The 121,896-nt window shown below is 38.3% G+C and overlaps 2 protein-coding genes across 2 annotated transcripts; both read right to left on the bottom strand.

The window, feature by feature from the left end:
• Window positions 1–236: 236 nt before the first annotated feature.
• Window positions 237–77,096, bottom strand: LOC114293735 (signal peptide peptidase-like 5). The gene is made up of 15 exons (XM_028237858.2): window positions 76,931–77,096; window positions 76,669–76,852; window positions 69,242–69,400; window positions 68,560–68,671; window positions 68,268–68,384; window positions 62,797–62,951; window positions 53,659–53,823; window positions 39,643–39,677; window positions 39,382–39,538; window positions 36,099–36,152; window positions 35,933–36,025; window positions 6,918–7,060; window positions 2,995–3,065; window positions 877–960; window positions 237–746 (listed from the first exon to the last, which is right to left on the bottom strand). Exons 2-15 carry the CDS (start codon window positions 76,804–76,806, stop codon window positions 676–678), a joined length of 1,554 nt encoding a protein of 517 aa, XP_028093659.2. The 5' UTR covers window positions 76,807–76,852; window positions 76,931–77,096; the 3' UTR covers window positions 237–675.
• A 4,894-nt stretch (window positions 77,097–81,990) lies between these two features.
• LOC145795861 (uncharacterized) lies at window positions 81,991–84,545 on the bottom strand. The gene is made up of 6 exons (XM_082880787.1): window positions 84,083–84,545; window positions 83,910–83,998; window positions 83,605–83,792; window positions 83,254–83,515; window positions 82,555–82,716; window positions 81,991–82,170 (listed from the first exon to the last, which is right to left on the bottom strand). Exons 1-6 carry the CDS (start codon window positions 84,543–84,545, stop codon window positions 81,991–81,993), a joined length of 1,344 nt encoding a protein of 447 aa, XP_082736913.1.
• Between the last annotated feature and the right edge of the window lie 37,351 nt (window positions 84,546–121,896).

The following is a 121,896-nucleotide window of genomic DNA, read 5'->3' as shown; positions in this document are numbered from 1 at the left end:
TCCACTACCATGCCGGTTTCCCTAGATCCACTTTGTGGGCTCATCTTGATAATCTAAATTGTTCATTTTGTAAGGTTCATCGAATAAACCATCCATACCAAAAATCAAGTTAATCAGAGATCGATAGCTACACGATCAAATCACATTTTTCAAAGCATTTTCCTTCGAAAAAATGAATGGCATGTATCATTTCCTGAATTGACCATTCATTTTTTTCAGGAAAAAAAAAGCGTAAATTTGCAAAGATTTAACAAATATCATATTATCATGTCATCTATGAACTTTACATTTAAAGCATTCAATTATAAGAATCGTACAAATGTCCAACTGCTCTGGACTGAGCTCATCTCACATACACCTCAGCCAGAGAGAGGAAGAAAAATATATTTAAATACATGAAAGAATAATTCTTCAATATATTTAAAGAATAATTCAATATATTTAAATGCAAAGGCAATACATATATGAGAATTAATTACAAGGATGAACAGCCGCAAAAGGACTTGAAGGGCCTTGTACCTTATGTACCACTTGAACTGATCATAATACCGTTATATATGAAGAAGCCAAACCTTTTTGTTTTCCTCATGGATGGTATTTGCTGTAAATCAGCGTCGTTTAACCTCCAGGTTTGAAAGATGCAACCAATCTGATTCATCAAGCTTCCATACAAGGTTAATCATCTGTGCCATAGTTCCAGAGATCTTTCAGCTCACCTCTAACCAGACCCAAGATGACAGAAACCCCTGAGGTACAAAATTGAATGAAAAAAAGTTGAGAAATGTAATCCAAGTATCCAACAAAATTCCCATTAAGTATCCATAAAGATTATATATATGCAATCTCAGCTTTAAGTGACAACGACACAATTATTACCTAATGTACATGGAACAAGGTATAGGAGAGCAGGTTGACCATGTCCATTCATTAGATACAAGCCTAGGTAAGTGAAAAAGAGGCCTGCAGTAAGAAATTCCTTCATTAGTCTCGGACAATATATATATAATTCCATGCAATATGCACAATTTCCAAAAGGAAAATGGTATACAAACATAATTCTCATACAAATTCTCATCTAGAATGATGTGGAAGTGGCACTTTTGAATTTTAAGTCCAGCTGATGGGTCTGTTTGTATATGAATACTTCAATGTCAAGCCAGGTATACAAACATAATTCTCATACATAATCATTCTGTTAATTCTGTTTGTATATGAATACTTCAATGTCAAGCCAGGTCCTTCTATGAGTTGAATTATGCTTGGTGACACTTAAAACTTCAAAAGTCTCAAGCAAGGATTTTGGACATCTCTGGCTCAATGAAACAAACATGGCTAAATGCCTACTATGATAGCATTGTTGCTTTCCGGGTTGGATTCCAGCTTATGGGGTTTTAAGGATCAAATTCTTGACAGTGAGACACTTCCTATAGCTGCTAATGCTTACTCCCGCCTATTACGGTCCTGATTGGGCCAGAACTCCCCTCTGTCTGGTTCTGCTTCCTTTTGCCTGTTCTGCCTTGGTTTCTAGTAAGTAGTGGTTGTGGTTCTAATCATGGTGGTTTTCGTGGCAGTTCTGATAACAGTGATTCTACTGATGGGTCTCGTGGTCAAAATCCACATGGTGGGATCTCCAATACTAGTTCTTGTGAGCATACTTCATATGGTGGGGTTTCTTATAGTGGTTCCACATCCCGTGGTGACAGAAAGTGTGATCATTGTGGTTCCATTGGACATACAAAACCCCGGTGTTGAAAAAAGTATGGTAAGTCTGATTATGTGCATCAGGTTGCGAATGATGTCTCTCCATCCCAGTTGGGTCCTCCCACTTCTGATTCTCATGTTGCACTCACTACTCACAATAGTGAGCTTACTGACCTGGTCCATTCTCATATGTCTGGTAATATTGCATGAATTATGTGTTTAATGTCAATATATTACATTAGTTACTGACCTGCGGGCCTTTAATTGTATTTAATGTCAATCTATTTTGGGTCTGTAATATGTAGTTAGAAATTTACTTTCTATATTTCAATTATGTGTGTCATTTCATTTCATTTGGAGACGGCTCTATATTCTAAGTGAGGGTGTGCCATTGCAAGAGTGGATTTCTGAATAATTTAGTTAAAATTGGGCGACAGTGGCTAAACTTGACATTTTTGAAAATAAGATAAAAGGAGTATTTTTATCAATAGATCAATCTTTTACAAAAAAAAATAAAAATAAAATCAAGTTAGTCATTTTTTTCAATGCAAAGTACATCAGTCACTATTGAACCCTTTTAGCTAAATTACCACTTTTTGGCAATTTGGCAATTAAGGATTTCAATAATGAATATGGAGTATTATTTTGATAAATGATTAAATAATCAGCTTTTATAAGGCAAACTGGAAAATTTGTAAATGATAAAGGAAATGATTTGGGAAATGAAGTAAATAAAAATGAGTTTCTAACTAATAATCACGCTTAGATTAATTAGTTTTTGCCAAACTAAACTTTAAACAATCGGAACGTGACAGGAAATGTTGTGATGGGATGAGTAGTAGTATCAAAACAGAAAAATTGTTTGTGATGGATAGCCAAATGCAGTATAGACCAACAGATGTAATGACTATTTTCTTTTTCTTTATTGACATGTAACTAATGTGCTGACCATTAGGTACTAAGTTTGCAAGGATATTTGTCCAAATTCTTACATTAAGTAAACAGACTGATCACCAATTTGAATTACACCTTGTACTATTTGCAGATTTTTTTAACATTCTAAGGCACACCAGCACACTGCTTCATATGCAGTGCCATCTAGTTTGACGGGTTAAGCCTATTCACAAATACCATTCAATAGAGGCTTTTTTTTTTTTTTTTTTGCCTAAGCCTGACCATTATATACAATTGACACAAGTTCCATTCTCATTCAAAATTTATGGAGGACAAAAAATCAACATCATAGAAGTGCATTTAAGTGAAGAAAACACAAACCAATGCAGGACTACCTACCTGATCCATAGCCAATTGTCAACCAAAGGAAGTATCCATTTAGTACACCCTTCTTATTGGCTTTGTCATACCTGGAACAACCAAAGGAAACCCACAAGAATTACAAACAACAGACAAAACTTTGAAAAAAAAAAAAAAAAAACCACGAAACTTATTAGAATAAGAAAACTAGTCTTATAATATCAACATATTTTCATCTAGCAAAAGATCCTGAACGAATTGAAAGGCCAATTGAAAGGATCTCTTAAAACATTTGCTATTTGGCACTTCATAAGTTAGAGCATCATCCAAAGATCTGATAACACTTAGTCAACAATGCATCAGTAATTTAATGTTTCCCCTGGGCCTTTTGTGTCTTCTTTAACAAGAGCTCAATATCACACATCATAAAAGGATGAAGTTGACATCTGACCATTAATGTTGTAAAACAAGCATACAACATTTAAAAAGCATGGCTCTCTAAAATAATGAAGAGAAAAAATCACAAGCTCATATACGTTTCCTTTTATTCTAGACATAAGTCGTGGCATAGACAGACTGTAGCGATCCCAGTTTTGTCACTTCGCTGAGTATGTCGGGGATCGAGTAGCCCGGTCAGCTCACGGGGGTCCAAGGGCAGTGCCCCTTGGCGGGTCGTAGGGCATCGCCTTGGCGGGGTTGAGGGGCAGCGCCCCCGAAGCAAAAATGCAAAAATGCAAAATGCATTAGAAATTGCTTGTCCCCTCAAGCGGCCGTTTATGCGCTCGAGCGGAGAATGTTTGGTTCCAGAAGTTTGACTTGCCTGCAAAAGTACTAGGAAAGTGTATTTGACGCTCGAGCGGGGCGTTCCACGCTCGAGTGGACCATGTTATATCAGTTCGTGAATCTGATATTTCAGATCAGTTTTGTATATCTCTCTCTCTCTAAAAACCCTTTCCTCTCCCTTCTCTCTTCATTTCCCTGCGCCAAATTGGATCAAAACCTTGATTTCTCGAGATCTATTAGAGTTCTGCCATAGGTTCTTCATCAAAGTTGGTTAACTTTTTGAGGGCTTCGTTGTGTGCGGTGAAGATCAAGTTTCGACACCGTTGATTTTGGGAGTTTCATCTCATTTCTTCTTCAAAACTTGAGGTAGGGATTTTCTTAGAGTTATATATATATTTTTGCAAGATCTATATAATTTTCGAAATCATCTTTCGATAGCTTTGAAAATTGATTGTTGATTCGAGAAGTTGAGCGATTTTGAAAGTGGGTTTGTCTCTTGTTCTTTTAAAATGATCTTATGGGTTTTGATTTTCGTTGATTGAAGAAAAGATAATTTTGAAAAGTTTTCTTTCAAAATATTTGAGTCGTATAGTTTTGGTGAGAAAACCTAAAATTTGGAAAAAATTTTTAGAAGACTGAAAATCCATGAATGATATTGTTATATTTATTTTGTGTGTCAAAATAAATTGATGTTTGAAAATTTTCTTATTTATATTTATATAAATGATGAATTTCAGGGAATATAAGGATTGTTGTTCATTTTGAAAATTATTGTTCAAAACGTTGAAATAGTCTTGAAATAACTAATTGTTGAGGATACTTGAGAAAAGGGAATTGTCTTATTCCTTGGATGATGAATTGGAATAAAAGTATTTATATTCATATTGTGAAATTGGCATATCAATTCATTTGATTATATTAAACTTTGAAAGTTGATTTGAAAACTTACATTGAGAAAAGAATGTTGAGAAACAAGTTTTCATGGAATAGTTTTGGAGTAAATACGTTGGTAAGTCTTGAATAGGTGGTGTAGATGATATTGAATAAATTGGCCTGAGAGTCCGGGGTGAAAGACCGAAAACCCGCGCGGATAGGTGTTGAGCCTTCCGGTTAATACCGGTAAAAATGACAATTTGATAGTACTTGTATAATCTACTTGCAGACACCGACCTAGGGATTACCAGAGTCGTATTTACCGCCATTGAAATAAATTGTTAGGTTTTGAGCAATTGAAATTGAATGATATCATTAAGCATGATGGTTTTCAAAAGATGAAAATGTGATTTATCTTTACAAAGGGCATAGCATGGCATGTGCATTTCATCTCTTGAGACTTGAATAAAATGTATATACTTTGTTAAGAATTTCCTACTGGACTTTATGCTCACCCTACGGGATTTTTGTGCAGGAAAAGATGTGGTGATCCCACCCAACTAGGGGCGTGAAAGTACGTGTGTTGGGAGTACAATACTCTCATTTTGCTGTGACTCTGTGTGTAAACCAAGGGTTGTGTTTGTGTGGGTTTGAATAATCGTTTTGTGTAACCAGGCTCAAGTCTTGGAAACTTGTAAACCCTTGAGGGTATTTATTTGTTTATTTACTTGTTGTTGGATTAATGTATTGTTGCGTGAAGAACTATTGTATCATGTAATGTAAGTTTGAAGATTTATATTCGGTTTTCTTTGAAAAAGCCATGATTGTTGTATTATCATTTGGGCTATAAATTTGGGGCGTTACACAGACAATGGTTATAGTGACATGATACCATTCCTTACCCAAGTGCAATGAATCGAGATTTAGAGCACCCATCATAAAGCATTATCGGGGATTTCTAGCCCGCAGGTGTTGAGGCTTCTTAATGGTTAACTGAAACCACTGGTGCTATAAGTCTGTGCATTACAAACAGTTCACATCATAGAAACAATACATGATAAACTTCATTTATCCAAGATAAAAAAAAAAAAAAAAAAAAAGAGGAAAATTACCCCTTGTGAATATGTAATTTTCTTTTCTTTCATTCAAATTTACTTGCTTGGGAAAAAAAAAATGTAGAAAATGATGGAATGAAGAGTAATGTGGTAGTTTGATTTTTCAAAGTGCTAGGGTGCTTGGTATTGTCAAAGGTTTGGATACTAAAAAGGGTGAGGGAGGCTGACCCGAAGAAGAGGTGATGGGAAGGGAAGAAGCCAAAGTGGAGCTAGGCCGAATAATTCTCATGAAAGAAACAAAGTGGAGATAGAATGGCTCAGCGGAATAACTCCCATGAGGCTGTGTTCGGATCCAGGATTTGGAGAGGGATTTATGTAAGGAAAGGAAAAGGGAAGGGAAAAGTCACAAAAAATCATCTTATATTTGATTCTCATTTCTCTCAACTTTTCTTTTCCCTTCATAAATCCCTCCCCAAATCTAACATCCTGAAAGAAATTAGTTGGAGGGGTCCTTGGTATTATCAAAGGTTTGGATGCTAAAGAGGGTGAGTGAGGCTAACTTGAAAAAGATGTGATGTAGAGGGAAGAAGCCAAAGTGGATCTAGGCCAATTCTCATGAAATAAACTCTCGTGAAAGAAATAAATTGAAGACAGAAATTGAGGGCCACATGGTGAAACAAAGGGAACTAGAATACACAAGTTTTCCAAAGACTTGTGAATTTCCATAGGAAACAATCACATAAGAATTTTAGATATTAAATGGGTAGAAAAGCAGGAGGATATTGGGTGGTTGGTCAGGTTTTATGAGAAGCTCTACTTCTTGACTTGTGATAAGAGGCACTTTCGTATTATTTCACAAGACAACATTTTAGAAGAAAACTCAAGGGCCAAAACTCTTAATTGTTACTTGGTTAAGGGAAAGAACAAGAAGCAAGATGTAGAGGGAAGATCAACTGGCAAGTCAGTTTAAAGCTATGAACACATGACATTTTAGAAGATTCAAAAGCTCTGAAAATTCTCCATAACATATTTTAATTAGATTAGAAACATTACATTGTTTTATATATACTAGAGAGATCTCCTATCCCAACTAGAATGACTTCCAATTTTTTTTTTAGCCCAATTAAAACACATTTGGAGACCCCACAATATAATTTTGAGAATTTCAAATGGGAAATTTTCTATCAAGCAATAGTTCAACACCTCCACTTAACTATTTATTTAGAATGTTAAAGCAAGAACTAAAAATACCTTAGAGCAAATGAAACAAGGAGACCAGGAAAGAGAATGTCTCCAAAGCCAATCATATTGTAACCACCCCAAGGATCAAAAAGTTTTGGAATTCTCAAAAGCATTGGAATGGATTCTCCGCCACTGTTGTCACCCCGAGCAACCTATGTTAAAAAAAAATAAATATATCAAGTTGGCTAAATTTTAAAAAATAAAATAATAATAAAAGTCATTTAAACTGAGAATGTGAATACCATGTATTTTGACCAAATTTTTGTTTTGTTTTGTTTTTTTGTTTTTTTTTTTTGTTGATAAATAAGTATTTTGACCAAATTTTAGATGATCAGAAATAAAATGGCAGTTTATTCATGACATAAAATTGTTAATTGACTTGTATCATCAACCTTGTAAGAAGTGTCTATCAAGCAATAAGCAACTAATATATTTGTGAATATTATTTCGAACATACATATGCTACAAAAGAAAAATCCAGGATGCAAATGATTGGTATATTTGCATTCAGGACAAGTACAACAGTTGAAGCAACTAGCCAGCTAAACTCAACATTGATGTAGGTACGCATGTTTAAATCAGAGTAGATTTTTTGCTTTTCATCTTAGAGGCAGTGTGTGGCCCTTAATCAGAGTAATTATTTGTTTGCTTTTCTCCCGCTTACTAATGATGTCACCAAAAAATGGTTGTGACAAAATTTCTGATTGGATTGAGGCCTGAGTTTGAGCTGTCTATTCTCAGATTCTAGCAGGTGCTGAGCTTCTTCCTCTTGTTGAAGTCTATTCTAGCGTTTTATGTGTTACTTCTAGGGATAGCTCTTAGAGTTTTCTGTGACTTATATATTCCTGATCGTCCTGCTCTAGTCACACAAGAATCTTCACATGGGAAGGGTCATCAGTTTAATGGCTATAGTGGTGGTTCAAGGACTACTCATTGTTAATCATATGGTTTAATTTTGATGATGTCTAAAATATTATTTGATAAATTGTTTTTTTTAATATATATATTTTATATATTCTTTGTCACAAAATATTATCTGTTTAAAATATATATTGTTTGATGTATTTGTTATAAATATTAATTAAATGGAAGGTACTGTGTTATATCTGACTTTACGAAATATTTTGCAAATTTTACTATTCACATTTGGAAAATCCCGTTCATCAGTATTTATTTTTTGACAAATTTGGTATTGGTGAGTTGTCATCTTTTGACGAATTTGATATTGATTGGTTGTATTCTTTTGACATATGTGATATTGGTCGGTTGTCATCTTTTGATAAATTTGATGGGTTGTCTTCTTTCAACAAAATTGATATACCCACATAGGGTGGTAGGTTATTTTTATTATAGTGTATTTAAAATCCCTACAACAATTACAAAAATTATAAAGAGAGAGATCTATTATAAATGTTATTTAAATAGATTTTACTATATATACAAATATTTTAATAGAGATTTTACCGTGCATACAAATATTTTAATATAAAGGTTACTATGTAAGTCACTGTGCAGCCTTTGTTTTTTACGTAATTGTGTTGAAATTTTGCTATCACTATTTATTGAAAGCGACCTTGGCCAAAATTTTCAAATCTCAGCGTGAATCTAGCGAGCTGCCAGAGCTGCAATGTGCTTTCTCCTCGTCCATGTGATCCAATGTCAAGAAGGAGAGTCCTACCTCAGCGGCTAGTATTTTGAGTATATATAGAAGTGTTTTGGTTAGAGAAAAATAAGAAGTGTTGAAAAGAAAAATTCTATGATATTGAAGTGTTCCCAAATATTATGTTGTGGGCTCTCAGTGATTAATTATTTCTATTGAGAGAAAATCTATTGAGATTTTGAGCTTTTATTGTAAAAGGGTCTTACATCCCTGATTCTTATTCTTGTAAAAAGAGTGATAATTTTAATGTGAGTGATTTGGGTTGAATCACTTGTTGCAAAGGTTTACTAGCACCTGTGATGCTAGTGGTGTTGTTACTATTTGAAGAATAGTAGAGAACTCTCAAGGAGGAACATGAGGAGTGGACATAGGCCCGATTGTGCCGAACCACTATAAATTACTGAGTTTGCTTTCTCTTCCCTTTACTTGTTTTATTTTTTTATTACTCTCATATATATTGCTCCGTATATTTATTTATCTATTCAACAATATATCTATTTGTATACGGAATAGATAAATAAAAAATTCACAAAAGGTTATTTATCTATTTATTTATTTGGGCTAAAATCCAATAGGTGAATTTTGTAATAAGGCAATAAGGTTGAATATGGAGAGATAATAGAGACAGAAAAGACAAAAGAAATAACACAAAGGTTTAATGTGGTTCAACCAATATTGGCCCATATCCACACACACAATACCCTATGGGCCACATACACCTTTCATTCACTCAACTTCATACTCTTGTTTACATAATACACCATATATATAAAGGTGGAGATACGATCAAATCTCTTCAAATAAGGAATTGAAATAAATTAAAGACAAAAAAAAATCATTATAAGCACAAATCATGGGATCTCCATATATTCTAATATCTTCCATGTCTTATGATATCTTTGACAATATAATCTTATATCCAACACTCCCCCTCAAGTTGGAACATGGAATGGTTGAAGTGAAGTATCCAACTTGAACTCAAAAATAGGATGATCATTACAAACAACTACAATGAAGTTGCTGAAAGACAACAACAATTGTAATAACTCTCTTTAATCACAACTTCAATGAACATTGGCAATGAATCAACATCTTGCAATAGAGAAACGTACATTGAATAAATCATGACTGTAGTCACAGAAACCAACAGGAGAGCGAAAGCAACAAGGCCAAAAACAACGGCAAATCACCATAAATTGAAAGGCCGAAAAAATAGCATCCCACAAAGAATGCCACCGAACACACCGATAGCCAAAACATAAAAAAAGAACCAAATATGTGCTTACTACATTAGCACAAGGACCCTAAAAGGGTAGAGAAGTAGCCGGAAAACTTGGTGTTTCATAGAATAATGCTACCGAACACACCAACAACCCCAAAACAAGTAAAAATCACAAAGTTTGCTTACCACATCAGCAAACTATTGGTCAACTCAAGGAAGCGGGAAAAAGACCTTGATAACAAAAAAGGCGAAGTAAGAAAGCATTCTAGAAAGAAAAAAGCCTAGGGTTTGGTTGGCTTTGATATCAAGTTGAATTTTGTAATAAGGCAATAACGTTGAATATGGAGAGATAATAGAGACATAAAAGACAAAAGAAATAACACAAAGGTTTGATGTGATTCAGCCAATATTAGCTTACATCCACACACACAAAGCCTTGTGGGCTACATCTTTCATTCACTTAACCACATACTCTTGTTTACATGATACACCATATATAGAGTAGGAGAAACAATCAAATCTCTTCAGTTAAGGAATTGAAATAAATCAAATATACAAAAAATCATAATAAGCACAAATCATGGGATCTCCATGTATTATAATATCTTCCATATCATCCAATATCTTTGACAATATAATCTTATCTCTAACAATAGTCACTACAATAGTGGTAAAGGTAGTGCTAATCATGGTAGTGGTGGATTTTCTAGTGATAGTCGCAGTGGTTGTGGTAGAGCTCCTGTGAGTGTTCTCATTATAAATTGAGCAATCACACATGAGAGAAATGTTGGGATCTCATTGGCTGACCTCCTCAGTATGGAAATGCAGTGACTTTTATCCGTGTTGATTCTTCGTCATCTTTTACTCATGTTGAGGAGAAAACTGTAGTTGTCTCCATGGAAGAGCACTCTAAGTTCCTTCAGTATTAGGCATCCTTGCAAGCATGTCTTCCAGTTAGGGTTGCAAACAAGCCGAGCCAAGCTTTAGTATGTTTGGGCTTATTTATTAAGATTTTAACAAGCTCGAACTCGAGCCGGAGGTCAATAAAAATTTAACGAACCGAGCTCAAGTCGAGTTTGCTTAGGCTTGACTCGAGCTCAAGCCTATTCATGAGCGTTAATGAGCCAAAAAAATTATAAATTCATACTTGCATATGAGACTAAAGTTACAATTGAAATTTTGATTATACAACTATATATATTTTATAATACAATATATATAAACATACTAAAGAAAAGTCCATATCTTACCAAAATAATAATATCTTCCACTACTAGTATGTAAATGTATTATCTATAGTTAGCTATTATTTACATAAATTTAGCTATTATTTACATTCATATTATTTAAATATATAAATAACATATTTATCCTATGTTTTATGCATATTTTTACAATACTTAAAATATAAATAATATATTTATTCTATTATTTAATAAATGTTAAATGAGCTAGCTAGCGAGCCGAAGTAACGAGCTAAGCTTTAATATGTTTGGGCTTGTTTATTAAGATTTTAACAAGCTCAAGCTCGAATACAACAAAAATTTAACAAACCGAGTTCGAACGAGCCCTTACCGAGCCGAGCTCAAGCCTGTTCACGAATGACTTTGTTCATTTGCAGCCCTACTTCCAGTAGCATCTTTAGCTCAGAAAGTTGCTTTTGCTGCTTGTTTTTCATCTTCATCTTCCTCTTTTTCACATCTGTGGGTTATGTACATCTCATATGTTTTCTCATTTCCACTCTTCCTCATCTTTACCTCATGTCACCTTAGCAGATGGTTCTAGCACTTCTGTTTGGGCATACGAACAGTGCAACATACTTCTTCCCTTTCTTTGTCCCTTGTTCTTTATATTCCATGTTTACCATTTAATTTGATATTTGTGAGTCAACTTACCAAATCTCTTAATTGTTCTGTTGCCCTTTTTCTTGATTCGGTTGTCATTCAAGATTCGGTTATGCGAACAACGATTGGCAAAGGACATGAGTCAAATGGTCTCTATTATCTAGACAACAAAGTGCTAATAGTTTATCCTCATACTTACCTAGCAGTAGCATCTATTTTGTAGATTCATTGTCTTCTTGGTCATCATCCTTGGAGAATTTAAAGCATTTGATTCCTATTTCGAGTTCAGTATTAGTTCTAGAGTGTGAGTCTTGTCAATGGGGAAAGCATCGTTGTCTTGTGTCCCTTCTGCTTCCTGAGTCAATAACCCTGTGTCCAGTCCTTCCATGTTAGTTCATTAAGATGTTTAGGGTCCTAGTCGTGTTACTTCAAATTGAAATTTTGGTTTTTTGTTACCTCTGTGGATGATTGTTCTAGGGATACTTCGTTGGTTATATTTAATGAAATATCGATATAAGTAGTTCTCTATTTTTTATGCTGAAATTCGAACTCGGTTTAATTTGCATGTTCATATACTTTTTTTTTTTGATTAGCAATAGACGAAAATATTTTACTAAAATGGAAAAGAGAAGAAAAAGTAAAAAAGGAGGACAATATGTCCTCAAAAGCCGTAAAACAAAATCCTAAGAGTCGCACACATACTTCCAATCACTAGAAATCAAGAAAAGCAAAATGCCCCTAAACACGGAAGCCATTGAAGCCCAAAAAGATGCCAATAATCTGATTTCTCGTCCATTTAGTTCTATTATGACTCAAATCTAGTATTTCTTTATCAGTCATCTTGCTCTCACACTCCACAACAAAATGGAGTCACTGAGAAAAAGAATCTACATTTGATCGAGGTAGCTCGAACCATGTTAATTAAAATAAATGTTGCCAAGATTTTCTGGATTGATGCTATTCTCACTGATTGTAATTAATAAATGGCATGCCATCTATTCTTGAGAGCAAGACACCTCACTCTGCTCTTTTTCCTTGATATTGTCCTTTTGTTTGATCTACTCATATTTTTGGTTGTGTTAATTTTGTTCATCAACTTGCACCAAGTGGTGATAAGTTCGATCCTCAGGCCATTAAGTGTATTTTGTCAAGCTACTTTTACACTCAAAAGGATAGTCCGGTTTTACAATGATTTTTTGTCTTTCAGGATGTCACTTTCATTGAGTCTACACCTTATTATTCCAAGCCCCTTGATGTAATTGCTTTGGTTCATGATCTCCCTCTTCCTATTTCTAATCCTATTTCCTCCCTAGCCCTACTTCTTTTTCTCTTCCTTTTGTCACCGATCATTTATCTAATCCTCATTTACAAGTTTACATGAGTCATCCGCATCCAAATACTACTCCACTAGACTTGATGTGAACAATATAGTATGTATTTCGTACCCTTAATTAATACTTTGTTAGAATTATTTTATATTTTATTTTGTCCTATTTTATTTATTTATTTTTTGTTAAAACCTATCACCTACTTCACTCACTCCCACTACACCACTACCACCTCACCTACTCCACTAAACCTAACCCACTACACCACTACCACCTACTCCTCACCTACTCCTCACCTACTACACTCACCCTCTCCTATATAATGAGCCACTCACCATTTGTAATATACACAATATCAATTAATACATCAATCAATAATATACATCAATTTTTGCATGGTATCAGAGCAGGTTTAGAATCGAATAATTCTGCTTCACCGGCGGGCGGCAGCCTCGCCTTGGCCGCCCGCCGGACCTCTACACATACCTTCTTTATACCTTCGTTGGCATCATCCCTTCCGACCCTCTGCATCTTCTTCTTAAATTCCGCTTGCTTCTCTCCCTTCCTCCACTTCAAGGATAGATATATAGCTGAGAGATGGCAGATTACAGCAGAAGTTGTGAAGAGTATATTGCTACCCAAGAACAAGAGGTGGCATCCAGTGGGAAGAAATATGGAGGACTTGTTCCAAAGAAAAAAAAAAAAAAAAAAACCTTTGATCTCCAAGGATCATGAACGTGCCTTCTTTGATTCTGCAGATTGGGCCTTATGCAAGCAAGGTGCAGGAGTGAACCAAAAATCAACAGTTGCTATTGAGACTTTACAGCCAAAGTCACATCAACACTCCTTATGGTTTTCCTTGTATGGACACGAATCCGAGAGCAGCTCATCCCCGGTAAGCAAGTCCTGCCGATGCTTACTCCGCCACTCCAGCCCTCTTGCTGGCAGATCTCGCCACCACCGTCACCTCCACTCCCTCCGTCGTCCGCAAATGGCTCCGAACCACTCTCTCTCCAATACCCACAACCAATCTCCTTCGCATCTCTGCATCGAGATCGCCAAGCTCGAAACCCAGATCTCCTATGGCGTCTTACACTACATCCTCTTCGTCTCCTATGTGTTACCTATGTTACAGGAGATGGACCTGATCAGCCTCAACCAAGGATGGCTTTCACAGGTGATGCATTATTAATACGTGGATGTGGGAGGACAGATTTTCCGGGTGGAAGTTCAGAACAGCTGTATAAATCAGTGCATTCACAGCTCTTTACACTGCCCAAGGACACCCTCATAAAATAAAATAAACACATATCAACACACTGCCGCAGCACAGGGACAAGGGACACACACACACAACACCCACGTTATTTTCCACTTTTCTTTTATTTTAATATATATATATATATATTTTTTTATTATAATATATTTCCACCATCCTCTACCATAATAATTCTCTCTCTCTCTCTCTCACTTTTAACCCTCTCTTTCCTTTCTTTTTATTTTAATCTTCACATCCACTATATTTTATCTTTCACATAAAGCAGCTGTGCTCTGCAAACATGCGATGATGATGTTTGTTTTAAAAAAAAAAAAAAGGAAGAGAAAAATAAAAATAAAAAATCAATCCCTGACATTCCATCATCATTTTCTTTTATTTTTATTTCCATCATCATTTTCTTTTATTTTTAGTTTAACCCCTCTTTATATCTTTTATCTGTAAAAAAAAAAAAAAAAAAAAAAAAAAAAAAAAAAAAAAAAAAGACAAATAAAAAAAAAAACAAAACAACAAAAATAAAAAATAAAAAATAAAAACCATTTCCCAACACCATTGCTGTTTTTTCACCAATCCGTCCAGACCCACTCTTTCGTTTTGATTTCAATTTTTTTCTTATTTTTCTTTCACATTTTTTTTTTCTTATTCTTTTTCAAAATTCCATTCATACCATATAGATTTACATTCCACAACCTTGTCCTTTTATTCATCTCGGGGATCAACCCCGATCACACTTACACACACAAAAAAAAAAAAAAAAAAAAAAAAAAAAACAAACAAACAAACAACCAACAACAAAAGCTTTGTTTTCTTTTCTGCAGCGGTCATACATCGACCTCACTTCTTCTCTACTCTGCCGCCGGTCTTTTCTTTTTGCCTCCGTCCTGGGCGGCCCTTGACGGTGCTGCCTCCGTGTTTCCCACTCCACTGGGCACGATCACTCCACTCTGCTCCTCCACTGCAGCATATGGCGGCCCTCCAAATCGGAACATCACGGTGGCCTTCCGCTTCAGCTCCTTATTTTCCGCCTTTAGCACACTTATCTCTGCTCGCGCATCCTTATACATGCGTTGGAGCAGAGCCAGCTGGGAGTTTAACTATTGCACCTCATTTGTCCTGCTCTGCAGCCGGTGCAACAAATTTGTGACCGCAGTCATGGTTTCCACGCATGACTTCAGAGTATACTGATTGGCCTCAATATCAGTTTGCACCGCCATTTTTTGCCCCACCGACCGCATCGGAAAGTTCAACGGAGCAAACACAGAGGTGTTTGGTTGAGGTTCACTGGCCACCGCACCAGTTATTTCTCTTGTGGACTCGTTAAGGTCTGGAAAGAGAGTGAGCAGACCACGGGAAGATGAAGCCATTTTCTGGACAACAGAGTGTTACAGAGTATCTCTCTCAGAAATCTCTCTCAGAAAACGAAGAGTTTTTCTGAGTTTTTTTAGCAGGTTTTTTGTCTCTGCTTCCAAGCCTCAGCCTCTGCCTTAGTTTATAAAGACCCTGACGAAGAGGCAGACACGCGCATCATGCGCCTCTCGGTGCTCGCCGACAACTTGGGCGCGCCTTTTGATGGCACGCCTTTTGATGGCACGCCTTTTTGAAAGATTGGGCACACCTTTTGAAAGATTGGGCACACCTTTTGAGGGTGCGACTTTTTAAGGGTCCGACAAGACTCTGTAAACTGTCCCGACATAGATTCCGGTTAGTTTCTACAAGGGTCCGACAAGACTGTAAACTGTCCCGACATAGATTCCGGTTAGTTTCTACAAGGGTCCGACAAGACTCTGTAAACTGTCCCGACATAGATTCCGGTTAGTTTCTACAAGGGTCCGACAAGACTCTGTAAACTGTCCCGACATTGATTCCGGTTAGTTTCTACAAGGGTCCAGCAAGACTCCGTAAACTGTCACAACAACTGTCACAACATTGTCTGCTACAACGGTCCGACATGACCCCATAAACTGTCTTCTACAACGGTCCGACACCGCCATCCAGTGTCCTCTACACCGTTATGACACCCCCATACAGTGTCCTCTACAACGTTATGACACCACCATACAGTGTCCTCTACAACGTTATGACACCACCATTCAGTGTCTTCACCAATGGTCTGACACGACCATACAGTGTCTCCTATCCTTTTTTTTTTATTTTTATGTATTTTCTTGTTTTGTACCTCTCTCCAAACTCAAGTTGGTTAGTTCCTATCCCCCTTGAGTTTGCGGAGGGCTGTTAAAACCTATCACCTACTTCACCCACTCCCACTACACCACTACCACCTCACCTACTCCACTAAACCTAACCCACTACACCACTACCACCTACTCCTCACCTACTACACTCACCCTCTCCTATATAATGAGCCACTCACCATTTGTAATATACACAATATCAATTAATACATCAATCAATAATATACATCAATTTTTACATTTTTCATCTTTGATAGGTATTCCAGAAATGTACTGGAAAATTGATGATAAATGACGGAAGTTGAATCTACATGGAAAGAAGTCAAATAATAAATGGGAGCATTAAAACACAACTTCGTTTTTAGCGTAGTTGGTTGTTCACTTGGTTACATGTTCTTTGGTGGTCCATGGTTCTAGACTTGCTGGAAGCAACTGGTTTCATGTTTTTAAGGAAGTGCACCAACTTGCGCAAAGCACTGGATCTTTAGCCTAAGCTAAAATCCCTTCCAACAAGAGATTAAGTTCCATCAATTTGAATTATATTATACGTGTGTGCCGTACAACTCACGAGGTAGGCCTAAATTAACGCTGGTTAGAGTTGTAAATAGAGATATAGATCTACTTAATTTGACTAACGAAATGGCCTTTGATAGGGATGCATGGAGAAGAAGGATTCATGTAGCTGACCCCATTTAATGGGACTTAAGGCTTGGCTTGATTTGGTTTGGTTTATAAATAGGGATACAAACATCTACAAGAGAAGGTTGGGTTTTATTATTATTTTATATTTTTAATTCTTTTCCATTTTATATTTTTAATTCTTTTCCATTCGTTTCTTTGCTTTTTACTGCTTTGATTTCTTGTCATTGTATGATAACTTCTTGTCCTCCACCCGTTTTCAACTTTTGTTATCAATGAAATTTTGTTGTTGTTGCTCAAACACACAAAAAAGAAAAAATAAATAAAAATGCAATGGATTCAAGTATGTTTATTTCAATTATTGCTTTTATTTTTAGTATAAGCATGTTAGGCTAAATAAATTGTTAAGGTTTGGATGAAATCACATATCTAATTATTTATAATTATTCATGTAAATTAATGTCTTCAATAAATAAATATGCTTTAATTCAAATAATATTTTCTTAATCACTCGCCTATTTTTAACTGAAAATTAAAATTGGATTTTTGTTGTGTTACGTTGGACTCAATTTATGGTTTGTTAAAAGTGGATATAAATTGTGTTTTGATGGAGTCAATCAATATTTTGATTCTAAGCTTTTGTGTGGCAAAAGAAAAATATATTTTATGAAAATTAATAAAAAGAACTTTCATGTTTTATTATCCACAATAAAAGAGTTTTGCCACCAAGTTATTGTGAAAGAAAATTGAAGAATTAATCAACATGAATAAGATGTATGTGATGGATTCCACTACCCTAGTGTTTTATTTATTTCATTAAATCCTTTTTGATATTTGTAATTTTATGTTTTCATTCCATTAAAATCCAGAAATTTGTTCAACTAGATTCGGTAATTTAGTTTAAGACTAATTGATTATTGGTTCAATCTCCTCCTCTTTTGTCTATTTGTTGTGTCTTTTTTGTGCTTCAACTCTCTCTTAGCCTTATAGCTATTAGTCAATTGTCTATTTTGATTTTGATGTTGTTTTCTCTTCTTCTCATTGTGTTGTGCAGGATCAGGTATCCAAGAGGCACATTGAGATCGGGCGTAGAGTTGGAGAACTTTATGTCTTAGAGAGCTTGCATGATCCTTTGGAGCTGCCTTCAGTTCTTCCCTTTTTATATATTTGGCATTCTAGATTGGGTCACTTATTTAGTGATCCTTTGAAACTTTTAGCTAAATCTGGTCATTTAATTTTTCCATTTGTGGCATTACTGAGTGCAGTGGTTCTACATTTGCAAAATGTCTACTCTTTCTTTTAATAAAAGTAGCTCTATTTCTTCTTCTCCCTTTCAGTTGATTCATGTTAATGTTTGGGGCCCTTCCCTCATTGTTATCAAGGGTGGCTCACAGTATTATGTGTCCTTTGTTGATGATTATAATCGGTTTACATAGATCTATTTAATGACACGCAAATATGATTTTTACAAAATTCATTCGACTTTCCACTCCATTGTTACACTCAGTTTTCTACCACCATTGAAGCCCTTTGCTCTAACTTGGGGGGTGAGTATTTGTTGTCTGAGTTTACTGAGTTTTTAGTTTCTAATGGTAATATTCATCAGTCCTTTTTTTCTGATACACCTGCATAGAACGGTTGAGCTGAACGCAAACATCGCCACCTCTTCGATACAGCTCGATATGCTATCTTTGTTCTGTGGAGAAGTTGTGCTCAATGTTGCACAGTTTCTCAATAGGATGCCTATCCCTCTTCTCTGAGGTCCCTCTCCTTATGAGCCCCATCTTGGCGTCGTTCCCAATTACTCTCTTCTTCATGTTTTTGGCTCTGCATCTTTTGTTCTTCTTCCCAAACGGGATCGCTCCAAACTCAGTTCCTGCTTTCTTATGTGTATTCCTAGGGTATGGTATTTTATCAACAGGGTTATCACTGTTATGATCTTGTGACCAAAAAGCTCTATGTTTCTCGACATGTCACCTTCTTAGAAAAACTCCCCTATTGTACTCTTCCTGCTACCTTTGTTCCCATTGCCAAGGATGAATTGGTTCATATTGACCCCTTTCCTCCTGATGAACCCCCCCAAATGATTTGGTCTCTAATCTTGAGGTGTCCAAACTACCTCCTTCCAGCTCTTCAACTCCTTCGCTTGCTCCTCTTCCTGTTTGCAAGTGTCGCAATGCACCTTCGAATTCCCCCTCGTCTGACTTTATTGCTCTCCCTCTTGTATCTCTAGATCCCGCTCCTCTTGCACCTCACTATCCCCCTCGGGAATCTCATCCCCCAGTAAGATTTGGTTTCACTAATACATGTTTCTCTTCCTCCTATCATTCTTTTCTTTCTTGTCTTCATACTTATTATGAATCCAAGTCCTAAAAAGAAGTATGCCATAATGCGAATTGGGTTGCTGCCATAAATAAGAAGTTAATTGATTTTGCTAAAACTCAGACTTGGGACTTAGTTTCGTTGCTTGCTGACAAAAATCTTGTGGGTTGCAAATGGGTTTACAAGGTTAAGATTCTTTCTGATGGCTTTTTGGAACGTTACAAAGCCCATTTGACTGCAAACGGGTTTTCTTAAGAATATGTGATAGATTACAAAGAAACTTTTGCTCATATCGCCAAGATGATTACTATTCGTACTCTTATCGCTATTGCTACTGCACATCTATGGCCTTTTTTCAGTTAGATGTCAAGCATGCTTTTCTTAATGGACATCTTGCTAAGGAAGTATATATGCGACCTCCACCTGACCTATCTCATCTTCCAAGCTTTGTTTGCCATCTTCGCCATGCCCTCTATGGTCTTAAGCAGTCTCTATGGGCATGGTTTGAGCGGTTTCAGTCTATTGCTCTCCAAATTGATTTTTGTCCCAACCAACATGATTCTGCTCTTTTTGTTCATTGTACTTCTACTGGCCTTGTTCTTCTTCTCTTATATGTCGATGCTATAAATAATTAAAGCAAGATAATAGTCAACTCGATATGTTTGGACGGCAATTGGTGTGCGATTCTTTTGATTGACAATCTGATTAGAAGAAGGGAAGTGCATGTTAAATGGTGTTTTATGTGTATACATGATGGGGAGATTGTGAATCACTTGCTCATCTATTATGAGATGGTTCAGGAGTTGTGGCCATTGGCCCGTACCTTGTTTGACGTGGCGTGGGTTTCTTCGGAGTAGGTTTTGGAGTTGTGTCTTTCAGGAGTCAAGTAGGGGAGGGGGCCCAATTGGGCCTTTCGTTGTTAAAACCTAAAGAACATTTGGCCCCACTGGCAACTTCTGAGGTTGGGTTGCATCTTGGGCCCAATGGGGAAAGTCCTCGAACGGGTCAGGTGCTGGATCCCATGGTGCAATGTTTCATTGGGCCCAAGCCCAGAGTCCGATTGCCTGGCGCCTTCATTTCAACTACGGAGCGCCTTCCTTGATACACAGCATGTGGCCTTCCCCAATTCTTTGCCCCAAATCTTGTCATAGTTGGACATGTTAGCATATTATATTAGCCGAAAGTGTTTGGCATATTATATTAGCCGAAAGTGAGTAGGGTCTGTAATCATTTTATACCCTCAGGGATCATCTTGTAATTGTTTTCTTTGTAAACCCTAATCTTCATTTATAAATAAGGGGTGATCTTCTATCATACCCTAAGCTGGTTACCCAAGCTTCATGGTATCAGAGCTTCACCTCTAGGGTTAGGGTTCAAAAACGTACCTAGTTGGATCATCTACTGGGTCGATCTTCAGTCACTGTTGTCACGCTGCTTCGTCTTCATCAACCGGTTGGACCATCTGCTTCGTCTTCGTTCTTCGTCTTCGTTCTTCTCCTCTGCTCGTCGATCTCCTCAGCTCCTCAGCTCGTCGTCGTCTTCCTCAGCTCCTCAGCCCCTCTGCTCGTCACTCGTCCAGCTCCTCCAGACGTTCGTCACTCGTCTTCCTCACCCCTCATCGTCGTCGTCACTCATCCTCACTGTGGTATGATCTCAGACCTAGTGTATATATAAATAGATATATATATTAATATATATATAAAACTAGCCTGATATATATATATATTTATATTTATATATAAATCCATGTATATATCCTGATATCAATTTATATATAAAAAAAAAAAAAAAAAGAAAAAAAAAAAAACCGAAAAAAAAAAAAAAAAAAAAAAAAATGGTTTCTTAAATTTTGTTATATCTTTATAGTGGTCATTGTGCCTGTTATATCATTACCACCTTCCAGGTTTGTGATTGCTACTAGTTTTGTTGCGGGTTCGGTAGTATTGTATCCATGACAGATTCCACCAGTGCGTCCCCTTCTTCTCAAACACCAAAGAGTGAAAGTCCCATTCTACCTACTACCATGACTGAGAACCCCAACCCTAGCCTGAAAATCACCACCTCTCTATTTAATGGTCAAAACTACCTAGCATGGTCTCAAAGCTTGACTATGTTTTTGAAGAGCAGAGGGAAGATGGGATATGTTGATGGCAGGATACAGGCACCTAGTACCACTGACTCAGGTTATGACCAATGGGAGATTACCAACTCTTTAATTATGAGTTGGCTTATCCATTCGATGGTTCCAGAACTTGGTGAGGGCTACTTATCTATGGAGACTGCCCAGGACGTTTGGGAGGCTGTGGCTGCTACCTATTCCCGCAAAGGGAATTTTTCACAGGCATTTGAGTTGCGCTGCTCTATTGAGAGCTCACTTCAGGGGGAGCAGACTGTTCTTCAGTACTTCACTTTCCTCACCAACGGCTGGAAACGCCTTGATCACCTGGAAGACTATAAGCCCGTTTGCCTTACTGATTCTGTCGGGTACAAGAAGTTCATCTCACGGGAACGGGTCTTTAAATTTTTGGCCGGCCTAAATGTAGAGTATGATCCAGTTAGGGGTCGAGTTCTGAGTATGGATACTCTTCCTTCACTTCAGGAGGCATTTTCTTATGTACAAAATGAGGAGAGTCGCCGGTCTGCTATGATGTCCCCTGTCTCTACTGACCGTTCCGCATTACTGTCTACTCCTCGAGATGGCCTCAGCCTGCCTCATCCGTCTGCTGCTAAGGAGTCTGTATTCTGTGATTATTGCAAGAAGCCGCGGCATACTCGTGAGACGTGTTGGAAGCTTCATGGGACTCCATCTGGGGGTCGCGGTGATCGGTCTGGTTCTCGAGGAGGTCGGTCAGGTCAATCTAGGGGCCGTAGTTCCTATTCCCGGGCTCATCAGTCTAGTGCCGTTGATACCCTTGATTCTAATTCTACTTCTGTTACCCAAGCTTCTGATACTGAGCTGGAGGATGCTTTGCGCCAATTGTTGGACCGCCGATCTTCTACTGCTCTCAGTACCGCTTCCTCGTCCTTTGCCCGCTCAGGTAACTTAGCATCTTCTCCTTGTGCTTTCCTGTGTCATCCATCTTTGCCGTGGATTATTGATTCTGGTGCCTCAGATCATATGTCTGGCTCCTCTGATCTTTTCTCTGTCTATAAGCCCTCTTCAGGTCAGGACAAAGTTAGGATTGCCGATGGAACTGTTTCTTCCATTTCTGGAAAAGGTTTAGTCCAAGTCACTCCTACCATACATCTATCTTCTGTTCTCCATGTTCCCAAGTTTTCTGTCAATCTGTTATCCTTAAGTCGTCTTACCCAGGATTTGAATTGTCGTGTGACGTTTTTTCCTGATCATTGTCTTTTTCAGGACCTTGTCACGGGGAGGACGATTGGCAGTGGTAGTGCAGAAAATGGTCTCTACTTCCTAGATCAACCGGACAAACTTGCTTATTCTACCACTACGTCTTCTACTACCTCCGCTGATGTATGGCTATGGCATCGGCGTCTTGGGCATCCCTCATTTCATTTACTTAAGCATTTATTTCCTTCTAGTTTCGCAAATCATCATGTGTCTGACTTTCTTTGTGAGTCTTGTCAACTTGGAAAACAACATAGAGCTTCTTTTGCTCCCAGTTTGAATAAAAGCTTAGTTCCTTTTTCATTAATACATTCTGATGTTTGGGGTCCCTCTCGTGTTCTGTCTGTGAACAGTCATCGCTGGTTTGTTACATTTATTGATGATTTTTCTCGTGCTACTTGGGTGTATCTCATGAAAGATAAGAGTGAGGTTTTCTCTGTGTTTCGCACTTTTCATAAGATGATTTGTACTCAGTTTGGGGCCACTATCAAAATATTTCGTTCTGATAATGGCGGGGAATACATAGCTTCTGGGTTAGGACAATATTTCTCTACTCATGGCATTATCCATCAGACCTCTTGCACCAATACCCCCCAACAAAATGGGGTAGCCGAACGCAAGAATCGGCATCTTCTTGACATGGCTCGGTGCATGTGTTTTTTTATGAATGTGCCTCGACTCTATTGGGGCGACGCTGTTCTCACCGCTGCCCATCTTTTTAATCGTCTCCCTACCCAGGTCTTGGACAAACAGGCTCCGCTTCACGTCCTCCTCGGTTCTCAGTCCTTGTTTTCTATTCCTCCCAAAATATTTGGTTGTGTCTGTTTTGTCCATAATCACTCTCCCTCTCGTGGTAAGTTGGACCCTCGCTCCCTCAAGTGTGTTTTCCTTGGTTACTCTCCTACTCAAAAGGGGTATAAATGTTACCACCCTTCTTCTCGTAAGTGGTTTGTGTCCATGGATGTCACTTTCTTTGAATCTCAGTCCTATTTCTTGTCCTCTCCGGTGTCACCGTCCTCATTTCCGGGGGAGCCTTGGTGTGAAGTGAGCCCTGTGCCTCCTATGGAAGAACCAGTTGGTCTTGCACCACCCTCTACTACTGTGCTTCCTATGGTGGAACCAGTTGTTCTTGCACCTCCCTCTACTGAAACTATAGAACCCACTGTCACCAAGAATAAGGACGAGAATGTTTATGTCCGGGACATAGACAGAAAACAAGTTAACTGGATACACGGGACCGTTTCTGCTACTCCGCTGCCATCTCCTGCTTCTGATGAGAGTCTAGGTAACTTTGAATCTCGTGAGACCATTGATCTTGATGTTCCTATTGCCAAGAGGAAGGGTGTGAGATCTTGTACTCAACATCCTATCTCACAATTTGTATCATACTCTCATTTGTCATCCTCATATAGAGCGTTTGTGTCCAATATTTCCTCTGTTAGCATTCCTAACCATTTTCAGGATGCTCTTGCTACCTCTGAGTGGAAACTAGCTATGATTGAGGAAATGAAAGCACTTAGGAAGAATGGCACTTGGGAATTGACTGAGTTACCTACGGGCAAACGACCTGTGGGATGTAAATGGGTATATACTGTGAAACACAAAGCAGATGGGTCTATTGAGCGTTACAAGGCAAGACTTGTGGCAAAAGGGTTTACTCAGACATATGGCATTGATTATCAGGAGACCTTCGCACCCGTGGCTAAAATGAATTCAGTCAGAGTACTTCTCTCTCTAGCAGCTAATCTAGATTGGCTGCTTTATCAGTTTGATGTCAAGAATGCTTTTCTCCATGGTGACCTCGAAGAAGAAGTATATATGGACATTCCTCCGGGTTTTGAGGATCATCAAACAGAAGGCAAAGTATGCAAACTTCGGAAGTCATTATATGGTCTCAAACAGTCTCCAAGGGCTTGGTTTGAGAGATTCACTCAGGCTATGTTGAAATTTGGCTTCAAACAAAGTCAGGCAGATCACACATTGTTTGTGAAACATTCCTCACGTGGTAAGACTACAGCACTTATTGTTTATGTAGATGACATAGTTCTTACAGGCAATGATAGTGGGGAAATACCTCTGTTGAAGAAATATTTAGCCAACGAGTTTGAAATCAAAGACTTAGGAAGCTTGAAGTATTTTCTGGGAATTGAAGTTGCTCGCTCTAAAGATGGGATATTTATCTCACAGAGAAAATATGTGCTTGACCTGTTGAAGGAAACTGGGATGCTTGGCTGCAAGGCATGTGCCACTCCACTGGAACCAAATCAGAAATTGGGGGATGATGAAGGAGGAGAAGTTGTGGATAGGGGGAGCTATCAACGATTAGTGGGTAAGCTCATTTACCTATCTCACTCTCGTCCTGATATTGCTGTTGCTGTCAGTATAGTTAGTCAGTTTATGCATGCTCCTCATCAGATTCACTATGAGGCTGTCATGAGAATCTTGAGGTATTTGAAGTCTGCTCCTGGTAAGGGTCTGTATTTTTCAAAGTATGATCATCTTCGTGTAGAGGCCTATACAGATGCTGACTGGGCTGGGTCAGTAACTGATAGGAGATCAACTTCAGGGTATTGCACATTTGTTGGCGGTAACCTAGTTACTTGGAGGAGTAAGAAACAGAATGTGGTTGCCAGGTCAAGTGCAGAAGCTGAGTTTAGAGCTATGGCACAAGGTGTGTGTGAACTTTTATGGATCAAATTATTGTTAAGTGATCTAGGTATTGATCAGACGGACTCCATGCGGTTATACTGTGATAATAAGGCCGCCATCAACATCGCTCACAATCCCGTTCAACATGACAGGACAAAACATGTTGAGATTGATCGCCACTTCATTAAGGAGAAACTCACTAGTGGTACCATTTGTACTCCTTTTGTCCAGTCTGGTGAACAACTTGCTGACATTCTCACCAAGGGAATTGGGAATAAACCATTTCATGACATATTAGGCAAGCTGGGCATGAGAGATATCTTCGCACCAACTTGAGGGGGAGTGTTAGCATATTATATTAGCTGAAAGTGTTTGGCATATTATATTAGCCGAAAGTGAGTAGGGTCTGTAATCATTTTATACCCTCAGGGATCATCTTGTAATTGTTTTCTTTGTAAACCCTAATCTTCATTTATAAATAAGGGGTGATCTTCTATCATACCCTAAGCTGGTTACCCAAGCTTCAGGACAATCCCCATATCTCCGCCATAACCGTTGATCCTGTTGCGCCAAATCAGCGACTGCCGTTTCTGTCGTCTGGGAAGCAGATTCCACCTCCGGCCCGCTCTCCAACCAAACAGGCAAAGAAAATCGCCAAAAGCCCCATTGGACTGAAATCCGTGGGGGGATCCCTTCTGACAACCCTCGTACCCTCAGACGAACACAACCCAAGACATCCACTGTCTCATCCACCTCCAAAAAACCGCCACACCTGTTCCCCATTGCGCGATACGTCACTATCCCACGAAGATGAATAGGTAAACCCAGAACTTGAATCCATTGACCAACTCCCAACGTCGTCACCTTTCGTCGGACATAGCAAGCCGTAGGTGACCACCAGTCCAAATCAGGATCACGGCCAACAAGAGTCCACTTCTGTCACAGCACTGATGCTGCTTCTCGCCTCGAATGGAAGACCAACAAAAAGTATTGACCTCCAACACTCGACACCAGCACCTTCCCCGAAGCTCTCCACCAACGATTCACCCAATCGGTAACAAAAGAAAGCCTTGGCCCCTTCTCACTGTCCTCGCCAACCCTTCCCACCAAGGCCCTATCAAGGAGCCGAAGCCAACCCCCTTCTCCTCCCCCTGTAACCACCACATTGTTATGCTTAGTTGACGGAGAGGCTACCAGCCTCGCTAGGGGCACTCCGAATGTTACCACCTCCCGCTGCATCACCCTTCTAACCTTGGCCCAACCATCCCTTAAGGCAAAGCCTTCAATAACCAGTGCAAGCCCCTTTCACCCATCCCCAAAAGTGGAGTCTTTGAGAAAAATCTGCTCCCTTTTGCTACCTGTCGTGGCCACAATCTACATTGACGAACCACCATTCTCCTCCCCTCGGACCCATACTGCCACTGTTCGACAATCCCCAATAAGTCTACCCAGATAGGCCAATCGGTCGATATCTCATGACGCCTTTCGGAGCCTCACGACAAACCAACCCACTTCACACCCCACAAGGATGATTGCCCTTCGAAGACCTTGCCCTCGCTCCACAATTGACAGTCAACGCCGCCCAATCTGAACCGTATCAATCTCTTCGAGTTCAAAAGAACGGCCTCCTAAGAACATAATTCTCCGGTGAGGGCCAACTCTCTGCTCTGCCGAGAACATTACTCCTTGCTTCTTCCCCCTTTTACCTACTAGAGCTCCTCCCCAAGATTGCAAAAGCTCCAAAACCTACTCTGAAGAAACCCACACCACGTCAAACAAGGTACGGGCCAATGGCCACAACTCCTGAACCATCTCATAATAGATAAGTAAGTGATTCACAATCTCCCCATCATGTATACACATAAAACACCATTTAACATGCACTTCCCTTCTTCTAATCAGATTGTCAATCAAAAGAATCGCACACCAATTGACGTCCAAATATATCGAGTTGACTATTATCTTGCTTTATTTATTTATTATCTTGACCTCCTGGATAGTACTAGAGTCGGACCAAGTGATGATCATATCACGATCGTCAATTGTCGACGACTACGACCGGTGATGTTTCAACGGCAAAGGGAGCAGGGCCATCGACAAGGCAATCAGTTGGGTCGTTGATACAGCCTGGGTCTGGATCGTTAGGGGTGTCAGCTAGTCTAAACTCGGTTTCAGGGGTTGCGCAGCCGATGAAGTGCAAAAGGATGTGCTGGAAGCTGGCTGTCCTTTGGCGGTCAATGGTTGCAGCTTTCGGTCTGATGTTTCCTCCTTCGGGAAGGGTGATGTGCCACCTTGATAGGAGCAGCATGGTGGGTTGTCATGGGCTGATAGGGTTGTTTTTGATACTGAGGAAGGTCTGAACCAATTGGTGCCAATGGTGATTCAGCCACTGGGTGTGGAGGTTGTTGCACCAGGGGTCTTTCCAGATCTGAATCTAAAAGTGTCTCACAGTGGTGTAGAGTTGGGTAGGGATGGCATACCTTCACCTGAGGAAGTTTCGAAATGGGTGTTGGAACGAATCAGTGAGGTTAGTCGGGTATTGGGCTTGTCTTTCGAACGGCATGAGGAGAAAGTGCTGCGTTTATTCTCAGCGGTGAAGGAGTCATGGCGGAAAGGGACTCCTAGTAAGGCGGGGGTCAAACCATTAGACACCGGTCGGAGAAGGAACCGGGAGCTTGACAATCTTGCCTGTTCCATTAATTATGAACATAGAGGGTCAACGGTGGGAAGTGACTCTCGGAGAACTCGTGGGGGACCACTTCTGTTGAAATGAGACTAAAAATTCTTTCTTGGAATGTGCAGGGTTTGAATGATGGGGACAAAAGGATGGCAATGAAGGCGGTTTTGCATAGCGCGAATGCTGATGTGGTATGCTTATAGGAGACAAAGATGAAGGTGTTAGGGGAGGCGGTGGTCCACGATATTTGGGGTGGACAGTTTGTGGAGTGGTTCCATTTGCCAGCTATCGGTACAACCAGAGGGATACTTTTATGTTGGGATTCCAGGGTACTTGTGAAAGAGGAGGAAGAGGAGGAGGAGGAGAAGGTGGGCGGTTTCTCTTTGTCTTGTCTGTTCGGTGTATAAAGGATCTGTTTCGGTGGGTGTTTACTGGGGTGTATGGTCCGGTGCAGAATGCAGACCGCGGTAAGTTTTTGGCTGAGTTAGAAAATATGGCGTTTCTTTGGTCAGCGCCTTGGCGCATGGGGGGTGATTTTAATATGGTGCGGTGGCCGTCAGAGAGGGTGGGGAGCACTAGGGGGTTAAAGTGGATGCGGTCTTTCTGTTCCTTTGTTGATGCGATGCAGTTGATTGATTTGCCTTTGATTTGCCTCTTCAAGAGGGGAGTTTCACTTGGTCGAATGGGCAGAGTCTATTGCGGATTGATCGATTTTTGATTTCTGGACGTTGGGAGGAACATTTTTCGGCTGCTACTCAGATTCGCCTACCTCGTCCAGTGTCAGATCATTAACCCATTTACTTAGTACTGGTGGGGTTCGGAGGGGCCCCACTCCGTTCCGTTTTGAGAATATGTAGTTACATTCGGATGGTTTCTTGGAGAGGGTCCGCGAATGGTGGACTGGTTATGTGGTTATAGGTTCGCCTAGTTGTAGATTGGCTCATAAATTGAAACTGCTTAAAAGGGATCTGAAATGATGGAATAAGGAGGTGTTTGGGAGTTTAGAGGGCCAAAAAGCGGCCATGGTGTCTTTACTCCAGGCATTGGATGAGTTAAGAGTTTAATGGGGGTATGTCGCCTGCTGACGTTACGAGCAAGGAGACAGCCAGACAGGATTATGTCCGTATCTCTCGTCTAGAAGAGGTGTGTTTCAGGCAGAAATCCCGATGTTTGTGGCTAAAGGATGGGGATCGGAATACAAAGTTCTTTCATCGGATGCCGAATGCACATCGTCGGGTGAATCAGATTAACAAGTTGTGGGTGGAGGGTCAAGAGCTAAATATGGAGAGGGCGATCAAGGACGGGATTGTGGCTTTTTATCAGCATTTGTTTCGGTAACAAACAAGGGAGTGGCGGCCAACGCTGGCAGGGGTTCAGTTTGATATGATTTTGGAGGCGGATAGGGTGGCTTTGGAACACCTTGTTACGGAGGTCGAGGTGTTTGGGGCTTTACAGGCGATGTGTGGGGACAAGGCGCCACGCCCAGATGGCTTTACCATGGCATTTTTTCAATATTGTTGGAGTGTGGTTAAACCGGATGTGATGGAAACTTTGGAGGCTTTCTTTGTGACAGGCCAGTTTGAGAAGAGTCTTAATGCGACTTTCTTGGCTTTGATTCCTAAGAAAGGGAGGGCAGAGGATATTTAGGATTTTAAGCCTATTAGTTTGCTTGGTAGTGTATATAAGCTTTAGCTAAGGTCTTGGCAAATAGGTTTTGAGGGGTTTTGCAAGCAGTGGTGTTTAAATCCCAAAATGCTTTTGTGGGGAGTCGCCAAATTCTGGATGCAGTGTTGGTGGCAAATGAGTGTGTGGATTCTCGAATTCGACAGGGCCACTCAGGTTTGATTTGTAAGTTGGATATTGAGAAGGCTTATGATAATGTTCGGTGGGAGTTTCTTCTAAACGTTTTGGAGCGTATGGGTTTTGGATAGAGTTGGTGTAGGTGGATCTAGTTTTGTATTTCTACTGTGCGGATGTCTATTCTAGTAAATGGTACGCTGGCTGGTTTTTTCCTGACCTATAGAGGCCTTCGTCAAGGGGATCCTTTGTCTCCATTATTGTTTATCCTAGTGATGGAGGCATTGAGTCGATTGGTGGATAAGGCTGTTCTTGAAGGTCTTTTGGGAGGCTTTTTAGTAGGACCTCTCACGGGGGCACCTATTTGCGTTTCTCATTTGTTGTATGCTGAGGACGCTCTGATTTTTTGTGGGGCTGTGGCAGAGCAGGTGGGGTATTTAAGATGTGTTTTGTTATGCTTTGAGGCAGTTTCGGGCCTTCGGGTGAATCTCAGGAAGTCGGAAATGATTCCGGTGGGGAAGATGGAAAATTTGTCAGTTTTAGTGGCGGTGTTGGGATGTAAGGAGTCGGCTTTGCCGGCTACTTATTTGGGTTTACCGTTAGGGGCGACGTTTAAGGTTCAAGGGGTGTGGGATGGCGTGGTGGAGCATATTCAGCGCTGGTTGGCGGGTTGGAAGAGACAATATCTTTTGAAAGGCGGTAGGTTGACTCTAATCAAAAGTGTGTTGAGTAGCATTCCGACATTCTTTATGTCTTTGCATGTTATTCCGGTTTCAGTGGTACGTCGGTTGGAGAAGCTTCAGCGTGATTTTCTGTGGGGTGGCAGGGGGGATGATTTTCGTTATCATTTGGTGGATTGGGGGCAGATCTGTAAACCAAAAGAGGCAGGAGGTTTGGGGGTTCGGCGTTTGGTGACTTTCAACAAAGCTTTGGGTAAGTGGCTGTGGCGCTTTGCTTTGGAACCGAAGAGGGTTTGGAGACGGGTGGTGGCTAGTAAGTTTGGGTTGGCTAAGGGGGAGTGGGTGGCATGGGCTGTGGTTGGTTCTTATGGGTGTGGCTTATGAAAAGGGATTGAGTTGGGGTGGGTGTAGTTTTGGGCAAGGGTGGATTTCCGGGTGGGTAATGGACGGAAAGTGCGTTTCTGGAAGGATAAGTGGTGTGGTGGAGTTGCGTTAGCGGATCGTTTCCCGCTAATTTTCGAAATTGTAGGGGATCAAGACGCTATGGTAGCAATCTTATTTGGGGGGTGAGGGTGTGGTGGTTTGGGACATTCATTTGCGCCAAGTGTAGCGATCCCAATTTTGCTACTTCGCTGAGTATGTCGGGAATCGAGCTGCCCGGTCAACTCGCGGGGGTCCAGGGGGCAGAGCCCCTTGGTGGGTCCAAGGGCAGCGCCCTGGCGGGGATTGAGCTGCTCGATCAGCTCGCGGGGGTCCAGGGGGCAACGCCCCTTGGCGAGTCCTAGAGCAGCGCCCTGGCAAGGTTGAGGGGCAGCGCCCCCGAAGCAAAAATGCAAAATGCATTAGAAGTTGCTTGTCCGCTCGAGCGGCCGTTTATGCGCTCAAGCGGAGAATATTTGGTTCCAGAAGTTTAACCTATCCGCAAAAGTACTAAGAAAGTGTATTTGATGCTCGAGCGGGGCTTTCCACGCTCGAGTGGACCATGTTATATCAGTTCGTGAATCTGATATTTCAAATCACTTTCGGATATCTCTCTCTTTAAAAACCCTTTCCTCTCTCTTCTCTTTACATTTCTTATGCCAAATTGGATCAAAACCTTGATTTCTTAAGATCCATTAGAGTTCTACCATAAGTTCTTCATCAAAGTTGGTTAACTTCTCGAGGGTTTCGTTGTGTGCGGTGAAGATCGAGTTTCGACACCGTTGATTTTGGGGGTTTCATCTCATTTCTTCTTCAAAACTTGAGGTAGGGATTTTCTTAGAGTTATATATATATTTTTGCAAGATCTATCTGATTTTCGAAATCATCTTTCGATAGCTTTGAAAATTGATTGTTGATTCAAGAAGTTGAGCGATTTTGAAAGTGGGTTTGTCTCTTGTTCTTTTAAAATGATCTTATGGGTTTTGATCTTCGTTGATTGAAGAAAAGATGATTTTGGAAAGTTTTCTTTCAAAAGATTTTGAGTTGTATAGTTTTGGTGAGAAAACCTAGAATTTGGGATTTTTTTTTAAAGGAGACTGAAAATCCATGAATGATATTGTTATATTTATTTTGTGTGTCAAAATAAATGAATGTTTAGAAAATTTCTTGTTTATATTTATATAAATGATGAATTTCAAGGAATATGAGAATTGTTGTTCATTTTGGAAATTATTGTTCAAAACGTTGAAATAGTCTTAAAATAACTAATTGTCAAGGATACTTGAGAAGAGGGAATTGTGTTATTCCTTGGATGATGAATTGTAAATAAAGTATTTATATTCATCTTGTGAAATTGGCATATCAATTCATTTGATTTCATTAAACATTGAAAGTTGATTTGAAAACTTGTATTGAGAAAAGAATGTTGAGAAACAAGTTTTCATAGAATGATTTTGGGATAAATACGTTGGTAAGTCTTGATAGGTGGTGTAGATGATATTGAATAAGTTGGCTTGAGAGTCCGGGGTAAAAGACTGAAAACCCGCGCGGATAGGTGTCGAGCCTTCCGGTTAATACCGGTAAAAATAAAAATTTGGTAGTACTTGTATAGTCTACTTGCAAACACCGACCTAGTGATTACCAGAGTCGTATTTACCGCCCTTGAAATAAATTGTTAAGTTTTGAAAAATTGAAATTGCATAATATCATTGAGCATGACGGTTTTCAAAAGATGAAAATGTGATTTATCTTCAAAAAGGGCATAGCATGGCATGTGCATTTCATCTCTTGAGACTTGTATAAAATGTATATACTTTGTTAAGAATTTCTTACTGGGCTTTATGCTTACCCTACGAGATTTTTGTGCAGGAAAAGATGTGGTGATCCCATCCAACTAGGGGCGTGGAAGTATGTGTGTTGGGAGTACAATTCTCTCATTTTGTTGTGACTCTGTGTGTAAACTAAGGGCTGTGTTTGTGTGAGTTTAAATAACCGTTTTGTGTAACCAGGCTTAAGGCTTGGAAACTTGTAAACCCTTAGGGGTATTTTTTTGTTTATCTACTTGTTGTTGGATTAATATATTGTTACATGAAGAACTATTGTATCATGTAATGTAAGTTTGGAGATTTATATTCGGTTTTTCTTGAAAGAGTCATGATTGTTGTATTATCATTTGGGCTAGAAATTTGGGGCATTACACCAAGACTGGGAGTTTGATCAATTGCTGCAGCAATGGAATTATTTGTATGGATTGGGTGTGACTGGGGTGGGGGAAGATGCTTTGGGGTCGAATGTGGTGAGGACTAAAGGGCGTTTCTCTGTTTTATCCTTTTACCGGTGTTTAGTGGGGGGAGGTGAGGAGGGATTTTCCTTGGAAAAGTATTTGGTTGTCGGGAGTTCCCTCTAAGGTGGTATTCTTCATGTGGACGGCAGCATTAGGACGGAATCTTACGATTGATAATTTGGTGCAGCGTGGTCTTTTTCTAGTGAATTAGCGTCGCATGTGTTACATGGATGCTGAGTCTGTTGACCATTTGTTTTTGCACTGTTCTGTGGCTAGCCGGTTGTGGGGACTTATGTGTTCTCTTTTTGAGATTGTTTGGGTTCAACCATGGCGGGTGGTGGATATGATGTGGAGTTGGCGTGGAGCTCGGGTTGGTCGGCGGTGGCGGCATGTATGGTCTATGGTGCCCCTTTGTTTGATGTGGTTAGTTTGGTTAGAGCATAAAAGGCGAACTTTTCAAGAGGTTCGTCAATAGTGTTTTGTGGCTCGAGAGTCATCTTCTTTCCGTTTTGTATAGTTGGATGGAAAGGAAGTTTGATCCAGATTTGTTTGTCTTGTTAGGTTTTTTAGATGATTTTATTGTTTAGGGGTGGTAGGTTCTCTGGGCAGTTCTGTATTCGTTGCATCTTCTTCATGCTCTTTCAATAAAGCTTGTTTATTTATCAAAAAATAAATAAATTCAGGAGGTCAAGTACTAACTTTTTCAAAAATTTGAAATTAAATATTTGGCGCCCCTTCAGTATTTTCTTGGCATTGAGGTTGTCTCTTCTCCTACTAGGGGTATCTTCTCTCTCAAACTAAATACACTAGCGATATCTTTTTCTCGTGCCAATCTCACTGATGACAAGACTGTGGGCACTCTTATTGAATTCTATGCTAAGTTTTCTGCTTTTGATGGTGTTTCTTTCCTTGGAGATTCTCTCATCTCTTGAAAAAGTAAGAAGCAATCTGCTGTTGCTTGCTCCATTGCTGAAGCTGAGTATCGTGCCATGGGTCATGCTATTTCTGAAATAGTTTGGCTTCGCTGGCTTCTTTCTAATATGGTTGTTTCTCTTTCTTCCCGAACTTCGTTATATTGTGACAATCAAAGTGTTGTTCAGACTGCCCACAACTTAATTTTCCATGAACACGTGAAAATACATTGAAATAGATTGTCACTTTATTCAGAAGCACCTTCAAGCCGCCACTCTTACTCTCTCCTTTGTTCCCTCCTCTTTCCAGTTAGCCGACTTCTTTACAAAGACTCATACTACTGCCTGCTTTCATTTCTTTTTTAGCCAACTTTCCATGCTTTCTACGCGTGATCTTTAAGTTGAGGAAGGGTGTGAAATATGCATTTTATGCTATTGTTATTTTATCTTTCACTTAATGGTAGTTTAGTCCTATTATCTGTAATTAGGACTTTAGGGTTTTGGTTATTTACCTATTTATATTGTACTTTAGCCTTTGCTAATTATTCAATCAATAATATTTTATTCGTTTGTTACCTTTGTATCACAAGCAACTATTCACATTTATCAGAGCATGTTTGGTACGGAATAATGGGCTGGAATGAAATGCCCATTCTAGCTTTGCATTCCCTTTCTCGTGTTTGGTACACCTTATGTAGGTAGGAATACCTATCTCTTCTTCCAAGCTAAGGAATAGACATTCCATTTCACCATGGAATCATCCTATAACAAGTGTCTATTAGTAAGTTGGCTACTACCATCATCTTTTACTGCCATTGCCACCCTTGTTCCACCACCCTACCACCATCACCTATGACTACTGCCCAATACCAACACCACCCTACTATCGCCGCCACCACCACCATCCTTGCCACCACCCCACCACCACCCTACTACTGCCATCACCGCTTCACGAGAACTGGGGGAGAAATATTCAATTCTACTCCAATATATTTCGAGTCATATATGATATATCCCAACCACATGTACTAGGCTTCAACTAATAGGAATGCTATTAAAAAAGGCTTACTAGAAGGTAAGACCACATAAAGTCATCCGGTTTTCAAAATTTACTCCATGCCATAGTTTCATAAGGTCGATAACCATCAATGAAGGATTTACAACTTGGCTAAAGCTAAAATAATTGGGCATGATAACCTATAATCTGTGCAATAGAGAATAAAACCATGTAGAATTTGTTTATTGCTTTTTCATAGCCTAGATCAGTTGGGAGGGTATTTTATAATCTTTGTGGAATTAGAAAGCTGCCACACAGCTGAAGGAAAGAAAATCAGCTGGCTCATTGGAAATTTACTGGAAAAATTTGACCAATATAATCAAGAAACTAGCGTGGGCAGCAACAGCTTGTTACATGTGGCAGGAACACAATAACACAGCTTTTAGCTGAAGCCAAATATCACCAAAACAAGTTATGCAAGAGATTGAATGAGATGTGTGTTTTAAAGCTCCTCATCTCAAATTTATCCAGGCAATGATCTGAACCAGTTTGCTAGAAATGGGGCATATCAAACCAAGTGTTGGACCTCACTATTCCCATGTTTGTTGTAAATTCCCTTTTGTGTATTATCGTAAAGGGATGCCCATACTTCGCTTTGTATAAAAAGCATCTTTCGTATATACATAAGCAAAAAATCTTTTGTCTATATATAAGAAAAACTCACACCTTAACAATACATGAAAAAAGATGCAAAGAACGAGTATTAACACTTACCGCAATCATAACACTGTCGTGGAATATATATGGCGACAGGAAGACCCAAAAGATGTCATAAAGAAATGCACAACAAAGAAGTACCGTCGCAACCTGAATAAAGTTAATTGTATCAGCTGATGGATTTAAAATTCTAACAATGAAATATTAGAGATTATTGATCTACCTTTATATTAGGTAGTCGAGCAATCTGCAAGACCCTTATCATCAAGCAGATACCCTGTCAACAAAAAAGTCATTTAACAAGCTAAATACCTTCAAGCTAAATTTAATAACAATACATAATCACTCCATATGCAACACATCATGCAAAATTACCAATAAATAAAGCTAAGCAAAAGAAAAATGAGATTTACACTAAGTAGCACAAACATGGACATGTGACACATGGATACACTGACATGAAAAATTTCAAAACATGTAGGACATGATACGGATATGTTAAAATTTTATTATAAAAAAACAACACCATATTAGTACACATTAATGTGTGTTTGGGAGGGAAAAGATTGGGTACACACTTAACTTTTGGCATAGTACACAGAGTGATTGCCCCAAGACTTGAACTCATAACCTCAAGGTTATTAGGCTAAGGTTTTACTATTGAACCATGGTCACCCCTATTTTCAAAATTTTATTATATGTCATATATATATATATATATGAATATGAATAGTTTATAAAAAGGTAATGAAAGAAAAAGGTAAAATAACACTAATTAAAATTTAAAATAAAGCAAAAATCATATATTCCATTACTTAAACATCAATATATTATTCATGTAACAATTGCATTCTAAAGAGTGCAAAACAATTGTAGAATAGTAAAATACACAATGTATTCATCTTATAAAAGTTTCAAAACATATTCAAGGTGCACAAGCATTCCAAAGAATGCAAAACATTGTTACTATGAAGAGATTCATCCATAGGTTGTGTTCAAAGGATTCAAAAATTGTTGCTGAAATGTTTGTAAAGTGTCCAACATTATGCATTGAAAAATTTAATTAAGACACGTTGAAAAAGTGTCGGATATGCTTTTATAAGTGTCCACAAAGTGTCGTGTCCGACACACACATCTCATCCATATAGGTTTCAGTGCTTCTTATAGCATGATGATCCCATCCAATTTTATTTTATTTTATTTTTATAAATGTAAACACTGTTACTTACGCTTCTAAGAAACATATACCAAATGGTATATTGATGTGATAAAAGCCATGTACGATGGGGTTGTCACTAAAATTAGATCACCTGAAGGAGAAATTAATGAATTCCTAATCATTGTAGGATTACATCAAGGGTCAACATTGAGTCCTTACCTATATGCTTTAATCATGGATGAATAAACTAAACACCTTCGGGATAATATCCATGGTGTATGTTGTTCGTAGATGATATAGTTTTACTAGATAAAACTAAGAAAAGAATTAATACAATATTAGAAATTTGGAGAGGAACGCTTAAGTCCGAAGGTTTAAAATTAGTAGAAATAAAAGTAAATATATAGAATGTTACTTTAGTGCTAGTAGTAAAAATAATAAGGAAAAAAAAAAACAGGAGATAACAAAGAGTGAATATTTTTGTTACCTAGATTTGATAAGTAGATGATGTGATCTATGGAATTAAAGTAGGTTGGCTCAAGTAGAGAATTGTGTTTGACGTATTATGTGATCGATGAGTACCAACAATATTGAAAGGAAAGTTTTAGAACTACAAGGCCAATGATGCTTTACGAGACAAAATGTTAGGCAATTGAAAAACAATACATTTATAAAATAAGTGTAGCTGAGATGAAAAAGCTTAGATGGATGTTTGATTAGACTAGAAAAGATGGAATTAGAAATTAAACTAAATAACACCACGTTGATAAAAGGATGGGAATGCTTAGATAAATATGTGGTAAGACTGGAAAAGATAGAATTAGAATGAAGGTTTTTTTAATCATATACAACGAAGACATATAGATGCAACAGTTAGGAAGAGTGATATGATCACCATATATGGAAATGTCGTGGGAGGGGAAGACATAAACTGACATGTGTTTATGCTTTCTCCATGCACTTATGAATTTATTTATTAAGCATGTAGCACTCAATAGAGCAAAATGGCAAAAAATAATTCATGTAGCCAACCCTACTTGATTAGGATGCAAAGCTTAATTTGGTTTGATTTGGTTTAATTTGTCTTGAATTGGCCTATTCACCCACCTTTAGAAACAATTTCCATTGACTACAATATTTCAATATGTACAGAATTTGTAATTATGAAAATTGGGGGTTGTTGGAAATGTTGAGGGTTAGGCTAGGGAATACCCAAAAGTAGTTGCTAAGATGGGTGAAAGGTTGTGGGTGATTCTTGAAACCATTTGTGAAGGATTGTGTAAAGGTTGTGGATGATCCTTAAACCCTTTGTGAGGTGTGAGAAAATCCCCAAGTGAATCCATTGGTATGGTGACCCAAGTGGACAAAACCAGCTAGTAGGTTCTAGGTGATCCTTTGAGTGTAAAATCTAGTGACTTGGGTGAAGTAGGTTTTAGGTGATCCTTTACGTACAAAACCTAGTGTCTTGGGTGTAGTAGGTTCAAGGTGATACTTTTGTTTTGTGTGAAAAACCTAGTGACTCGAGTGTAGAGGGTTCTACTTGAACCTTTGGAGAAAAACCCAGAGCAAATCCTAGTTTTGGCCTTAAGGCAACATTAGGTAGTTTAGTGGGTTGTAGGTTAGCCTAGGGGGAAACCTTCACAAATTCTAGTGGTCCTTGTGAGAAGACATTAGGTGGGTAGTGACTTGCCCATTGTAAGTCATCAATTATTGGGGTATTCTCGGAAACCCTTTAGATAATAAATTGGAGCCTTCAACCAAGGGAGTTGGAGAAGAGTGGATGTAGGTCACAAGGAGTGGCCGAACCACTAGATATTGTGTTCATTTGTGTGAATGAATAGATTAATGTTTATATACTTCGTGCTGTGATAACTCCATTTTTGAGCTTACTTTAAATACTTGCCCTCACTTGTATTTCTACATGGAATGACTGACAAAAATTGTACACTCAATTACAAGCTTTGGTGAGTTCTTGAGTAAGGCAAAATATCCAAGGAATAACTGACAATAAATAGAGTTGGTAAGAGGAGTTACTATCAAGGATGAAACTTGATCAAACCAATTTGGTCTTATTCATACCCCCATCCCCCTTTCTCTCTCTGTTGGACCACTTTCACATTACAAGGAAACTGCATTCACTCGTAGGAGTGAAGAATCATATGCTTCGTTAAAGAGAGTTTTGAAAGGTTTAGAGTAGAAACATCCATTAACTATTTCCAAGTACAGTCACCATTTAACACAATAAACTTCAAGAGGTGTCCATCTAAAAAATTGCAATTAGTACACCACAAGACCATGTCTGAAAGAGCTACACTCTGGAAAAACAGGAATAACAGACAAAACTTACAAGAATGTCTTGACCAACCCATGAATATGAAGCCTTCCTGTTTATAGCCCAAAGAAAGGCAAATACGAAGCAAAAAACTACGACTGCAAGAGAAAGAACTGACATCTCCCCCAGAAGAGGCAATTTCACTTTCTTCTGCCCACAGTTTCTCCCTTTCCTGTACAACAAATTAAGCATAACAACAAACAGGAGACGCAAAGTAATTAAGCATAAAATATGAAGGTAAGATTAGTCACAAATAAAATTGGATTTGAAGTATACCTTAAAACCAGAGATAATATGCAAGCATGCATTCCCTGTTAAAAACAAATAAATCAATGAGCAAGAACAGAATTCAACCAATAGGCATATTTGCTATTAGCCAACTATATTTATTTCAAATGGACAGAAAATCAACCAAAACTGTTTCCTTCATATTTGTTGCCGCAACAATTTAGGGAAAAAAATATTTATTAGGTGCCACAAATGAATGGATATGTTCATTCTTGAAGATTTAACAAACAGGACAAAGACGTAGAAGCTCAGTAATACCTAAACATCATCCTGCACTGGGTGCCTTTTGGTGATTTTGAAGGGAAAAATAATAATAATAATTGCATTGAGATGAGCCTTCTGGAGTTTTTGGCATGTAGCTTCAGCTATAACTGCCATACATTGTTGTCATCAATCTTGCTGAGCTTATTCCTTGCATTAGTTGCTGAGTAAGGACCGATGTTACCTGGAACGTGGATCATTCCGGAACATAGAACGGGAACGAGAATGGAAATGGGAACATGGTACACCACATGTGCTAAAATGTGGTGTGATAGGGGTAGATTTGTATATATTACACTTAAGAATTTAAGGTATTTCTAGAGTAATTTTCTTTTAACTATTAGGCATCAAATAAAATTTTTTTTTTTTTCATGTAGCAAAAAACACCTTGGCTTCAAGGTTATAAAACCTTGGCCTCATAACCTTGAGGTTATGGGTTCAAGTCTCAGGGCAACCACTTTGTACATTATGTCAAAGGTTAGGTGTGTATTCAATCTTTCCCCTCCCAAACACACATTGATGTGTATTAATTGGGCATTGTTGTTGTTTTTATTTTTATTTTTTTTATGTAGCAAAACATTTCTTCAAGCATTATGACCCATTTTTGATATTTTTGTGTTGTCAAAACTTAACTCACCTTAGATTTTAGTTTATAATGTTTGATTTCCCCCCCCCCCCCCTAAGGTAACATTTAAGAACATATATTAGACAAAACTTTTGGGATTGTTTCAGATCACTAACTTTATTTCTTTATCTAAAGCCTAGCCCACACTCCTTAAAACCCAGGTATTAAGGAGAAGAAAACTAAAGCCTTATAACTAGCATAGATGGGGCAACTCCAAGCAATGTGGGTGTGAGAATATTAGATTAGATTTATATATATGGTAGTGTATACTGTGTATATATTCTGAGAGATTGTATAGGTGTTTATATATGGTAGTGTTTTCCTTTCCTTTTTAATCTTAGGGTTAGGATTACTATATAATAAGATGTAATCTTTGTATTAGAACACAAGTTGAATATACAGATCATTCAGAAAAACTTTCATGGTATCAGAGCTTGGTTTGAAACCCTAGCTTGAAGATTCGAAACCCTAGCAGCCATAGTGGGTTTGCTCCATTTGGTTCTTCATCTGACTCAAAGGTTTCTCTTGGTTCGAAGACTATTCGAAGTCGACCCAGAGCTCTTTGCCTCTTGGCCCAATCGTGACTCCTTAGCGCGACTGTTAAAACCTACCATCACCTACTCCACCTACTACACCTACCACCACCTACTACCACCTACTACACACCTACCACTACCACCTACTCCACCTACTCCACTACATCTCCTATATAAGGAGCCCCTCACCATTTGTAATAGATAACATACATCAATAAATAATACAATCATTTCTCTTTATACATTAAATTTCTACATGGTATCAGAGCAGGTTTAGAACCTAGTATTTTCGCTTTCCCGGCGGGCGGCAACCTCACCTACCTTAGCTGCCCGCCGGACCTCAACCTATTCCATGGCAGTGACATGCAACCCAACAGAGCTGAGCTATTGCGTGGGTGCAATCACATCAAACACACCTCCATCAAAGCTGTGCTGCTTTAAGATCAAGGAGCAAAAGCCTTGCCTTTGCACCACCACTGTATGCTCAACAACAAGACCCACTCGGTTGGGACTTTCGTCGAACACTTCGTCTACACCCTCATCGTCGTCCTCCTCCTCCTCCTCTTCCTCCGCCACCGCCGCCGCTATCGCCGGCGTCAAGGAGTCGTCGGCGATGCAAAAGCGGTTTCAGAGGCTGAGCCGCAACGTTTCCGAGGCCATCGCCTCGCTCAAGAACTCACTCAATCTCGACTCGGCTCGTGACTCGCCTCCGCCGCCGCAGTCTCGGATCGAGAGCTGCCGGAAAGTCGTCTGGGGCAGCGTTGTGAGGAACTTGACTCAACTCTATCCCGGTAGTCAGCTTCCAGAGAAGCTCGTCTCCAACATCCGCAAACACTACGATTCATTACCACTCAGCTATGCATAGGCTGGATTTGATATGAAAGATGTGTTTATGCCTATCAAATTGATAGAGCAAGCTTCCGAGGATGATCAGCCGGCGATTTTGATTCAAGAGGTTTCTGATGATGAAGTTCAAGGCTCTGTTTTTAAGCTTACATTTGCTTGTAACTCTGCCATTTCTTGGACAGCCATGTCCGGTGCCCTGGATAGCGCTTCGATTTGTTGCAAGAAGATACAGATTTTTGAGAAAACGAGCGTGCCGTTGAATATTGCAGGTGTTGCACTTATGTCTTTCCCTGTTTTGAATTCCCACTTGAGACTTAGGTTTGCAACAGTTGATGGGCTGATCTTGGATTCTCCATGGGCATGTCTCTAGTTATATATATCACCGCCATGGTTCAACCAATCTCCTGAATTTGAACCTGCAGTGAGACTCAGAGTGTGTAGACAAAAGATGCATAAGAAAAGCAACAAAAGATTCTTCTTGTTGCAGGTTTGTGTTGGTGACAGCTGTGGGATATGAACCCACGCTCTTTTTCTCATCTATCACACATCCACCACCCACGATTATTTCACACTTTTCTTTTATTTTAATATATATATATATCTATATTTTTTTATTATAATATATTTTCCTTATCCCTACTTTTATTTTATTTTATTTTCTTTTCTTTTTTTCTATCTTTCTTTTTCATCAATATTTCCTTATTCTACAACTCGTTAGTGAGCATCACTCTTTTTATCTATTTTCTTTATCCGTTGTTTTATTTTATTTTATTTTTATTCTTAAACAAAACAACAACACAAAATAACACTACAAACATTCCACACCCTTGTCATTTCTTCATGCCGGGGATCAACCCCGATCACCATTTTACACCACAAAACACACAAAAAAAATAATAATAATAATAATAATAAAAAAATAAAAATAAAAATAAATAAATAAATAAAACTAAAAAAAAAAAAAACACACAAACAAAACCCAAACAACCACATCCACAGGCGGGATTTTTCTTCTCTACTCTGCCGCCGGTCTCTTCTTCTTGCCTCCGTCCTGGGCGGCCCTTGACGGTGTTGCCTCCGTGTTTCCCACTCCACTGGGCACGATCACTCCACCCTGCTCCTCCACTACAGCATATGGCGGACCTCCAAATCGGAACATAACGGTGGCCTTCCGCTTCAGCTCCTTATTTTCCGCCTTTAGCACACTTATCTCTGCTCGCGCATCCTTATACATGCGTTGGAGCAGAGCCAGCTGGGAGTTTAACTGCTGCACCTCATTTGTCCTACTCTGCAGCCGGTGCGACAAGTTTGTGACCGCAGTCATGGTTTCCACACATGACTTCAATGTATACTGATTGGCTTCAATATCCGTTTGCACTGCCATTTTTTGCTCCACCGACCGCATCGGAAAGTTCAACGGAGCAAAACCAGAGGTGTTTGATTGAGGTTCACGGGCCACCGCACCAGTTATCTCTCTTGTTGACTCGTTGAGGTCGGGAAAGAGAGTGATCAGACCACGGGAAGAAGAGGCCATGTTCTGGGTAGCTAAACGGGAAGAAGAGGCCATGTTTTTGGGTTGCTGAGTGTTTCAGCGAAGCAGCGATTTCCGACTGGTACTTTCAGAGAAGGATTGGTTACAGAGTGTTTACAGAGTATTTCAGAATGCAAATGTTCGGCGGTTTCAGACTGGTTTGCACAGCCTCTGCCTCAACCTTGGTTAAATAGCCAAGGCAGACACGCGCATCATGCACCGCTCAACGCTCGACGACAACATGGGCGCGTCTTTTGATGGCATGCCTTTTGATGGCACGCCTTTTTATAGATTGGGCACGCCTTTTGATGGCACGCCTTTTGAAAAATTGGGCACACCTTTTGAGGGTGCGACTTTTTAAGGGGTTCGACAAGACTCTGTAAACTGTCCCGACATTGATTCCGGTTAGCTCCTTTATGGGTCCGACAAGACTCTGTAAACTGTCCCGACATTGATTCCGGTTAGTTTCTACAAGGGTCCAGCAAGACTCCGTAAACTGTCACAACAACTGTCACAACATTGTCTGCTACAACGGTCCGACATAACCCCATAAACTGTCTTCTACATCGGTCCGACATGAGCCAGTGTCTTCTACATCGGTCTGCCATAACCATACAGTCTTCTACAACGGTCTGACACGACCATACAGTGTCTCCTATCCATTTTTTATTTTTCAGATTATTTTCTTGTTTTGTTACTCTCTCCAAACTCAAGTTGGTTAGTTCCTATCCCCCTTGAGTTTGCGGGGGGCTGTTAAAACCTACCATCACCTACTTCACCTACTACACCTACCACCACCTACTGCCACCTACTACACACCTACCACTACCACCTACTCCACCTACTCCACTACATCTCCTATATAAGGAGCCCCTCACCATTTGTAATAGATAACATACATCAATAAATAATACAATCATTTCTCTTTATACATTAAATTTCTACAGCGACCCATCTGCTACAAATTGCGATCGATCATCGTCGATTCATGATACCACTGGTTTGAATCAACCCATCTAAGTTGGGTCTGGTACGTCTACTTCATCTGGTCATCTGGTTCGACTCTCTTGGTTCATTGCGACTCCTTCTCTGCCACATCAGCGTCGCGACTTCTGATTCTAGTTCGTGTCCCTGGTTCTTTCTCTCTCCACTCATCTCTTATGCTCTGATTCTAGTCCTGTTCTTCTCTTATGTGTGTTTTGGGAGACTTTTATTTATAACAGTGTGACCCCTTAGCTTGTGGTTTATTACACTTTAATCCATCCCTGGTTTATTAAAATGTCGAACACCAAAATCTAAGCTATCAGTTGTAAAACTCACTAGTTCCAATTATGCTTATTGGGCCAGTGTTATGAAGAATTTTCTTCTTGGTTAGAAAAAATGGGGTTATGTTTCCGATTCTTTTTCTCATCCATCGGATCCGAAGAAAGAAGGATATCTGACTTCTTGTGATACTTGGGATTGTGATAATGCCCAAATCCTAACATGGTTTCATAATTCTGTGGATGACGGTATTGGGATGATGTTTTCTAAATACACTATTGCCAAGGAGGTATAGAATTATTTACAGAGTGTTTATCAGCAGAACTTTGCCAAGCGGTATGAGTTGGAAACAGCTATTCAGGGTGCTCATCAACGAGATCAGTCTATTCAGGACTTCTATATTGAGATGACAGGTCTCTGGGATCAGTTGGCTCTTATGGAACCATCTAGCCTTAAGGTTCTAAATGCTTATATTAATGGGAGTAGGGTCGATTAGTGCAGTTCCTAACGGCTCTCTTCCCTTAGTATAAGGCTATCTGTGGTGGCATTCTTTACCAGTCTCCTTTTCCTTCTGTGGATCCTATTGTTCGTGAGCTCCTCTCCGAGGAAACCTGTCTTAAGACGGCCAGTCAGACTCTGTCTTCATTTGTCTTCTTGGCTCCTGGCCAACCTCCACTACTGTCGACCCCGCCTCCTCATCAGCTTCCGGCCACTACAAAGCCCAAGAAAGGGCCCCTGGCTTTTGATGTGTGCTTTCTGCCATCAGAGGGACCATGGGAAGTACAACTATCCCAAGAAGGGTTGTGCGTCTTCTCAACAGCCTCAGTCACAGTCCCGAGCTCTTACTCAAAATAACTTCCGGCCTCTTACCGCTTATACTGCATCTACTCCGGCTCTAGATCTTGACTTGGCTTCTTTTAGTGCCCAGATTGCTCAGCTTCAGCACCTCTTGTCTACCTCTCAGCCATTTCCATTAGCCTCTGCTCTTATGTCTCTTCATGCAGGTTTGCTTGGGTCCTCTTTAAGTATATCTTCTTCTGTTTGGCTTTTTGACTCTACTGCTTCTCATTAGATGACTCCTCACCCTTCCTTACTTCAAAATTGTATTCCCCCTTCCTCTCCTATTACTATTAATACTGCTAATGGGTCTAGTATGTTAGTTCTGTCTATTAGGTCTGTCTTACCTTCTGCCATATCTGTAGTTACTATTCCCTCTGTTCTTTATATTCCTCAACTATCAGTCAGTTTATTATGTATCAGTCAACTTGATGCTTCTAGTTTTGATGTTATTTTTTCTTTTTCTGTCTGTTGTGTGCAGGATCGGGTGTCTAAGTAGCAGATTGGGACTGACCGTAGAGTTGGAGATCTCTATGTGGTAGAAAACTTACATTTTCCTCTATCCACCTCTCTAGTTGCACTTTTCTCATTTCAGTTAGATTCTCAGTCAAGTCAGTTTTATTTATGACATTCTCGCCTAGGTCATTTGTCTGTTGACCGCTTACAGTCTTTAGCTCAGTCAAGAGTGTTGGGTAAAGTTTTTCTCAGTCAAATTGATGAATGTCGGGAGTGTAAACTTGCTAAAATGTCCGCTTTACCATTTAATAAAAGTGTTTCTATTTCTGTTTCTCCTTTTTCTCTTGTGCATACTGATGTTTGGGGACCTTTTTCTGTTCTCACTAAAAGAGGTTCTGCCTATTACGTGTCTTTTGTTAATGATTGCTCCTGCTATGCTTGGGTATATCTTATGACTCACAAATTTGACTTCTACCAAATATATTGTACCTTTCAGTCTATGATTACTACACAGCTTGGGGTTACCATTAAATTGTTACAGTCTAACTTGGGTGGGAATATTTTAAAACTGAGTTCTGTGAGTATCTGGCCAATTTAGGTACCATTCACCAAATTTCCTGTACTGATACACCTACCCAAAATGGTCGTGCTAAGCGAAAACACTGTCATCTTCTTGAGACAGCTAGATCCCTCATTTCTATCTTCGTTCCGGCTCCCTTTTGGGGGGAAGCCATTCTTACTGCTACTTTTCTTCTCAACCGTATGCCTACCCCCTTAATATTTAGTCGTTCTCCTTATGAAGTTCTGTTTTCCCAACTTCCCAATTACTTTCACCTTTATGTTTTGGGTCTACGTGTTTTGTCCTTCTTCCCCGGAAGGAAAGATAGGACAAAACTTAGCGCCCGGTCTATCCTTTATGTCTCCCACTATGTTGCCTTTTTGGAACATCTAGCTTACTTTCAACTTTCGCCTCTCATTGCTCCAGTTTCTACAGAGGATTTGGTTCACATTAATCAATTTCCTTCTGATGTCCCTCCTAATGAGTACATCTCTACAATTCCCTATGAGTTTGTTCCCTCTTCTCCTCCTAACCCCCCTCCTGCTGAGTCCTTCTCCACTGTTCCCCATGAGTCTGTTACATCCTCTCCACCTTCTCTCCTGCCGGCTCCTTCTCCCCCTCCATTATTAATCTATTCTCGTCGCAAGGCTCTCCCTCCACCAATTGTCTTTGCCCCTACTACTGATCGTCCTGCTTCTGACGACTCTGATCTTGCTGACCGTAAGTATCCCCTTTGCATCCCTTTTGCATCTATAAATAAGTAGTTAAACTTGATTTTGCTAAAACATGTTTTTCTCCTTCCTACTGTACATTTTTGTCTACTATACACTCTTTTTCAGAACCTCAGTCTGACAAGGTGGCCTGTCAGGATCCTCATTGGATTCAAGCTATGGAGGATGAGTTGTCTGCTTTGCAAAAAACTAGTACTTGGGAGTTGGTTCCTTTGCCTGCTGGTAAGAATCTGGTTGGTTGCAAATGGATTTACAAAATTAACATTCATTCTGATGGTTCTCTTGAGCGCTACCAAACTCGCCTAGTTGCTAAGGGTTTTTGACAAGAGTATGATATTGATTATGAGGAGACCTTTGCCCCTGTTGCCAAGATTACTACTATCCGTACTTTGATATCTGTCGCTGCTGTTTGTTATTGGCTTCTTTATCAGATGGATGTTAAGAATGCTTTTCTTAATGGTCATCTCGCTAAAGAGGTTTACATGCGTCCTCCCCCTGGCCTTCACCATTCTTCTGGACAGGTTTGTCGTCTTCGGCATGCTCTGTATGGTCTGAAGCAATTTCCTCGTGCTTTGTATGATCGCTTTCAGACTGTTGTTACTGAGCTTGGGTTTCATCATTCTGCCCAGGACTTTGCTTTGTTTCTCCTCCACACCTCTGCTAGGTTTGTTGCCTTATTACTGTATGTGGATGATATAATTATTACTGGCTCAGATTCTTCTGCTATCTCTAAGGTCAAGCAGTATCTCTTCCACACCTTCGAAATGAAGGATTTGGGCCCATTGTGGTATTTTCTTAGTATTGAGGTGGCTTTTTCTCCCAGTGGCTTTTTCTCCCAATGGCTACTTTCTGTCTCAGGCCAAGTATGCTAATGAAGTTATCCACCGTACTCGTCTTATTGACGCTAAGATTGCTGATACCCACATTGAGCTTAATGTGAAACTTAACACTACTGATGGTATTCTTCTGCTTGATCCTACTTTATATCGAGAGCTCGTGGGTTGCTTAGTCTATCTGACAGTTACTCGTCCTGATCTTGCTTATGTTGTTCATGTGGTTAGTTAATTCGTTTCTGCTCCTCGTTCTACACATTGGGCTGCTTTGGTTCCGATTCTTCACTATCTTCATGGTACTATCTTCCAAAGATTGTTGTTGTCCTCTACTTCTTTCTTGGCTTTAGTTGCCTATGCTGATGTTGATTGGGCTGGTGATGTTACAGATCGTAAGTCCACTTCCGGTTTTTGTATTGTTAGAATTTCCCATCTTTACCTTCACCTACTCCACTACACACTCCACTTCACCTACCTCCACTTCACCACACACTCCACTTCACCTAACCCACTATCACCTCCACTACACCTACTACCACATTTTCTTCTATATATAGATTGTATAGGAATTGTAATTTATCAATCTTGTAATCTATCAATCAAGACATCAATCAATAATACATAAATTCTTACATGGTATCAGAGCAAGGTTAAGAATTTAATATTTTTTCGCTTCACCGGCGGGCGGCAACCTCGCCTTGGCCGCCCGCCGGACCTCAACCTAGTCCGCTAGAATTGTCTACTACATACCTACCTCCTCATCATATCTTCATAACATCTCATTCTCTCTCGGCATCATAGTAGCCGTGATACTGCTCATACTTCTGGACAGCGGAGAGAACATCGTCTTTCTCTATCTTTCCGCCGACGCCGGTGGCGAGATCCAAGGCTCCGGCTTTCGACATCACTCTCCCCAAATAGTCCATAGCAGCTTCTCCACCGGAAAGATACTCCTAACAGCAGCGGAAAAAAGGTGTTTCCCTCAGCCAAACAAGGCTCAATAGCTGTGGTCCTCATCAAAATACGTGTAATTGCTACTCCTGAACTTGGTTTCCCTATCCTTGCTAACAAGCTTCTCAAATGCTTCCGGGCCATGTTCTTCTATGTACTTCTCAGCAGCAGTTAGAATGTCATCTGGCTTACTGAAGATGTCCTTCTTCCTTGGGACATACTAGACGTTAACAGTCTGCTGTGGGTTAAGAAAGAAAGGCCTCAAATAATGCTCATAAACATATGCAGCACCACTGATACTCTTTATGATGGTGGATATTTCAATGCCATTACAACACAGCACCTTGAAATTTATTTTATTTTATTTTCTTATCTCTCTTTCTGACCATTACAACACAGCACCAGCACACTTGTTCCCACCTTTCATCATGGTCTCCACTTTCTTTTTCTTTTTTTATATTTATTTTAATCCATCTTTTTTGAAAACAAAACCAATATCACTTTTTTTTTAATTCCTTAATTTATTTTAATAACATGAGTGGCCTCTCTTTTCCACCATCTCCCTCTTTTTCTACACAATATTTTTTGTACCACCGCCCACTCCATGATTTCCATATTAATATTATTATTATTATTATTATTTTCACAAAAAAAAAAAAAAAAAAAAAAAAAAAATTCATTCCAGTTGATTTTTCTGCCTTACCACACCTACCATTCGAGTTTGCCAAACACACTTATTTTATTCATGTCAGGATCAACCCCGATCATAATTTTACACGAGAAAAAAAAAAAAAAAAAAAAAAAACCACCATAACACACCCAACACCCACAGTGGGATTTTTCTTCTCTACTCTGCTGCAGATCTCTTCTTCTTTCCTCCGTCCTGGGCGGCCCTTGACGGTGCTGCCTCCGTGTTTCCTACGCCGCCGAGCACGTTCACTCCTCCATACTCCTCCACTGCAGCATACGGCGGACCTCCAAATCGGAACATCACACTGGCCTTCCGCTTCAGCTCCTTGTTTTCTGCCTTTAGCACACTGATCTCTGCTCGCGCATCCTTATACATGCGTTGGAGCAGAGCCAGTTGGGCGTTTAACTGCTGCACCTCATTTGTCCTACTCTGCAGCCGGTTCGACAAATTTGTAACCGCAGTCATGGTTTCCACACATGACTTCAAGGTATACTGATTGGCCTCCACATCCGACTGCACCGCCATTTTTTGCTCCACCGACCGCATCGGAAAGTTCAACGGAGCAAAACCAGAGGTGTTTGGTTGAGGTTCACGGGCCACCGCACCTGTTATCTCTCCTGTTGACTCGTTGAGGTCGGGAAAGAGAGTGAGCAGACCACGGGAAGATGAGGCCATGTTCTGGGTAGCTGAACGGGAAGAAGAGGCCATGTTTTTTGGGTTGCTGAGTGTTTCCGAGAAGGGTTGGATACAGAGTATTTACAGATTGTTTCAGAATGACAAGTTCAGAGGTTTCAGTCTGGTTTGGTTTCCTCCGCCTCCGCATTGGTTTATATTGACACTGACGACGCGGCCGACACGCCGCTCTGTCGCTCACGTGCCTCGCCGCGTCTCCGGCTCACCTTTTGATGGCTCGACGCTTTCTGTCGGGCACGACTTTTGATGAAGTGAGCGCGCCTTTTGAGGGCGCAACTTTTGATAGCACGTCTTTTCATGGATTGGGCACGCCTTTTGATGGCACGCCTTTTTTGAAAAATTGGGCACACCTTTTGAGAGTGCGACTTTTTATGGGTCCGACAAGACTCTGTAAACTGTCCCGACATAGATTCCGGTTAGTTTCTACAAGGGTCCGACAAGACTCTGTAAACTGTCCCGACATTGATTCCGGTTAGTTTCTACAAGGGTCCGACAAGACTCTGTAAACTGTCCCGACATAGATTCCGGTTAGTTTCTACAACGGTCCGACATGACCCTGTAAACTGTCCCGACATTGATTCCGGTTAGTTTCTACAAGGGTCCAGCAAGACTCCGTAAACTGTCCCAACAACTGTCACAGCATTGTCTGCTACAACGGTCCGACATGACCCCATAAACTGTCTTCCACAACGGTCCGACATGACCCCATAAACTATCTTCTACAACGGTCCGACATGACCCCATAAACTGTCTTCTACATCGGTCTGACACCACCATACAGTGTCCTCTACAACGTTATGACACCCCATACAGTGTCTTCACCAACGGTCTGACACGACCATACAGTGTCTCCTACACCCCATACAGTGTCTTCACCAACGGTCTGACACGACCATACAGTGTCTCCTATCCTTTTTTATTTTTATGTATTTTCTTGTTTTGTTACTCTCTCCAAACTCAAGTTGGTTAGTTTCTCTCCTCCTTGAGTTTGCGGGGGGCTGTTAGAATTTCCCATCTTTACCTTCACCTACTCCACTACACACTCCACTTCACCTACCTCCACTTCACCACACACTCCACTTCACCTAACCCACTATCACCTCCACTACACCTACTACCACATTTTCTTCTATATATAGATTGTATAGGAATTGTAATTTATCAATCTTGTAATCTATCAATCAAGACATCAATCAATAATACATAAATTCTTACATGTATGTTTCTTGGCAATTCCTTGATTTCTTGAAAAAGCAAGAAACAAACTGTTGTTGCTCGTTCTACTGCCGAAGCTGAGTACCATGCTATGGCTCACGCTACTGCTGAAGTTGTTTGGCTTCGTTGTCTTCTCTTTGACTTAGGCATCCCTCAATCTTCTCCGACCTCCCTCTATTGTGATAACCGTAGTGCGATTCAGATTGCCTATAACACTGTCTTCTATGAGCGAACAAAGCACATTGAGATTAATTGTCACTTTGTCCGTCAGCATTTGCAGTCTGGCCCTATTTCGCTTCTTTTCATCCCTTCGACTTTGCAACTTGCTGACTTTTTTACCAAAACTCACACCACTGCTCGGTTTCAGTTGCTTCTTGGCAAATTAAAACACCTTGAATTTGAGCAAGGGGTGTGAGAATATTAGGTTAGGTTTATATATATGGTAGTATATGTTGTGCATATATTCTGAGAGATTGTATAGGTGTATATATATGGTAGCGTTTTCTTTTCCTTTTTTAGTCTTAGGGTTAGGATTACTATATAATCAGATGTATTCTTTGTATTAGAACACAAGTGAATATACAGATCATTCAGAAAAACTTTCAGTAGGACACATTCCAACACACCTTCTTGGACCACAACATACACTAGCTGGATAAACGACACATCAATCACAAGCCCAACCAAGCTTTGATACCAAATTGAAAAGCTCAACCCACACTTCTCCTTAAAACTTAGGTATTAAGGAGAGGAAAACTAAAACCTTATAACTAGCAGATAGGGCAATTCCAAACGATGTGGGACACATTCCAACATTATCCCCCTTCTTGTTTCTTCCTCATTGCAGTTCACCAACTTCTTCACCAAGACACACACTTTTGCTCGTTTTAGTGCATGTAATCTCTAATTATTTTTGTTAATACAAGAATTATTCACCTTTGCTTTCAGCCACAACTATGGAATTGGATGGACATAACTATCTAGCTTGCTCTCAGTCTGCAATGCTCTATACTAAGAGTAAAAGGACAATGGGTCATCTAAATGGAAGAATTAAAGAACCACCAGGGAATGATTTTTGTTTGAGTAGTGAGAGGCCGATAATTCCACAGTTATGTCTTGGTTGTTGCATTCTATAAACCAAAATTCAGCACTGGTTATTTATTTCTAAAAACTGCAATGAAGATTTGGAACGCAGAGCACAGAATTACTCAAAATGAGAAACAGAATGTCATAAAATAAATGCCTTTATTGTCAAAATGAGTCTTATTCTTGCATGTCATGAGTTTGTAAGTATATGCTGGATTAGTGGGTTAAGTGTCCTATTAGTTGTAGTCTATAAATAGGTGATGTAACATCTGTTGTACTTGGTTTGCAAGTAGATTTTTTTTAAGTTCAGGGGTTCAGCAGAACCAGACTGCAGTGAATCGTCACCCCTGCATCGAGTCACTTGTAAAAAAATAAAACTTATTTATGTGATATTCAATAAAACTCAGATACAGCCTCATTATCCTAACTGCGACAATGAGATGCAAAAAATAAAACTATCACCCTATCACCTTTATCTACTCTGTCTTGTCAAATGATGGATGGGATGAAAGTATAATCTAAGATTATAATTATATATATAAAGAATGATAATCTAGAGAGAAATGGAGATATATTTATAAATTATCTATATAACAAAACAAAATAATAGTCCCAAATATTATAAAACTGAAACCATTTCTTAATAAATAAAGCAAGTGTATTTTATGACTCTACACTTTCCGTATATAAATTTACACATTAAATCATTGTCAGGGAAACAAAAGGCACAAATACATTCAAAAGTGTGACAGAGAGAGTTGTGCAACATCAACCATAAAAGGATCAAGCCATGACAACTTGCATAGCATGTTGAGTGTTCAGGCCTGTTAGTGAACAATCACTATTCTAATGCGGCAACAAACTAAAAAAATAATCAGAAGAAAGGTTAATACCTCGATACCACCAAGACAGAAAACTGCAACCAGCAGCCAGACAAACCAAGATGACATAAACAGATAAAGTAGCACCAGAAATGTGGATGCTGATATGACGAAAACTACAGCACTCTTAGCACTAATATCAAGGACTTCCTCCTCAGCATCGGCACTAGCAGATTCCTGGCAAGGGGAAATAATTAGAATAATTAGATACAACTCACATAGATTTCAAACAAAATAAGCAATAATGACAGAGAAAATGCCAAGGTTAGCTAATAGATTCCACACAGGTTTTTAACAGATAAGTGTAACGGCCCATCTCTCATCCCCAAGGAACAAAAGTTTTTTTCTATCGAAACAGCTGAAATGTTTCCATATCCTAGGTAACTATTAGAGTTCACGTTATTTCAAAAGTTCTTGCAATTAGTCAGACTTCAATATATTTACATGGGTCTAGGGATGACGAGAGTAACTCATTCTAAACACCAAATTTTTGTATTAAACTTTCTCTTTCTCCATCTTCTCTTTTCATCACTTTCAGTAACTTGGTATCAGAGCGTTCGATCTAGTTCAAACGACTTCCTGCACACTAAAACTTGTGAGACATTATCATAACATCGTCAAAGGAATAACAAATAGGAGCCAATCGCACTGTTGGCATCATCAATGGAGGGTTGATGTCATGTTGATGTCAACACGAACCTGATGTCATTGATAGCAATCTAAACTATTTGATTCGGTTTGTCATGGTGATATTTGTGGCAATTTTTGAAGCTATTTGGTAGGTTTTTCAATTTCTCAAATGTTTTTTTGCAATTTTCAGTTCTTTTTTTCAATCTACTTGTTGGAGGAGGTTTTGGAATTGATTGCATCGGCCCTTATTCTTGGGTGTTGACCTGGAGCCCAAGACGGTTCTAGAGGCCTTCTGTAAGGGTTCTTGGCACTGTGTTTTTTGGCCTGGTCTTCTCCTATTTTTGGATTGATTTCTGCTCGAAGTGTGTTTGGACTGTGAAGTTAGGTTTTGGCCAACTGGTAGTGCTGACTATTTTCTCTGCCAATCTACATTGTTGTTGTGTTCTCCTTGATTTGTGGACATGTCAAGGACTAGAACTAATGTTAGTAATTTTGAGATAAGTGGGTGTGTAACACCTCTAGTGTCATTGCATGACGTATGCATATATTTGTTCCATGTTTGAGTGCTTGAAGTTGCAAATAGCTTCATTGATGCTTGAAATGCTTTGAAATATATTTTGGTAGGAAATGAATCGAAGTTTAGAGGTATAAGATTGAAAATTTTCTCTTTCCTCCTTCGTTCTTTTCTCTTCCACTCTAACTCTAACCCTAGTTTCACATATTTTACATTCTAACTTGGTATCAGAGCATCGATACTACCCTAACGATTGTTCAGTAGACTCTAGAGATCGACACGAGGTGCCGGCGATGTGCTAATGTCATCATCCATATGATGACATCAATTTGACATTATTGTCCGTATGGACAATTTGGCCTCTTCAGCCTTGTTTCTCCCTCCTGAGATTTGTGGTATTCTTGTAGAATTTTTGATAGCATTTTATGTGAGTTTTCAAATTTTGAATGATTTCAAGTTTTTTTGTGCCAATATTTCAATTTGCAATTTTTCTCCTTACCTAAGGTTTCTTCTAACTGCCATCCCTTTTATAGATGCCGAAATAGTTATGGGAAGCTAAAATTGAGATTTATTTGCGGATATGTTGGTCTTTAGTTACTGATTTGGTGGTTTTCTATCCCTCACAATGATTATGTCGAAGCCTGTTTCTTGCCTTCCTTCTCTTGGAACTCTTGGTAGGTTGCTCTCAATTGCTGGGTACTCTCATTGTTGAGTTTTTTTTCAGTTGGGTCTTGTTTATTGCTTGTGAGATTGCCCCATCTTTGTTCCCTGCTATTGTTGTTTGTCTGGTTGTCATGATTGAGGCAAAACCCCTAATAATTAAGGATAATGAATTGCCTAAATCTATTACTGCCAAGAAATTAAATGGTCTGAACTATATAGCTTGGGCTCACGCAATCAAGGCTTTTTTACGTGGCAAGAAGAAATTGTGCTTTCTTATTGAACTTCCTCCTGCTATAGATGATAAAGCCTATGATGATTGGTCCAGTGAGAATTGAGCTGTTATAGGGTGGCTTTGGCATAGTTTAGAACCCCATGTTGCTACTCGACAGTTTGGCCGTCCCCTATTTGGATATTACAGTAACCTTAAGAAGTTGTGGAATCAATTATTGCTGCACAGACCCTTTACTATTGATTTAGCTCAATAGAAGTGAAATTAGGAGGAGTTTATGATGGCATCCTTACTTTCAAGCTTGGATTTTGATCTACAGGGTTTCAAAGATCAGATTTTGGTCAGTGATACTTCACCTTCCACTGCTAATGCATGATCTCGCTTGTTGCATTCTTTCTTAGAATAGTCATGCAATATTTGGTTTCACATCACAGTCCTTACTCTCTTTTTCATTGATTTCTAGCAATGGCGACCATGGTCATACCTGTGGTGGTTTTCATGGAAACTCTCGTCACTGCGGCTCACAAACTAGTTCTTGTCAACCTAATTCCTATGGTAGTAGTTCTTCCACTAGTTCTTGTGGTGGTGGCTCTCGTAGTAGGAATTCTCGAGGTAGTATTTTTGCTTCTTGTGGTGATCAGCAGTGTACTCATTACGGTTCCTAAGGTCATATTAAACCCTAGTGCTAATAGAAGTATGATAGGCCTAATCATGTAGATCGGGTTATGGATGCTCCACTCCCTCCATTCATCACTTCTGACTCTTTTGCCTCCTTGGTTGATTCTCATGATGCACTCACTACTCATATTAGCGAGCTTACTGAGCTTGTCCATTCTCTTCGCGTTGCTCTTCCTTCATCCTCCACAGCTACTCTAGCTAGTTCAAGTAATATTGCATGTATGGCTCAATCCATCCAACCTTGACTCAGATTCTAGTGCTAGTTCGCATATAATTTTTAGGTAATTCATCTCTTTTTGATGCTTCAAACCCTGTTACCCATAATATTGTACTTGTTAGCGGGTTCTCCCGACCTATTATCGTCCAGGTTACTCTTCACCCTATTAGTCTCTTGTTACCTTATAGTGTCTATATTCCTATATTTTCTTATAATTTGATGTCTATTAGTCAATTGACTAAAGCCCTACATTGTTCTATAACATTTTCTCTTACTTTGCATGTTTTGCAGGACCTCCAAACCAAGAGGGAGATTGGTTCGGGGCATGAGAAGTATGACTTATAGTATCTGGACACTAATAGCCCTTCTCATTGTACTTCTACGGTTTTGAGTGCTACTGTGACTCCACTACAGTGGCATTTCTATTTGGATCACCCGTCTTTAGCCAAGCGTTAGCAATTCTTGCTTTAAGTCATGTGTTTAAACTCAAGTGTGAAGCTTGTCAGTTTGGAAAGAGTCACGATAGTTCTTTCCCTAGATGTAGTGTTAGTCGTGAGTCAGCATAATTTAATGTAGTCCACATGGACATATGAGATAGGGGTAACCACTGGTTCAATGGTTAAGACTTAACCTAATAACCTTGAGGTTATGGGTTCAAGTCTTGGGACCACCACTTTGTGCATTATGCCAAATATCAGGTGTATACTCAATCTTTCCCCTCCTAAACACACATTAATTTGTACTAATTGGGCGTTGTTTTTATGGACATATGGGATCCCCTCGTACTCCAACTATTAATAGATTTCTTTATTTTGTTATTTTTGTAGATGATTACTCTCAAATAACTTGGTTGTTTTACTACAACAACGGTCTGAATTACCTCAAATAACTTCTAAGCTTTATATGAAATTTTTACTCAATTTCATAAACTTATTAAAATTGTTCAATCCGATAATAGCTTAGAATATGTGCATTCTATTATGAATTTGTGTGTGTGTGTGTGTGTGTGTGTGTGTGTGTGTGTTGATCGTGGTATTATTAATCAAACTAGTTGTGCTTATATGTCACAATAAAATGGTATTGCGGAATGGAAACACTATCAATTGTTAGATGTTGCTTTCACTTTCTTTGTTTAACGTACATAACCAAACATTTTTGGGGTGACGCAGTGCTTACTGCCTACTCTCTTATTAGTTGCATGACATCAGTAGTTTTACATAATTAGTCTCCCTTTTCTAAGTTATACCCCGATCGTTCCCCATTTCCTCTTCCTCCTCATATTTTTAGTTGTGGGGCTTTTGTCCATGTCCTTGATCCTAGCTAGGATAAGTTATCTCTGCAAGCTCGCAAGTGTCTTTTTAGGCTATTCCTATACCCAGAAACGCTATCAGTGTTATCATGCTACGTCATGTCGGTTGTTTGTCAATGCTAATGTTACCTTTCTTGAGTCCGCCCCCTTTTTCTCTTCCTCCAGTCAATAGTTGTCTGCTGATCTCATCTATTGTTGTGAGGGGGAGTTGTCGTTCCCATCTTTTTCCACTCCTACACTTCTAGTGCCTTTTGTGCCCTCATCCTCTTCCTCGCCGTTTGTATGCTTACATCCCTCTACTTCATCTCCTATACAAGTCTATCAACAGTCCCAAGATTGTTGTGATGTTTCTTGTGGTCTAACTGGTTCATCTTTTTTGTCAAAGGTTCCTGCAATTTCAGTATATGTTGATTTAGCTATAGCTTTGCATCAAGGTAAATATACATGCACTCAACATCCAATTGCCCATTTTGTTTCTTATGATTGTGTTTCCCTTGGCTTTCATTCCTTTGCCTGTAGCTTGTATTGTCTTTCCATTCCCTCTTCTCATCAGCAGGCTATGTCAATGCCTGGTTGGAAACTTGCTATGGATGAGAAAATAGCTCTTCATCGGAATCAAACATGGGAGCTTACTACTCTCCCTTGTGAGAAACCTACTGTAGGCTATCGTTGGATTTATCCTTTAAGTATCTTCCTGATGGTTCTATTGAACGACTTCATGTATGCCCAGTGTCATTAAAGGGCCTAAGCTTTGCGCCTTGTAGTGTTCCAGGCCAGGCGACTTCGATAAGGCGCGCCTAGGCCCAAGTCCCGTCCAGTCCCAAGGTTTGTGCCTTGTAGTGTTCCACGCCAGACGAGTGTGATAAGGCACCTGATTGGCCCAAAACTTGCGTTTTGAGGACTTTTTTTATTGTTACTTTAATTTGTTTTGTTTAAAATCTAACATTGATTTAATATGATGCAGCTACAGAAGATCCCTACTCTTATTACAGATGTCAATACATTGGGCATTCAACCCCAAATCAATGATAGAAGAAAAATTAGCCCTAATTCCTAATCTCCAAAAAACACATGTTTAACATTTCATTTTGTTTATGTTGAACCCTAAATTATTTACTTATATTAAATTATATATTTTTTCCCGTATAAGGTGCACCTCACTTCGGTGAAGCATGCGCCTTGCCTTGCGCCTTGAGCCTAGGCCCCAGGAGACCTTGGCGCCTTGGTGCGCCTATTGCCTTTAATAACACTATGTATGCCTAGTGGCCAAAGCCTACACCCCCATGGTGTTGATTATCTAGAGATATTCTCCCTTGTGGCTAGTCTTAATTCCATTCAGATCCTTCTCTTTGTCATCGTCAATCATTCTTGGCCCTTATATCAACTTGATATATCGCTCAATGGCCTAGCTATGTTGATCCTGGTAGTGAGCATCTTGTTTGTCGATTGCGGAGGGCTTTGTATGGCCTCAAACAATCTCCTTTTTCTTGGTTTAATTGCTTTATTGTTGTTATACTGGCATATAGGTTCCGTGGTTCCACTTCTGATCACTTTGTCTTTGCTCATCAATCTTCTACTAGGATTATTATCATGATTGTGTATGTGGATGACATTATTAATTCTAGCAGTGACCCCACTAGTATTGTTGATTTGAAACATTATTTAGGTCAGCAATTTCATACTACGGACTTTGGTGATCATCTTCAGTATTTCCTTAGGATTGAGGTCGCTCGTTCTTTTCGATGACTGTTTCTTTGTCAACGCAAACATATACTTGATCTTATCTTTCCACTAGTATTGTTGAATTGAAACATTATTTAGGTCAACAATTTACTAAGGACTGGGCGGTCATCTTCGGTATTTCCTTGAGATTAAGGTCGTTCGTTCTTTCTGATGATTGTTTCTCTCTCAATGCAAATATATACATAATCTTCTCTTTGAGATAGGGCTCTTAGGTGCCCGTCTAATTGATAACTCCAATGGACTCATGTGTTAGACATGATGGTGAAACCGAGGACTTGTTTCCTAATATTAGTCATTATCGTCAATTAGTTTGGAAGTTGATTTATCTCACTGTCACTCATCCTGATATAACTTATGTTGTGAGTCTGGTCAGTCAGTTTACACATGCTCCTCGTCATCCTCATTTTGATGTCATGTGTCATATCTTTCATTACTTGAAGAGTGCTCCGGGCCGCAGTATGCTATATCATTTGTCTCCTTGTCTATCACTGGCTTTAGTGATGCTAATTGGCTTAGCAATCGAACTGACTATCATTCTATATCTAGATATCATACCTTTGTTGGTGGTAATCTTGTTACTTGGCATAACAAGAAATAAACTATTGTTGCTCGCTCCAGTGTTGAGGTTGAGTATTGTGTCATGACCTATATTGCTTTTGAGATGTTAGGGGTTCACTCCTACAGGATTTTAGCATTTTGTTCCCACTCCTATGATCAAGCCGCTGTTTTTATTGCAAACAATCCCATGTTTCATGAACTCGCGAATCATATTGGGGTTGATTGTCACTTCATTTGGGATTTGTTACTAAGAAAGCCGTTTGTGACTCTTTATGTTCGGTCTGATGATCAGCTGGGTGATATTCTCACCAAACCATTGGCTAATTCTTCATTTCAATGCTTAACTATCAAGTTGGGCATGTTCAATCTCTATGGCCATGTTTGATTCAAAGACTAATAGTGAAGGTATTAATAATCCCATCAAATTAGTGTGATATTCACTATCCAATTGGTTTAGTAGGATAAATTATCCCCTTGGTCATTGTTTGATTTGCATTGGATAAGAAAACATATGAATGTAGGATTACAACTATATTTATCTTCTTTTCTAATCTTATCCTCCATCAATGTTTCTTCACAATCTTTACTTTATCAAAATTTCTTCACAAACTTGGTTTTGAAAAAAATTATAAATAAATAAATAAATAAAAGCAAAACAAAAATACAAAATACAAAGGCCATGTTTTTTTTTTTAATTTTTTTTAAAAAAAATATAAATTAATTTGATAAAATAAATATCAAAAAATATTTTTAAATTTTTAAAAATTATTTTTAGCCTTCTAAAATATAAAATTATATAAAAATAATAAGTGTTTTAATTTTTAGTCAAGGGTAACAGAGTATTTTTATTTTATTTCCCAGCTCAAGATATATAATCACACCCCTATCCTATTACTAGTAATCCTACAAATTTGTTGGATTAATTATCCATTGGATTAATAATCCTAAAATAAAATTTCAAAACAAATATAGGATTATTGGGCTCACGGATTAATAATCCCAATTCCATGCTCTAATCCTGTCAATTAAACATGGCCCATGCTCCAACTTGAGGGAGAGTGATAGCATAGTCTTATGTTATTTGTTATTTTATGTTAAGTTGATTTGGTCATATTGGTATGTCAGTGCTTTTCATATAAATATATGTTAATGGTGGAGGGTTTAATTAGAAACCCAAAACCTATTGCCAAAATATCTTCTTTCCTCCTTCGTTTATCTCTCTTCCACTCTAACCCTAGCCCTAGTTTTACATATTTAACATTCTAACTAATTCCAAATGAAATTCCAACTGAAGTGAACCCCTTGAAGCTCAACCCTCCCCTACCCAAACCCCGTTCAGACCCACGACTCCCTTCCACCTCCTAGGACTAGGAAGCCTTTGTGCTAAACTCAATGTTCCCCTCCCTCATATCACTTCTACCTCTACCTCCCCATTAATCGTCCACCTCTACTTATAGTTCCACTCATTTTGTCAATAAGCAGGCCAAAGGTTGGTTTGGCAGTAGCTTTTTTTTTGTTTTTTGCTTTTTACTTTTTTAGAATAAAGTTGCTGCTAAAAAATTGATGTGTTTGGCAAATGCTAAAAAAGTTGTTTTTGTTATTTGGAAAGTTCTGGTGGGGTTTAGAATTGTTTTTGCCTATAGTTAACTTTTTTAAAAAATATTTCAAAAAATAAAAAATACTTTTTAGATCCTTCTAGACTAGGTACTAAAAAGTAAAAATAAAAAATAAAAAAAATAATTTAAAAAAATTCACTAAAGACAAAAGTGCTTCAAAAAAAAAAATGGTTTTAGCACTAGCCAAACGAGGGGGTTTCGATAAAAAGGTAGTTTTTTTTCCCCTTTTGTCACCTAAATCAGCAGAAACCAAACAAATGATTTTTTTATTTCTTTACTTAAATAGAAATATTTAGCAAAAACCAAACAGTGTCTATGTCAAGGAATATGAAGGAGATCGCTTTTAGAGTATTTCCCAATACTTGTGGTAACAAGGCTACATGAAAGACCAGGAAGCATAATATAGTGGCAAGGCAATTTTAAGAAGCTGAACTCGGATCAGGCACATAAAACCTGTAATGTAATTGAGTAAAAATTGTTTTGCACAAGAGGTGACTTATAGTAAGACAATTAACCACATATATTGTGACTGACAGCCTGCAGTGTATCTTGCTTCTAATCTATTCTTTTATGAGACAACCAAACCTACACAGATAGACCACAATGATGATAAAATAGATTTTCGAAGATCCACATTAAATCTAGAGACCAAATTCAGAATATTTTTACTATGAGGCTAAAGCTATTTAGGATGTGTCAAGCAAGGCATGATAAAAATTAAATCTCCAGCAGGAGTTTCAAAAGGGTATTAAGCAATTAAGTGTAAATTTTAATTTAAAATTTCATCATTAACTAGAAATCTCTCTTGTGCAGCCAACAACAAATTCCAATGAAATGTCAAAGAATGTGATCAAGGAGCACAATATCAACAAGGACAATTTAGTATCAAAATTAGCAAATTTTGTGGCGACATAACAAGACATATCTATGCGACATGCATTCAAGCTACAAAAAATATGAACGACAAAAAATGGAGTTTAAATTATTTAAAACCTTTGGCGACAGTTCATAGCGGTCATCATTCTGCTCAGTTGAAGTAAACTCTGACCAAAGCGAAGCGGAAATAACCGTCCCCACAGCCATCAACCATAAGAATACCACTGAGAAGTCCACAATTGGACGATTTGGCGAATATAACATAATTTCCACTATATTGAAGAACAAATGATTAGTCATACTACATCAAATAGAAGCAACTACAATCACATGACAAATACAAACACATCATGCTAAAATGCTAATAATGCACAAAGCTCAAGTATGACTAAATTACAACATTTTTTTTATAGCTCTTTATAGCTTTCTTCTGCAGTGTCTTCTTGCCAAGCCCTTCAGACTACTGGCGCTTCCGCAACTTCAGCACTTTCCCTTTTACATCAGTAGCATCGGCGTTTAGGACATCCCTCTATTTTTATTCTCTAAAAACTTTTTCCTAGTTTAGTGAAGGATTGTCATAAGAATAATTTTCATTGTGATGCATGTGAATTTGCCAAACATAAACGTTCTTGTTACCCATTGCTATTACTCAAACAAGCATGAAACGTATGCTTGCATATTCGTCCATAGGTCAAATCGGATATGTAATTATTGGAATAATTGTTGGAGACTCAAATGATGGATATGCAAGCATGATAACTTATATATTGTTCTATATCTCCATGAATCTAGGAACTTTTGCTTGCATTGTATTATTTGGTCTATGTACCGGAACTAATAACATTCGAAATAAAAGAAGTACGTTTCCTTTATGGTTATTCATTCTGATGTGTGGGGCCGGCCTTTCTCGTGTTGTGTCTGTGTCTGGTTATCGTTGATTTGTCATTTCATTGATTGATATTCTCGTGTTACTTAAAATTATTTGCTTCGGACCAAAAGTGAGGTTTTTTCTTGCTTTCAAGCATTTCATAAAATGTTGCTTACTTAGTTTGCCACTCCCATTAAAGTTTTCCAAAGTGACAATGGTACTGAGTATATTGATGGCCAATTTCGGGCCTACCTTGAAGCACATGGTATTCTTAATCAAACTAGTTGTGTTGGTACCCCTAAACAGAATGGTGTTGCCAAACGTAAAAATCGCCATCTCCTTGAGGTCGCTCGTGCTCTTATGTTCACTATGCAGGTTCCTAAACCTTTTTGGGCTGATGCGGTTCTTACTGCTGCACATCTTATTAATCGCATGCCTTCTAGTGTTCTCCAGTTTCAACAGCCTCTTGATCTTCTACCTTGCATTTCTACTCACCCCATATCTCTCTCTCCTAAAGTGTTTGGTTGTGTCTATTTTGTTCATTCTTCTCATCTGACTCATAGCAAGCTAGATCCCAAGGCTCTAAGGTATGTCTTCCTTGGCTATTCCCCCACTCAAAAAGGCTATAAGTGCTATGATCCTCACTCTCGCAAGGTCTATGTTACTATGGATGTTACTTTTTGTGAATCTGAGTCTTTCTTCAGTGGTTCATCTCTTCAGGGGGAGGTTTTTCCTATGGAAGAGATGGTTTCTCCAGATACAGTGTTCTTTCCTACAATTTGTCATGAGGGGGAGGAAACATGTTGTGAGAGGGAGCCAAATGAGTGTGTTGAAGGGAAGTCTAGTAGGTTGGACAAGTCTGATCTTAAGACCTACTCGCGGCGACCAAAAGGGTAATCAACCTATGTGCCATCATACCAATCACCATCTCCGGCTTCAATTCCTCATCCATTTACAAAGATTTCAGGTAATGATATCTTGGTTATTACTCCTCTTCCTACTAGTGATGTTCAAGTCGATGATTCATATCTTCCTAATTTTATTAGGAAAGGAGTTAGAAGTTGTACTCAACATCTTATATCTAATTTTGTGCCCTATGATTCCTTGTCCCCATCATACCGTGCCTTTGTTTCTTCTTTGTCCTCTAGATCAATTCCGCAGGGTTGGAAGGAAGCACTTAATGATCCTTGGTGGAAAGAAGCTATGGAAGAGGAGATGAGGACACCAAGTAAGAATGGTACTTGGGAGTTAGTTTCTCTACCATCGGGAAAGTAGCCCGTGGGGTGCCAATGGTTGTTCACAATTAAGCAAAAGGCTGATGGGACCATTGAGAGATATAAGGTGAGACTTGTTGCTAAAGGGTTCACTCAGACCTATGGCATTGATTATCAAGAGATCTTTGCTTCGGTGGCTAAGATGAATTCCATTCGTATCCTTTTTTCTTGTGCAGCAAATCTAGGATGGCCATTGCGACAGTTGGATGCGAATAATGCATTTCTTTATGGTGATTTAGAAGAAGAGGTGTATATGGATGTTCCTACAGGGTTCACTTCCTCAATCACTAATGGAAAGGTCTTAGTTGCAGGAATCGCGTAACTAGGTGACGAATCTTCGTAAGAAACGCGATTCCGCGTTTCATAGAAAGAAACGTGTAAGAATCACGTTTCTGTAGATAGAGAAACGTGATCCTGTCCAAGATGGGATCGTTGGTGGAAATAAAACAACTCAGAAACCCAGACAGAGAGAAGCCCAAACCCATTGAAGACAGAGAAAGAGAAAACAGACAGAAACCCTAACCCATTGAAGACAGAGAAAGAGAAAGAGAAAGAGAAAGGAGAAAAACCTGTTGAAGCCCTAATCGAGACTAGATCAAGGTATGTTCTTCCAATCTATGTGTGTTCGACTATCTCTCTCCCTCTGTTCATCGTCGAAGTGGAACCTGTTTATCTTCTTTGACTCTCTCTCTCCCTCTGTTCGATGCTCTTCGTCGTCGTCTCCTTCGTCCTTCTCTCTCTCTCTGTGTTCATCTTCGTCTTTGTCTCCCCTCTCTCTCTTTGTTCGTCTCTCTTGTTCCTCCCCTGTATTCGACTCCTCTCTTCCCTCTTCGTTGCTGTCTCTCTCTCCCTTTTTTATTCTTTATTTTGCTTTTTTTACCTTTTGTTGTTTTTAGTAATAAAAAAACCATTTTACATCTTTTATTTATTTTTTTATATTTTTAATATTCTCAATATCCTAAACATTAACATATAGAATAAAAAAATTATAAAATAAAATCATATATAATAAAAAAATTATAAAATAAAATATCTAATTTTTCTTTTTGTTTATTTTAACATAATTTATTATTCCTTATTTATTATAATTTTTTATTTATAATATATATCAATTAAAAATAAAAAAATAAATTAACAATAATAAATTATTTAAAAAATATAATAAATAAATAAAATATTTAATGTGTATTAAAATAAAAAAAATTTATAAAAAAATTTCGAATGTGTATTAAAAATATATATATATATATATATTATCGCTCCCCGAGGCGCTCCCAACCTAAGAAACTTCTATCGGCTCACGCTTCCTCGCCCCCGCTCCCGCCCCCGCTCCCGCTTCGTGCAACTAAGGGAAAGGTTTGTCGATTAAGGAAGGCATTATATAGGTTGAAATAATCTCCTAGAGCTTGGTTTGACAAGTTTTTTAAAGCTATGCTCAGATTTGGATATAAGTAGAGTCATGCAGATCATACAATGTTTATTAAACGGTGTGGAGATAAAGTCACTGTGCTTACTGTCTATATGGATGACATGGTGGTGACTGGTAACAATGCAGAAGAAATCTCTTAGATTAAATCTCAACTTTCCAAAGAGTTTGAAATCAAAGACCTTGATCCTTTACGTTACTTTCTTGGGATTGAAATTGCTAGATCAAATAAGGGCATTTTTATCTCTCAAAGAAAGTATGTCTTAGAACTGCTAGAAGAGGTAGGAAAGTTGGGATGTAGACCGACAGATTCTCCTATTGAAGCCAATCATTGACTTAGTAGTAGTGATGGAGATATCAGAGGCTTGTAGGGAGATTGATATATCTCTCATACTAGGTCGGATATTGCATATGCAGTCAATGTTGTAAGCCAATTCATGCATGACCCTCGAATAGGGCATTTGGATGTAGTTAATCAGATCCCGAGGTATCTCAAATTAGCCTGGGAAAAGGCATCTTGTTCTCTAATCATGGTCATTTGAAGTTAGAAGTCTTTGCTAATGCAGATTGGGCTGATGCAGTTGATGATAGGTGATCTACTTCAGGTTATAACTTGGCAAAGTAAGAAGCAAACAGTTGTAGCTAGGTCAAGTGCGGAAGCAGAATATCAGGACATAGAAAATGGCATTTGTGAGCTTATGTGGCTTCAAGTTCTATTGGCTGATGTAGGATTGACAAGTGGTGGACCTATGAGGCTATATTGTGATAATAAGGCTGCTATTAACATTGCTCATAATCCGGTTCAGCATGATAGCACTATGCACATCGAGATTGATAGACATTTTATCAAGGAGAAAGTGAACAGTGGCATGATTTGTGTGCCTTTTGTGAAATCTGAAGATCAATTAGCTGATGTTTCACTAAAGGTTTAGGCAGTAAGATTTTTCATCCCATTGTGTGCAAGTTGGGTACGAGAGATATCTATGCACCAACTTTGAGGGGGAGTGTTAAGTTATGTGTTAGTGGGTATATTTGTACTTAAGCACTCATTAATATAAATACATGTGATTAGAGAGAAAAAAACCCTAATTTTGGGTTGTGCCTCTTCTTTTGCAACTCTTCTCTCTCTTCTCTTCTTATTCTCTCTCCTTTCTTCAACTACATTGATTTTAACTAAAATAAAAAATTACTGTTGCTGACAGCGATGATTCGGCAAATCTTTTACCTTCCACTGATGGAGAAGATACTTAGCCCTTCTCTCTGTCATGTATATATATAGAGGTTCATTGGTACGGTTAGTTATACAAAGATGATACACATTTTGTGTTAGGCTCCTGAGTTCTCTCTCTCTCTCTCTCTCTCTCTCTCAGATTTCAAACCAAAAATCAATGCTCCAAAGCTCCTTTTCTAACAAAAATTACCCTACTTGATTAAAATTTGAAGTCATCAATCACAAAAATTGCACCACTTTAAATGATTCCATATATATGTAATGTATATTTAATATGTGGTTAAATAATTAAGGTTTAGTGTTAATACATGGCAACATGTGATGAAGTAACTAAAAAAGAAAAGCAAAAAAAAAACTCAAACAAATTTCCTTAGTTATTGTACCAAATTCTTTTTGAACCCAACAAAAGAAAGCAGATTACACTTTCCTAAATCTATCATTGAGACATAACTCAACCGAAATCCAAAATTCTGCACTTTCAAAATCCCTGACATACTTTGCAAAAATAATCCCTGGCATAATAGTGAAAGGAAAAGTTTCGAAAGCATCTGACTCTATCAAGAATCCTACCTGTCAACATTTTAAACCACATTACCCTCATTTTCTAATCTATTTATTCCATTTCCAATTACAGTCATCAACCAGCTTGCGTTTGTCCTCCCTTACCAACTACGTATTTATACAGCTTCCCATCTATCTCGAAGGTTTCAAGGGTCCAAACCCAGAAACAAATATAGAAATAAGTTTAACTCAGTAATTCAACAAAATTTTAGGAACTTCAGGGCTCACCTTTCCTTCCACCTGTCATGGATTTGTTTATAGCCTCTCCTCCTGACTTCGCTATCATCACAACAGGAATTTTGATGTTTACAATGTTTTTCTCACGACAACTCATCTCCAAAAGATCTACAATGAGGCAAAAAAAAAAAAACAAAAACAGGGGAAGAAAATAGGTCAGAAATGAGGTGTTGATGAAAGAGAAAGATGTCGCCATTTATACTCAAAGAATCATCCAATATAAGCCATTATAAACAGAGTCTGAAATGTTTGGAATATGTTTGAAAGTACCAAATATTACAACCTTCTTTATCATGTATGACCAACAACTCTGCTGCACCTCCTGATTGCGCAACTTCAGCCTTGGTCATGAAATCACAATCACCACGTGGGGACAAAGCAATAGAACCAGATAACTGCAAAACAATAACGGAGACTATTTGCACCAGGCTTGGAAGATACAATATAACCATTGAACGCAATGCTTTGCAGGCACCATTTTGGTTTCTAATCAATTACAAATACAACAAACAACACTTTGTGCTCCCAGAAAGATTCTCTTTTTTTATTGGTTCAGTAACAAACAAATATTATTAAAGAAAAGGGAAAAGAAGAGGTACAATGAGTAAAACGAATTCCTTCAAAAATGAAAGAACATTAGGCTTTCAAATGAATTACAAATTCCAAAACAATAATAAGGATCTTACATTTTGTTTGGCTCCTGAGCATAAGTTCTAAAAGAAAATAAATTTTGATGCTGAATATAAGTTTCTCATCATTCAAATATTACAAAGCATAAACTAAAGTGAGCACATTACATCTATTTATTTGGCTTAAAATTTATTTTTGTTTTTCCTTCTCATATTTCCTTGGCAACAAAACAGCAAAGTGATGAAATACTCAATATTAACATAAACTTGCACATAAAATCCATGACAAAGTAAGAAATAGAAGAAACAAACTCAAGTAAGAAAACAAGATTAAACCTTTGAAGAATAACTGGAACAGCAGTTTAAGGGGTTTGCAAAAACAGCAGGCAACCTTAGGCCGTCTTTAGCATCAGTGGGCAAATCAGCACCAAATTTTGCAGTTGATCCACCTAACTCTTCACCTTCAGCACCATTAACCCACATTTTAATCTTGACCTGAAAATATATTCAGTAAAGAAACCATATTAGTTCATTTGCAATCTCATGTCCTTAGGCAAAAAGTCCAATTTTGAAATAATCTTTGGACAACAGAAAATACACATGCCGTACAAAAGACATACTAATTTATGTTTCATAGGTTTCATGTGTACTAATTGGGCATTGTTGTTGTTGTTGTCGTTTTTTTTTTTTTTTGTAGGTTTCATTTTCTTCTCAATATAATTATAACTGTCACTCTGTCCAATGTAGGGTCTTGCTGCTGATAAATCATAATCATGCTTTATAAATGTCATGTTCAACATAAAATCTAGGGTTAATTACAAAAAAACCCTCAAGGTTTTGCGTGTTTTTCAATTTAAACCCCAAAGTTTCAATTTCAACAAATTAAACCCTAGAGTTTCATCTGTGTTTCAATGTGAACCCTCCGTCCATCTCCCTCTCACTCATCTTATTCCTTTCAGATTTAAACCAACCTATTCAAACCCTTGTATCTCCCTCATCGTAACTCCGTTTCGCCTCGTTTTCACGTCATTGGATTCACCTCATGGCCTAGTTTTCATTCCACCACTCATACGCCTTGTTCCACCTCTTTTTGCATGCCGTTGGAGCTCCGAAAGTTGGCCAAAAATAATATTTCTCTCTCTCTCTCTCTCTCTCTCTCTCTCTATTTTTTTTCCTATATCTTCTATCTCCATGCTTCTTCCTTCCTCCTTCCTTTCCACAATTATTCTCTCTTTTCCTCTTCCTTCATGGCCCTTCCACCGAGCTTGTTGTGGCCACCGAACCTTCGACGGTGGCAATGCCGTCGAGTGGTGATAGGTATACAACTACCCACAAAAATCAAACAACAAATGGGTCGATAAAATAATCTACATTCTTTAAACTATTTCATTTTTCATTTTTTACTCATAATGGAAATGAGGTCTCACACTAATTGATTACATGGATGGAGCTACAACTCCTGAGTAAGAAGTGAAAAAACCATTGGTTGTAAAACAAAGTAGACATCCAAAAACATATGTTTGAAAATGTGTAATATATTTAGCTTTTATTTCAACCCCCAAAGCTCCACACATTGTACTTTCCTAATAAATTTCATGACATATATATCTTTTTTCTTAATCATAAGCATACAAGTCTGAATCCAATATATGATTTATCAATTGTGTTGCAAAACCTAGATATCATGTAGCAATTTTCTTTAATTCAGTTAAGATGTTTCTCTTCCTCCTCCGCAGCTCCTCCTCCTGGCTTGTTGCTGGTGCTGCTTCACCATCATTATCTATAAGGTGAGGTGGTGGTTTTAATGGTGGCGGTGCTGTCAAGTGGTGATAAGTTTACAACTACCCACAAAAATCAAAAACCAAATGGGTCAATGAGCATGTCAAGGCACCTTGGTTTTCAATCAAGCATCATCCATTGTTTCTCTGCTGCCAAGAATATTGTCTTGATAGCAGCAAGGAAAAAATAAAATAAAAAATAAAAAGAGAGAAAAATCTTATTTTTGGCCAACTTTCAGAGTTCCAACGACATGCAAAAAGAGGTGGAACAAGGTGTATGAGGGGTGGAAGGAAAACTAGGCCATGAGGTGAATCCAACAATGTGAAAATGAGGCGAAACGGAATTACGACGAGGGAGATACAAGGGTTTGAACATGTGGTTTTGAATCTAAAAGAAGGAAGAAGATGAAGTGAGACAGAGAGTTCACATTGAAACACGAATGAAACTCTAGGGTTTAATTTGTCGAAATTGAAACTCTAGGGTTTAAATTGAAAAACACACAAAACCTTGGGATTTTTTTTGTAATTAACCCTAAAATCTACTATCAAATATGTTCATGTCCTACAACCCTAAGGGGTTGGCCTAGTGGCAAGGCCTTGGGTCTTGGGGATGTGCTCTCTCCAAGGTTCAGGAATCAAAACCTCTTAGGTGCTTACAATTCCTTGGGGCCATCGGACCAAAGGAAACCCCTTGAATTAACTGTGGTGCATTTACGGGAAACTCCTTGCCGAGGGCCTGTGCACCCATAAGGATTAGTCGGGCTTTGATCCGGACACTCCGGTGCTAATCATATATATATATATATGTTCATGTCCTACATATACTACACCCCCAGGCACCCCACATTGTTATTCGTCCATTAATGGAAATGGCACGCTAGCGTAGCCTTATCCATTATAAGTTAATGTCTTGTGATGTTTTACATGGAAAGAAGATTAAATATGTGATCCTCTGTCTTAGCCATAATATGTACTAATCTTGGTAAGTAAGACAACTTTTGAAATTTGACATATTAATGTAGAACCAAAACAATGTCCATCCATAATGTGTACTAGTCCTAGTAAGTAAGACTACTTTTGAAATTTGACATATTAATGTAGAACCAAAACAATGTCCCATAGTAGTGTTGGTGGAAGGTATACTTTGATTGCCTTACTACCATTGAAGCGAGGCAGCAGGGCAGGCCCTATAGTAGAGGGTAGAGAAGTAGCCAGACTAACCTAGAGAGCTCACCAGACAACACCCTGACCAGGAGTGGTCAGGTTAGTGATGGAGGCCTCGGCAGGTACTGGAAAGGCTTGTCGGGTCTGTAGAAAGAGAAAAGAGGGCCTGTCAGGGCTCGGAGGAAAAGAGAGAAGGGCAGGCTCCTGTCGGGTACCCTGAGGATGCCAACAAAAGGAGGGATGGGCATGATGCAACTAGAGTTTAGGCTCTGATACCAAGAAGAGAAGAATAATATGAATGATGGCATAGTCTGAATCAATGACTAACCTTGAATATATATATACTGAGGTAGAGATTTACAGAATAGGAAATAAAAATAAATGTTGACATAATATCAGCCTAATAAACCGTGTTGACATAATATCAGCCTATTAAACAGTGATACAACAATCATGGGATTCTTATTCTTTTACTAATTCCAACACAATATGAAACATAGACAAATTAGTGTGCCCGTAAGAAGTAATTTCATGCATGTTATGGGTACACAAAAAAAAAGAAATAAACTAAGATGGGCATCCTCTGAGGCATTGAACAAGATATGATTGCCTTGGATTTTTTTTTGAACGAAAACGAAAGAGAATTAACATGAAAGAGAACAAAGGGATTACAAGAGAGTCAGAGGACAAGAAGTCCTCCAAAATGGGAAAAGCAGAACAACAAAAAACAATATCACAAGTTACATGTCACACGCTAGCCTCCAATCTGATCCCTAAAAATCAAAAGGGATGGTACCCTCTAAAAGTAGAGGAGACTGAAACCCAAAAAGAAGACAAGAAACTAACTCTGTCACATAAGGTGTTAATATTTTCCAACTAGTCCTCAAAGATCCTTGCATTCAGCTCCAACCAAATAACCGATGATATGACATTTAATATGGCTAACCAAAGGAAACAAATACATGTAGCCAACCCCAAGTAAATGGGACTAAGTGGCCGTTTAGGGTACACATAAAAAAGCCAGCTTTTGCAAAGAAATCTAAAAAGTTGTTTGTCATCAGCTAAAAAAGACAAATAACATCAACATTTTTCACTCGCAAAAAAGCAGTTTTTTTAGCAAACTTTCCAAACACATTAGCTTTTTTAGATTCTATTTAATACTAGGACAGGAAAGCGAGTAATTGAGCTAAAGAAAATGTCTCCACCAACAAGTAAAAATTTCAGTTGGTTAAAATGTTACTGCAACTGTGTCAATATTCTCCTTATTATTATTATTATTATTATTATTACTCCCTCCGTCCCAAAATATTAGTCCCTTATTCCATTTTTCATTGTCCCAAAATATTAGTCCCTCTTCAAAAATCAAGTACAAAAATAATATAAATTTCCTATTTTACCCTTCTTTTAAATTAATAAACAACATAAAAAGTACAATTATGCATTGATATTCTCAAAAAATGTACTATCAAAAGGATAATTTTGGAAAATCAACTTTTTTCAAATGCAATAATTGTACTACCAAAAAAAGTTGGATTCCCCAAAAGGGACAATTATTTTGGGACGGAGGGAGTATTATTATTATTATTATTATTATTATTATTATTATTATTATTATTATTATTATTTTGTTTGAAACGGACTATGATATATTGTTATGGCTTTTATGTATTGTTGGAACCACCTCAAACACCACTTTTATGCAATTTGTTCATAAATGATGCAGTAATAACTGTATGAAGCATGAATGCAAACACAGGATACACAGACAGAGATTTGACCAAACTTGAAAAAATAGCATTAGGTTACATTCGTAAAGAATATTATTTTTATAATTTTTAGAATTATATTGTGTAGGGCAAAATTCATTTTACCCCTCTTGTGGTTTAGCATTGGAGCACTTTACCTCATATGGTTCAAATATAGGTAGAAAGCCCCCATATAGTTTTGGACCAAATTGCAACCCGAACTCTAATGACACATGTGAAATGACTTTAATACCCCTCTAACCTTTGCCTCATTTTTTGCTTCTTTTATTTTCTTTCTCTCTTCTATTGTACACATAATTTCTGCCTTAAACCACATTTATCAAAAAATAATAATTTCTACCAAACAACATTAACTTCCCATGAGGGAAAAAAAAAAAGAAAAGAAAAGAAAAGAAAAGAAAAAAGAGTTAACTTAATTTAATTAAATTGCAAATGAACCCTAATTAGTTCAATTAAATCACCTAATGTTAATTTGATTATATATGTATATATGTAAATGTATATATATTTATATACATATACTATGTTTAACAACAAACTTTTGAGGATGATGAACTGTTAGATGAAATTAAGAACAATTTTATGTATAGGTTTTGAAGAAACGTTCCTCAGATTTTTTGTTTTGAATTTTGTAGGTTCTAAAGAATGGTTCCTAAGCCTTTGATGTTATGTTCCTTCGCTGCATTGGAGATAAAATGGATGGAGAAGGTGGTTACGATGGTCCTTGAAGGGATAGGAGATAGCAATGTGGATCTCAGAGAGGAGATGGGGCAGCAATCCGGATGTGGGAGGGGAGAAGTTGCGTTGGTTCTTGTCTTTTAACATTGAATTTGACTTTGACTTACATTTTTTTTCATTGCCAACTCTTAGTTTTGGTGAGTGTGGAACACTTTCTGTCAATTTGGACGAAATTAATAACGGCAAGGGGGTTTAGTGCAAAATGGTCAAAATCATAAGGAGGTTGAAGTGCTTTTGGGTGACATAGTTGAATTTTGTAATAAGGCAATAAGGTTGAATATGGAGAGATAGTAAAAATAGAAAAGATAAAAGAAAGAATACAAAGGTTTAACATGGTTCGGCCAATATTATCCTACATCTACACACACAAAACCTTATGGGCTACGTCTTTCATTCACTCAACTTAATACTCTTATTTTCAAGATACACCATATATATAGAGTGGAGATACAATCAAATCCCATCAGTTAAGGAATTGAAATAAATCAAAGATACAAAAAATCATAATAAGCACAAATATGGGATCTCCATATATTCAGATATCTTCCATATCTTCTGATATCTTTGACAATATAATTTTATCACCAACACTCCCCCTCAAGTTAGAACACGGAACGGTTGTAGTGAAGTGTCCAACTTGAACTTGAAAATAGAATGATCATTACAAACAATTACAATGAAGTTGCCAAAAGACAACAACAATTGTAATAACTCTCTTCAATGACAACTTCAAAGAACATAGGTAAGGAATCAACATCTTGCAACAGAGAAATGTGCATGGAATTAGTCATGATGGCAGCAAGAGAAACCAACTGAGAGAAAGAAAGCAACAATGCCAAAGCAACGGCAAATCACCACAAACAGAAAGGCTGAAAAAACGTCCTATAAAGAATGCTACCAAACACACTGGTAGCCCAAGAACAAAAAGAACCAAATATGTGCTTACCACATCAATGCAAGGACCCTAAAAGGGTAGAGAAGTAGCCGGAAAACTTGGCGTATCACAGAATAATGCCATTGAACACACCAACAACCCCGAAATAAGTAAAAATCACAAAGTTTGCTTACCAAGTTACCACATCAGCAAACTATTGGTCAACTAAAGGAAGAGGGGAAAAAAACACCTTGATAACAAAAAAGGTAGAGTGAAAAAGCACTCTAGAGAGAAACAAGCCTAGGGTTTGGTAGGCTCTGATAACAAGTTGAATTTTGAAATAAGGCAATAAGGTTGAATATGGAGAGATAATAGAAACAAAAAAGACAAAAGAAAGAACACAAAGGTTTAACGTGGTTCAGCCAAATTGACACCTTGATAACAAAAAATGTGGAGTGAGCACTTCATAGAGAAACAAAATTCTCCCTATTATATATAAGATTAAAGAATGGTTTAGGAATTAGGTATTAGTTTAAAAGCTAGGGATTAGGAATTAGGGCTGAGATGGAATCTGGTGTGACCTGCTGTTGGCTGATATATAGGTCTGTCTTGTGGTGTTTGGTCTGTTTTCTTATTGGTTTCTCACCAACTCTGAGGGTGTTAGCAAATGATAGGATGGGTTTTTGGTGCCAACCTAGTTGGGATGATTTAGCTCATTGGGATGCTTTTGCACTTCCCTTTTCTTTATTCATGTTTTTTGTTTGTACTTTGTACTTGATTCTTCATCAATAAAGTTTCTTTTTTGCCAATCAAAAAAAAAAAAAAAAAGCTAGTAGTTAGTTTACTTTTCGTTTTTCAGTAGGTCTTGTAAAAATTTAATTTCAATGTCAATACTAAATTGTTTATGTTGTTGTGCTTTTCCGTTTCACAATTAAAAGTGTTACATGCTGAAGTGTTGTACGCAATTTTACTTGCTTGTTTAACTAATGAATCTAATTTTAGTATCGTCATGTTTTCTTATTTATCCTTTCTTTCTATGAAGTATGGATACGAATATGAGACACATGTACGACACATTTAGGATAAGTCAATTTGATAAATCTTTAAAAAGTAGGGTACACTTTAATCTCACTATTTTTCTCTAAAAAGCAAGTAAAGTATTGAAAAACTATTCATGTATTTATTCTAACAATTATATAGTCTAATGCTAAACATTCTTATTACAATCTCAATTTCATAATAGTTCGGATATGTGAACTAAAGTACAATTAAAGAAAAATTCAAAAAATAATTGTGCTCGAAGCATTTGTGTTTGATAGAGTAATAACATAGGCACATAGAAATGTAAATGAGATAACAAGAACAATTGAAATCAATGAACCTTAATGAACAATTTAAAAGAAATGGAGGATCTAATTATTGATTGATTAATTGAGAATTTACCAATCGCTGTAACTTGTTGCAGGCAGGAGATTTAGGGTCATCGGCAGACACAATTGATATAGGAAATAATAGGAGAATGCCAAATGCGATGGTGATTAAGAAATTGTGAATGAGGAGCTGAGAGGACGCCATGGCCATTCCTGCCCTTCTTCTTCTTCTTCTTCGCCAGCACAAATCAACCCTCCTGCGATCAATTCAACTCAACCACAATATATATATATATATATAGAGAGAGAGAGAGAGAGAGAGAAGGGGAAGAAACCTGAGATGAAAATTTGCCAAAAATTGAGTGGGAACATGAAAGAAACCTCTCTCTCTCTCTCTCTCTCTCTCTCCTGGCGACGTTAAGGAAGAACTGGTTTCTTCTTCACCACCAGATTTATTGGCTCCCGTTTGGGAATTTTTGAAATATTACTGACATGTCAGTTAATTTTCATTCCCTAGCACCAAAATAAGGTTAAATTACAAATCACATCCTTATAGTTTAAGTTAATTATTATTTTAGTTACCGTAGTTTTAATTTGAACATTTGTTCTATACAATTTTAATTTTATTGTAATATGGCCCCTCCGTCACTTACTGTTTATATTTAGAACAAAAAAATATATATATATATATATATATATAAAATTGAAGATTGTGTTTGGTTTGTGTTTGTAAAGTAATTTTTGAGATAAAAAGTACGAAAATTTGTTTGGTTTGTCTTTTTTCATAAATAGTTTTGGAAAATTGTTTTGGGGAGTGAGTTTTAAAAAAAATGATTGATTTGATGTGTATGAGAGAGAGTGTGATTTTGGAAAGTAAGTAACCAAACAAAATTTTAAGATTTTTTTGGGAAAAATTTGTTTGGTTTGATTACTCTTGAAAATTTGTTTGTAGAGAATTTTTACCAAAAATTTTTCTAAAAAACAAACCAAACAAGCTCGAAATGACCAGGTTGAAATTCAAAACAAATATATTCATGGATAAATTATATTAAACCGTCTTAAATTATGACTCATTTCCTCTTTGAACTTAAAAATTCAATAGTTAATCACCTTTAATTGTTATTTTGTTATGTTTGACACTTCTTGTTAGGATTTGTTAGAGATTTAAATAGAATATGCATGAAATGCATGACACAATTATTGATTTTTTAAAACAATAATAGTTATTGACTTTTTTAGGATAATATATATCATTTTTTGTGATCTCATTTGCACATTGTCTCCATTATTTTAGTGAAAAAGAGCAAACGAGATCACCAAATAAGAGTATTATTATCTTCAAATTTTAATAAATGTTTTATGTGCTTTTCACATAATCTAATTTTTTATAAATTTCTAATAGAATATTAACCAAAAAAAAAGGGTTAATTGTAACAAGTTAATACTTTTAAGTGGTTAACTGTTGAGTTTCAAAGTTTGGGGGGGCAAAATGCAAATAGGTTATAGTTTTAGAGAGTTTATTGTAATTTACCTTATATTTATTACACTAATAGTCCTTGTAATTTATTTTGAATTCCACTTTAGTTCCTTTAATTCTTCACCTAATTTTATTTTGTTCAAAATGTTAATAATACATGAGAAAGTGACCACATTGTAACAAAATATAAGCACTAAATTGCTCAAATTGAAACTATAAGAACCAAAGTGAGAATTCTCTTAAACTAGAGAGACCAATGGTGTAATTTACTCTAAAATTTTAGTTTAATATCTATTGTTTAACAGAAAAATTGCACTTCACCCCTCAATCATTATTTCGCATCACTTTACAGGGCCTCTATTTACACACCATAATTTATCTCAAGGCAAACCACTTCTAAAGATACACCTATAATAATTTGATAAATAAATATTTTTCTCATCACACACCACAAATTTGTATATTTACCCTTACACACACACCCACCCATACCGATATACACACAAACTTCCATCTTTGCCCTCACTCACTCACACACCCCACACCCACGATATTCATCTCCCCCTCCATTCTCTATTCAAACTAGTGAACACCATTGCTCAAAACACTCATCAAAGACGTCGTCGATGGTGGTGCTCAACACAGTTGGAACTTCATATTGGGGATTTAGTAGGTGAGTTATCATTTATTTTGGGGTTTTATGTACTTATCTCCATTGGCATGAAATTTGTATTTGAGTAAATCATTCGACACTAGTTTTTCGGACCCTAAATTCGTTTGGTACTTGTTTTTCAAAAAATATTATTTTGTACGGTTGGTGATTGTCGAACATGTTCGGATGTAGATTGCCGAACATGTATAATATGTTCGGACAGATACTGTCGAACAAGTTTTTTTTTTTGTGAACATTAATGTAGGGAGACAATAATGTGAATGAACCTTATATTAAATGAACAGATTTAATAAAAAGCCTTGTAAAACATTTACCATCGTTTGATTTGCTTCCATTAAATGAACAAATTTCTTGTTCTTAATAAGACTCCTATAATGATTTCGAGAAATTTTCAGGTTTCTATTAGTTAGTGAGTATGGCCTAGGGCTAATTTGATTGCTTGTAAAAATGTATAATTACTTGCTCGTGCCATTTGTTATTCCATTCCATATATATTCCTGTAAAAAATAAAGTTAATTTCTTTTATTTAAATTATTAACAAAAATAGTCCAAAACAACATTCAAGGAACACCTACATAATGATCATTGGTAGGTACATGGATCACTTGACTTGAATGCTATAATATACTTATAATATTCATGCTACCCGACAGAATGATCATTGCTAGAATAAATACTTGCAATAATCCCAAGAAATGACTGTTCATATTACCTTAAACTTGGATCACTTGCTTGTATACTAATTTTTGCATACAATTGAACTTAATGACATTAGCATATTACTCGCAGCATTTAAAATGATGTGCCTCGCCTCATGACAAAGGTTCATTTTAGTGATTTGACAAAAGTCTCAAAACACACTTTTGTTAACTTTATTATTTTCTGTTTCATTTTCAGAAATGGATGACCCTTCACGTATTCCACCCACTACCTCAGAGAGATGACGTCGTGCATTAACTAATACTAGTCGTGGCCAAGGTCAAGGTCGGGGTCGGGGTGATGATATTGTGTTAGAGGAAGCACCTCAAATCTTGGAAGAGGATGTGATCGATAATGGTTCAGGGGATGATGATGATGCTGCTGATGTAGATCAGGCTGAGGAGATACTCACTGGTCCGTTTCTTGGGGGGCCATTAGATCCATCAGTACTGAAGAGCTTCAAGGCACATATTGCAGCAGTTATATGGGAGCAAAAGGTAGTATATTTTTTTATCTATGTTTGTTTCATTTAATTATTTATTGAACAAAATTATATATGTAAATTATTACTTACCTTGTAGGAGAGGAATCCATTAAGGTGTTAATAATCATGCATCCAAGATTCTTGAGTAGCAGTGGTGGTCAAGAACTGACAATAGAAGGTTTAGAGACATTGTGCAGCTGTCAGGTCTATTTTCTTTGGTCCATTGCACATATCGGTTCGTGAATAGGATTGTCATATCTGCATTTGTTGAGCGATGGCAACCAGAGACAAATACTTTCCATTTGACAGTTGGTGAGATGACAATGACATTGGATGATGTGTGTACCATCTTGGGGATCCCTATCATAGGTAGATCAGTTAGTGTTGTAACTTTAACAGATCAACAGGCACATGCACTTGTGGTAGATGCCTTGGGAGTTGAAGATACTGAAGCAACTGAGGAGCTATCATTTGCTAGGGGACAATCAGTGAAGCTGGAGTAGTTACGAAGCAAATTCAGTGGTTGCAAAGATTCAGACACCGAGGAATCCATAGCTTGTGCCGCCAGAGCATATTTGCTATTTCTATTGGGATGTACACTGTTCAGTGATAAAAGTGGGACGAGAGTTCCTGTTGTGTACTTGCAGTTGTTGATGGATTTGTCTGATATTCATACATATGCTTGGGGTGTAGCTGCATTGGCATATTTATACCGACAGTTGGGATTTGCCACGAGATCAGCTGTTCGACAAATGGCTGGTTACATGACATTGTTAGAGGCATGGATTTATGAGCATTTTCGGCCATTTAGACCTCACCAAAACATGGAATATACTGTACAATTGCCTTACGTGCATCGATGGACTCCTCATTGGGAAGCTGGCTCAACGAAAAACACCTACAGGCGTTATGAGAGGAGCTTGACAGATTGACATTTGATGAGGTATACCAATTAATATTAGTTTAATTAAGTTTTCTCATTACATGTCACTCATCAAGATTTCATTTGTGCTTCTCTCTTAGGTTACTTGGGATCCATATCGACATTGTTGTCAACATCACCCATGTCATGAGATCACATTCTATACTGGCTGTTTGAAGTGTTTGGATATAGTTGAACCCTATCATCCTGAAAGGGTTCTTAGACAGTTTGGTAGGGTTCAGACCATCCCACCTGCGCCACTCGACCCTGTTCGTGATGTCAGAGGTATGACAGCAGGGCGATATAGATTGATGTATCAGTATCTTGATCAGATATGGAAGAGTTGGCATAATCATGTTTTATCTGCTCGGAGGAGGAGTACCCCAGTTAGACATCCAGCTGATTGTGTTGATGGTTACATGCAGTGGTATACAACCATCACACACTTATATATCCAGAACCCCACACATTGGTCTAGTTTTGACCCACGTGCACAGGATAATCGATCTGACATGCAGGATGCTGAGGTATGACAATATTGCTCACACATCGTTTACATTTTTTTTTTTTTTGAAGATGGCACATGTTAATTACAATTGTATTTGTTCTTAATGCAGCGTATTGATCACGCACTACAGATTGCCCATCCTATCATTGAGGCGGGCCGTGATACTAGTGTTCGTGAGCCAGATAGGTTATATGAGGCCATTGAGAGGATGTCACGTGTTCTTCAGGGTCAACAAATTGATGAGGCTGGACCTAGTTTTATTCCACTTCGAACATACAATCGTAGGAGACGAGTAGATGATAGGTAATTGATTATGTGGTAATCTTGTTTTGTTATTTTGTAATGGAAAAGAAGTACTCTTTTGATGTTTTTGTTGGTTTGTAATGAACAAGAATTACTCTACCAATATTTTGTAATGAACAAGTATTCATGGTTTGTATTTTTGGTAATGAAGAGGAAGTATTATGCCATTGCATTTGATACACCGCACTGAACAAGTAGTACCATGTGCATTAAATTAACTCAAAGTTTAATCCAACTCAACTATTTAATTGCTAATCATTACAAAAATGTATCGATAACTTTTTGAATTATGTAACTACAACTCAACTCAACTCAACTTGCATACATCATTACTCATCAAGGTTAATACAATCAAATGTCTCTCTAGTAGCTACCCCTGAATGAACAACTTGTTTAAAATGCTCAATTCGGAAACTATATGCAGTATCCCATCCAACCATACAAGAATGATGAAACTTGCACCACTTGGTAGATATCGGTGGAACTGAATGACTCGGTAACATGAACACCTACATTGACAAAGCTTTAAGTGTGAGAGCGATGCAGTACAAAATGATAAATGTATTACACAAACTATAATGCTATATTTGGACAAAATGATTCCCATTAACAAACCCAATAACAATCTCACGTCGTTGAACTTGTGATATTGGCACTAATCGTAGGAGGAGGAATGTAAGGCATTGTTGTGCAGATAAGTGGTACAATACCACATTATAACAAGATGTAATAAGATGACCCATGTCAGGCGTAGTCATCCAACGATGATACCCTGGATTGGGCTCAAAGTATGATAGAATATGGGTCAGTTCTTCAATCCTGTCATGTGAACCATATAGACGAGTGTAATGGTCTATGTGTGTGTGCAATTCCTATAGGAGATGATGCCTGACTTGACACCATTCAGCCTTTGTAAACCCCATCAACCCAGCAATGGCCCTAAACCCACAATTGCCATCGGCATCTACATCCTTGATAAGATGTATGTACGGCTTCAATCCAACTGGGAGGGCATCAACATATGAATAGGTCGTGTTTGTACGAGTCCGATATACCTATTCAACAGGGAAGGCATGAACACAAGAACAACAAAACACATAATTTATCATAAACAAAAATATAAGTAAAAAATGATTACATGTACCTTCTCTTTGGCAGGCCATTTTTTATGTACTTTGACAGAATCTTGTGTGGGGATATGGGTGCCCATAGGTGAGTGGCTATCATGTCCAGACTGAACTAGCTCAAATGCACATGGGTCTCGACGCGCAAATACATCTATCTTCTTATGTCCCTTACTTCACATCCGGCTCAATGAGAAAACTACTTTGCAGATCTGCAATCTCTCCTAACTTATGCAGAATTTCCAACTGCATAGTGTAATCAGATGCGTTGAATCGTTTAAGTATGAGATCAAACTTTGGTTCACAACTCAATTCCACTTTATCATTCTTCAACTTTTGTACTACCTCAAGAGTCCTCTAATGCGGGTTAATGCTATCGAGTGGTATTGGACGACCCTGCCGGATGTAATCCGCAATCTCATGGGCACACGGTAACCCGTGTGTTCGTCGAACAACAAATCCACATACTGAAGCTTCAATGCCAACATCATTTGCTCGCTTACTCTCCACTAAGACATGATCTAATGCAGTAATAGAGATATTGCATTGGAGCTCTCTAAAATGGGATGGCTTGAACTGGTGTTGTATAACGGTTAAACTCTTCTCAAATGATGCCTTAATATCAACATGCTGTAACTCAAGCAAACTATGGATCTTGGTCCAAGAATACTCAAAATTTACTTGGTTAGAACCAAGTTGCCATTTCAGTTTTGCATGTGCACTTTTAGCCCTGTGTACAATGGAAACAATTAACATAATTAAGTTTAAATAATCAAAATCATAATGCCTAATAGTGTAAGGTAGACAAATATATATTACCTGTTGGTTGTAACATTCCCGAAGTGTATACAACTATCTGTCCGTACGACAACAAACTTATCCTTATATGGAATTAACCAACTTTGTGACACATATTGTACTGCCTCAGGATATGTATCAAAATCCGCAAGTAGCCTAGCAAGGTGTTCATTGCATTCAAGCTCAGTTGAGGAGAGTACTAAGAAATTCTACAAAGAGATAAACTTGTCTCATTCCTCCTTACTCTCAAACATTTTCTTGCATTTCACCAGTACATTTCTATTAATATACCATCGGCATAATAAATGTCGAGATGTAGAAAATACCTTGTCAATAGCATTCATCAAAGCAAGCTCCCTATCCGTGACAATCACCTTAGGAATAGCAATGTCATCCAAGAGACTACACAATGTATCTAACACCAAAACATAATTATCAATCCGCTCAAATTGGAGATATGCAAAGGCTATGGAGAATCACATATCAGTGGATGTCACACCAACTATCTCAAGAAGAGGAAGACGATATCGATTTGTCTTATATGTGCAGTGCATGATCAACACCTTTGAAAATGAACGGAGCAAATCTAAACTGACAGGATGTGCCCAAAGCAAGTCTGTGACAGTCATCGTGTTGTTGTCACACCTATGCTGCTCAATGTAATTATGCTTTTCTAACTCACCCAACAAATGTTGCATTTGTGATCTCCCAGCTTTCTCAATAACATTATTCCTATGACGTACATTGTAAATGGTTTTCATAGTGGTTACATTCAAAGCATCCTTTCGTTTTAATGTAACCAAAATCTCTTTTGGTCTGACCATGCTTTTGGACATATCCACTAGTAATGATGTTTCCTCCTTAGATAATCTCCCTGCAAATGAATGTCCTTCAAAATGTTTAGCAGGAGCATGGTTATGCATTCCACATGCTACATCTACCATCCAATCATCATCAGCCATCAACTTACAAGCCCTCAACTCAAAGGGACACCCGCATTTCTATGTACCCATTATCTTCACAATTTTTTTGTTTGAATCATCTCCTTTTAATTTCTTATGAGCTCTGTATTGACCACTTCTCTCACAGGCAAGATATATCCTTGGTGTCCTCTGACCACCTCCATAGTCCGATGTCTTGATGACAATCACAAACCCATTTTTCCTTCCAACGTCCCGTACCCAACCGAGCAATTCTTCTTTGCTCTTGAAAACTTACAAGTCAAATTCAACAAAGTCATTAAACATCCGAAAATAAAAAGAAAAAAAATACTAATTTTCAACATGAGACTACCTCATTAGTAATAAATTGACTCGTATAGTCAACAAGACCCCCAGATCCAACATTACTGCATTCCACGGATGCACAATTCTAAAAAAAAAAATTTATAACCATTCAGCAGTACAGAGTCGAATTAAATGAAATTGTTTGATTTTTTTAACCGAATATATGAATATTGTTTGACTCTTATCAACCGATTATTTTGAAAATGTTCGACCATAGTAATCTGAACAAATGCAATTTGTTCGGTTGTAGTTAGTCGAACAAATGCAACTTGTTCGATTGTAGTTAGTCGAAAAAATATAAATTGTTCGGTTGTAGTATGTCAAACAATGATATATTATCCACCTCTGGTTAACCGAACTGTACCAACGATTTACCACTCAGCAAGTAAACAAAAACGAAAACAAAAACAACAAAAAATAACCTTTTCCTTGCTCTATTGTTCCGAATCAGAATTGTTAGATGCATTCTTCATTGAATCCAACCAAAATCTTCAATAATACTATATTTTTGATTATTTGTTGAAGGGTTTTTGATTTTGGTTTTAGGGTTTTTGGATTCTTGACAGAGAAGATACATAAGGAACAAGTTTGAAATTGATGATTTATATTATATTCATTCTTGTCCTTTATGGTAAATACACAAATGGTGTGTATCATAACTTGTCCTCTATAGTCATTTCACTTAAGGTTAAAATTGTAATAAAAAATAAATTAATTAATGGTTTTCCTTGAGAGGGAAGGTGGTGTGTAAATAGAGATTTAACTCCTCGCATTTACTAATATAGGAAAATTTTACTTACACAACATTTTTAGCTTATTACACCATTTATTTTGATTTTCTTTTATTGGGTAAATTACACCATTGGTCAAAAAATTATTCAATACTCTTTGAACAATACTCCATTCCATTTACAGATTGACACCAAACACTTTGTCTCCTAAAATTCCAGCATAAAAGTTGTAGATCTCATGATTTAGACCAATAGCAACTCATTTGGAGCACCACCTAGTCTTACTTCAGGAGCATTGAATAATTTCTCACCATTGGTCCCTCTAGTTTGAGAAAAATTTCACTTTGGTACTTGTAATTTCAATTTGAATAATTTGATCCTTACACTTTCAATTTTGTTGCAATGTAATCCCTCCATCATGCGTTGTTATCATTTTGAATGAAAAAAATCACATACAAAACTAGAAAGACTAAAGTGGAATTCAAAACATAATATAAGAACCACCAATTACACCGGTGGTCCTTATAATTTATTTTAAATTTCACTTTGGTCCCTCTAGTCTTACACATGATTTTTTTTCTCTCCAAATTCTATCGGTAAGTGACGGGGAACCACATTGCAACAAAATTGAAAGTGTAAGGACCAAATTATTCAAATTAAAACTATGGAAACTAAAATGATGACACTTCACTTAAACTATAGGGACTAATGAAGTGACTCTATTTGCACCCCAAATATAAGGTTGGGCATCTGAACTTAATGAAACTTTTTAATGATGACACTTCACTTAAACTATAGGGACTAATGGAGTGACTCTATTTGCACCCCAAATATAAGGTTGGGCATCCAAACTTAATGAAACTTTTTATTACTATTATGTCCATATTTAAAATGATCAAAAAGTACTTGATATTGAAAAAAATGCAAACCAAATTGTTTTTGACACTCCATTCATAATCAATCTCAATATTCCCTTCTTTTTCTCTTTTTATTCTCTTCACTTTGCATCTTCATACTCAACCCTATTTTGCTTGAATCCATCATTCTTGCATTCTATTTCATATTAATGAAGAAGATGTTTCCAAGCGGTTTTTATAGAGAATGTAGGTTTTCTATTTATGTTCATTGTTTTCGACTGTTGGGTTTACGAAATTTGTTCAGAAATTTAGTACCAAACAAATTACATTTATTTGGAAACTTGTTTCTAAAATTCAAATATTCGGAAGTGTGTATCCAGACGGAAAAGCTGGAATCAATTTTCTTTTTTTCGTAACTGAGTATCAGAACATATTTCATTTGTTTAGCACTAAACATCTGAAGCAATTCATAATGAATTAAGTATTTAGACTTATTTAATTTATTCAGCAACGAATATCTGAATGGAAAAGCTAGAACTAATTTTTTGTTGTTCGTGTGATGGCCCAAGCCTCGAACTTGACTTGAAACTTATGCATTCGAACTTATCGTTTTACTTTCAAACCTTGATTGATGTATTAGTATGATGGTTGAGTAAGATTGGACCGAAAATTTTGATTTAGATCATTGTCCCTTGAGTAGTCTTCACTCTTATATCATTTTCTCTCTCCATACTTTGAATCTTGATGTGAGGCTAGAAACATTGAAAAGCATATTTCCAGGGTTTCAATTTAGGCAGCAAATGATCCAAAATGGAGTCCACAGGAGAGAGTTACATAAGTTCGAAGTTTGCAACCTGAGCTGTGAGCACAGTTCACTTAAGCATAAGTTTTACCACTAGAGCAGTCCATAGACCCTTCCAGCTCTATTTTTCAATTTTTTTTTTGAGATACTAGAAACATTGATTCACAACTCAAGCGCACTTTTGACCACTCAAGTGGTCTGTTTGAGAAAGTGGAAATATTGGGAGCTTTCATTCACCGCTCGAGCAGTTTGTTCAATTTCAACGCGTTTTAGTTGTTCTTTTTGCTAGATTTGTGCGCCTAAAACCCACTTTTTATTTCTCCACTATATATAGATCCATCCTCTCTCCCTCTTTACTCATTGTTCTCTTAAGTCTCTCTCTCTCTAAAATTCTTTTCTCTTCATTCTCTCTAAAAACCTTTACCAAACTTCACATTTTCTTCGATCCGTCAAGATCAAGCAAGATTTTGGTATTAGTTCTTTATACCAAAACGATGAGCATGTCAAGGGCTACATTTTGGTCGGTGGAGATCGAATTCCGTTGAAATTGATTCTTAGACTTTTCTCCTCTTCTCTCTTTAAGATAGGAATTTCTTTACTTCTTTTCAATACTTTGTTATAAATAGATATGTGGTACTTTTTATTGCATGAAAAACAAAGTTTGGGGAAGAGATTTCAAAATACTTATAGATGAGGGTTAGGGTTTGGAATTAAATGAGTTTAATCTTGTGTTTGGTGTTGATTATGGAAGTGTTTTGTTAATAGAACATGATTGTGGTAAATTAATAAAAAGCCCTAATTTTATTTACTTGATTAGTAATTTTGGAAATGAGATAAAATTGATGATTTTAATATTTATTGAGCCACATGGATTTTGCGAGACAAAATTTGAAATGGAAATGGGAGGAAAAAAAAAAAAAGAGGGTTGTTATGAATTTTGTAAGGGCACAAATTGAAATTTTATCAAAATTGTTGGAAATATGATATTAATGAAATTAAATCATAGAAGTTATGTATCATATGATGGTTGATAGAATCTAAACTAAGCTCATGGAATTGAAATTGTGAAATGAGAGAGAGATTAATTAGGGGTTACGAAACCTAGATATAACGAAAGGTTGAGAAATGAGTTGAATTGGTTTTCCTAATGATTTAGTGAACTATATTCATAATTGTAAAATCAAATGCGAAATAGGAGAGATAGAAAATGAATAGTTGTCATGAACTTTAAATTATGTTGATGATTGGGATTAATGTAATTAATTATAAAAGTTATCTAATAATGTGAATGTTTACTTGAACTTGGGTAAGGTGAAAGACATTGATATCATGAGCATTTATGTCAATTCTTGTCTAAAAGTTTTGTCCTTGGCCATTGGTAGAGGATGGTATTGCTTGTTGTAGAATTTATGTGAACTAGGTTGAAATGAAACCTTATGTGTTATGGATTAATTATGTAATCACATTATTAATGAGAATGAATGGAAGGAAAGTTGAGATGCATGTGTTGTGGAAATGTGATTGTGCTATATAGAGGTAACCATTCCTTCCGTCTAGCAACCGATAAAGTGGGTTGATGTTATATAGAGGTAATGCTTTCCTTCCGGCTAGTAAATCGGTAAAGTAGGCGGTGCTATATAGAGGTAATGCATTCTTTCCGATTAGCAACCAGTAAAGTAGGTTAGGTTATACATAGGTATCGCGTTCCTTCTGGCTAGCCAACGATAAAATTATGACGTGGGGCTTGGCGAGACCACGAAATGATTATGTGTTTTAGGTTTTATCATTGATGTACATCTATTGAGATACCTGTTGATGAATGTGTATACTGAAAATACAATTAAGAATGTGTTGTTATATACATATATTGAGATTCCAATTGGTTTTATACTATGATGAACGTTTGACTTGATGGTAGTTATTAGCTTTATCGTAATTCATTATCTATGAAACTATTGAAATCGATGGTGTGATTAAAGATTTTAAAGGTAGATGTAGTAAAATAATCTTTTTGAATAATTGAAGGTGATTTGGAAAGTGAGAAATGTTTTCTTGAATGCTTTAAGAAGAATTTTTTTGGAAAAAGTATATCTAAGTATGTATATTTTGATATACAAAGATGACACCACTTATATAATTATGAATTGCACATTCATGGTCATAGATATCTATTGACTAGTATTGTTTGGAGGCAGTGGGATTCTTACTGGACATTATCGTTCATCCATTAGTCATTTTTAGGTATGAAGTTGAAGAATTGTTCAAGACCAAGATGTCTTTTATTTGTTGGCCACGGGGCCTAGTTTATTTAGGTGAAATGCCAATTTATTTCAAAGAGGGTTAATCCCTTTGTATTCCTTTTTTGTTTCTTTCCTCATACCTCCTTTAATGTAGCCTATGGGCATTTGTAATTAAATGTTTTGGGCATTCCATCATTGTATATGAATATGGGAGAGAACCTCAATTTTAATCGAGATCTTTTTAAAAATTTTAAGTGTGACCTTTAACTATTATTGTAGTAGTGGGGACACAACAGGAGGACTTGCAAGGTGAAAGTAAGATTCAGCTACATGCAACAAACTGTAAGTTCAATGAATTTTTATCAATTTTGTTTATTTCTATTTAATATTTATCAATATTGTTAACTTTTAACTAGTGTTTATCAATTTTGAAGAGCAATCTTGAATGGAGCCAACCTCAAGGGAACCAACCTGAAGGGAATCAAACTTAGGGAAGCCAACCTCGGAGTCAAGTCACTGCAGGTCAGGCCACAGACAAGACAAAAGAAACTGGCTGTGAGTGTGCTTTTTTTTTTTTTTTTTTAATAATAATTGTCCAATATTTCATTGAGTTTAATTGTGGATAACTGACTATTATTGCACATTAAAAGGAGAGTGGTAGAAGAAAGTCAGTCAACTCCATCTCCATGAGTTCAAATACCACACCAAAGAGGGTCAAATGAGATGGACATGCATGCTAGTGTACAACACTACTGCCATTAAAACAACATCCAATGCACAAAGGAAGGATGCATATGGAAATCTATAGCCAATTAAAGGAGTGCTTTTTGTTTTTGGATAGTAATTAGTTACTTGCCAAATAATGTTAATGTGTAGCTATTTTGTGTTTCTTGTTTATGGATATGTATAGCAAACAACAGTAAACATAGACTACAACATTGGGGCTTTTTGTACATCTACTGTTTTTTGTTTGGAATGGTTGCCCTTAACTTGTTAATTATGTAATGGTTGTGTTTAAAATGTCACAAACAATTGTGTGTTTTGAAGATATGAATGACAAGTTATCAATGTTGGTTTTATGAATGGTGGTTACCCTATACTTATAGTCATGTAATGAATGATTAGTTACTTTGTTTTTTGCAAACAAAGGTGATGCTTTGGTTTTTGATTCAATGGTGATGTTATTTTTGATTCAATGGTGATGGTCTATTTTTTGGATGGATGCCATTTGATGGATGATGCCATTTGAAAGGCCACCAATTTGTATTTTGTTTTTTGAGTACATGGTGACCCTATTTTATTTATTTATTAATTAATGGTAATGCTCTATTTTTTTAAGGGTGAACACAAATGGTGTGATGCTCTGTTTTTGTAAGAATAAAATCTTTACACAAAATATAAAAATTTCATTCAAAATACTTTCCCATTACATTTCATTCATAATATTTCCCCTCATTACATTCATTTTTACATTACATTAGAAACCACATTGATACAATGATGCACCATGAGATAGCCAAGCATATCTAGCGCCCTCTTTCTCTCTCTCTCTCTCTCTCTCTCTCTCTCTCTTCCATTCCTTGTCTGTAGTCTTGCTTTTAGCTTATTGACCTTCTTCAACAACCCAGAAATGATCTGCACTGCCCATGAGCACATATGTGGGTCTACCCAGGTGAAGTGATTGCAACCACTATTGGAACAACTGAGGAACCTCTTACCAGGATTTGCATTAGTCCATGATGTTTGTATAACCGTTTGTCTTCCACAAGAGATGCACATTGTAACGCCCTCAAAATCAATCCATTATATATATATATATCACTGACATGCATTATTTAAAGAAAACAATTTATTCATTCATTCATCAGAGTATTACTAAATAAAAGCTTTACATGTAACATCGAATAAAATGCCCTACAGGCTTACATCTTTCCAAGCCAACACTTGGATACAAAAAGATGAGTTCTAACTCAATACAAGAAAAGCCCTAGGCTTGGATGTTTACATGTACTAATAAATAAAGACAATTAACTAAAGATAGTCTTCAAAATCCAAGTCCCTTCCAAGCTAAGTCCTTGGAGGTAGCTTATCACCTGAACCTGAAAATGATGTTCCCATATAGGGTGAGCCACAGCCCAGTAGAAATATACTAAACCACATATAAGCAATGAATAAAGCAATAGCATTCAACAGATGGTTAACCAAGATAATTAATTACTTCATTTTACGGTCTCATGACACTATTGTCTAAGACACGTTTTACTTTCCAATTTTATCAACATGACTCAGAACCTGGCCAAACTTACAACAGTGAATTATATATATCATTTTCACATTCTTCCAATATCAACAAACAAATGAGACTCAAGCTCAATTCAAAACACTTCATACTTCCAGATTGATACACATTTTAGTGCTGTATCAATAAAACACTTCTATATAAATAAGCACACATAAAAGTGATGCTAATGGAGTCCATCCCCTATCTCCTCCCAAACAAAATCCGGTTTAGAGGTCCATCCCCTATCTTCCCCTAAATCGTGGAGTACATCCCCTATCTCCTCCCACACACAAAACAATGTATGCAAATGCAATGCTCAATCAATACACGTATTTTCTGTATCAATGCAATAGTCAAAATTAATGACTTAACCAATGTGATTAGTTTCAGTTATTCCTAATCCACATGCAATGTCTACAACAATCACGACTATCCTCCACCGATAGCCCAAAACAGTTATTTCTAAACTGAAAATAACCATGTCAACAATTCAATAGACAAATGATTCAAATTATCCAACTACGCCATTTAATCAATGAATTCCCCAATTCCATGAATTTAGCCATCTTTTCCCAATTCCATGAATTAATTATACAAATTAATTTAATAATACAACTAGGGTTTTTCCCAAAATTTACAAAGTATCCCCAACATATCAAAATACCAAAACTTAGAACAAAACCTATAAAATGGAGTAGGAAATCCCTACCTCAAAGAAAACAACCCAAATGGTGAAGACAGAGATGAGTGCCCAAATACCAATGTGCTCCAAATCGCCAAATGTTCAGATTAAATGAAAGCCCTCGACTCCCTCTATATTTTTAATAAAGCAACTAGGGTAGAAACACCCTCTAAATAGATCAAATCTAAGAAAGAAGGTGAGTAGGGAGAGAGAGAAGTCGGACCTAGGGTTTGGAATCAAAAGAAGATGAAAAAGACTGATCAAAACCCGCTGCTGTGTATATAAACTGGACAGGCTCGCTCGAGCGAAGACTTGGTTGCTCGAGCGACCAGACACAAAGAAGCTACGCTCGAGCCAAGGAAGCCTTGCTCGAGCCAGCAACCCAAAAGCTCGCTCGAGCGAAAGAAAACTCGATCGAGCGAAGAACTCAAACCCTCAGGTCTGAAACCAGACACACGCTCGAGCGAAGGAACTATAGCTCGAGCGAAGGACGAACTAACTCGCTCGAGCGAAGAAAAGCTCGCTCGAGCCAAGAATGCAAAGCTACAGGTCCATACTGGACGCCATCTCTCGCTCGAGCGACCAAACCCCAGCTCGAGCGAAGAACCAAAACGACATCTCGCTCGAGCGACCAACTCCTCGCTCGAGCGAAAAACCAAAATCCTGGACAGCAACACTTGGTTTCTAAACCGAACCAACCTGAAACAAACCTGCCCAACACATCCTATAATTCCAAATGAGAAAATAAAGGACAACAACAACAATTATACAATGACAGAATCTACGGAACCTAAGTCCGGATACAATAATCAAATGGGAAAAGACCGGGGTCGCTATAACCTCCCCCCCTTCAAAGAATTTCGTCCCCGAAATTAAGCTTAAGTTTTTGAAAACATATTTTTCTCAATTCCCAATGATATTATATAACCATAATAAACAACTTGACCCAATACTGGTCACCTCATCTCTTTATCAAGAGGCATCTCACAATATATATAAAACAACAAACATTTCAGCCTGTATCATTATTATGCATTAATCCTTCCAATGTTAGCAATTCCCATATCATATTCAATCGCATGATATATGCCACACAATCAACAATGTACTCAACAGATGCAATGTTACACTACACTTCTATAATGAAGCAAGTTTCAAGATACACCCATTTACCAATACAAACTCAATGTTTTACAACTTAAGACATATATAAAGCTCTTAAGTTTAACAATATAACAGAATCTAGTTATAAGATTACAAATCAACAAATATGTCCGGATATTTCTGGCGGACTTCCAATTCACGTTCCCAAGTGGCTTCCTCCACTCCGTGATGTTTCCACAAAACTTTCACCAAAGGGATGGTTTTGCCTCGCAAAACTTGATCCCGCTTATCCAAGACCCGAACCGGTCTCTCCTCATACGAGACATCCTCATCAACCACTAAATCGGTCCAATCCAACACATGTGATGGATCCGGCTCATACTTCCGAAGCATACTCACATGAAACACGTCATGTACTCCGGACAACTGCGGTGGTAAAGCTAAACGATAAGCAGCCTCGCCAATCCTCTCAAAGATCTCAAATGGACCAATGAACCGAGGGGACAACTTCCCACTCTTCCCAAACCTCATCAAACCCCGTCTAGGTGATATCTTCAGAAAGACATGATCACCCACCTCAAACACCAAAGGTCTCCTCCTACGGTCGGCATAAGGTTTCTGACGACTCTGTGCTGTAACAAGCCTCTTACAGATAAGCTCAACTTTCTCCGTCGTTTCCCTCACCAACTCCGGACCCAACAGAGGTGCATCACCCACCTCGGCCCAACAAACAGGAGATCTACACGGTCGGCCATACAAGACCTCAAATGGTGCCATACCGATACTAGACTGGAAACTGTTGTTGTAGGCAAACTCCACCAACGGCAAGTGCCTCTCCCATGACCCACTAAAGTCTAGAACACAACCCCGAAGCATATCCTCAAGGATCTGAATAGTACGCTCGGATTGCCCGTAAGTCTGAGGATGGTAAGCCGTGCTAAAGGTCAACTTAGTGCCTAAGGCACTCTGCAAACTCTGCCACAACCTGGCAGTAAAACGAGGATCTCTATCTGAGACGATCGTCACTGGGACCCCATGCAATCTCACTATGTCCCGAATGTATAGGTCGGCAAGATGATCTACCGAATCTCTCACGCGCATAGGAATGAAGTGCGCCGACTTAGTCAACCGGTCTACGACCACCCAAATAGCATCACTACCCCGCTGAGTCCTCGGAAGACCCATAACGAAGTCCATAGTGACGTGTTCCCACTTCCACTCGGCAATAGGCAAGGGTTGCAACAAACCCGCTGGCCGCTGATGTTCGGCCTTCACTTGCTGACAAGTAAGGCACTTAGATACGAAAGCTGCCACATCTCTCTTCATACCCTGCCACCAGAACTGGCGACCCAAATCCTGATACATCTTAGTGCCTCCCGGATGCACCGAAAGACGTGAATGATGAAAATCTCGGAGTACCTCCTCTCGATAAGACTCTGGCACAAACAGACGGTCTCGGTATCTCACACTCAGGTCGGGATACACCGTCAAACCCTTCTCAACCTTCTCACCGGAAATCTTCTCACGGAGAGATTCTACCTCAAGGTCACCTCTCTGAGCCTCTAACACTCGAGTCACAAGTATAGGCTGTGCAACAACAGAAAACAAGGCCGCAGCCTCAACGGATTCGCCCAAAAGTAAATCAAACTCCCCAAGTGCACCCAACATCTCCCATTCTCGGATGGCTATACTAGCTATGTCACCAACAGGTTTCCTGCTAAGGGCATCAGCCAGCACATTGGCCTTTCCCGGATGATAATGCAACTCAAAATCATAATCCTCTATAAATTCCATCCACCGCCTCTGCCTCAAGTTCAAGTCTTTCTGTGTAAACAAATATTTCAGACTCTTATGATCCGAGAATACCTCAAATCTCTCACCAAAAAGATAATGCCTCCAAATCTTCAAGGCAAATATCACAGCTGCTAACTCTAGATCATGCGTAGGGTAATTCTGCTCGTGAATTTTCAACTGACGTGAGCCATAGGCAACTACTTTCCCTTCTTGCATTAACACACAACCCAGACCCTCTCGTGAGGCATCACAATAGACTGCATAACCCAACCCTCTCTCTGGAATAATCAATACTGGAGCGGTAGTCAGTCTAACTTTCAACTCCTGGAATGACTTTTCACAAATCTCACTCCATACAAATTTGACTCCCTTCCGAGTCTACCTAGTCAAAGGCGAAGCTAATCTGGAGAAATATTTCACAAATCGACGGTAATACCCAGCTAACCCCAGAAAACTGCGGATCTCAAACACACTCTTAGGCTGTTCCCAATCTTGCACTGCCTCAGTCTTGGATGTATCAACAGACACTCCTTCCCCAGAAACTACATGGCCTAAGAACTTGACTTCCCTCAGCCAGAACTCACACTTCCCAAACTTGGCATACAGCCTATGGGCTCTAAGTAACTCAAGCACCACTCTCAAGTGTTCCTCATGCTCCTCCTCAGAAGGCGAATAGATAAGGATGTCGTCCACAAAAACGACTACAAACCGATCCAAGAATTCCTGGAAGATCCGGTTCATCAAGTCCATAAAGACTGCCGGTGCATTGGTGAGCCCGAATGGCATCACCAAAAACTCATAATGGCCATACCGCGTACGGAATGCCGTCTTCGGAATATCCTCTTCCCTAACCCTCAACTGGTGGTAACTCGATCTCAAGTCTATCTTAGAGAAACAACGGGAACCCTTCAACTGGTCAAACAGGTCATCGATACGAGGCATAGGGTACTTATTCTTAACCGTAGCCCGATTTAACTTCCGATAATCTATACAAAGTCTCAAAGCACCACCTTTCTTTTTAACAAAGAGGGCCGGTGCTTCCCACGGCGAAACACTAGGACATATAAAACCCTTGTCTAGTAACTCCTGGAGCTGAATCTTCAACTCAACTAACTCGGCTGGGGCAAAACGATAAGGTGCCATAGAAATCAGCACCGTGCCGGGCACTAGGTCAATAGAGAATTCAATCTCTCGATACGGTGGCAAACCAACAAGATCCTCGGGAAAAACGTCCGAGTACTCACAAACCACCCTTGGCAACACAATCTGAGTCTCATCATCCTCACTAATCGAAAGGTTAGCAAGTAGACCACTAAGCTCACTTCGTCCTCGCGGAATATACCCCGGTGGCAACACATCACCAACCCGGTCCCCCAGAAAATGAAAATACTCTCCGCTCACGGTACAACAAGTGACCCTCTGGCGGTAGCAATCAATAACTGCCCGGTATGACGATAACCAGTCCATACCCAAAATAACATCGAAACCCCTCATAGGCATAACTACAAAGGAAAATGGGATTCTATGATAATCAACCTCTATATCACAACCCCTAACACCTTGTTTCAAAATCAATTCACCCCCAAGAGGTGATACTACACATATAGGAGATGCTAACTGTGCTAACTCCAACTCCAAAACAGATGCAAATGCAGCAGACACAAAGGAATGTGATGCACCCGTATCAATCAAAACATTAGCAACCGAGTTGCAAAACAAGAAGGTACCTCTCACAACTGATGGAGCCGGTACAAGATCCTGCGCGGTAACAGCGTACACGCGCCCAGACGACCTCTGATCAACCTGCTCACCCCTAGGAGCACAAGATTGCTGCACTGACTGGGACGATGAAGCCCCCTGATTAGCCCTCGAGGCCTGACCTGACTGAGTTGGCTGCTGACCCTGAATCTGCCTCAAACCAGATGCACCATGTGTGCCACCCAACTGTGGGCAATACCTCTTCATGTGCCCTGGCTGACCACACTGATAACACGAGAGTGGCTGACCTCTACCCTGACTTTGGCTCTGAGATCGAGCCGAAGATGATGCTGCTCTCTGCACTCCTCCCCTCTGAGGACAAACTGGAGACTTGTGGCCCAGCTGGCCACACTTGAAACAGGTAATGTCTCCCTGACTGCCTTTCCCCGAACTAGCACTCGGTACAGGAAAAGTCGATCTCGAAAAACTACCCTGAGACTGCTGGGGATTAAAACCCTTCTGTCTCCTACCATCACTTTGACTATCCTGACTCCTCTTGGAGCCCTTCTGCCCTTCCTCCTCCTCCTGCATCATGATCTCCATATGGGCTGCAGCATCAACCATACGCCTATAATCCCGAATCATAGTTCCCCCAACTCTCAGCTTGAGGCCACGCCTCAACTTCTTCTCAAACTCAATACAGCGGCGTTCCTCAGACGCCACCAACTCAGGTGCAAACCTGGACAAGCTAGTAAATGCAGCCTCAAACTCGGCCACAGAAGAACTCGACTGCTTAAGCTGACAGAACTGGTCTCGCAGCTTCTCTCTGACTGCTGGAGATAAGAACTTCTCCTGGAAAGCATTCACAAAAGCCTCCCATGTAGCTCCTATACGACCCTTAGTGAACTTCCACCACTGACCCGCATCCCCCTTCAACTGAAAAGATGCCAAGGTCACTTTCAACCCCTCGTCTTCGATGCCAAGCATCTCAAACGTCTTCGTTGTCTGTTCGAGCCACTCATCTGCCTTAAGCGGCTCTTTAGGATCACCCACAAATTCATCCGGATTGGATCGGAAGAACTCCCTCTTCAGAAAGGAAGGTCCTGCATCTGCAACAATAACCCGAGCTTGATTCTCAGCTCTGAGAATGCCTACTGACTCCCTGAATGGCCCTGCTATCTCTCGGGCTAGAGCGCCCATAGCCTGCTGACCTACTGGCTCGGCCACATTGGCCTGGCCAATACCCTCCTGAACTACCGGAATCTCCTCTGGCACAGGCACCTCCTGCCTACCCGGCCTACCACGCCTACCGCGTCCTCGTCCTGACATCCTAATAAAGGAAACAAAGACATTAGCACATTAATAAATGTGCCGAAGCTAAACACTCGCGTGCTAATGCAATGGACAACGATAATTCATTCCACGTAAGCACATAATCACATAAGCACCAACGAATTTCATTCCCGGATAATGATAGTCCCAATGCGTTACTATAGTTCCGGTTGGAAGCAGCAGTGATCAAGTGCCTTTCCAACAAGACTACTAGAAACTCAAGGGTCCAATCAATATCCTAGAAACTACATTCCATACCCACATAATCACTTAAACATGTTATCACATAAACATACAACATTACACTAAGTCTCTATCAAACGAGACGAACCCAATGTGATACTAATCACTTCCTACGTACCCAAAGTATTCAAACCCGGTACGCTTTGATACCAAGTTGTAACGCCCTCAAAATCAATCCATTATATATATATATCACTGACATGCATTATTTAAAGAAAACAATTTATTCATTCATTCATCAGAGTATTACTAAATAAAAGCTTTACATGTAACATCGAATAAAATGCCCTACAGGCTTACATCTTTCCAAGCCAACACTTGGATACAAAAAGATGAGTTCTAACTCAATACAAGAAAAGCCCTAGGCTTGGATGTTTACATGTACTAATAAATAAAGACAATTAACTAAAGATAGTCTTCAAAATCCAAGTCCCTTCCAAGCTAAGTCCTTGGAGGTAGCTTATCACCTGAACCTGAAAATGATGTTCCCATATAGGGTGAGCCACAGCCCAGTAGAAATATACTAAACCACATATAAGCAATGAATAAAGCAATAGCATTCAACAGATGGTTAACCAAGATAATTAATTACTTCATTTTACGGTCTCATGACACTATTGTCTAAGACACGTTTTACTTTCCAATTTTATCAACATGGCTCAGAACCTGGCCAAACTTACAACAGTGAATTATATATATCATTTTCACATTCTTCCAATATCAACAAACAAATGAGACTCAAGCTCAATTCAAAACACTTCATACTTCCAGATTGATACACATTTTAGTGCTGTATCAATAAAACACTTCTATATAAATAAGCACACATAAAAGTGATGCTAATGGAGTCCATCCCCTATCTCCTCTCAAACAAAATCCGGTTTAGAGGTCCATCCCCTATCTTCCCCTAAACCGTGGAGTACATCCCCTATCTCCTCCCACACACAAAACAATGTATGCAAATGCAATGCTCAATCAATACACGTATTTTCTGTATCAATGCAATAGTCAAAATTAATGACTTAACCAATGTGATTAGTTTCAGTTATTCCTAATCCACATGCAATGTCTACAACAATCACGACTATCCTCCACCGATAGCCCAAAACAGTTATTTCTAAACTGAAAATAACCATGTCAACAATTCAATAGACAAATGATTCAAATTATCCAACTACGCCATTTAATCAATGAATTCCCCAATTCCATGAATTTAGCCATCTTTTCCCAATTCCATGAATTAATTATACAAATTAATTTAATAATACAACTAGGGTTTTTCCCAAAATTTACAAAGTATCCCCAACATATCAAAATACCAAAACTTAGAACAAAACCTATAAAATGGAGTAGGAAATCCCTACCTCAAAGAAAACAACCCAAATGGTGAAGACAGAGATGAGTGCCCAAATACCAATGTGCTCCAAATCGCCAAATGTTCAGATTAAATGAAAGCCCTCGACTCCCTCTATATTTTTAATAAAGCAACTAGGGTAGAAACACCCTCTAAATAGATCAAATCTAAGAAAGAAGGTGAGTAGGGAGAGAGAGAAGTCGGACCTAGGGTTTGGAATCAAAAGAAGATGAAAAAGACTGATCAAAACCCGCTGCTGTGTATATAAACTGGACAGGCTCGCTCGAGCGAAGACTTGGTCGCTCGAGCGACCAGACACAAAGAAGCTACGCTCGAGCCAAGGAAGCCTTGCTCGAGCCAGCAACCCAAAAGCTCGCTCGAGCGAAAGAAAACTCGATCGAGCGAAGAACTCAAACCCTCAGGTCTGAAACCAGACACACGCTCGAGCGAAGGAACTATAGCTCGAGCGAAGGACGAACTAACTCGCTCGAGCGAAGAAAAGCTCGCTCGAGCCAAGAATGCAAAGCTACAGGTCCATACTGGACGCCATCTCTCGCTCGAGCGACCAAACCCCAGCTCGAGCAAAGAACCAAAACGACATCTCGCTCGAGCGACCAACTCCTCGCTCGAGCGAAAAACCAAAATCCTGGACAGCAACACTTGGTTTCTAAACCCAACCAACCTGAAACAAACCTGCCCAACACATCCTATAATTCCAAATGAGAAAATAAAGGACAACAACAACAATTATACAATGACAGAATCTACGGAACCTAAGTCCGGATACAATAATCAAATGGGAAAAGACCGGGGTCGCTATACACATCACGTCTTCCATGTCGTTTGAGCTCCATCTTCCCTAATTTCTTGACCCTCTATTTCTCATTTTCTCTTCAAAAATTGAAGCTCTATTTTTGTTTGGGGCTTTTATGTGTTAAATAGCTAAAGGGATAAGCTTGGATATGGGGGAAAGACTTCACTTTTCCTCTAAACAATAGTTTAGGGGAAAAACTCATCACTTTCCATTCAATTGTAGACGGAATGAGACGACATGGCCCAAATTGATCCAAATTTAAAAAGTTTGGGGGGCCAATTGAAATTATACAAAGTTTGGGGTCAAATTGAAGAATGTATAAAAGTTTGAGGGGCAAAATGATTTTTCCTCCCATTCTTATCATTATTATGGTTGCTAGTTTTGTGCAGAATATGAAGGAATCTAGCGGGTAGTCAAACTTGGAATATGGATGATGTTGAGGAAATCATGGCTTTAGATTATCCCTCTCTCTCTCTCTCTCTCTCTCTCTCTCATGTGTATGAGCCTATAAATAGGCCAAGAGAGATGCAAAGAAAAAAAACACAACATAACTCACACAATGTGAATTCTAGGAGTAGTTACTTAGCATATTAGGAGTAGCTCAACTATAGTTTGTTACCAATTCTCCGTCGATCAGTGTATTTTTCTAGTTTTTGTTCATGTTTAAGTTCATGTAACTTGTGGAAGTGGCAATTAATTTTGATCAATACAATATCAATTACTTTTTTCTCATATTCTTCATCATATATTGTCCTTCAAAGAAGTCTTTAATTGGTTTAAGGCATAGTATGATCTTTTGTATTTTTGTAAAAGTTAAGTTTTGTCTACTGATTGAAATTTACTAAATTTTTGCTAATAGATTGTAATGGTATTTAAAAAAAATTATCAGATGAAGCTATCTAATAATATTTTTGAATCCATTTAGAAACTATTATAGGTTAGAGGTATAATAGGATTGTAATGCTTAAAATTCCTTCTATAGTGGTGTGGATGAAAGATATGTTGGATTCTATTTTGCCTTTGGTTCTCTCTAATGTGCCTCATTGATGTTTCTTTGTTTTCTTCTTGTTACCATCTAAAAAAGAGGGGGGGCAAACTTCACTTTAGCCCTCTGTGGTTTAGGCCGCGTGTAGTTTACCCCCTTGATGTTTGAAAATCACCACATAACCGCCCTGTGGTTGCTAGATTGAAGTGCACAGTTAGCATTTTCATCTCACATAATAGTCTGTGCATGACACGCCTTAATGTGCAAATGGTCATGGAAAGATAGTTTTCCCTCTGAATTAAGTGACTAAAATGTCTTCATCTTCATCATCAATTTCCAAAGTCTACCCTTATCTTCATCATCAATATCCAAATTGTAAACCTTTTCCCAGCCATCCCTCTTACCATTCCATTCCTCCTCTGTCCGTCGAAGAATTCACACTCACCGTTTTTGGCGCGATCCTCTATTTGATCAACAAAAAGTACAACGTCGAGCCCGCTTGCGGCGATTTATCGATTCTTTGTCTCTGTCAAGGTGATAACATTATCCCTGTCCTTGCTTGCGTCACCGATGAGATCCAGTGGCCGTTGTCCAAGCACTTGGCGGCTGTTAAACTCAGTGAATCGCATTACTTCTTCTTGTTTTGCACTCCGAAAGAGAGCAATTTGGATTTGAGTTTTTCGATGCAGAAGGTTTCGGAGACGGAGAAGAATGAGGGATTGCTTGATGGGACGGTGGTGATGGCGGTTTCGCCAGAGGACTTGAAGTTGAAGAAGAAGAAGGAGCCATGACCATGATTTTGATGAATAATTTTATGATTCAAGAAATGTGATTCCAGAAATTATCATCCATCTCCCATTTGCAATATGATTCCAGAAACATAATGTTGATGAATCCAAAATAATTTTATGATTCCAATATATCTACAATATATAATATATTAATATATAATGATGTATATATATATATATAAATGTATATATGTTTGTATAATATATATATACATATATATATATATATATATTGTTCTAAAAATATAATTGTTAAGTTTTGATTCTTAGCAATCCCGTTTGACAAAACTCTTTTCAGTTGTACTTGTTTTCGCACTTTTATTTTAGTGAGGCTATGAGTTTTTAGATGCGAATCCAACCTGAATTGTGCCTTGTAGAGAAGTTTGTGATGATTAATTCTTTCAAGATTGCCACGGCGGGGTTGAGGGGCAGCGTCCCCGAAGCAAAATGCAAAAATGCATTCAAAGTTGCTTGTCCACCTTTCTTGCTCGAGCGAAGAAGTCTTGGCTTGAGCGAAGAAACCTTGGTCTCAGAAGCTACATCTGTCTACATAAAACTTGAGAAGGAAGATTCTACGCTCGAGCGAAGGAAACTTGGCTCGAGCGATGACACTTGAGGAAAACACGCGTTTTTGGTTCCTTGCTCGAGCGAGAGAGTCTTCGCTTGAGTGAGCATCGCGATTCAGTTTTCTATAAATACGCATTTCAGTCAGATTTTAGTATTATGCTTCCAGATCTTCTTCTTGGATATTTGGGTTTATATCTGGGGCTATTTTGTTAATTTTTTTTGATGTTTGATTGAGTATTTAACTCATGGTTTAAGAAGCATACATCAAAGGATTGTTTGTTTATTCTACACAAAAGAGAGAGTTGTTCTTCGGTGGATTCTAGAGAATTCGAGCCTGAAGCTTTGGTGGATTTTGGAGTGGCTCATCGTCGTGATTCGACATCGGCGTTGTGGATTCAACGTTGGGCAAGACAATTCCGAGGTGAAGACGAGGCTGGAAAAGGCACATAGGGGTTGGTTCAATTTGAGCGTGGATTCGCTAGGTAATTGAGAGTATACCTGTGTAATTCCTTTATGTCTTTTTAGTGGATTGTTTTGTGGCTTTTGCTCGTGATTTTTTAATCACAATTGGAGGCGCTCCAATTGTGGTTTTTCCAAGTAAAATCATTGTGTCGATTTGTCTTAATTGTTTGATTAGGATTGATATTTACTGCTTAAACTTGATACATAATCACAAATCAATATCTAGAGGGTTTCTAGATTTTTCAATAATTAAATCTAAATTAGGTTGAAAAGTTAGGAATTGAATAAATGATTAGGAAGTTAATGATAATTTGTTAAACCGAAACCCTAATTTCACATGTCGAGACCCTAAATTCTCTTAACACATCCCTTGCTCTTCTTAAATGCATGACTGTTTAATGAGAAATTGTAAACAAGGGTTATGTATATAAGGGCAAAATAGTCTTTTTTCTTCTGCCATTAATGGTTCTAACTGTGTGCTTCAATCCAGTAACCACATGGGGATTATGTGATGATTTCCAAATATCAGGGGAGTAAACCGCACGCTGCCTAAACTACAAGGAGTAAAGTGATGTTTGCCTCCAACCCCAAAAAAAAAAAAAAACTTTCTATAGTGATCACATGAATGACACAGCGGACATTTAAAAAAAAAAAAAAATCTCAACTGCCATTATTGATTTGATTGAATGGACAAAAAATTTAAATTTGAATAAAAAAAATTGTTACAATTAGAATTATACGAATTAAATTCATACAAAATATACTACAACAAATATTGGTATAATTTGTTTTTTTTATTTATAAATAATAATAATAATGTTGATCTTTGACGCATACCATTGAGATATAAGATGTTAGAAGGCCAACTAAGTAACGTGAATTAAGTATTAGAATAAAAAAAACATTTAACTATTAACTAAAAATTGAAATCTAATCACAAAATAACTCTAGTGATGATTTGAAGATGTCAAATAGTGAATGAAATATAAAAACATACAAACATACAAAGAGATTGTATGACAGCAAATAAAGAGAGAGATAAGAAAAGAGAGAAAATATGATGAGTTATTTAAGTTTCACAATATGACCATATAAAACTTAAACTCACGATGAGTTATTATATAGAGATTTGATTTCAACCAAACCTGCATTTACTCATCCCAAAGCTTCTACTTGAGTAAATCCACTATTCTCCTGGTAACTTTACTCATCTAGCTTCCTAAGATTCTAATGGGCCTTTTACCACTAGAGTTTTGTTTCAGAAATCTTAACACACAAAAAAAAAAAAAAAATCCCCTCAAAACTCTTCCAATTTTGGATTTATAAATTTTAATGTTGTGCTTTGTTTAAAGGAATGAAAAGAAAAGAAAAATTATTATGTTATTAGAATATCCATTCTCATTCAATGAAAAATATATTATAATAAAATCATCATGAAGTATCATGAGAGAATGTTATTTTATAAGAAGATTAAGAATAACCATTCCACTCTATTTCACTTTCATTTCAACAGACCAAATGTTGCTAAGCGTATCATCCACCACTATCTTTGGTTGTCACTGATAACCTCTAGGGGGCTACATTTGGCTATTGAGAACAATTTTCTTGCAGCCCCCACCAGTTGGTGGTATTTTTTTAGTGAATCTTCGACAAGGTTTCTGGCAAAGTAAAAATTTGTTTAAAAACATCAAAAATTTCACACAGTGAAATTTCAAAAATTGTACTTATTGTCAGTGAAATTTCACTATGACAATGAATATTAATTGTGCGAAATCACACTAGTTTGACAATATATATATAGAGAGAGAGAGAGAAAGAGAGAGAGAGAGAGAGAGAGAGAGAACACAAGGAGAAGATAAATGAGAGATGATAGACAAATGACTTATTGAAATACAAGAATATCTTATGGACTAATTGTGTAATGTCTCGATATTTATAACCCATTTTATAATTACCAAGCCATTTTAATCATCCAATTTTTATAACATAAATATGATAAATAAAATAAAGTCAACAATCTTATAAGATAAAATATATTTCCTTCTCATAATTTCCTTTATAACTTGCATCATTGGATTGCATAAAAGTACACATCAAAAGCGAGAGAAATACAATAAAAGTGCCTTAAGGGCTTACACTTTTCAAGGCTAGGGCCTTGATTACAACAAATCATAATCATATCTTGAATAAGTAAGCTTGGTAGCTATCAACAAGTAATCATCAAGAGGAGCTCCCATGCCCTAACAAAGTCTTCATGACTCATCACTGCATGGAAACACATCATTGGCACAACCTGGAAATTTGAATATCCAGTGCAATAGGAAGTGAGCATTGCAACTTAATAGAAATGATCTTTACAATTTAAATATCTATATTTCTTATGATCATGCTTATGCAATGCACATGATTTGCACAAAACCAATATGTGACTTCCTTTTTTGAAAAAAGTAAACAATGTTGACTCAATTACCTGTACCTTTGTTAAACCTTTGAAATCACATTTTGTAACAAAATCCATAAAATATATTTCGATATACTCCCACATTTATTGGCCATTGGGCACAAAGGGCAATTAGGCACCTGAAAAATATCATTTCCCACATTCGTCTGGCATTAACCCTAAGACAGGGCAATTGGGCACCCTTCACATTTCCAAAACCATACATTTATTGACATCTTTTGAAAATAATTCCACATTTACCGTTATCAAACACGGAGGGAAAATTGGACACCCAACATATATCCAACAATATCCCCGACATTATCTACCATTAAGCCTGTGATAATTGGACACACAACAATTATTTCAACAATTCTCCCACATTTGCTGGCTTTATAAGGTAGGGCAATGGGCACTTAAAATTGACATTAATTTTGAATTTTTTTTTCTCTGAAAGCCTTGCACCTCATTAAAGACTCGACACTAGTCCAAAATCGTGCAAATGCAATGCTATGCATGAAGTGCAACTATGATAATTGTTTAAACAATAAATTGCAATATAATTCTCTCAACGATAGCCAAAACATTAATTAAATAATACGTAACCATATTACCAAAATCCACAACTATTATCATCATCCATAACTTATTATTTCCAAACATTTCTCAAATCATATAGCGATTCTGGTTTAGACCCGACCGTGTTGATGTTTTGGATCCAAGTTCCATTGTTTTATATGGTTGTTCATGTATTGTTTCTCCTTATTTATCATTGAGTTTGGTTATAGGAGTGTCTTAGTTGCGTTTGGAATAGGTTAGTAGCTTCTTTTTGGAAATTGTTGTTGCCCAGAATTTTGCCTCTTCACTCGAGCAGTGATTCCTATGCTCAAGCGGTCTTTGTGAATTTCTAGTACTTTTGCAGGTTTGCAGAGATACTGGGAGATGTCATTCTTTGCTCGAGCGGTCTTTCTTGCGCTTGAGCGATGGTCCTTTGTCTGTGAAACTTCTGAAAGTTGGCATTCTTTGCTCGAGTGGTCACTTTGTGTACTTGAGTAATCCCATTTATTGTGTCTAGTCGCTCAAGTGACACTTCTTGCGCTCGAACGGTCCACGCGTATATCAGTTTATAAAAATCACTTTTTGAGTCATTTTTTCATTTCTCTCTCTCTAAACATTCTAAAAATCCTAGATCTAGAGCTTCTCTCTCTAAAACTCACATTCTCTCTACAAATACACTTAGATCCATTAGTTTCTCCACTCTAGTCCCTTTGATAAAAAGGTAGAGCACACCGAGAGCTTTCTCTTAATCAGAACAAAGTTAATTTTTGGCGTCTTTGAGGTTCCTTCACTCTCTCTCTCATCTTTTAAGCTTGAGGTAGGGATTTCTCCGCACTTTCTTATGATTTTTAACTTAGCTATTTGTTTTTGTAAAACAACATTATGAAAAGGGGGATTTTTGAACAACCTAGGGTTTTGACTTGAAATCAAAAAGAGGGGTTTTCAAATGGGTTGTTGGAAATGATCGAGGAAATGTATCTATTGTTGAGTTATAATGAAATGATGGATTTTTATCTTTGAAATTGATTTATAAAGGAAAGGGGATTTTACCCTAAGAATATCAAATGTTGATTTTGTAATGATAAATGAAATTGATGTTGGAAATGTGGAATTGGATTGATGTTGATGAGGATGGCAGAGTTGGATATGTATTATCTCTATCATCTTGAGATTTTTGGAAAGTTTATCTTTGTGGAAATTATTTATCTGTTTAAAGATATCTGTTTTGGGCTATCGGTGGAGGATAGCTATAATTGTTGTACAGATTACATGAGAATTAGGTGAATTGGAACTAATTTCTCATCTATTTGCATTAAACATTGTTGCATTTTTAACACATTAAAAATGTATATTGTTTTGCGAAAAAATGGTGAATAGTTGGTGAATCTGGTTAGGGGGTGTGGTTACGATATTAAGTTGGCCTGTGTGTCCTTGGTGAAAGACTAGAAACCCGCATGGATAGCTGTCGAGCTTTCCGATTAATACTGGTAAAAATGACAAATTGGTAGTACTTGTATAATCTATTTGCAGATACGTACCTAGAGACTCACAGTGTTGTACTCACCGCCCTATTTTCTATTGTAAAGGAAATGGTTTTATAAATTGTGTCATAAACTTGGTATTGCATGGTTTCGGAAAGAGATATAAAATGTTTTCGACACGAGCACTGCATATGCATTCACCTTATATCTTTGTTAAGATTCATAAACTGTGTTGTAGTATCTCTACTGGGCTTTGGCTCACCCTATGTGGGAAAACCATTTTCAGGTGTTGATGATATGTCTCCTCCAAGTCAATAGCTTAGGAGGACTTGGAGCTGAAGGGTTCTTTTTGTGTATTGTTGTATTTATTTTGTACAAGCCAAGGGCTTTAACTGTATTGGATTTAAATCCATTTTTTTGCTGTAACCAAACGTTGTCTTGGAAAGATGTAAGCCTTTAGGAGCACTTATTATTTATTTAACCTTTATTTCATATCTTCAACTTATGGCACATGCAATTGATTCAGGGTTACGACCTATGAATGTATAACTACATGTGACATCTTTTGTACGCTTTGATTATATGAAATGAAAAGGAAATTGTATTCAGAATGGTATTGTTATTTATTATTATTTTTGATGGTTTTATTGTAATTATTTTGGGGCGTTACAACTTGGTATTAGAGCTACCGAGTTTGAATACATTGGGATCGTGGGATGTGGTTATTACCACAATAGGTTCTCTCGTTAGTTAACATTAGAAGTAAACCTAGTAAGCTATGTGATAACATGCTTATGTGACTAAGTGGGTATGGAATTTAATTTCTAAGATATTGATTGGGTGTACGGGTTTCTAGAAGTCTTGGAACTCTAGCAGTGCCGCGGGACAATCATTATCTAGAAAGGAAGTTTGTATGTGTTTATGTGATTATGTGCTTATGTGGAGTGAATTATCTGTTGTCCACTACATTAGGACGCGAGTGAGTTACCTTAGGCACATTTGTAAATGTGCTAATCTCTCGTGTTACTTTCATTAGGATGTCAGGACGTGGACGTGGTGGTGGTAGGTGAGGCAAGCCTAGATGGCATGAGGTGCCATTACCGGATGGAATTTTGGCATAAGAGGAAGGAGTTGGTCAGGTCAATGTGGCCGAACCAATTGGTCAGCAACCCATGGGCCCTTTGGCCCGTGAAATGGCGGGAGCTTTGCGGGAATCCATGGACATTTTCAGAGCTGAGAATCAAGTCCAGGCCCATGTTGCTGAGATAGGGTCGTTGTTCTTAAAGACAGAGTTCTTCCGGTCGAATCCGGATGAGTTTTTGGGAGATCTAAAAGGGCCTTTCAAAGCGGATGAATGGCTCGAGTAGATGGTGAAGACGTTTGAGATACTTGGTATTGAGGATGATGGGTTGAGAGTGACCTTGGCATCTTTCCAATTGAAGGGAGATGTGGGTCAATGGTAGAAGTATGTGCGTAGGCGCATTGGAAAGACTTGGGAGGCCTTTGTCAACGCCTTCCAAGAAAAGTTTTTGCCTCCCACAGCTAGGAAGAAGTTGATAGAGCAGTTTTTGAAACTCAAGCAGCTTAACACACCGGTGGCCAAGTTTAAGGAAGCTTTTACTAACCTCTATAGATTTGCACCAAAACTTAAGGCAATGGAGGAACGCTGTTATATTGAGTTTGAGAAGAGGTTGAGGACCAGGCTTCTTTTCAAAGTGGTTGGATCTATGAATAGGGACTACAGAGCCTTATGGAGGCGACGACTCATCTTGAGACTGTGGTTCAAATAGAGGAGGAACAGATGAGGGGCTCTAGGCATAGGAGTCAGTAGGTTCATGGGGAGACTCGGGATAGTGAGAGGTAGATGGGTTCCATCCCACAGCAGTCTCAGGGAGCTCAGTCCAAGTCCACTTTTCCTATACCAAATTTTGGGTCAGGGAGAAGTGGTCAGGGAGGGATCACTTGTTTCAAGTGTGGCCAGTTGGGTCAGAAGTCCATAGTTTGCCCACAGAAAGGAGGAGGGCAACAGTCTGCAGCGTTTGCAGCTTGTTCTTAGAGCCAAAGTCAGGGGAGAGGGCAACCGCCTACTTGTTATTAGTATGGATAGTCAGGGCACGTGGGGAGGGTTTTCCCTCAGTCGGGTAGCACATCTGGTGCATCTGGTCAAAGGCAGACACAGAGCCATCAGCCTACATCTTTAGCACAGGCCTCGAAGGCCAATCAGGGAGACTTTTCGGTTTAATTAGTGTATCAGACTTATGCTTTAAGGGGTAAATAGGTATAGAAGAGGCCTACAGGGTGTGTCTATGCTATTACCATGGCAGATTTAGTGCCAGCCCCTTCAGTAGTGAGAGGTAACTTCTTGTTGTGTAATTCTATTACCAATGTGTTGATTGATACGGTTGCATCCCATTATTTTATCTCGTCTGCATTTGTATCGGCATTGGGGTTAGAAGTGCTTAGTTAACATCTCCACTTAGGGTAGAGTCGCTAGTTGGTGGTGACATTGTGTTAGAACAGGGATGTCGGGGTTGTACGATAGAGGTCGTCGGTCACCGACTTCCTTTTGCATTTGTATTGACTAATATGTTGAGTTTTGATGTTATATTAGGTATGGATTGGTTGTCATCCTATCGGGTTGTTATAGATTTTTACCGTTAGAGGGTTATTGTATGTACCTCGAGTAGTGATTGTTTTTATTTCTTGGGGGACATAGTTGATAAAGCCTTGTTACAAGTGTGTGATCCGCGTGGTCGAGGCGAACTTAGCCTCCTTCTTGCCACATTCTTGGGTGCTGAGAGTGATATGGTCCTAGTTGAGTTACTGAGGGTAGTTTGTGAATACTCAGACGTCTTTCCCAAGAATCTCACTAGTTTACCACCACACCGTGAGATTGAGTTCTCTATTAATTTAGTGCCTGGCACGACATTGATTTTTATGGCACCGTATAGATTTGCACTCGTCGAGTTGAGTGAGTTGAAGATTTAACTCCAAGAATTGTTAGATAAGGGTTTTATTCACTCTAGTACTTCACCTTGGAGAGCACCAGCTCTCTTTGCCAAGAAGAAAGATAGTGCTTTGCGACTTTGTATTGACTACCGAAAGTTGAACTGAGTAACTGTTAAGAACAAGTACTCACTACCTTGTATAGATGATTTGTTTGACCAGTTGAAGGGGTCTTGATGCTTTTCTAAGATAGACATGAGACCATGTCATCACCAGTTGAGAGTGAGGGAGGAGGATATCCAGAAAATGACATTCCATACGCGGTATGGCCATTATGAGTTCCTAGTGATACCTTTTGGGTTAACCAACCGACCTTATTTATGGATTTGATGAATCGAATCTTTCGTGAATTCTTAGACCGTTTTGTGGTTGTCTTCGTTGATGACATCTTGATTTACTCATCTTCTGAGGAGGAACCTGAGGAACACTTGCGAGTTGTGCTTGAGTTTCTTAGAGCCCACAAATTGAATGCTAAGTTCGGGAAGTGTGAATTATGGTTGAGAGAAGTTAAGTTCTTAGGCCATGTGGTATTTGGGAAAGGAGTGATTGCAGATTCTTCCAAAATAGAAGCAGCACAAGATTGGAAACTACCTAAGAATGCATTTGAGATTCGTAGTTTTTTGGGGTTGTCTGGGCATTACCATCGATTTGTGAAAGATTTCTCTAGATTAGCCTCACCTTTGACTAGACTGACGATGAAGGGAATTAAGTTTATGTGGAGTGAGACTTGTGAAAAGTCATTCAAAGAACTTAAGGTTAGACTTACCACTGCTTCAATGTTGATTATTCCAGAGAGGGGTTGGGGCTATTCTGTATATTGTGTTGTATCTCAGAAAGGTTTGGGTTGTGTCCTGATGCAAGAATGGAAGGTATTAGCATATGGCTCATGTATGTTAAAACACACGAGAGAAACTATCCTACTCATGACCTAGAGTTAGCGACAGTGATCTTTGCCTTGAAGATTTGGAGGCATTACTCGTATGGTGAGAGGTTTGAGGTATTCTCCGATCATGAGAGTTTAAAGTACCTGTTTTCACAAAAAGATTTGAATCTGAGGCGCATAAGGTGGATGGAATTTATAGAGAACTATGATTTTGAGTTGCACTATCATTCAGGGAAAGCCAACGTAGTGGTCGATGCCTTGAGTAGGAAATCTATTAGCAGCGTAGCTAGTATTGCCATCTGGGAATGGGAGATGTTGGGCGCTTTGGGCGAGTTTGACTTGCATCTTGGTGAGTCTGAGGAGTCAGTAGCCTTGTTTACCGTAGTTGCACAACCTACACTTGTGAGCCGAGTTATAGAAGCCTAACAGGGTGATACTGAGATAGAAACCCTTTGGGAGAAGATATCTAGTGGGAAGATACAGAAGGGCTTGAACGTGTATTCTGACTGGAGTATTAGATACCTTGACCGTCTTTTCGTGTCGGAGTCTTGTAGAGAGAAGGTACTCTGAGAGTTCACCACTTACACCTTACGGTGCATCTAAGAGGCAAAAAGATGTATCACGACCTTAGTAGCCAGTTTTAAAGGAAAGGGATGAAGAAGGACGTAGCCGTGTTTGTATTGAGGTGCCTTATTTGTCAACAAGTGAAGGTTGAATATAAGAGGCCAGCGGGTTTGTTACAACCCTTGCCTATAGCCAAGTGGAAGTGGGAACATGTCACGATGGATTTTGTTGTGGGTCTTCCGAGAACTCAACGAGGTAATGATGCCATTTGGGTGATAGTTGATCTGTTAACTAAGTCAGCGAACTTTACATCTATGTGCACGAGTGACTCGGTAGATTATCTTGTCGATCTTTACGTTAGGGACATTATTTGACTTCATGGGGTCCCTGTGACTATTGTTTCGGATAGAGATCCACGTTTCACGGTTGTGGCAGAGCTTACAGAATGCTTTGGGCACTAGATTGACTTTTAGTACCGCCCATTATCCTCGGATTGACGGGCAGTCGGAGCGTACCATTCAGATCCTAGAAGATATCCTTCGAGGTTATGTTCTCGACTTTAAGGGGTTGTGGAAGAAGCACTTGCCTTTAGTGGAGTTTGCCTATAACAATAGTTTTCAATTGAGTATTGGCATGGCACCATTTGAGGCCTTGTATGGCCGACATTGTAGATCTCCTATGTGTTGGGCCGAGGTGGGTCATGCACCTATGATAGGTTCTGAGTTAGTTCAGGAAACGACGGAGAAGGTTGCACTTATTTGTAAGAGGTTAGTTACGGTTCAGAGTCTTCAGAAGAGCTATGCCAACCGTAGGAGGAGACCGTTGTCATTTGAGGTAAGAGATCATGTTTTCTTGAAAATATCACCTAGACAAGGTTTGATGAGGTTTGGGAAGAGTGGAAAGTTGTCTCCTAGACTTATTGGGCCTTTTGAGATTTTAGAGCGTATTGGAGAGGTAGCTTATCGTTTGGCCTTGCCGCCACAGCTTTCCAAGTTCATGATGTGTTTCATATCTGTATGCTCCAGAAGTATGAGTCAGATCCATTACACATGTTGGATTGGACTGAGTTAGAGGTAGATGAGGATGCCTCGTATGAGGAGAGACCGGATAGAGTTTTAGATACTTGAGACCAAGTCTTGCGTGGCAAGACAATTCCTTTGGTAAAGGTGTTGTGAAGACATCACGGGATTGAGGAAGTAATTGGAAGTATGAGTTGGAAGTCCGTGAGAAGTATCTAGACCTATTTGTTGATGTTTGTACATGTATTGAAAATTTCGTTATGTTAATGTAATATAAACATTGTATATGTTTTGAAAATATGAATTGTATATTTAGTATCGAGAACTTGTTTATCATTATTATGAGAATGAATGACCAGTGGATAGGTCATGAATTTGAATTGCCATCATTGTTGTAATTGGTTTAAACATAGTTTTGTTATCTGATTTTAAATTTTGGAGACAAAATTCCTTTGGGGGGGGGGGAGAGGTTATAGGGATTTTGGTTTAGACCCGACCTGTTGATGTTTTGGATTTGGGTTTCATTGTCTTATATGGTTGTTCATGTCTTGTTTTTCCTTATTCCTCATTGAATTTGGATATGGGAGTGTCTTGGTTGCGTTTGGAAAAGGTTGGTAGCTTATTTTTCAAAACTGTTGTTGCCTAGAATTTTGCTTCTTCACTCGAGCGTTGATTCTTGCGCTTGAGCGGTCTTTGTGAACATCCAATACTTTTGCAAGTCTGCAGAGATATTGGGAGATGGCATTCTTCGCTCGAGGTCTTTCTTGAACTCGAGCGATGGTCCTCTATCTGTAAAACTTCTGAGAGTTGGTATTCTTCACTCGAGCGGTCACTTTGTTCCCTCGAGCGGTCTGCTCGTATATCAGTTCGTAAAAATCACTTTTTGAGTCACTTTTTCATTTCTCTCCCTATCTCTATAAACATTCTAAAAACCCTAGATCTAGAGCTTCTTTCCTTAATACTCACATTCTCTCTACAAATACACCTAGATCCATTGGTTTCTCCACCCTAATCCTTTTGATAAAAAGGTATAGCACACCGAGAGCGTCCTCTTAATCGGAACAAAGTTGATTTTCGGCGTCTTTGAGATTCCTCCACTCTCTCTCTCGTCTTCTAAGCTTGAGGTAGGAATTTCTCCGCACTTTCTTATGATTTTTAACTTAGCTATTTGTTCTTATAAAACAACATTGTGAAAAAGGGGATTTTTGAACAATCTAGGGTTTTGGCTTGAAATGAAAAAGAGGGGTTTTCAAGTGGGTTATTGGAAATGATTAAGGAAATGTATCTATTGTTGAGTTATAATGAAATGATAGATTTTTATCTTTGAAATTGATCTATAAAGGAAAGAGGATTTTGCCCTAAGAATATCGAATGTTGATTTTGTAATGATAAATGGAATTGATGTTGGAAATGTGGAATTGGATTGATATTGATGAGGATGGCAGAGTTGGATATGTATTATCACTCCCATCTTGAGATTTTCGAAAAGTTTATTTTTATTGAAATTATTTATCTATTTAGAGATATCTGTTGTGGGCTATCAATGAAGGATAACCATGATTGTTGTAGAAATTGAATGAGAATTAGGTGAATTGGAACTAATTTTTTTATCCTTTTGCATTGAACATTATCGCATCTTTAATACATTGAAAATGTATGTTGTTTTGAGAAAAATGGTTAAATACTTGGCGAATCTGGGTAGGGGGTGTGGTTACGATATTAAGTTGGTCTGTGTATCCTTGGTGAAAGACCAAAAACCTGAGCAGATAGGTGTCAAGCCTTCCGATTAATACCGATAAAAATGACCAATTGGTAGTACTTGTATAGTTTACTAGCAAACACGTTCCTAGAGACTCACAATGTTGTACTCACCACCCTATTTTTTGCTGTAAAGGAAATGGTTTAATAAATTGTGTTATAAACTTGGCATTGCATGGTTTCGGAAAAAGATGTAAAATGTTTTCGGCATGAGCATTGCATATGTATTCACCTTATATCTTTGTTAAGATTCATAAACTGTGTTATAGTATCTCTACTGGGCTTTGGTTCACCCTATGTGGGAAAACCATTTTCAGGTGTTGATGATATGCCTTCGCCAAGGCAATAACTTGGGAGAACTTGGAGCTGAAGGGTTCTTTTTGTGTATTGTTGAATTTATTTTGTACAAGCCAAGGGCTTTAACTGTATTGGATTTAAATCCATTTTTTGTTGTAACCAAGCATTGTCTTGGAAAGATATAAGCCTTTAGTACATTTATTATTTGTTTAACCTTTATTTCACATCTTCAACTTATGGCACATGCTATAGATTCAGAGTTAGAACATGTGCATGTATAACTGCATGTGACATCTTTTGTACACTCTGATTATATAAAGGATATTGTATTCAGAATGGTATTGTAATTTATTAATATTGTGGAGGGCTTTATTGTAATTATTTCGGGGTGTTACAAATCATTAACATCAACTTCTTCTATTCTTCATCTCAACTCTTTATCACTTCCCATTGACGAAACATAATTATTTCCATTTCAAAGTTCTCAGCTCTTTTCAATCCAGTAGAAATTTTCAATATAAATATGAAGATTTATTTATTTAACAATTCTTTGAGTTTCCTAAACAGTCATAACTCTAGTTTCATAATAACCATCAATTTATTTCAAAACCTTCTTTTAAATTAACATTTCCAACTTAGGGTTTTTACAAAAAAATTGGCGTTTTTCATGATATCTTTCAACGAATCTCAAAATCATCAATTTCTAACACATAAATGTATAGATCTAAAAGATTATCTCTAAACTTGAGTAAAACCCCCCCTTATGTTTCACAAACATTTTCAAATCAAGACCATTTTAGTTGAATCATCATGATCTAAACCAAATTCATACACAATCACTTCAAAACATAGATATACGAAGCTAAGAGAACTTCTACCTCAAAGAAGAGAGAGAAAGGTTGAAGACCTACGACTTGACTATGATAAAAACACGATCAAATTGATCCCTAACTTTTATCCTCAAGGACTATGGGTAGATCTTGCTTCTAGATAGATGAAACCCAAGCTTGAAGCTTCGAAATAGAGGTATGTGAGAGAGAGAGAGAGAGAGAGAGAGAGAGAGAGAGAGAGGTGAAAGATTGAGAAAAGAATGGAAAAAATGAGGAAAATGAGTGTTTATTTATAGTGGAGGGATATAATAGGTTGTGGAGCACAAGAATATACAAAATACAAAGTCAAAAATCCCAAAAAGGGGGGTTCAAAACGTAGCTGAGCGTGTTTGGTTTTCTATCAAGTAATGTCACCTTGAAGAGAGGTGTCGACACCCACATATGAGGCAGCAAATGGATGAGTTCAAAACAGGCAAGGGTGTCGACCCGGGACTACCTTGGTGTCAACCCCCAAAAGTAGAATGCACCAGGTTTTTTTTTTCTAATTTTTTTCTTGCCCGACGATGTCTACACCCAAAATGAGTGATGTCGACACTAAGAAACAGAATGTTCCACCAGAACTAACAGAGCTGCTGGTGTCGACCCTAGGCCATCTCGATGTCGACACTCCAAAGCAAAATGTTGAGAAACAAAGGAGGAAAAGCAAGTGTTGACACCTAGAAGCTCAGTGTCGACACGAGAACAAAATTTTAAGGTTCTAAAGTATAATTCTGCCAAGTCCAAATGTAATTAAACATTCTAATCAATGTGTAGATTAATTTTTTTACACTTAACCAACACCAAGATACATCAATCCAAGGATTTTAAATAACAAAATAATGAAATTAAATTCATTCTATTGGACTTATAAGGTACATGTGTTACAAATTGGGATAGAAGTACTTGAAAGCGGATTTTCTAATAAATTTCTCTTTAATAATTACAAATTTATTGAAAATTTTATAGCTTTTATTATTAATGTTAACAAAATTTATCATTAATGTATAATTATTTTTTAAAAAATATACTAACTTTTTTATTTTATAAAAATGATGTCAACGGTTGGGACTAGAAGAGAGCAATCCCATCCTTTTTGTAGTTTTGCCCATATTAGAAGACTTTTATGCCACTTTGGATATTATATATAAAGGTTTGTTGCATTGCGACACACCTAGGGCTATAAATGAACAAATCCGTTTGTGAATAGACTCGAGTTTGACTTGGTAAGGGCTCGTTCGAACTCGATTTGTTAAATTTTTATTGAGTTCGAGCTAGAGCTCGAGCTCATTAAATTCTTAATAAACAAGTCCAAACATATTACAGCCGACTTGTTTAACATTTATTTAAATAATATAAAAATATGTATGAAAAATAAGATAAATATGTTATTTATATATATTTAAATAATTTAAATAATAAATAAATTTATGTATATGTAAATAATAGTTAATTATAGATAATACATTTATATAATAGTGGTGGTAGTATATATTATTATTTTGATAAGCTATTGACTTTTCTTTTCGTATGTTTATATATATTGTATATATAATTGTATAATCAAAATTTTAATTGTAACTTTAGTCTCATATGCAAGTATGAATTTATAATTTGTTTGTGTAGGGTTATCTATACATAACGGATTAATGGATTCAATACATACCTATATGAGCACGAAATAATCGTCAGTTGTATAATCCTATTGATCAAGCTTGCTCCCCTCCAAACGTCATCATAATACCTGTAATCACAAACATGAGTGTAGACACCCCATTTTTGACCAACCTTAAGACTCAGACGTCGTTGTTTGTGCATGCGATGATTGCGCATGTTTGCGCTCGTTTGGAATCCCCGGGGGTTTTCAGCTGGGCGCCTTGCCCTTGAGTCTCTGAACTCTCTTGGTTTTGTGCTTGTTTTAAGCCAAACCTTGGTGCCCTTTTTGCCTGAAGGGAGAAGTAGGGGTGTAGACCACTTTTCTCCCCTGCCAGCCAGTTTTCTCCCTTGTAGACCACTTTTGGTGGTCGATCAGCTAGGGTTGGTGGTCGGTCGACCATCTCAAGTGGTCTGCAGCATGCCACCACCTTCTCCTCTCTTGGGAGACCCCCTTTTTGCCTTGTTGACCAGATGTTTTCTTTGTCGACCAACTTAGGTGGTCGGTCGACTAGGTTGGGTGGTCGGTCGACCACTTTGAGTGGTCGGCGACCACTTTGAGTGGTCGGCGACCATTTTTCACTTTCTGTAGATATTTTTGGTGCCAGCTGTGCCAGCTATTGGGCACAGACTGCATCCTCCATACACGTGTATAGAGGGATTGCACCAAGCTTCTAGCTTGTCCAACAAGCTTGAGGCTTGGCATTCTATAAGAAGGGAACTCTCTCTCCCTTTCTAGGGTTCAGAATTTTGAAGGGCAAAAACTCTCCCTCTCTCTCTAGAATTCTCATTCCCTCTCCATATTTGTGCCTTAAAGGGTTGTTTCTTCATGCTTTTGCACACAAACACCTACTCAAGCACCTTCATCTTGTTGTTAAGGTACTTAGGAGCCTTATTTGAGTGGTTTTGACCTGATTTTTCCTCAGAAGTGGCTGGTTTTAAAGTTGTGCTTCAAGGGTGAGTAATAGCCTCTTTAAAACTTTATTTTCATTGCTTATTTAGCCACCTTTGCATACTATTTTAGGCTTTGTTTTCAACTACAAAAACCTTTGTTTTAAAGTGTTTAAAAAGGTTGTTTGAGGCTTTGTTTGAGTTAGGGGTGGTTTACCCCCATTGGTGGCTTGCTTTGCTGTGCTTTGTGCCATCTTTTAAGGACTTTGGGACCATCTCTTTTTCGCCTTCCCACCACTGAAACTCAGAGGAATTTCAGTGGTGGAAAGGTGGTTTTGAGGTCCCAAATAGGTGGGGGTGGTCCCCCCTCCTCTTCTCTTGTTTGCATGTGTTGATGGCCCATCAAAAGAGCATGTGTTTCTACTTCTTAGAGGCTTTGTTTAGGCTCATTTTTGTGACTTTTCAGACCTACCATAACTCTATTTTGGGCTGTCTTGGTCACCTCTTAGATGCTTCTTGTACTTGTAGTGTAATCCTACTTGTAGCCTTGCAAAGTAACATGTCTTTATGCCTTGAATTGGCTCCATTTCAGCATGTTTTTGGCCATTATTTGCCATGTCATAACTCTATTTTGGGTTGGTTTGGTTGCCTCTTGCATGCTTCTTGTACTTGTAGTGTAATCCTACTTGTAGCCTTGCAAAGTAGCATGTCTTTGTGCCTTGAATTGGCTCCATTTCAGGATGTTTTTGGCCATTATTTGCCATGTCATAACTCTATTTTGTGTTGGTTTGGTTGCCTCTTGCATGCTCCTTGCACTTGTAGGGCAATTTTGTTCACTAGCCTAGTGTATTCGGTGTTTTAGCCTATTGATCTAGCATGTGTATGCTCTGCTCCAGCACATTTTTGGCTATGTTTTGACCTGCCTTAGGACTGTTTTGAGTGATCTTGGTCCTTTGGGGCTTGATTGATATGGCTATGGTGCAAGTGCCTTAGCTAGTCTTGAGTTTTGTGCATCTTAGCATGCTATATTTGTGATGGTTGCATGTTTTGGCATCATTTAGCATGTAATTTCAAAGCATATACATGTGTCATGTTCTCACTTCTTTCACTCTTTGAGAGCTTTTGAGAGTTGTGCCTTTGTGCCTTATTTGTGAGCTACCGAAGGAGCATGATTTTTTACTCCTTTGAGCCTTAGTTTGAGCATTGTTTTGCCACTGATTTGCCATATTATAGCTCTGTTTTGGGCTGGTTTGGTTGTTTATGCATAGTATTGCATAGTCCTAGTGTTGTGCACCTCACTTGCTTTAATGTCTTGGCTTCTAAACATGCCATGCATGCATTGCTTACATGATAGAGCCTTGTGCATGCCACTCTAGCATTGATAGATAAGCATGTTGTTTGCATGTGTGTTGCATTGCATTGTGTTTGGATTAGACGTTAATCCAAACACGAGAAACGAGGGGCGTTTCATACTTGAAGTGATGAAACGCGCCTCATTTCTTGGTCATCGTCCCCCTTGATTGTGCATGATAGGGTGGAGGCCTTTCGAGTCTTATGTGTGCATTCATTGAGTTTTGCGCAAGCTTGATCCTTCGGCCACTATGCATTGAAAATGCTTGGTTGTTGGCTCGAGAATCAAGTGCCATACTCCTTTGAGCTTAGGATATGATAAAGAGTGTGGATGTAATGACTCTCATTCCCTGCCTTAACCTTGTGCATGAGCATCTGTATAATCTTGTTTTGCTAAGCTTGCATCAGTGAATTCTGACTTGTTTTACCTAGAATGAGATTCTTGTCTTGGTTTGTACTTATGTGAATTTGCCTGTTAGTCTTGTTCCTTTCCTAGTAGGTCTAGTCGAGGTCACCTTGAGCCTAGAACCACCTTGGAACCACTTTGGTTGACCTCTACCTTCGTCCTGGCATATTGGCTGAGATGTCATTATCTAGGCCGAGGTGTGTATCACCAAGACCGAGATGTGTATCATCTAGGCCGAGATGTTATCCTTGAACCCGAGTGATCTTGTTCCTGGATTGGTACGACCTAGACCGAGGTGTGGCACAACTAGGCCGAGGTGTGGCATAGCTAGGCCAAGTGTTGTCCTTCCTAGCTGGGATCATTGATACCTTACCTGTCAGAGCCGATGATGTCACCGATATCATTATCTTGCCAGAATGCCCATGCTGCTTTACTTGTTGAACACCCTTTCACCATGCTTTTGTCTGGTTTGTCAGCCACTTTTGAGGGAACCCAACCGGTCGCCGCCACGTGCCCCAGCAGAAGGTTAAGCCTAGACCAAGACGAGAGAACCTATCATTTTGTATCATATCTTTGCCTTCTAGAGAGAGAAGCTCTAGGAGGAAGAAGAAGTTTTAGAGTGAGAGAGTAGATCTTCGAGCTTGATTCCTAGAGATCAAACCGTTAGATCTGTGTATTGAGGTTATATTGTTAACTTACTCTTGTTGTTCCTTGTGTTCATCTAGCTGCATCGCATGACCTAGCATGACTCATGAGCCATGCATTGATTTAAAGCTTGGTTTTAGAAAGAGAAAATGGTGTTCTTGAGTTCTTGGAAGAAAACCATGTTTTGCTCCGAAAGTTTATAACAAGTTTCATGTCCTTGTGTTTGTTTTCCTTGAAGTCTCCGAATGTGAGTACCCAGATCCATGTTTCGAAACTCATAGCATGAAATCTCAGATTTTGTAATAACAAGTTATGATTTTTTTACATTCATCTTCTTCATGATCACATTCTTCACGTTCTTCAAGAGGGAAACCCAGATTTTACCGACTTCATTTCCTTGTATGTGGCCATCGGGACCACACCTCGGCAATGATGTGTGGGACATCGGCAAAGACCTAGTTAGTACCCAACAT

This window comes from Camellia sinensis, chromosome 7 (assembly GCF_055761805.1).
Source record: "Camellia sinensis isolate YWXY chromosome 7, ASM5576180v1, whole genome shotgun sequence".
NCBI lineage: Eukaryota > Viridiplantae > Streptophyta > Magnoliopsida > Ericales > Theaceae > Camellia > Camellia sinensis.
This window is presented reverse-complemented; position numbering and strand designations above follow the sequence as displayed.

Excerpts from the sequence above, each read along its gene's own strand:
- LOC114293735 (XM_028237858.2), bottom strand. The coding sequence starts at position 76,806 with ATGGCCATGGCGTCCTCTCAGCTCCTCATTCACAATTTCTTAATCACC. Across the intron at positions 68,672-69,241 it reads GTTCCAGTTATTCTTCAAAG|TTATCTGGTTCTATTGCTTT; the intron begins GTTTAATCTTGT and ends ATTGTTTTGCAG. Across the intron at positions 62,952-68,267 it reads CATGACAGGTGGAAGGAAAG|TGGAAATTATGTTATATTCG; the intron begins GTGAGCCCTGAA and ends TCTTCAATATAG.
- LOC145795861 (XM_082880787.1), bottom strand. The coding sequence starts at position 84,545 with ATGGCTGATGATGATTGGATGGTAGATGTAGCATGTGGAATGCATAAC. Across the intron at positions 83,999-84,082 it reads TCCTCTTCTTGAGATAGTTG|ATACATTGTGTAGTCTCTTG; the intron begins GTGTGACATCCA and ends TTTTGGTGTTAG. Across the intron at positions 83,793-83,909 it reads TGATGAATGCTATTGACAAG|AATTTCTTAGTACTCTCCTC; the intron begins GTATTTTCTACA and ends ATCTCTTTGTAG.